Here is a 144,179-nt window from a genome sequence, read left to right on the forward strand (position 1 = left end):
TGCCACAGGAGCAGGGCAGGCTGCAGGGCAGGCCAGCAGGGGGCCAATGCGCCCCTCGCTTTTCAGATGAATGCCTCCTCGAGGAGGTGGCAGCATGGCGGGAGGTGTTGGTCCCCCAGGATGGGAGGAGAAGACCCCCCCACATGACCAAACGTACCTGGGAGGAGGTGGCGGAGGTGGTGAGTTCCCGCGACGTGGTGCGGCGCACCTGGATCCAGTGCCGTAAGCACTTCAATGATTTGTTGCGCTTTGGAAGGGTACCATGTTGGCATTGGGCATTTAGCCCAGAAGGTAGCCTTAGCCTTTGAGGCACCCCCTCCAATTCTTACTGTCATGACTGCATTGAATCATGTAGGGCATTTTTTGTATGCTGGGTGGGTAAGCAGATAGTGCCCATGCTTAGATCAGCCTGAGTAGTTCATGAGAAGATGAGTTCTCCCCCTCACCATCTGTTGGTCTTAGTCGCACATGACTAGTTTGGGGGCAACCTGGAGGAGATGCAGCTAGGCACATACTCAGAACTCCAGCACATGTCCTATTCAGGGTGATGAGATGGTGTAAAGGAAGCCTCACGGTGTCATGTCCAAGAACCATCTGCTGCTCTCGTCGCTGCATGTAGTTGCGCCTCCTTTCTATGGGAGCAAAGGCTGTGTGGTTCCTAAAGTGATGTACGCAGCATGTGTTCAAGGTGGCCATTGTGGGGACTGGGAGCAGGCGTACTATCATTGTGTGACTGATCAGCAGTAGCGGGGAGAGGAAGCACTGGAGGCCTGATATGGTCCACTCTGGTTGGGGTGCGGTGTGCGCGTGCAGAGTCCATGTGCAATTTGCCGTAATGAATGGTGTTCTCTCTTTCTCAAGAGAAAAATGCTCATAATGCGTCGGAGCGTGTGAGGACTGGAGGTGGCCAGGCTCACCTCCTCATGTTAAGTCACTTCGAACAGGAGGCCCTTGAGCTGGAGAGGAGCCATGCGCCCAAGTCAACTGGTGTCGGTGAGGCTGGGGTGGCACGGCCAGGTATTTGAGGCCAACAGTGAGGTCCGCAATGTCCTCCCAACATCCATAGCACTGATGATTGTTAAATTAGTTATTGTTGGAACATTGCTCGGTCATAGAGTGATAGAGTCAGAGGTGTGGAACACAGAAAAAGGTCCTTCGGCCCTTCAAGGATGCGCAGGTCAAACAAATACCTAACTATTTTAATCCCATTTTCCAGCACTAGGCCCATAGACTTGTATGCCATGGCATCACAAGCGCACATCCTCCGTTACATGTTAGGAGGGTTTCTGCGTCTACTACCCTTTCAGGCAGTGTGTTCCAGATTCCCACCACCTTCTGTGTGCAAAAGTTGCTCATCACATCCCCTCTAAACCTCCTGCCCCTTACCTTAAATCTATGCCACCTGGTTACTGATCTCTCTGCCAAGGGGAAAAGTTCCTTCCTGTCTACCCTATCTATGCCTCTCATAAGTTTATACACCTCAATCATGTCCCCCCTCAATCTCCTCTGCTCCAGGGGAAACAACCCCAGTCTATGCAATCTCTCCTCATAACTGAAACTCTCCAGCCCAGGCAACATCCTGGTAAATGTCCTCTGCATTCTCTCCACTGCAATCACATCCCTCCCATAAAGCGCATTTCAGAACTGCATGCAGAACTGTAGTTGTGGCCTAAGCAACGCTTTCTGCAGTTGGAACATTACCTCCCTGTTCCTATATTCTATGCCTCAGCTAATAAAGGCAAGTATTAAACCCCTTACCTACTTGTCCCGCTATCTTAAGAGACCGGTGGACATGCACACCAATGTCCCTCTGATCCTCGTTACTTCCCAAGATCCTACCATTCATCGTGTATTCCTGTGCCTTGTTTGTCCTGCCCAAGTGCATCACCTCACACTTATCCGGATTACATTCCATTTGGCATTCATCAGCCCATCTGACCAGCCCGTCTATATTCGCCCGTAATGTAAGACTATCCTCCTTACTATTTACTACCCCACCAATGTTTGTATCCATTGGTTCTAGAAGGTTGAGCACATAAGGAGCCAGGGGAAAAGGAATGAAGTTTGTCAATGTGTACACGCTAACTGATCCACTGTCTCTGTTGTTCATTTCAGCATCATCAGAGCACGGCCGCCAGGAGGAACTACAGATGCCCCCTCTCACACCTGAGGGCCCTCAGCTGTCAGCTGCATCACACCATTTCTGCGAGGCAGGCACCAGCGCAGATACTAGCACCTCGATGGGCATTGGAACATCGGCTAGTGTCCCGGGGCACAGTGGAGAGGGCACTTCACAGTCACTGGAGGAGCTGGCAGAGACAGAGAATGCCAATGGCGGCAGCAGTCGGATGACTGCAGGGGACCAGGCACATGCTCAGTCAGTGGGCGATGATGTGCCTCTGGAGTCGTCCGCGACGCAGCAGCTGCAGGAAATGCGGCCGGGTGTGTGGGAGCATCTAGGAGTGATGCATAAAACTTTGCTTCGCTTGGTGTCCATGGTGGAGGATTTCATGCGGATCATCACTGATGCAATGAGCTTCATGGAAGAATGTCATGTTTCCTTCATGGAGAGAGTGGCGACTCTTGTGGAGAGGTGCCTCCAGGAGAACAATCAGGTCTTCCTGGGGATACGCTCAGACCTGCAAGCCTTCAGAGTGGCATTGGCCACAGCTGGTCATTGCCAATGTGGGAGATGGTCTGGGCTTCAAGCTTCCCAGCTCGTTGCCCATCCATCCATGGTGAGCAGGGAGGTCCGAGGCGACCTCACGTCAGCGCAGCAGTTGCCTGCCGTCTCTGCCGGCTCCTCTCATGGTGCTCCGGATGAGGGCGACAGCTCCTCCGCCCCTCTGCCAGTGACCGCTTCATCCGATGAGGCTGCATCGACTGGGGAGATGCCAGCTGTGGAACTGGCAACTCCCTCCCAGATGGGCCCAGTATGGGCTCCACGGGTCAGAGGACGACTGCCAAGGTCATCGAGGCCAACAGGACAGCAGAGTCAGCAGGCTGTCTCAGATGCCACTCCCAGCGATGGGGCAGCACCAAGACGTAGCACCCGCAAAAGGAAACGTAAGGCACATTAGGCACACCACGGGTTTCTCACTGGTGCTCTTGTGTTGGCCCGAGATTAGGTCCTTATGATTTATTTTTGCTTGCTTACAGTATTGTTTTGCAATTGGGAGAACATCTGATGTTAAAATTAAAAATCAGATGTGTGACCATGGCTGAGGGTGGCTCGTTTGTTCTGCATGTGTATGTTTAAGAAAAATGTCATGAGTGTTTGTTTGGAGATTCAAATTTATGCCCAAGGCCCTTAGTTCCTGCTGATGACCTGGCAGATTTTGCACTTAGGTGTCGAGTATGGATGTGCCAGGCAAGGCTGGTCTCCTGATCCATGTGTGTGGAGCTAGCTGGAGGTTTGTTGGATTAAAGCCTCCCGGGTGTCCCTGCCACCCTGGAGGTAGTCCCAGGTCAGTGTCTACCCCCTCAACATTTCCTTGTGCATGCTCATCCTCGGAATCAGTGCTGAACTGATCCACTGCGTCTACATCTTCATCGTCCACTGCATCCCCCGTTTCCAGCGCAAGATTGTGGAGAACGCAGCATGCAACCAATATCAGTGACACATGATCTGGGGGGTACTGGAGTGCACCCCCGTGTGGTCCAGGCATCGGACGAGCATCTTGAGAAGACTGATGGCTCTCACCACCACAGCCCTTGTGGTGCCGTGGCTCCTATTGTAGCGCTGCTCAGCTTCTGATATTGGATGGCGGAGAGGCGTCATGAGCCACCTTCTGAGGGGATAGCACTTGTCACCCAGCAGCCATCCATCACGCCGGGCTGGCGCACTGAAGAGTCCCGGCACCTGGGAGTGTCTGAGGATGTAGGCATCGTGGGAGTCGCCTGGGTACCTTGCACAGACTTGTAGAATCAGCATCCTGTGATCACACACTATCTGCACGTTCATGGAGTGGAAGCCCTTCCTGTTGACGAAGGCACCGGGCTCACCTGCTGGCACCTTGATGGCCACATGTGTACAGTCTATTGCACCCTGGACGTGGGGGAAGCCAGCAATGGCTGCGAAGCCTCTGGTTCGCTGTGTCTGGCTTGCCTGGTCACAGTGGAAGTGGATGATGGTCAATGCCCTTCTCAACAGAGCATCTGTGACATGCTTGACTCAAGTGTGGACAGCTGATTGGGAGGCACCGCAAAGATCACCCACCGAGCCCTGGAAGGAGCCAGAGACATAGAAGTTGAGGGCAGCTGTGACCTTCAGAGCCACTGGCATGGGATGTCCACCCACACAGTTAGGGGAGATCTCAGGGCCAATCATCTGACAGGTGTAGCTGACTGTTTCCCTTGAGAAGTGGAGCCTCCTTCGGCACTGCACCTCAGACATATTGAGGTAGCTGCTTCCCCACCTGTATACCCTGGCAGCAGGATAGTGGCGTCTTCTGTGGCCCCTTCCACCTTGGACAACCTCTTGGCCCTGCGCCCCTTGTGCCTGCACCTGTACTCCCAAAGGTGGCTCCCATGGGGGCTGAATGTGCACTCCTGGCCCCCTCCTCCTTCTAGCCCTCCCTTCCTCCTCAGAGGAGGTGCCTCCAGTGGAGATGTCAGATCCCATGCCCAGGCTAACGGGAGGCCTCCGGAAAGCTGCAGGCCCGATAAAGATTACTGACTGCAGAGTGCTGACCTGAAGGTTCAAAGCACACAGAAAGCTGCTGGAATGTGTTCTGAACTATTGCAGGTCACACAGGCAAGTTTAAAATACTTTCTCCAATAAATATTCCACAAAGCAGATTGACTGCTGAGCCCTCTTATCCCGCCTGTGGATGAGGTTCATAGAAAAATCTCTTACCCGCCTGCCCGTTGCGCCCGTGCACCGATCCGAAGATCGCAAGGCTGCCTAAAAATCACCGTCGATTGACGAATAAAGGGCCTTAACTGGCCCATTAATTAATTTCAGGCAGGCGTCAGACTTCATTGTGTGCCCGCCCAGCGAAATATCACGATGGCATGTGGTGACGTTGGGACGCCCGCCAACATCATCGCGCATCACTTTACGCGTGGACGTGCGGGGCCCGCCCCCTATAAGTCAAACTGAAAATTCTGCCCCAGGGGTAATTCTCAGGTAGAGACACTAATCAAGAGGGCAGTGAAGCCCACATTTGAGCTGAGAATTCCATAGTTGTGAGGTTTTGGAGAGAATTTGGAGGATCACTTAGCCAAAAGCTAATTGAAAGATCCCCATGAAATTTCATACCTCGGAGAAAAGCTGGAATACTGAGGAAAAATTGTAGTCAATTCCGGAGGGCTGTGTCAGACTGTTGGTTTGGTCCCAGGGAAAGTGAATGAACCTTCAAGATTCTTGTAGCGTAAAAGGGGAACTCCTGGGGGGAAAGTAAAAGATAGAACTGAGTATATTGCATAAATCTTTATAAGCTATAATATTAAGTTAATGGTCCATGCTTTGTTTAATTTCTCTTGATATACAGTAAAGTTTATTTTGTTTAAAAATGTGAAATCTTGTGGTGCAGCATGGGGGTTGAGGGTTAATCCACCATCTTCAAAATGTTGATGGCCTGTAAAATGGCCCTTGACAGGGCCTTTTGCATATTCAAATTGGCTTCTTGCCTCCTTGTGGTGGGCAGCTTGTCCAATCCTGCCCTCACTGTAGGTAAAATTCCCTAATGGAAGGACATGATCGGGGAGCTGATCTGCCATGGCTCCCAACTATTTACTGGGTGCAATGGCAGATCAGCTTCACCGCCTATATACACTGGCAGCTTGATCCCGCCTCATGCAGCCCAGTAAAATTCTGTCCTTTTCCCATTCAGGTGAACAAATATAATGAACCTCCAGGAAACTGCTTTCGTTTTGAAAATTTTAGAAGGTTGAAACTGAAAACAGATTTTTAAAATATAATATTTAGGGAAATTATGTTCTAGATTCCCTCAGACAGACAGATAGGTCAAGAACGTGATGCTGGCATTTGTGAGTTCTTTATCGCTAAACTACAAGCAGCCTGAACATCTTGTGTTTTGGCAGTCAAAATGTGTAGCATATGTTAGACTGAGTGCACAATCAGAATAAAGCTAACTGAAGCTATAGAAGACTCCCTCACAATGTTAATACCCAATTCACTGTTTAGCAAAGAAACAACAGTGCATGTCTTCTGTGAATAAAAGAGACATCTTTACAGGAAAAAAGGCTTAAAGAAATGATGTTGAGACACCAGTAGTAACTTTGCACAGACCAGCATATGTGATAATAACTCTAGTGCAGTAAGTGACTGTGCAATGAGTTTCTGTGTATAAGGAACAGGTGATGCTATCATTGGAACATTACACCCTGGAGGTGTGAATACAATGGTGGCTATCCAATGCCCTGAAGTATATTAAGTGCTGGTTCTCTAAATCATTGGGTATACAAGCTGCAATGTGCCTGATGAACTGCATGAATCCCAATTCCTGTTGGAGAGTGCAAGGGGCAAAAATTGCACAAGGTTTACTTAAGGCCACAGAAAATAGTTAAATTAAGCGCAGCCCTATAATGCAGCTGAAATTGCCCAAGCAGCACTTCAGTCACTGAACACCGATTTCCAAATGTGCTAAGGGCCAGTTAAAAAAGAGCTTAGCCCTCTTACATTTTTCTCAAGAGCCATCCACCTTCATTTCTCTTCTACACTTCAACCTCAGAAAGCCCTGACGCTACTGATGTGCACTTGGTATGCCAGGAAAATATTGAAATGAGATGACTTGACATTATTTTGTGAGGTTGTCTCATCTTGACATAGAGCCATGGAGCATCCATGAAGCAGCAGTCCTGGTGGCACAGTGCTGCCACTGGTCTAGCAACCCTTCTATAATTAGGTGATATAGTTGGTGTTGGGTGCAATACTTGGTGAATGTGAACTGATGCTTCCTGATGGCTCAACTGGCTAAGTCAATAAGTCGCTGAGACACAAAGACCAAGTCAATCCAAACCCTGTTCTATGTTGCGTCAGTTGATCTAAGTCAAGTCAACAGCAACAGCAACGCAGTTGCACTCGCATTCTTGAGTTAGATAGAAGTAAACTGATCGGGGTGCCTGTAGATGATTGCTATCCAGGGACCCCTGCTGAAAGTACAAGTGTGTTAACATCAGATGGAAATGTATTATGGGCTCAGCTGTGATGCTATCTTAATAAAATAGCTTGCCAAAACTCACTGTCTAGCCTCACACAGAGAGAAAAAAACATTAATTATGTGCCTTGTAAAAGTTCCTACATTCTTTGAATGATATTCAGTCTCACACACTGTAGTCTTGCGGAAATCATGTGCTTATTATGTACATAAATAATTCATCATGATATTACAGATAGAGTGTACCACATGTGGTCTGTGACCTCTGCATTGGATTTTGACTTAAAACTAATTAAACACTTAACAACATCCTCCTTCCAACCCCTACAAAACCAAACCCTGCAGGGATTGGCTGTATGGGAACATGGTGGTGGAGGATGTATTCATTGTCAGAATGAAGATGACCATATAAGGTAGGCAATTTGTATTTTTTTTCTTTATTCTGAATCCTCCATACATAATGGAAGAATACCAAAGTATTTTTTGATGTAAGGAGGAAGGGGGCGTTGTGTAAGAGATGTAATGCTTCCTAACACCAGTCGTCAGAACTGACATGCACATTAATGTACATTAGTTACATCCACACAGTACTGCAGCAATGAGATTGAAACCTTACACATTTTATCAATTGCAACATGCTGATGATGCATAAGAAGCTTGTAATATTCATTGATTGTATTGATGCACCTTGTGATGCATGTTGTAAAAGTTGAATCTGATTGGACTTATGTGATGGTGATTTGGAAATGGTTTGGAATGTTCTTCCAGATATTTTATGAATAAAGTATATTTTTCAAAAAAAAACAAGAAGCATCATAAAATCCAGGCAATGATCTTCAAACTCTGAGCCCCGTTCCTTGAAAATAGTAACACCTTAGGTTGTGCCCCAATTCATTTAGCTATCCATTGGTTAGTCACCAGGTTGCATTGGATCCTAGCACCACAGAAAGCAAATTACTGATGAGACTTTCTAAATTGCCCTGTGCTAGAATTATATAGTATAACTTAACTCTCAATGAGCATTTTAAAAGTGGAATCTGTCTTAGTCTGAATTGTGTGATGACAGATAAAACAAGGGAATAATAATTTTTTGTTCCAAATTAAACTGGGAAGTAACTTTCGATAAAAACTGAAAGTGAGCCTGCTCCAGAAGTCAAGAGTCCCAATCTTAGATTGAATTGAGCACTTGCTGCATGAATGTACTGGCAGATCTCAAGCATGGTGCTTTGATCAACCAAATGTCTAGATGTCAATTCATATGGAAATGCCAAATGAAGTTATGTTGTAGCCACAGAAAATCACTTTTGAGGTTCCCAGGCCTTGTAGAGAAACAAAGGGGAGTAACCTGTACCAATACCTTTGTCCCTTAAAGTTGAGAATTTTCCATTGATTTTTCAGTTTTACAGTAGGGAAGTATACCTTCTTTTGGTCTGTGGCAGCCAATCAATTCTCTGTGCCAATAGGACCATCCATAATTTCTCCTAAACAAAAACAGAATTACCTGGAAAAACTCAGCAGGTCTGGCAGCATCGGTGGAGAAGAAATCAGTTAACGTTTCGAGTCTTCATGACCCTTTGGTTGGTTTAAGATCCTGAGATGTGTTATTAATCTCCCTTTTGCTGGTACCTCACCCAATAGCTACTCTTCCTGTGTTAGCCTGGACAGTGAATGCCTGTGAGTTATTCAATTTTGGGGATTGGGCAGGACAAGGGAAGCCTAATCCACCTTTAACCCAATTCCACACATTTCAAAATAAGGTCAGCACATAATGCTGAGAGCAAGAAACTAGACTGAAGGCATGTAAGGACAACTTTAAGGCACTCACTGCCACACACCTAAGATCAATTAAGTCAGCAAAGACTAGACATCAAACCCAAGACTTTCTTGCGTAGCATCACACCATATGTTGCATTTTTTTCCACTGAGACAGTGGGAGAGACAAAAGTTTTATTTTCATATTTCAAGATAAGACAAGACTTCAAAGTAGCAGCAAAAGGAAATTTTAAAAATGAAAACTGTGGAAAAACTTCAAGCATTTCCAGAAACATTTCACTGGTGTAATTGTAAGGTTAATTGTGATTTCAAATTATTTTATGCAGTTTCCTATTATGGAATATATTCATAACCAAACAATTTCATGTTTGACATATTAGTTATTTGTACTTTCTATCTTGGTTCTGGGGATATGGGCAACATTGACAAAGCAATACCTGATGCCCATCTCTATATGTCCTGATGACATTAAAGGCCTAATTTTAACCCAAAATTGGTTTCGGTGAGAATCAAGCTGAGGACCAAACCCCCTCTGGTCTTGGAAACATGAGTCCCAGGAAATTTTAAATCCCAGGCTTCATTTTCATGCTCCCTCTATTCAATTTCCTTCCCAAAATTAGTGGGAAACAGAAGCTGGCTGGCTGGGAGAGTTAAGTCAGGTAGCTGTAGGTCACCGACCCAGAGCGAAGGAACAGTCACTGGCACTCAGGTGAGAGACAGGAAGCCAGGGTGCTGCAGGCCTAAACTTTCACTTTGGGGCGCAGAGGAACACTTCTGCTCTTCCTGGCTTGACAAGGAAAGTTTAAAAAGAAAGTTTAAAACTTACCTCTTTGGGCTTCTTTTGGCCTCAGCTCCTGTACCTGCTATTTTCATTTGACAGGAACACCGCATTCACTTCCTTGCTCAGGCCAGCAGATAAAATAACAATCAATTACATCATTATATTCCAATCTGCATACTCAAAGAGCTGGCTTCAGCTGGGCATCCTTTCTGTCCACTCAGAAGAACATGTTAAAATAGAAGAGAGCAGGGACATGGAGAGCTGGTTTTAGTCACCTGCCCACATTGTCCCTCAAGGGTCCACCACATAGTGTGGCACTGGAGCTAGGTGAAGGTGAGTCAAGGCAGGAATTGCAGATTCACTTCCCCGAAGGACATGAGTGAACCAGTTGGATCTTTACAGAAATCGGCAGCTGTCAAAGCCATTTTCTGGTGCCAACCCTTAAATAATCAAATTTTCTCAATTAAATTTCACAACTGCCCATGGAGAAATTTGAACTCATAGCTTCAGTATTGTTAGAACAGTACCACAATCTTTAGGCTAACATGCTGTCTGTCACAAATAACCAGGTACATTTAGATGATATATTTAAGGCATACTATTTACATAGATACAATTAAAGATAAACTTTTTCACCAAACTGATATATTTGAATGAATGATGATTCAACTAAATTTGCATGATGATTATATCGAGCAAGCTCATCCATGTTAACAGATCAACCTCATCTCCTCACCGTCTCGCCTCATCAATCATTTCTCACACCAGAAACACATCTAATTAGATCCTTCAGTTAATTTATAATATCCATTTCAGTGCCCTTTCTTGCTAACCTATCCAGCTCTTATATTGCCTTTCATTTCAAAATGGTCAAACTGATTTAGCTACATGATCCTGAGTTTTAGCTTGTATTACTGGTATTTAAGCCTTTCACCCCAGTGAACAATGGGTTCAATTTTTAGGCCCCTCCAGGGCTGAAATTGGAGGTGGGTGAACACCAAAAGTATCACTGTAGGCTGGCATGGTGGTTCCCTGGCTCCATTCTACCCTCAAGCCATTTTTTTCCAGGTGGAATTTGGGGGGGATGGGGAGGGTGGAAGAATGTAAGAAATAGCAGCAGGAATAGACCTTTCTGCCCCTTGACTCTGCTTGTATGTTTCAATAAATCACTGTTCATTCTGCTAAACTCCAATGAACTCCAACCTAGTCCATGAGGTGCCTGCCCACGCATGGTAGGTAGCTAATTAATGTCATTAACAACCTAATGTCATTACCAACCACTTAAGTCCAATTAAAGGAGCTAACAGAGATTCTACAGTTGATCTGCAGGTCGTCAAAGATAGCAGGAACCAGCTTAACTGCTTGAAGCAGCCCTCCCAGTGATAGACTTCAGGGCCTCACTGCCTGCCTGGATGTTGCCGCAGCCTTAAGTCATCCTGCAGAGGAGCTCCCACCACCCCATTCCCCCTCCAACAGTGTTGGTCTGGTTGCAAAAGCCATCTTTAAATTCAAATGTAAAGAGGTTGGAGAGAGGGTACATCCATCTTGAAGCACCCTCTCCGTTATTTACCTTCCTCTGCAGCCTGCTGCTCCTAACAAGCTGGAAAGCCTCTGATTGGCCCTTTAGCCTTGAGAGCTCATCCACCTTAATTGGACAGAGAAAACACCCTCTGGCCATTAATTGGCCACTCCAGAGAAAATCATAGTGGTTGACTGTTTCCCACAAATGCAACCTTCTGACTGATATTTGGTGGGATATTGATGTTGCTGATGAGGTCAGCATTTGTTGCCTAGCCCTGTTTTCCCTTGAGAAGGGAAAGGTGTGCCATCTTTTTGAACTGTTGCAGTCCATCTCGTGTAGGTGCAGTTAGGAAGGGAGTTCCAGGATTTTGATCCAGTAACAGTGAAGGAACGGCGATAAAGTTCCAACTTAGGATATTGTGTGTCTTGCAGGTGAACATGCGCAGGTGGTGGTGTTCCTAAGTATCTTCTGCCCTTGTCCTTCTACGTGGTGGAAGTCATGGGTTTGGAAGGTTCTGTTGAAGGAGGCTTGACAAGTTGCTGCAGTGCATCTTGTAGATGGTACAGACTGTCGCTACTGTGCATCAGTGGTGGAGGGGTGAATATTTAAGGTGAGAGGCAGGGGGCCGATCAAGCGGGCTGTTTTGTCTTGGATGGTGTCAAGCTTCTTGAGTGATGTTTGACCCACACTAATCCAGGCAAGTGGACAATATTCCATCACACTCCTGAATTGTATCTTGTAAATTATGTACATTCTTTGGGGAGTTAGGAGGTGAGTTACTTGTCTCAGAATTCCCAGCCTCTGACCTGCTCTTATAGCCACAGTACTTATGTGGCTGCTCCAATTCAGTTTCTGGTCAATGTTGATTCCCACAATGTTGATAATCGGGGATTCAGCAATGGCAATGCTATTAAGTGTCAAGGGCAATGGTTAGATTCTCTCTTGCTGGAGATGGTCATGTGACAAGTCAACCCTTTGCGTGTTTTAAACACCTGCTTTCTCTGCAGAACTGGGCAAGCAACTGAGGTGCTGAAGGGACAAGACCCTGAATGGATTGTGTTCTGATCTAAGCTGATGTTAATACTGGAAAGTCATGTCCCAGAGTGAAACCTGGCTTGATAGATCCTAACTTTGTTTTAGAAGCCATGGAGGGAAGTTATTGAACAAATCACAGGAGTTTGCTGATGAACTTTTAACACAAAGATTTAAATATTTATTAAACAAGAAAAAATGAACTATATTACACCAAACAAAAAATTAGAAAGATCTCAATACAAACACAACAAAATCCCTCAAACCCACACTATCCCGCCTACCCCAGCAATATTTTTACACGCACATATAAATTCAGAAAGATAAAACAATTAACAATATTTATCTTATGCTCTAATATTCAGGGTAAGTATGAGCTACATGTGAATTAACAGGCAAATTGTGGTCAGACAATCACACTCCAAACTCAATGACAGATGCAGCCAAAGCAGATTCCATGGATTTCTGAACAGTCCACCCAGACGTTTGTCACATTGTAAACCAACCAATCTCACTGAAACTTTGGCTGGAAATTTCCGGCTCCATTGGCGTTGGGCATCATGGCTGGTGGCGGGGGGCAATAAGACAAGAGGGCCAAAAATCAGTTTCACGTTGGCGTGAAAGCACAGCACGATCATCCGATGGTGTCTGCCATGGCAGAAGGCCAATCCTGCTGGAGGCTGGCGTGAACCAGCTTTGCATCCCGCTAATGGGATGCAAAGTAAAGCCCAACCAGAATTGTTCCCCCACGCCAGATTTGCCATTAAGCCAGCAGGAAAACACATCGGCCTCGAACACGGCTAGACAAGTGTGATGTGCAGAAGTTGGGGTTTACTGTTAGGGCCTTGCTCAGGTCGTGGACATCCGAGAAGAAGAAGATGCTGGAGCCCGACAGCTACCGGACCCTGGAGGAACACGTGCATTGCATGCTGGGTTGATTCTCATGGACATGGCTCTGCCACAAAGCAGTTCATGGAAGGTGGGAGGTCTACACTGATGTCTCGGGTCAGCTTCGGTGTATCACAGTTTTGTACCGGAGTGGGGTGAGGATGGGAAGTTGGAGGGATGAAGATGTCGGAGGTGGTGAGGTGGGAGGGACGAAGGTGTTGGAGGTGGTAAGGTTGGGTGGACGAAGGTGTCAGAGGTGGTGAGTTGGGAGGACGAAGGTGTCGGAGGTGGTGAGGCTGGGAGAAGGGGAGGAGAGAGTGTGGGGGGGTGCGGTGTAATGGGAGAGAATGCGGCAAGTTGGGAGGTAGGTGAAAGGGGGAGGAAGGTGTAAGGGAAGGAGTTCAGGGGGAAGGAGTCCCTGGAGGAAGGTGTCCGGGAGAGGGAAATAATTCAGAGCGGGGGGGACGTCTGGGGGGAGCAATGTGTCCAGAGGGGGGAAGGAGTTTGAAAGAGAGAAGGGGTTCAGGGGAAGAAGGTGACAGGAGAGGAGGGAGTAAGGGTGGAGGAGAGAGTAATGCTGAAGGAGGGATTAAGGGATGGGGTATGTCCAGGTGAACATGCAAGAGAAGGGTCTGTGGAGTCAATGACAGTCTCTTGGAGGGCGAACTGAGTGTGGGCATAGTAGAAGGGAATGGTGAGTATGAGAGGGAGCAGAGGGAGCCTGTTTCCTGTGGCTGCATAATTAATAAGGCAGGAAGTGGATGAAACAGTGCGAAAACTCACCATTGCAACCAGTGGTATTACGTCACTTTTCATGCCCGCAACTGCACTTAGTGCATTTCTGGGATGATTCCGCCCTATGTGTGCATGTGTGAACGTAGAGTGTGTGTGTGTTTGTATGAAAGTTGGGGCTTTTAAAAAATGTTTTATTTAGACCGGGCCAAGTACAATAAAAACTATCCTGTCCTTTTTCTAAAACTCAAGAAAACCTACCTGATCGTGTCTTTTATGGTCACAGCACATAAACAATTAAATACTCTGAATTGGCAAGTATGTCTGCTTTTAAAACAAAACCTGCTGCAGTTAAAAGAGGAGAGGGGAAAGAGGGGAAAGAGGGGAGCCATTTGACTCCTCCTTACCTGATCACAATATACCATATGACCTTTAGTAATATACCAGTGTATGATGTTGGTGCCAGGTTTCACCTACTTCTGCACTGACTCCCAATTTTATATCAGGATTGCTCTGCTTTCCCAGTGGGCATCCATTTTAGGTCCTGATGACAGGACCACATTTAAAAGTTCCATATATCCTGAATAAAAATATTTTTATGTGCATGCATTAAACTACCCATAGAAGTTTATATACATTTTTCCTTTTGATCTCCACAAGATAAAACAAATGTCAACCTTTTTGAAAAAATAAATCTTTATTCTGTTTGATCTACTAACTGATGGGGTGAATTTTATGGGGGGATGTATTCCTCACCCCCCCCAACCCATCCCATTGAAAAGTCACTCAGCAGCCCGCCTTCTTTAAATCTGACTGCCCTGCAGCGATAATCCTCTCAGGGAGGCTTTAAGTATCTGTGAGTGGGGCTTCCACCCTTCAGGGATAGGAACTCCTGCCTATGAGAGTGCCTTGCTGGACAATAAGTGCTGGCCTTACCAGTGATGTACACATCCTATGAATAAATAAATAATCACTGAGGGTACCCAAAGAGGGGCATTGTTGCTTATATTGTTATTAAAACAAGTATATTTCTACAGCAACATCATTGATTTTATCTCCACCTCTCCTGAAGCTGCTGCCTCATGCTGGGGTACACTTCAATCTTGTCAAATTGGCTATTTTTTGTTTGGGGGCCCAGAAATTGAGTTCACCCTTGGGAAGAGGTCATTTCTTCTCATCACCTTATTTGAATCTACATTTATTTTCCAACAGAAATCTTTGGACAGTGATCAGGGATGGGAGCGCAATGAAAAACTGCAATCTCTAAGGAAGGTCATCACCTCCAATTTCCTTTCCAATTCACCCACCATCTTCACTTGGGCTGGGCCAAAACGCTATCATAGGAACATCATCAGTCCCTGTGGCAGTTCAAGGAGGTTAACCCATCATCACCTTCTCAGGGTAACTAAGCACAGGCAATGTAGTCACTATCATCGGCCACATCCTAGGAATTCTTTTTAGAAACACAAATGCCATTTGCAGCATTGGCAATTCACATTATGTAGAACTATATAGCAAAATATATCAATTTGCTTCTTATTTGGGGCTAGACCTAGGCAGGAGTTAGAGGGAGACTTGGTGAGTGGGCGAAAGCATTGTTGAAGAAATAGGCTATAAGGAGGATTTTGAAGGCATGCAGAGTCTCAGCAAAACAAAATGGATGAGGGAGGGAGTTCCAGAGTGTGGAATCAAACGGCTGAAGGCTCTTACATTTTGTCCTACCTGAGATTAGCTAATTTAGCAAAGATTAGTGCTTTAGCCTAGAATCTCTCTGGTTTATTTCAAGCTGATTATTGTTGAACTCCTCCTACTTTATACAACATGAATAAAGTAGAGGTATCTATACAACATTGGGTAGAACTCAGGTCTACATGTGCTCAGAATTCTGTAACACGTTGCAATACTAATAATATACTTGTCAGGGAGAGATATGCTTTTAATTCAAGAAATCAAGGCAGTGCAGAATAGATTGATCACTGTGCCCCAGCATTGAAGAGTCTTGCAGGCACTTGCCATTTTGGTGAACAGAGTAATTGATTCGTGATAGAGTTATTTCTGGAATCAGAACCAGCCTTGAGAGGGAGGGAGACTGCTGAGAGAGTGAATCTCAAACTTATAGAAGCAATGGATACAGTAAGAATAGCTTAAACTCCAAAGTTTCAGGTGAAGCAGCTCAGTAATGGTGAAACTACCCAGTTAGGCAAAAAATAGAATACAAAAGATGACCTATCTGAAGGAAATGCAGTGAACAGAAGCCAGACCTGATTGCAGAAAACTGATTAATTGCAAGTTTTATGAAAAAATGCTATTTTAAGGAAAATTAATTTGTCCCCAAAACTGGACATGATTCATCTGACATACAGCCAAGGCGCATCATATCAGAGAGGCCCAAAGACCATCTTAATTTTTTTCTGGGACATCATCATCACAACTGCGGCAAGCTGTGTCAGTGCGCTAGTGCAACCAGCTCAGTTACCAGTATGTGAGTTCTGGGAGGATGGCAGGGGATGGGGGACAATCATGAGGGGGTGAGGAGATGGGGAGGAACAGCAGCTGCAGTATTAATACGGAGTCAGGAAGAGCATAATGTATTTAATCTGAAGAACGGGCCTGGGAATGGACGGAGGAGTGCCATTTATCGAAATTAAGCCAATGAAGCCAGTGCTCATTTTAGGTGGTTGCCATGGCTGCCAAAAAAATCCCCAGCCAAATTTAGGAATAGTCAGGTGCCCACACAAATTGAAATGGGCTGTCTCACTGCTAAATTCGTGATTGTTGCATTTATTTTACTTTCATAAAACAGCTGCATTCAGACAGACATTAAGAACAAAGAAAGATTATGCATTTATAGAGCATGTTCCATATCCTCAGGCCCTCCCAACACATGTCATAACCAAAAAAGTATATTTGAAGTATAACCACTTCATTAATGCAGGCAAAAGTTATAATTAATTTGTGCTTCAGTTTATTATCCTATCCGAAAGAAGGCTCTCCAACAATGCAGGATTCCCTCAACGCTACTTTGAATTGTCAGCCTAGATTGCACACTCGAGTCTCTAGAGTAGGACTTGAACTCACCACAGTCTGACTTGGAGATAGAGTACCACTACTGAGGCAAAGCTAACACTTGCAACATGCAATGATTGGGAGTTAAAAATAATTCTGTTGCTAAGTGTAAGAAAAAGGGATAGAAAATGAACCAACTGTACCTTGCAGGGGCAAATGAACAAAATATTAAGTATAATATACACACAATACAGGATATGGAAATACTGTATAAAATTATTTGTAGCAGCAAGGGATCATGACATTGTAGAGTATCAACAAGACAGTGCAGTTGGCCCCTTTAAAGATTACACAAATGCAATGGTCATTTAACTCCAGGGGAATAAAGCTAAATTGAGATTTTAAAATGGAGCCATGATGTATTCAATTGGCAGATGTTAACTGAACTGTAAATAAGGAAGAAATACACAGTTGTACAGCCCAAGTTGTATATTAGTATCAGGCAAATGCAAAGCATAGGCACTAAGCTTGCTAAAGTTGCTGGGAGTCAACACATGGGTTTCTCCTCCTCTCAGGGTGATCTGACAGGCCAGGATTTCCACATACTCCATTTCTAACCTGTTTCCTTGTGTTGGAGATCATTTCCAAAGCTTAATGGGCTTGTGAGGGCATTTCTACCACCAAGATGAAATACACCATCAGACCTGGAAGTGTAAAAGTGAAACTACCGCTGCAACACCACAAAAGGCAGAAAGAGATTTATAAGGGCAGAATGCCCAAAGACAGCAAAAGCCACAGGTTGGAATTTGGGTGTCATGGCGGGTGTATGGCAGAAAGGCCAAAAATTGCTTTCACATCGTGGTGAAATCAGTTTGAGATCGTCCGCTCCACCATCACTGGCAGGCTGCCTTTCCCACCGATCAACATCGGGAACCTAATTTCAATGCGCTTGCATCTCATCATCTTGCCTGCCCACCGGAACCAAACCCCCACATCAAATTTACCCTCCACGTCGGCGGGAAAACATGCCGACCCAGAATACGTCTGGACAAGTGTGGCTTGAAGAAGCCGGAGCTTACCGTCAGTGCCTTTCTCAGATCGCGGACATCCGAGGAGCAGAAAATGCTGGAGCCCTACAGCTACCAGACCCTGGAGGAACAAGTGCTTCACATTCTGGGTGGATTCTCAAGGACATGGTGCTGCTGCAGAGCAGCTCACAGAAGGTGAGAGGTCTCTGTTGGTGTCTGGGGGGGGGTCAGTTTCGGGACATCACAGTATTGGCCGTGGGCTGCTACAGATGATCAGCAAATGGGGGAAGAGGAAGGTCCTGCTGTGAATGGGAGAGGAAGGCCTAAGTTTGAGTGGGAGAGGAAGGTGTATCGGGGGGGGTGAGGTTGGAGGGGGGGGCAGGGATTAAAGGTGTCATGAGGGGGTGAGGTTGTTGGCTGGAGGGAGTGCAGAGAAGAAGGGTGTAATGGGGGAGAATGCACGAGGAAGGTGTAAGGGAAGGAATCGGAGTGGGGAAGGAGTTGAGGAGGAGGACAGGGTCCGGGGGAGGAGGGAGTAAGGGTGGAGGAGGGAGTAAGGGTGGAGAAGGGAGTAAGGGTGGAGGAGAGAGTAAAGGGGGATATCCAGGTGAACATGAAAGGGAGGGGTCTGTGGAGTCAATGACTGCCTCCCGGGGAGCAAACTGAGGCATCGTAGGAAGGAATGGTGAGTATGAGAGGGGGCAGAGTGAGCCCAAAGGGTGGGAGGCTGAGAGTGCAACAGTAGCAGTAGAAAGGACAGTGAGGGTGATTGGTGGGGACTCGGAGGTAGGCACAGGCCCTGGTGGTGGGAATGAGGAGGTCGGGGAGGTCAATGTGGATGTGGGTGAGATTCTCAGGAAGGGAATGTGCACGTTTACCTGGGCATCCTGAAAAGAAAAGGATTCTGGTGGGGAGGTGGAATGTAATGCGTGTCAACAGTGATGGCGGAAAGGACATGGGTGACTGGGGGAAGGGAAAGGGCGGAGGAGCTGAGAAGAAACTTAACGACTACCATGACTGTCGAAATCTAAAGTGGGCGGAGCCTCGTGTTGGACAGGCACAGGTGCTGTATGGGAGTGTGATCAGTGGGTGGGCGGAGATGCAGGTCAGCTCAGATGGACAACTGAAAGCAAACCCCAGCAGACAGCATTGAAAATGCCTGGGATAGTGAGATGAGTGTGCTGGATGAAGGCTCTGTGTGCATGGGAGAGTGCTTGCATGAGGCTCTGAAAGGCCCTGCTACACACATACTCCTCCCTCCAGAATCACTCATGGGCCGGCAGAGTGCAGCTGAACTGCTAATGGGAGGTGATGCAGGGAGAGGACTCACGGAACCTGTCAAAGAAGCTGAAAGACAACATTAAACATTATTCAGTGAAAGTGAATACATTTTCAGATTATAAAGTGACAAAATGTGTTCACCCATGTATCCACTTGTGATCAGAATTTCTTAACTTTTCTAGGCCTATCATTTCTTCTAGGTGTTGCCATGACATCCACAGGAGGGGTGGAGACAGTCTGTTCCATGGTTGGCCCTGTTGCCTCTGATGATTTTGGCATGGACCCTCTGGAGAGCTAAGGCCTTGGGGGCCCCGGCTTGCTTTGGCTGTCCTCCTGTGGGCCAGCTGCTCCCTCTGCGGTGACAGAGGATGAGATTGAAGGGGTCACAGGCAAAAAGGGACTCAGAGGGAGAGGACAGCCTCTGGGATTCCTGATTGGATGACCCAGGGATGTCCAGTTGGTGCTCCTCCTCCCAAGGGCCCTGGCCTGATTCCTTAAGGAGAAGGAGCACCTGGAGGGATGTTAAGGTGCCCCATTTCACTCTAGGCTTCCACGATGGAGTGCAGGTCTGTGTGCATGTCAGCATTTTGCTATACCAGGATCTCCATGGCATCTGCCATCCTTCCCATGGAAACTCCATATGTGTACATCAGAGTGCAACCGGACACACTCCTCCGATTCGGGTGCCACTCTGAGGGCTTCCGACAGCTGTGTGATGCTCCCCCCTCTCCCCGCTTGCCTTCTGCTGCCTCTCCATGATCAGTTGGAAGGCCAAATCCAGAGTCTCAACACCTGACTCGGACCTCACAGATGCTTCTTCCCTAGCAGTCCTCTGAGTGTCGGGGAGGTCAGCTGAACCTGCCTCCTCCTACTGTGGACACCTGTCCATGCGGTGACCACCCAATTGTGAACCCAAGCGTGCTCTAGATCTAGGTCCCACTGAGGTATGTGTCTGTGTGCTGGTGGAAGGTGTGGGTAAGCGCTGTGATGGGTGTTCCAGGCTGCTTATTTCCAACTTCTCAATGCAGGAGGTGTCCTCTTGGCTGGAGGAGAGGGCCTGGATGGAGCTGAGGGACTGGCTGGCTGAGGGTGTCGGTCGCTTGGCAGAGCTCCCGGTGAACCAAAGTAGAGATAATTATTGCATGTCAACAGAGTCAAAAACAGGAGAGAGAGAGCACTCACAGTTGCGTTGAGAGAGGGATGATGTGGTGCAGGATCCTCACAAGGGTATTCGCCGCCACCTCACTGCTGCCGCTGGCACGGTCCACATCCTCACCAGTCAGCACGATGGGATGCTCCTCAAAGTGAGTGAGGCGTCTAATGTGGGCCACTCTACTCCCAGTCTGGGACCTCTCCCTGCTGATGTGAGCCAGCTCCTCCTGCATGAAAGCAGGTGGAGAGAGTGTGAGCAGGAAACATGGCACTGCATGGTATGTTTGCGTGATGAGTGGAGCCATGGATAGGATGAGGACGCAAACTCCAGAAGATTTGAACCTGATGGAGATGTGAGAGTGTGAGTGAGAGTTAGTGGTGTTGTCCACTGAGGTGTGAGATTCCTGTGGATGTGTGATGGGTTTGTGACTGTGAGTTGAGAATGATGAGAAGAGTGAGTTACCTTGGTGGAATGGATGAGAGCATTCATCCTCTTCATGCACTGGGTGGCTGACGTCCTCTGTGCTCTGGTGGCACTGACCACCACTGCCACTGCCTCCCAGGCCGTATTGGTGACTCAGGTGGACCTCCTGCAGCCAGAGCTGGGGTAGGGGGCATCGCGGTGGCCTTACACTGCATCTAGCAGGCACCCAAGGGGGGCATCACTAAATTTGTGAGCAGCCGTCTTCTTTTCTATCGGGGCCACCTGTCACCTGGAGCTGTCCTGGTCTGAAGATATGAAGCAGGCAGTGCTCTGGCGCACTTTAAATATGGTGCTCGGAGTGAGGCAGCGCTGAGGGCAAATCTAAGCCCGCCTGCCAGCGAGCCGGTGTGTTTCCCATGAATGCATAATTAATGAGGCAGGACATATCGGGAATGGGACGAGAAGGCTCAAAAAGCCGCCGGTGTGGCCAGCAGGTAAAACCTCCTTTTTCCTACTTACTTCCGCACTTTGTGCAAATATGGGATGATTCCACCCACAGTCTTGTGGTCCTTAGCTTGGACCGATACCTTCAAAGGTAAATTAATGGGTTTGGAATAGAGGGCAAGGAGTCTGTACCCCTTTCATCTCCTTTCACAGGAACATATCTCTGTCCTTTCTCAGGGTCTCCTACCACCTTCACCATGGTGATCCCAGGAAGGAATAACACAAGCAGATAGCAGTGAAATCCACTGCAGGCCATGTCCCACATCCCCAACCTGCCCCAACGTATCCTTTTATCCATATATGGAGTAGGTGAGGAATGAGAAGCCAGCAACATTCCCAGCAAAGAAGTGGGAGGGGGGTGAGGGTGGAAATCGAGTTCGGGTGGTAAAGCAGTAAGACAATACCTACAACAGACCACACCATTTACATTTTCCATTGTTCTTTGCAATCTCACCTGATTTGAAGAATGACTGTGAAGGAGCATCTTGATTTCTCGAGCTTAAAATACGACAGCTGATGAACATCATGAATGTTTATGGCAATGTTTAAATGCCTTGGTTGCATATAAGGAAGATGTCCCATTGGAGTCGACCTAAGTGTGAAAACATAGGGCACTGTCTAGGCAAAACCCCTGTTGCATTGATGGAACTAAAAAAAGCAATTGGTGAAAGAATAGCAAGAAAGATGTTTGTTAGTGAGAGTGAATCTACAGACTGGCATTACATGTAAAGACGGGAAGCTGAATAAGGTAGTATTTCCAGGTAATTCTGTTTTTGTTCTGGATAAAAGGTGATTAATACACAAATGGAAGTTGGTTTCTCAAAGACTCTAAACAATAAGCCATTTGTTAGATTGCCTCTGTAATCAGGTGAACAAATTATGTTGAAAGGTCTTTGATTCCTTTTCCTTCTGTGAACAGGGAGAGATAAAAAACAGAAATACAGACACAAGTCTGAGAAAGTTGCAAGGGGTCTCACCATGTTTAAGGGGTCCAAAATGATGAAGGATAGTTAGAAGTCATTAGATAATTTGACTTTAGTTGATATTGTAAAATGAGTGATACCAGGTCGGTCATCCTTTAAGCACTCCTCCCAATTTTCCTTTCAACTAAATTGTGAATGGTGTTTGCTGAGTTGCAGAGCCAAAATTGCCCATTTTACACTATCATCAAAAGTCAAAATTCCCCCCATCTTGTTTAAATCAAGTAAGACAATGCACTGATATGTGGAAATATGATGCATTCTTTATTTTGTTTTATTATGTGAAGATAAATTATACTAATTGTATAACATGAGTCTGTTTATAGCTGCTGTTCTGTTTGTTAATCTCATTTGGCATTTCAAATTTATGTCAAACACTGTCTCACCAGGGGCAGAATTTTCTGCCTGTCGGGCGGGCGGAGCAGGTGTGGGCAGGCGTGGAGCCGGTCACCGCCCGCGATCAGGTCCACGCCGCCATTTTACGCAGGCGGGCCAATTAAGGCCCGCCCAGCGTGAATCACAGCTCCCGAGACAGCGGGAGTGGGCGGGCGGCAGTGGGACTGCAATGACCACTGGGTCCAATGGTGACCTGGCGGCCTGTTTTAAAAAGCTGCTGCAGCCCTTCAAAGGCTGTGAATCAAGGCCAGTGGAAGGGCTCCCCAGAGCGCTGCTGGTGAGCAGGCCAGGCAGGAGGGTAGGGCAGGGGGGCACTGTGCCCCTCGTTTTTCTGAGATTGCCTTGCTGCCCTCCTCGAGGAGGTGGCAGCACGGTGGGAGGTCCTGGTACCCCAGGACGGGGGGAGGAGGCCCCCCACATGACCAAACGTGCTGGGAAGAGGTAGCGGAGGTGGTGAGCTCCCACGATGTGGTGCGAAGCACCTGGATCCATTGTCACAAGCACGTCAACAACCTGTTGCACTCAGGAAGGGTGAGGACAATGTTGGCATTGGTCACGTAACCCAACAGGTAGGCTTTCTCCCATGGCGCCACACCCCCCCAACTCTGAGTGTAGTGACTGCATTGAATCATTGACGGTATGTGTCCTTCACTGGGTGGGCCAGCAGATATTGCTCATGGCGAGGACACACTGAGAGGGTGGTGATGAGATGGGTTCTGCACCCGCAGCATGTGGTACACTGAGACCCACATTACTGTTCTGGGGGCAACCTGGAGGAGCTGCACCTAGGCCCAGTGCTGGAACTCCAGGTCATGTCAAAGCCAGGGTGCTGACATGCTGTGAGGGGAGCTTCAAGGTGGCGGGGCACTGATCGATCTGCTGTCCTGTGCGCTCCATATGCTTGCGCATCCTTTCTATGGAAGATTAGGCCGTGTGGTGCCTAATGTGATGTAGGCAGCATTTGGCCAATGGGGTAGGGGTGGGGTGGCAGTGGTGCGGCCAACAGACCTGGCATCTTTGTGTGAGTGTTCGGCAGCAGCGGGGTGAGGAGGCACTGGAGCCCTGAAATGTCCCACTCTGGTTGGGGGTGGGCTGTCCAGGTACAAGTAGCACTAATCAATGCTCTTCTCTCCATTTCAGGAGAAGAATGCACATAATGACGCCGAGCGGGTGGACTGGCAGAGGGCCGGCCCAGTTGGTGATTCTCAGCTGCTTTGAGCAGGAGGCCCTAGATTTGGAGAGTCGCCATGCGCCCAGGTCCACAGTGTCGGTGAGGCCTGATGATATGCCTCTGGAGTCGTCCGCGACGCAGCAAACGCAGGAAATGTGTGCGAGAGTATCTGTGGGAGATACATGAGGCTATGCTTGGCTTGGTGTCCACGGTGGAGGAGTCTACGCAGACTATCGCTGATGCAATGAACCTCATGACTGAGTGCCATGTGTCCTCCAAGGAGAGAGTGGCGACTCTCGTGGAGAGCCTACTCCAGGAGACCAATCAGGGCTTCCTGGGGATGCACTCTGACCAGCAAGCCCTCACATCGGCATTGACCTCAGCTGGTCAGTGCCTGTGTGGAAGATGGTCTGGGCACCGTTTCCCAGCTCATTACCCATCCATCCACAGTGAGCAGGAAGGTCTGAAGTGACCTCACGTCAGCATAGCAGCTGTCTGCCGCCTCTGCGGGCTTCTCTCAGGGCACTCCGGATGAGGGCGGCAGCTCCTCTGCCCCTCTGCCAGTGACCATTGCATCCGTTGAGGTTGCGATGACTGATGAGATGCCAGCTGTGGGACTGGCCACTCCCCCCCAGGCGGGGCCAGCACAGGCTCCACGGGCCAGAGGACGACCGCCAAGGTCATCAAGGCCAACAGGATAGCAGAGTGAGCGGGCTGTCTCAGATGCCACTCCCAGCAAAGGGTCAGCACCAAGACATAGCACCCGAAAACGTAAACATAAGGCACCTTAGGCACACCACGGGTTTATCACTGATGCTTTTGGGTTGGCCCACAATGAGGTCTTTATGAGTTGGTGTGATTTTTAACACCTTTGTCGTTTTGTTTTCTTAGTTCCTTTGGTTGTAACATTAGACTCAGACAGGTCACCATGGCTGAGGGTGCCTCTTTTCTCCTGCAGGTCGATGGTTTCCAATAATGTTATGAGTGATTTGTGGGACATTCAGCTTTATTAAGAAGGTCCTCAGTTGCTGTTCCTATCTAGGCAGATTTTGCACTTAGGGATCGAGTATAGAGCCTGCAGCCCAGGCTTGTCCTGGAGGTCCATATGAGATGTGCTAGCTGGAGGTTTGTTGGATTAAAGCCTCCCGGGTGTCCCTGCCTCCTTGGAGTTGTCCCGGGTCAGCGTCTACCCCCTCAGCATTTCCCTGTGCGTGTTCATCCTTGGACTCACTGCTGGACTCATCGTGTGCAGCCACAGCCGCTGCGTCTACGTCTTCATCATCCACAGTGTCCCGCCTTTCCAGCACAAGATTGTGGAGAGTGCAGCATGCAACACCTATCAGCGACGCACGATCTGGGGGCTACTGGAGTGCGCCCCCTTGAGTGGTCCAGGGATCGGAAGCGCATCTTGAGAAGACCGATGGTTCTCTCCATCACAGCCCCTGTGGAGGCGCGGCCCCAATTGTACTGCTGATCAGCTTCTGTTCTTGGATGGCGGAGAGGCATCATGAGCCACCTTCTGAGGGGATAGACCTTGTCACCCAGCAGCCATCCATCAAGCTGGGCTGGAACACTGGGAGTGTCTGAGGATGTAGACATCATGGGAGCTGCCTGGGTACCTAGCACAGACTTGTAGAATCAGCATCCTGTGATCACACACTATCTGCATGTTCATGGAGTGGAAGCCCTTCCTGTTGATCAAAGCACCGGGCTCACCTTCTGGCGCCTTAATGGCCACATGTGTACAGTCTATAGCACCCTGGACACGGGGGAAGCCTCTGGCTCACTGTGTCTGATTTGCCTGGTCCCAACGGGCAATGGATGAAGGTCAATTCATGCCTGAACAGAGCGTCTGTCACCTGCTGGACACAAGTGTGGACAGCTGATTGGGAGACACCGCAAAGATCACCCACCGACCCCAGGAAGGAGCCTGAGGCATAGAAGCTGAGGGCAGCTGTGACCTTTGGAGCCACTGGCATGGGGTGTCCACCCACATAGTTCGTGGAGATCTCAGGCCCAATCAACTGACAGATATAATCGAATGTCTCCTTTGAGAGACAGAGCCTCCCTCGGCACTGCATCTCAGACATATTGAGGTAGCTGCTCCGCCGCATGTATACCCTGTCAGCAGGATAGTGGCATCTTCTGTGGCCCCTTCCGCTTGGGCTACTTCTTGGCGCTGCACCCCTTGTGCCTGCAATTGTCCTCCCAAAGGTGGCTCCCCTGGAGGCTGAACGTGCACTCCTGGCCTCCGCTCCCTTCTAGCCCTCCCTTCCTCCTCTAGGGAGCTGCCTCCAGTGGCGAGTTCAGCTCCCATTCCCAGGCTAAGGGAAGGCTTCCTGAAATGTGCAGGCCCAGAAATGATTCCTCATTGCAGAGTGCTGACCTGAAGGCTGTGAGTCCAGTCCAAGTGGCTGGTATGCGTTTTGAAGTATTGCAGATCACACAGGCAAGTATCAGTAGCTTTGAAACATCAATATTTGACAGAGCAGACTCGCGACCCCACTGAGCCCTCTTACCCTGCTTGTGGATGAGGTTTATACAAATGTCTCCTACCTACCTGCCCATTGTGCCAGTGCGCAGACCCGAAGATTGCACGGACGCCGAAAAATTGTCATCAATTGGCGCTTCAAGGGCCTTAAGTGGCCTGTTAATTAATGGCGGGTGCGCATCGGATATCATCGCGCGCCCACCCAACAGAATATTGTGATGGCGCGCGGTGATGTCGGGACGCTTGCCCGACATCACCGCGCGTCAATTTACGAGCGGGCATGCGGGGCCCGCCCCTGCACACCAACAGGAAAATTCTGGACCAGGTGTTTGCTTGGCATTGTCTTTAGTCCCTGCCATAGACTCTGCTCCCTTGCCACTGACTCCGTCTCTCCCTGCCAACTGTCAGAGGTTGAACCACCCTGTTCACAACATTGGTGTCATATTTGATCTTAAAATGATCACAAATCCATGCCATATCTAACACCACTAATTTCACCTCTTTAACATCACCTGATTCCGTCCTGGCCTCAGCTCATTTGCTGCTGAAACCGGCATTCATGCTCCTGTTATCCCTTAACATGGTCATTCTAATGCATAACTAGCTGGTCTCCCATATCCAACCCTCCATGGGCTTGAGGTCATCCAAATTGTTGCTGCTCATGTCCTTACTAACACCAAGTCCTATTCACCTATCAGCCCTATGAACACTGATCAATGTTGGCTCCCGGTCAAGTAATGCCTTGATTTTAAAACTCTCATCCTTATTTTCAAATCTCTCCATGGTCTCACCATCTCTGTGATCTCCTCTGGCCCTAAAACCATCTGAGATATCTGCACGCCTCTAATTCTGGCCTCTTGAGAATCCCTAATTTTGATTGCTCCACCATTTGCAGTCATGCCTTCAGTTAGTAAAGCCCTGAGCTCTGAAATTTCTTCCTTAAACCTCTACTCCTCTGTCCCTCAGATTTCTCTTTCAAGACGCTCCTTAAAATTTACCACTTTGACCAAGCTTTTGGACATCTGCCATAAAATCTGCTCCGTGTCATATTTTGTTTTATAATGGCCTGTGAAATGCCTTGGAGCATTTTATGATGTTAAAAATGCTATATAAATTCAAGTTGTCATTGTTGATTTGTCTTCAGTAAGATTGAAGAAACAGATATGTGAAAGGTATGACTATCTAGTTCAGATCACAAATGATTGTTACACACCCAGGTTACACTATCACCCAAGTGGATATAGGACAATGTGAGTAAACTCTCATAAAAACAAAACACTCAAATTACGGGCGGAATTTTCCGTGCCTGCTGGCGGCGGGCGTGATAGGTGGTGTGAGTGGACAATATAGCGCGATCAGTTTCACAATGGCAGAATGCAGGTTGCGATTATCTGCTCAGCCCGCCTATGGCAGGCTGTTCCCCACTATCGGTCATCCGGAACCCCATTGTAATACATCAGCTTATCATTAACAGGCCTTCCCGCCAGGCTCTTGTAACCCCGCTGGATTATCCATCCATGTCAGTGGGAAAGCACACCGACATGTTTCACAACAGCACAGAGGCAATGTGCACTTGGCAGCTTGCACTTTGGGGGAACTGAAGGTAAGTGCACAGCAATGTTCTGCAAAGCTTGTCAGGATCGCCTGCTGCTTTACAGGCTTCAGGGGTGCCAGGGGTTTGGGGTTAAGTACCACCCTGCCCAACTAGTGACATGGGTGGGGGGGGATCAGGGGGCAAGTGCAGCCCTGCCTCTGAGGCGACTTTTGAGGGTGAGCACTTTTTGTGATGGAACTTCAGGGAGGGTGCCTCCAGATTCCTCTTCAGAGGTTTCTTCGGAGCTTGATTGGAGGCCCTGGGACATGGACTCTGTCGGCCATTTGTCAGATGTGCCTGCGAAAGCAAGGAGAGATAATTAGTGCATGGCAATGGCCTGTGAAAGAGGACATATCACTCATGGCATGGTTGTCTGATGGACGTTGCACTACTAGATCCTCACTTAGTAATGCAGCATCGACTTCACCGTCACAGGTCTGGTGCAGATCCTCGCCGCCCAGCTAGATGGCTCTGTTTTCAAAGTCCGTGAGCATCTTGATTTCAGGCATTCCGCCACCAGTCAGTGACGTCTCTCTCTTGTGTGCCAGCTTGTCCTGCATGGATAGAGATGTAAGCAGGATGCCTGCCAGGCCATATAACAAGTATGCCTGGCCCGTGTAGGTGTTGAGTGGTCCCAGGGATAGGATGAGGATAATGAAGGTGAGTGTGAGAGAGTGAATGGTGATGTCCCTTGAACTGGCAGTGAGTTCGGGCCCTGTGGATGTGTGGGTTTGTGAGTGTGAGAGCTGAGAGTGATGAGCTGAGTGACTTACCCTGACGGAATAGAGGAGATCATTCATCCTCGTGTGGCACTCGGTGGCTGTCCTCTTTTGCAGGGCATTGGCGCTGACCACCACTGCCACCACTCCCAAGCCGGGTTAGTGCTGTTGCTGCCCTTCCTGTGGCCAGAGCAGAGGTAGAGTACACCCCAGCGGGCCTCCACGGCATCCAAAAGTCACGCAAGAGACATGCCGCTGAACTGGGGCCTGTGAACTTCTCCAGTTTTAGGGCCATGTCTTCGATGCAGCAGTGGTGAGCTGGAAGCATGGATATGTGCCTGCGGCTGGACTTTAAACATGGCACCCGGCGTAATGCAGCGACGGGGTGATGACGGGCGGGTGAATGAGAGCCCGCCCGCCATGGAAATGGCGTGTTTCCCAGGAGTGCATAAATAATGAGGTGGGCTTGGGACGATACAGCTTGAAAACCTGCCATCGCAGCTGGCAGGTAAAATGTTTTCACCCACCCACTACCGCGCTTAGTCAATTTTGGGAAAATTCCAACCTACATGTGGGACTGACTGATGCTCAGAAATTATCAATGTTAGAACTTAGCTCTTAACAGAGTGTTCTGGCAAATTATGGTTGGCCTAGAATCCAGCTTATTGATGTGCAAATATGCAATCACTGACTCTATGTGCTGTTTACCATTTCAACAGACTGGCAAATTCAGTGGAACTCAGAATAGATTGAGGGATGAGGGAAAAGTGGGTTGTGAGAAGGAGGATTAATTAGATAATTTCATCTTTTTTTATTTGTTCATGAGATGTGGGAATTTATTGCCCATCCCTAATTGCCCTTGTTTGGAGGGCATTTAAGAGTCAACCACATTGGTGGTGGGTCTGGAGTCACAAGAGGGCCAGACCCCAGGTAAGGACAGTTGATTTCCTTCTGTAAAGGACATTAGTGAATCAGATGGGTTTTTACAACAAAAAGCAATGGTTTTGTAATCATCAGCAGACTTGCATTTTCAGATTTCACTGGATTCAATTTTCACCATTTACCATGGTGGGATTCAAACTCAGGTCCCCAGAGCATTACCCTGGGTTACTGGAACAGTAGCCCAGTGACCATATCTCTATGCCATGCTTCCCCTAGAATGGTTGCCACCATATTGCCCATAGAGGTGTTAAAACATTCAAGTGTTGGCCTTTCTCCTTCCGGTTAGTTCCTATTGCCTCCGGTTGTGCACCAACTTTCCCTGCAAGGTAGGAAGAGAAAAGTGTGTCAGTCATTGTCATACAATCTGTTTGGGTGATGTGGTCATCGTGTTTGAACAGCTCGCGATGTAAGCATGTGCCCTACTGATGGAAAGAGATTGTTGGTAGGTGAGTTATGGGGGCGTGGTGAGGTCTGGTGAACTGTGCAGTCATTTGGGTTTATGGCCCAAGTGGTAGGAGATGGCAATTGAAGATTCATTCACAGACCTTGAGTGCTTGTATGAGATTATTAAACTTCTTTCTGCACTGCATCCACGTCCTTGCAGCTATACACCTGGCAATGACCTCTGTCACTATGTCTTCCCATTGCCCCTTGAGCATGTATCTGGATGGCCTCTAGTCTCTCTGAGGATACCAGCATTCTCTGCTCCATTCCACCTTTTTAAACAAGACACACAATGCAGCATCTGTAGTTCTTGGTGCCCAATCTCTCCCACGGTCAGCCATTCTTCATTCTTTCAGTCAGATTCACTTGTATAACAAACCCCAGCAGCTATTCCAGCCATAATGCACCTCCCTTAAAGAGATGCTTTAAGTACTGCGATTCCACAAAGAATGGATCTGATGGAATCCCTGAAGTTCTGCCATATCCAGCCATGAATGGGTGAGGACAAATAAATAACTAACTGGAGGAGGAAGCTCGACAAATATCCTCATCCTCAAAGGATGAACATCAGTGCAAAAGACAAGGCTGAAGCATTTTCAACCAACTTCAGCCAGAAATGTCCAATGTTTGGTGCATCACAATCTCCTTCTGAGGCCCCAAGCATCACAGGTGCCAGACTTCAGACTTCAGTTAATTCCATGTGTTATCAAGAAATGGCTGAAGGCACTAGAAACTGCAAAGACTATGGGCCCAGACAACACCCCGGCAGTCGTGCTCCAGAACTAGCCTCGCCCCTAACCAAGCTGGTCCAGTGCAGCTAGAACTCTGACATCTGGCCGATAATGTAGAAAATTGCCCAGGTATATCCTGTTCACACAAATAAAGGACAAATCCAATCAGGCCAATTACTGTCCTATCAATCTACTATTGATCATCAGCAAAGTGAATGGAAGGTGTCATTGACAGTGCTACCAAACAGCAATAATTTGGCAATGATACTCAGTCTGGGTTCCGCCAAGGTCACTCAGCTCCTGACATTGTTACAGCCATTGTCCAAACCGAGGCAAATGAGCTGAACTGGAGAGGTGAGTTGGGAGTGACTGCCCTTGACATCAAGGCAGCATTTGACTGATAGAGGCATCAAGAAGTCTTAGTAAAATTGAAGTCAATGGGAATCAGGGGGAAAACACTCTCCACTGGTTGGAGTCATATCGAGCACAAAGGAAGATGGTTGTGGTTATTAGAGGTCAGCCATCTCAGTCACAGGATATTGCTGCAGGAATTCCTCAGAATGGTGTCCTATGGCCAAGCATATTCAGCTGCTTCACCAATGACCTTCCCTCTATCATATGGTCACTGATGATTGCATATTTGTTCAGTGCAATTTGCAACTCTTCTGATACAGAAGATGTCCATATTCATATGCAGCAAAACCTGAACAACATGCAGGCTTGGGCTGATAAGTAGCAAGTAACGTTTGCACCACATGAGTGCCAGGCAATGATCAATAAGAGAGAATCTAACCATCCCCCGTTAACATTCAATTTTTTTATTCATTCATGGCATGTGGGCTTCGCTGGCTGGGCCAGCATTTATTGCCCACCCCATTGGCCTTTCTCCTTCCAGTTAGTTCCTACTGTCTCCGGTTGTGCACCAACTTTCCCTGCAAGGTAGGGAGAGAAAAGTGTGTCAGTCATTGTCATACAATCTGTTTGGGTGATGTGGTCATCGTGTTTGAACAGCTCGCGATGTAAGCATGTGCCCTACTGATGGAAAGAGATTGTTGGTAGGTGAGTTATGGGGGCGTGGTGAGGTCTGGTGAACTGTGCAGTCATTTGGGTTTACGGCCCAAGTGGTAGGAGATGGCAATTGAAGATTCATTCACAGACCTTGAGTGCTTGTATGAGATTATTAAACTTCTTTCAGCACTGCATCCATGTCCTTGCAGCTATACACCTGGCAATGACCTCTGTCACTATGTCTTCCCATTGCCTCTTGAGCATGTATCTGGATGGCCTCTAGTCTCTCTGAGGATTGCCCTTGAGAAGGTGGTGATGAGCTGCCTACTTGAACGGCTGCTGTCCCTGTGGTGTAGGTACATTCACAGTGCTGTTAGGGAGGGAGTTCCAGAATTTTGACCCAGCGACAGTGAAGGAACGGCGATATATTTCCAAGTCAGGATGGTGAGTGACTTGGAGGGGAACTTCCAGGTGATGGTGTTCCCATCTATCTGCTGCCCTTGTCCTTCTAGATGGTAGTGGTTGTGGGTTTGGGAGATGCTGTCGAAGAAGCCTTGGTGAACTCCTGCAGTGCATCTTGTAGATGGTGCACACTGCTGCTACTGTGCGTCAGTGGTGGAGGGAGTGAATATTTCTGAATGTGATGCCAATCAAACGGGCTACTTTGTCCTCGACAGTGTCCAGTTTCTTGAGTGTTGTGGGAGCTGCACTCATCCAGGCAAGTGGAGAGTATTCCATCACACTCCTGACTTGTGCCTTGTAGATGACGGACAGGCTTTGGGGAGTCAGGAGGTGAGTTACTCGCCACAGGATTCCTAGTCCCTGACCTGCTCTTGTAGCCACAGTATTTGTATGGCTAGTCCAGTTCAGTTTCTGGTCAATGGTAACCACCAGGATGTTGACAGTGGGGGATTCAGTGATGGTAATGCCATTGAACATCAAGGGGCAATGGTTGGATTCTCTCTTGTTAGAGATGGTCATTGCCTGCCACTTATGTGGCGCGAATGTTACTTGCCACTTGTCAGCCCGAGCCTGGATATTGTCCAGGGCTTGCTGCATTTGGACATGGACTGCTTCAGTATCTGAGGAGTCATGAATGGTGCTGAACATTGTGCAATCATCAGTGAACATCCCCACTTCTGACATCATGATGGAAAGAAGGTCATTGATGAAGCAGCTGAAGTTGGTTGGGCCGAGAACTCTAACCTTAGAGACTCCTGAAGTGATGTCCTGGAGCTGAAGTGACTGACCTCCAACAACCACAACCATCTTCCTTTGTGCTAGGTATGACTCCAATCAGCAAAGAGTTTTCCCCCTGATTCCCATTGACTCCAGTTTTGCTAGGGCTCCTTGATGCCACACTCGGTCAAATGCTGCCTTGATGTCAAGGGCAGTCACTCTCACATCACATCTCGGGTTCAGCTCTTTTATCCATATTTGAACCAAAGCTGTAATGAGGTCAGCAGCTGAGTGGCCCTGGCTGAACCCAAACTGGGCATCAGTGAGGAGGTTATTGCTAAGCAAGTGCCGCTTTTTAGCACTGTTGATGACACCTTCCCTTACTTTACTGATGATGGAGAGTAGACTGATGGGGCGGTAATTGGCTGGGTTGGATTTGTCCTGCTTTTTGTGTACAGGGCATACCTGGGCAATTTTCCACATTGCTGGGTAGGTGCCAGTGTTGGAGCTGCACTGGAACAGCTTGGCTTGGGGTGCAGCAAGTTCTGGAGCACAAGTCTTCAGTACTATTGCCAGGATATTGTCAGGGCCCATAGCCTTAGCAGTATCCAGTGCCTTCAGCTGTTTCTTGATATCACTTGGAGTGAATCAGGGAGCAGCAGGGACTTCAGTTTAAAAAGGACGCGGAGAGCGGCAGTTTGAAAAGGGTGCAGTCTGGGAAAAAGCAAAGAAGCAACTGTGATGTCACAGGAAGCTAGTAAGTTGACTGGCCGGTAAGTGCTCGGTCTAAGGAACAGTGTGTGAGAAACCAGCTTAGGACAGGCGAGTTAAGGTAGATCTATAAATAAGAAGAGCTAAAGCTTTAAAATAATAAACCAAAATTTGAAAACTTAAAATCAAACAATAAAGATAAAAAAATAAAAATAGGGTAATTTAAACAAGCACCTAAAACACATATCTTGTAGTTAAGAAGCACATAACTTTTAGCTGTCAGTGGTACTAGCATTCAATAAACACAGTAAATTGCAGCATACAAAGGAAGAAAATAATTAAAGTAAATTAACTAAATAACATAAGTTAGAATGGTGGGACAGGTGTTATGATGCAGTTGTGAGATGTGGCAGCTTTTGGACACCAAGGTGATCCATGACACGTCTGTAGGAAGTGTAAGCAGATTGAGGAATTCCAGATCAGGATTATTGATCTGGAAGCCGAAGTGCAGAGTCTGTGAAACATAAGGGAGGGGAGAAATACCTGAATACTTTGTTCCAGACAACAGTCACATCTCTTAGAAGAGGATCATCTGTTTTGGTCAGCAGTAAGGGACAGGAGGATGTGACTGTCAGCGAGGCAGGTAATGGGACCGAACAGGCAGTAGTGGGGGAGCCTCAGGCTTTGAAATTGTCAAACAGGTTTGAGGTGCTCACAACCAGTGTAGATGAAAGCAAAGTCTGCAAGGTGGATGAGCTGGCTGGCCATAGCACTATGGTACAGGTAGCTGTTCAAGCGGAGGGAGCAAAAAGGGATATAGTGGTAGTAAGGGATAGTATAGGGAGGGGGATTGACACTGTTCTCCGCAAAGAGCGAGAGTCCAGACAGCTATGTTGCCTGCCTGGTGTTAAGGTCCGGGACATCTGCTCAGGGCTGGAGAGGAACTTGCATTGGGAAGCGGAAGATCCAGTTGTTGTAGTCCATGTAGGTACCAATGACATAGGCAAAACAAGGAAAGAGGTTCTGCAAAGTCAGTATGTGGAGCTAGGTACCAAATTAAGAAGCAGAACCTCAAAGGTAATAACCTCTGGATAATTGGCTGAGCCACATGCAAATTGGCATAGAGCAAATAAGATTAGATAGACAAATGCGTGGCTCAAAGACTGGTGTGGGAGAAATGGGTTCCAGTTTGTGGGGCACTGGCATCATTACTGGGGAAAGTGGAGGCTGTACCATTGGGACAGTTTACACATGAACCACGCTGGGACCGAGTGTCCTCACAAATCGCATAATTCGGGAAGTAGAGCGGGCTTTAAACTAAACAAGACGGGTGAGGGGTCAAGCTTGGGTAGAGGTAGCAATTCAAGATGTATAGTCAAGACAGGAGAGCAAAATAGTAATATGAGAAATGAGGGTCAGAGAATGGCAGAAAGGGACAGAGAGAAAAAAACCTAAGAATACATCAATAGTCAAGACTAAATGCTACAAAGGTAACAAAAAGACAAAACTGAAGGCTCTCTATCTGAATGTGTGTAGCATTCATAACAAAGTAAATGAATTGATGGCCCATATTGAAGTAAATAAACATGATCTGATAGCAATTACGGAGGTGTGGCTGCAGGATGACAATGATTGGGTCCTTAACATTGAAGGGTACATGACATTCAAGAAGAATAGGAAGCTAGGTAAAGGCGGAGTGGTTGCACTGTTAATCAAAGGGGGCATTGGTGCAATAGTTAGCGATGACCTTCGTTCAGGAGATCAGGATGTAGAATCGGTTTGGATGGAGATGAAGAATAGCAGGGAAAAAAGTCATTCATGGGAGTGGTCTGCAGGCCTCCTAACAGTAGCCAGTGTAGGACAAAGTATTCAAGAGAAAATATTGTGTACTTGTGATAAAGGGATGGCAATAATCATGGGTGATTTTAATCTACACGTAAACTGGAAAAATCAGATTGCAGTGGTAGCCTGGTTGAGGAGTTCTTAGAATGGTTTCGAGAGAGTTTCTTAGAGCAGGAAGTTCTGGAACCAACCAAAGAGCAGGTTATATTATATTTGGCATTGTGTAATGTGACAGGGTTAATTAATAGCCTCAGCGTAAAGGCACCCCTGTGTAGCAGTGACCACAATATGGCTGAATTTTATACTCAGTATGAAAGGGAGAAGAGTGGGTCTAAGATTAGTAACTTAAACTTAAATAAGGACAACTATGTGGGGATGAAAGCTGAGGTAGCTGAAGTGAACTGGGAAACTAGGCTAGAGGATAGATCAATAGAGAAGCAATGGCAGACATTTAAGGGGATATTTCAGATTATTCAGAATAAGTACATTCCTACTATGAAGAAAAATTCTAAAGGGTGAACCCACCATCCGTGGTTAACTAGAGATGTTAAAGAAAGCATCAAACTTAAGGAAAAAACATACAACTTCACAAAAGTGAGTGGCAGCACAGATGATTCGCAGAATATAAAGAAGGCAGGGAATGACTGAAAGGTAAATCAGGAATTAGAGTTTGAGAGGGAACTAGCTAGAAATGTAAAAACGGATAGAAATTTTCTACAGGTACTTAAAAGGAAAAGAGTAAATAAAGTAAGTGAAGGCAGGACTTCGTCTCCACAACAACTGTGTGGTGGTCACTCCTACCGATACTGTCATGGACATATGCATCTGCAGCAGGCAGGTTGGTGAGGATCTGATCAAGCATATTGTCCCCTCTTGTTGGCTCCCTCACCTCATGCTGCAGACCCAGTCTAGCAGCTATGTCATTTAGTGCTCAGCCAGCTCGGTCAATAGTGGTGCTTGTGAGCCACTCTTGGTGATGGACATTGAAGTCCTCCACCCAGAGTAAATTCTGCACCCTTGCCACCCTCAGTGTATCCTCTAATTGGTGTTCAACATGGATTCACCAGCTGAGGGAGGGCAGTACGTGGTACTCAGCCAGAGGTTTCCTTGCCTATGTTTGACCTGATGCCATGAGACTTCATGGGGCCCAGGGTCGATGTTGAGGACTCCCAGGGTAACCCCCCCGCCAACTGTATACCACTGTGCCGCCACTTCTGGTGTCCAGCCGGCCGGTGGGGCAGGACACACCCAGGGATGGTGATGGTGGTGTCTGGGACATTATTTGATTCCCTAAAGATGGTTGTTGCTAGTCTGTGAGACAGCTCTCCCAATTTTGGCACTAGCCCCCAGATGTTAGTAAGGAGGACTTTGCAGGGTCGACAGGGCTGAGATTGCTGTTGTTGTTTCTGGTGCCTAGGTCAATCTGTCTGGTTTCATGCTTTTTTTGTGACTTTCTTGTAGCAGTTTGTTACAACTGAGCAGCTTGCTAGGCCATTTCAGAGGGTATTTAAAAATCAACCACATTGCTGTGCGTCTGAAGTCACATGCAGGCCAGACCAGGTAAGGTAAGGGCGACAAATTTCCTTCCTTAAAGGACATCAGTGAACCAGATGGGAGATTGGTTTTTACAATCATTCTATGGTCATCATTAGACTTTTAATTCCAGATTTTCATTAAATTCAAATTTCACCATCTGCCATTGTGGGATTCGAACGCTGGTCTCCAGAGCATTACCCTGGGTCTCTGGATTACTAGTCCAGCAACGATACCACTATGCCATCACCTCCCCAATTCAATGGCTGAACCCCCTCTATCAACATCCTGGGGGGTCACCATTGACCAGAAACTGAACTAGACCACCCACATAAATACTATGGTTACAAGGACGGTTCAGAGGCTAGGAATTCCGTGGTAACTCAAATCTATCTCCCCAAAGTCTGTCCACCATCTACAAGGAGTGTGATGCAGCTTCACTAATACTCAAGAAACTTGACACCATTCAGGACAAATCAGCTGACTCGATCTGCACCCCATCCACTACCTTGAACTTTCACTCCCTCCACCATCGACACACAGTGGCAGCAGTGTGCACCATCTACAAGGTGCACTGCAGCAACTAGTAAAGCCTCCTTCAACATCATCTTCCAAACCAACGACCTCTATCACCTAGATGAACAAGGGCAGCAGATGCATGGAGTTACGACCAGTCCCTGGGCAAAGTCCCCCAACTTGTTAGGACCCTGGATGAGATACCCAAACCTGCTAACCTCTTGAACGGGACCCCCAATTTTGTTATGCTTCTGGGTGAAGAGGAATGAGCTGGCTCCCCTTCTTTATTCAACCCCCTTGGTTGGCTGCAACAAGGTTAATTTAAAAAGGATCCCTTCCCTTGTGGATACCTTTCCCAGGTCCAAATGTATTTATCTTTCAGAAGGAGCCAATTTAACCAGGCTTTCTTCAGTCAAAGAAAGAGTAAGTTTATTAATTACTAAAAACCTGAGGAAAAATAATAAAAATGCAACATATATACACAGAGATCAGAAATGAGGAGTTGAGTCTCAAAGTAAGAGTTAAAAAAAAATACGAAACAGTCTTTGGCTTGGCCGTGAGTAGTAGATGGCAAAATGATGTGGCCTTAAATTGGGTGATTCCGTTAGAGCTGACTTTTGCAGTTGAGCAGTTGGTTTGGAGACGCTTGGTTCTGCAGGTTAGTTGAAGGTGTTGTCCAGCTTCCTTTTTGACTGTGGCTTCGCTGACTTGTGACTTGCTTCCAGCAACAGGGAAAGACTTTTTTTAAAAACCTGCAAGCTGCAGGGATGCATAGTTGATGTTCTTCTGCTGTGACCTTCACAGAACACATTAGCACATCAGAACTGGAACACACAGATCGGGTTTGCAGCTGGCTTTTTGATCTTTTTCTTGTGTATTCCTGGGATGGAAAAAACAAACATGTCTTTCACCCAGAATCTGCTTTCTTTCAACTCAGATTATTTCCACATTCTAAGATATAACTCAACAGGAGACGGTTTCTGCTGAGATGTGGTAATCAGTCTCCATTGTCTCTGCAAGCAAAAGAGATTAAAGTTCAATCTTTTGTATTGCATCTCTCCCTTTCAGATAGCTCTGTCTGGAGTAGGCCTTGACACCCTTTTTTTAAGGTTCGACATTCCATGTTCTCTCTAGAATAATCGGTCAAGTATAATCCACATAGGAATTTTCCAGCAAATGATTACTTTACATTCTCAGCCAACTTTTGCTTGTAGGCCTATTTAAAAAAAAACACATGCCTTACTCAAAAAGTTCAATATGTCCATAAGTAATTCGGACTGTGATCCACTGCCATGAAGCTTCCCTCACACGATGAATAAAATGAGATTCATTATCATTTCATTACAAAAGTAGAAAAAAATTTATAAAACAACAAACACACTTACACACACATTCATTCTCCTAACCTTGGTCAATATCACCCTTTCAGTCCTAACTGGGTCTCTTGAAGTTCTGGACAAGGTGTCTGCAATCAGATTTGATTTCCCAGCGATGTGGGTAATTTATAGGTGGCACAGTTGTAGAAACAAACTCCAACAGAATAACCTGGCATTCTGTGTCTTGAACTTTTCCACAAAGGTTAATGGGTTGTGGTCAGTATAGACTGTGGTCTCTCTGTATCCATTTCGGACATGCATCTCAAAGCATTTGAGAGCCAGTAATAAACTGAGGATTTCCTTCTGTACTGTGCAATACTGTTTCTGACGCTTGTTTAGTATTTTGGAGAAGGCAGAGATTTCCTTTGCGTGGGCTTTCATGGAAACCTGCCAGTATCCCTTGCATAAATCCATCTTTGTACTGTAGGCTTTTTTACCTATCGTATCTATTCAGTGTTCCAGCCGGGGTATTGGCAAAGAGTCAGCTCTGCTCGCTACATTAGAAACATAGAAAATAGGAGCAGGAGTAGGTAATTCAGCCTATTGAACTTGCTCTGCCATTCAACATGATCATGGCTGATCCTCTATCTCAATGCCAAATTCCCGCTCTCTCCGCATACCCCTTGACGCCTTTAGAGTTCAAAAATGTATCTATTTCCTTCTTAAATATATTCAATGACTTGGCATCCACAGCCTTCTATGGCAGAGAATTCCACAGGTTCACCACCCTCTGGGTGAAGAAGTTTCTCCTCATCTCCGTCCTAAATTGCCTACCCCATATCGTGAGACTGTGATCCCTTGTTCTCGATCCCCACCCAGAGGAAACATCATCCCTGCTTCCAGTCTGTCCAGCCCTGTCAGGATTTTATAAGTTTCAATGAGACCCCCTCTCATTCTTCTACACTTCAGTGAATACAGGCCTAGTCATCCCAATCTCTCCTCATACGATAGCTCTACCATCCCAGGAATCAGACTGGTGAACCTTCGCTGCACTCCCTCTATGGCAAGTATGTCCTATCTTAGGTAAGGAGACCAGAACTGCACACAGTACTCCAGGTGTGGTCTCACCATGCCCTGTATAGCTGCAGTAAGATATCCTTGCTCCTGTACTCACAATGAAGGCCAGCCTACCATTTGCCTTCTTAACGGCTTGCTATTCCTGCATGCTTGCTTTCAGTGATTGTTGTGCAGGGACATCCAGGCCCCTTTGTATGTCAGCATTTCCTAATATATCAGCATTTCGATAATACTCTGCCATTCTGTTTTTCCTACCAAAGTGGATAACTTCACACTTATCCACATTATAACTTTTCAGTAGTCATTGCAGAATCTTGTGGAGCCGTCCGGCTTGGCCATGAGCACAATTGGGGAGCTCCAGCTACTGTTGCTGGTCTCTATTAGTTGCTGCTCCAGCATGTAGTTAATCTCCTCCCAAACCTGGGCCAGCTTTTCTGGGCCTAGACTGTAGGGATGTTGCCTTATGGGAGAGGGCTCTCCCACATCCACATCATGTAGGGCTAGTGTGTTGCAGTCTGGCTTTTCTCTGCATAAACCATTAAATGCAGTGAACAGCCTCGTCATGTCTGCTTGCTCCTCTGCACTTAGCTGGGTGAATAAGGAATCTAAGTTCACTCGTATCTGTGTTGGTTAGTCAGGTAGTAGGGGATTCAATGTGGGCCTCACCCACGTCTCCCTCTAATTCATCCCCACTGCTACCCTTATCCTCCAGGTCAGTGGAAATGGGACAGGCCGTCACCTGCTTGTCCCCTTCTTGGCTGTGATATTACTTTACCATGTTGACATGACATAGCCTTTGCCTTTTCCCCCTACCTGGGACCTCAATTAGATAGTTTACTCCCTGAGCTTCTTTGCTACTCTGTACGGGCCACTGAACTGGGCTTTTAAGGGTTCACCTGGTATTGGTATGAATACTAACACATAGTCTCCTGGCTGAAAGGTTCAGGCCCTGACAGCTTTGTCTATTTGTTTCTTCAGCTGTCTGGGAGATTTTCAAGTGTTCTCGGACCACATCACAGACTCTGATGAGTCACTCCTGGAACATTGTTACATAGTCTAACATGGAAACTTTCTCCATCTGCTCTAAAAACCTCTCCTTGATTAGTTTCGAAGGCCCTCGCACTTGGTGTCCATAAACTATTTCAAACGGAGTATAACTGGTGGATTAATTGGGTGAGTCTAGAACAGACTGTAGCGAACGGAAGAAAACCTAGTCCTTTATCCCAGTCATGGGGGTAATCTTTGCAGTATGCTCTGATCATTGTTTTTAGGGTCTGGTGGTACCTGCGCCCCCTGTGACTACAGGTGATAAACCGAAGATTTCAGCTGGGTCACGCCCAGGTTACTTATTACTTCCTGGAATATTTTGGACATGAAATTTGAGGCTGATCTGACTGGTTCTCGGTGGGTAGACCATACCTGATAAAGAATTGGGTCAATTGCCTCATCACTCTTCTGGCAAATATGGTTCTCAGGGAAACAGCCTCTGAGAAGCAGCATTTCCATGATGGTAAGAGTACACTGGTAGTCCCATTTTGTTTTGGGCCCCACACAGTCCAATAGCTTACTGAATGGTTCCCCATAAGCCACATGGGAATCATAGGTGCAGGTCGTATTGCAGGCTAGGTTTTCCCACAGCCTGGCAGGTGTGGCAGGTTTTGCAAAACCTTACTACATCCCTATCACAGTGTGGCCAGTAAAAATGTTGGCTGATACGGGCTTGCCCAGCCATCGAAATTTCGTGAGCTAGCCATAATATTTTCCTACTGTACCTTGGTGGCACCACTATCCGATGAATCACTGTCCACTCCTTGTTTGCAGGTCTGTGAGGGGGTCTCCATTTCCTCATTAGCACCTTGTTTTTAATATAGTAGCATTCAGGGACTGCTTCTGCCTTGGCCTTATTGTGAGCAGTCTGAGCTAATGTTTTTAATAGTGGGTCAGCTTGCTGGGCTGCCTGCAAGGAAGATCTATTTATTATCTCCTTAGGGTCTTCTAGACTCCCAAAAAAAGGTTTCAGCTAACCAGTCCATAGGATCTCCTGTCTGTAGTGCAACTTCAGCATCCACTGCCAGAGCTTGTCTGGCTAGAGGCCGTGTTACCACACAGTCAGGGAAAATGCCAGGCACTTTCTCCTGCAGCTGTTCTGTCTCCTTGACCTCAATGGGCTTCTCTGAGACCTCTGGAGTTGCTGTTACCTTTGATCCCACCAGGTCATTGCTGAGTAGCAGGTTAACCCCGTCCATAGGCAAACTGGGGATGACTCCCATGGTCACTGGTCCTGCCACAAGGTCGCACTCCAGATGTATCCAGTATAAGGGGATGGGCATGAACCGTCCTTCAATACCCTTTACCAACATCTTGGCATTTACTGCACTCTCTGCTGGAAAGGTCATGCCTTTTCCCAGCAGTAGAGTTTGGCTGGCTCCTGTATCCCTCAGTATCACTAAGGCTTACTCGCCTCACCCTGAGGAACAATGGCCACCCTTCCTTCAGATGCAAAGTCCTTGTAACGCTCAGGAATTTACTTAACCTCATCTTCACTCTCAGAGGTGCATCTACAGGAATTCGGAGTCACAGTCAGGACCATAGCCTGGTCTGCTAAGCTCTGACTGACTCCCATTCTCTGAACAGAGTATGTGCCCCGATAAATACGACTGGTCCCAGGATGAGGTCCCCCAATTTATTATGATCCTGGATGAGATACGCCAAATTGCTAACCTCCGGAACAGGGCCTCCAATTTTGTTATGCTCCTAGGTGAGGAGGAATGAGTAGGCTTCCCTTCTTTATTTAACCCCCTCAGTTGGTAGGAACAAGGTTAATTTAAAAAGTATCCCTTCCCTCGTGGATGCTTTTTCCCAGACAAATGTATTTATGTTTTAGAAGGAGCCAATTTAACCAGGCTTTCATCAGTCAAAGAAAGAGTAAGTTTATTAATCACTAAAAGCCTAAGGAAAAATAATAAAAATGCAACATGCACGCAGACCAGAAATGAAGTTGAGTCCAAAAATAAAAGTTATAAAGGTACACAAAGCAGTCTTTGGCTTGTGTGTGACAAGTAGATGGCAAAACGTTGGGTCGTTGAGTTGGGTGAATCTGGCTTTGGCAGTTGAGCAGTTGGTTTGGAGACACTTGGTTCTGCAGGTTAGCTGAAGGAGATGTCATGTTTTCTTTTTGAGTGCTGTTTTGCTGACTTGCCTCCAGCCAGCCAGAAAAAGAGAGAGAGGGATAGACTTTTACCTGCAAGCTGCAGATATGTCCAGTTGATGCACTTCTTCTGTGACCTTCACAGCATACACTAGCACATGAGAACTAGAAAACACAGATTGGGTTTGCAGCTGGCTCTTTAACACATTTCCTTGTGTATTCCTGAAAGGGAAAAAAACAAACATGTTTTTCGCCCTGGAACTCCTTTCTTTCAACTCAGACTATTTCCACATTATGAGATATAACTCAACAGGGGATGGTTTCTGCTGAGATGTGGTAATCAATCTCCATTGTCTCTGAAACCACAGGAGATTAAAGTTCAATCTTTTGTATTGCATCTCCCCCTTTCAAGTCTCTCTGTTTAAAGTAGGCCTTGTCACCTTTTGTTAGGGGCGACATTCCATGTTCTCTCTGGAGTAATCAGTCAAGTATAATCCACATAGGAAATTTCCAGAAAGTGGTTACCTTACATCCTCAGCCAGCTTTTGCTTGTAGGTATTTTAAAAAAAAAACATGTCTCACTTATAAAGTTTAATATGTTCGTAAGTAGTTCGGGGCTGTGGTCTGCCATCATGAAAATGGGAATGCCATCACCTCCAAGCCCCATGCCATCCTGATTTGGAACGATGGACGGTATCATCCTTGCCTGTTGGTGTCGGACGTGTACGGTGACATAAGCAGACAGTAGGTGAGAAGGCCAAAAATCATTTTCACGACATCATGAAACCAGTTTGCGATCGTCTGCTCAGCCCACCAATAGCGGGCCGTGTTTCCTGCCATCAGATGTCAGGATCCTCATTGTAATACATCAGCATATCATTATAAGGCTAGCCCGCCAGACTCATCACCCCCCTACCCAACCCTGCACCCCACCACCCTACTGGATCGTCTGCCACGTGTTTCACAACAGCATATAGAAGGCATGCACTTGGTGGGCTGCACTTTGAGGGGACCTTGGAGGTGAGTGCACAGCAACATTGTGAAGCGCTCATAAGGATGCCCGTTGGACTTAAAGGTTGAGGTGCATTTTGTGGGGGGGAAGGCGGGCAAAGGCTGTTGAAGGTAGTGCACAAGCACGTGTGTGGTGGGGTGGGGGGGTGAGAGAAGTGGCCACACCTTAGGGAAACCTTGCATAAAGTGACTATTCCTCTGCAGCTGAGACAGTTCAGGTGCAAGCACATCGATATGATTGGAGTTGGGCCTCTAATTTCTCTGCCCACTCCAGCAAAGCAGAGGCATCAAAGTGCCACAAAGTGCTCCACAGCTTTTCACCCCTTGGGCACAGACTGCAAACTAATGAGAATTTTAGTGGACTGCAGCACAATTGGATGACTGGGCACATTGTACAATCTCCTGGTTAAATCTGGCCGTGGAGCAGTGACTGGTGGAGGTGCTCACAGCCCCTTGCAATGTCATCATCCTCGTTTGAACCTGTCTCCCCCATGGTTCAAGCTAACAGTGCAGCCTTGCAGTGTGGGTTAGGAGAATGCCTGCACCTGAGCTGAGAGCACAGCATGCAGTCCAGTGACCGAAGCTGCCGCCAATCAGAGTGGGGTGGAGGAAGGTGGGGTTTTGGGCAGCCATGCAACTCACTAAACTCTGGCCATCCAAGTGGTGGCCAGCACTCTCTGGGATGCGTTAAGGGGCCTTCAGACTTAACAAAGACAGATTCTTTGTACACCCAAACTAACCCACGCAGCTCTCTCTTTCATCCTGCAGGAGGAGTAAATTAGGAACATGGAGCCTGGTGAACTAGCTGTATGCCTCGTGGCATACAGAGAGCAAAGACGATGGGGAAGAGTGCGAATGAGGCACCTGGCTGGGCAGAGGGAGGAGAAGCACCGTCTGGAAGAAGGGGTAACTGAGGCTCCTGCACACGCCGCTAAAGAACCACAGTGAGCTGTCGCTGGTCGGGGCCTAGCTAGACCCAGGGTCTATAGACACCGTCTTTCATTCCTGCAGATGACTGAGAACCAGTGTTGCCATAGGCTGCGCATGCCTAGGGAACTGGTCGGTCACATCTGCCAGCTACTGCAGGATTTGGCACTACGTGGACATGAAGGGCATCTACTGCCAGTGGCCATGAAAGTGACTGTGGGGCTCAGTTTTTATGCCAGTGGCTCCTCTTAGGGCTCCACAGGTGATCCCTGTGGGATATCACAAACCCCCACAAATGCATCCATGAGGTCACGGATGCGATCTTCGCAAGGGCACACAACTTTGTGCATTTCGCCCGGGACCAACCAGGACAGCCAGGATGCAAGAGTGATTGGATTTGCCCAGATCTCTGGATTCTCACAGGTGCAGGGTGGAAACAACTGCACTCACGAGGCGCTTAGATCTCCGTCGCAACACGCAGTAAACTATCTCAACCACAAGGGATTCTATTTGCTGAATGTTCTGGTGGCATGCAACCACCAGAAGCACATCCTGCAGGTCTGCATATTGTTTCCAGGGAGTGTGCAAGAGTCCTACATCCTCAGTCACAGATCGGTAATGTCTTCCAGGATCCGCAGAGGCTGCAGGGTAGTCTCCTCAGGGACAAGGGCTACCCGCAGAGAACGCGGCTGATGACACCCGTGCGGCGGCCTCAGACTTCAGCAGGGGGAAGCTATTACGAGGCTCATGAAGCAGTTCTCACCTTGGTGGAGCAGACCATCGGGATGCTGAAAATGAGGTTCCGATGCCTGGACCGGTCTGGTGGAACCCTGATATATAGTCCACAGAGGGTGTCACACATCATTGTTGCCTGCTGCGGCCTTTACAACCTGGCGCCACAATGGGGAGGCGAGCTGGCTCAGGAGGAGATGCAGGAGCTGGAGGTCTCCTCCAATGAGGAGGACATTGATGGTGATGAGAGTGAGGAGGTCCTTGAAGGTGACTTTGATGTTGATCTGGCTCTCGCACTGGCCAGTCGAGGCGGGCGCACTCGGGAGGCCCTCATAGCTGTTATATTTGTGGAGGATGATGACGACATGCAGTGAGGAGACACCATAAGATCCTTACACTCATCTATGAATGTTTGACTCCAGTCTGACAATCTGGCTTATGGCAGCGCGAATACGCTCTGTGATAATGCTCCTGTCATGGAGATGCAGTGGAGGCCCTAATAGTTGCTTGATTGCAGGAGGATAACAACATGCAGTGAGGACACTCCATAGATCTTCACATTGCTTCTGAGAATGTCTGACTCCTGTCTGGCCGAGGGCAGCTCACTTGCACTCTGTGATCATATCATAGAGACACAGCCATGAAACTTTGAAAGCATCTGATCCTTTGTCTACCTTCAACACCTGAGCCCTTTAGGAGCAGAGCGTCACTGGTCACAGATGCTGAAGAGATGGGGGCCAGCCCCACCTTAAAGGTGCTTATAGGTTTCACAGGCCACTGCCATGCACTAATTGCTTGCTTTCGCAGGCACATCTGCCAAACAGCCGACAGAGTCCATGACCCAGGGCCTCCAATCAAGCTTGGAAGAAATCTCTGAAGAGGAATCTGGAGGCATCCTCCCTGAAGTCCCATCACAGCGCTCACCCACAACCTCCACCAACACAGAGACACACACCTCACTGGGACCTAGCTTTAGAGTAGCCTCAGGATCACAATCTGGTGAGCACATCGCACTTTCTGATCCACAGCAGGAAAAAGCAGGGTCTTCCCAGGTCTCTGGCACTCGGAGGACTGCTGGAGGCCAGAACGTTGCTGAGTCTAAGTCAGATGACTAGCCTCTGGACTTGGTCATGTCACAGTTGCTGGAACTGCAAAGGCAAGCTCTGGAATATCAGGAAGGGGTGTCTGCTGCACTCCACAGATTGCAAGCGCAATGGAGGAGTCTATATGCCTTCAGGCTGAGGTGATAGCACAAACATGCCAATGCACCAAGGTCAACACTGGTAAGATGGCGGCTGCCACAGAGACCTTGGTCCAGGACATCGCTCCTGCACTGTTGCGCAGGATGAACTCCATCGCTGACGCCATAGTTGGCCTCCAACAGTGTGTACACAGGAGAGGGGTGCTGGGTAGCCTAATCTCACTCCAGCTACCACTTCCACTCACGGAGACAGCCAGGGGCCCTCGGGTACCCATAGGGAGGAGGATCAGCAGGTTCACACTCCGGGGCCATCCACCCAGGTGACTCTGGGAGTGACCGGCCCATCCAAATCCCCTCTTCCTGTGACCTCCGCAGCTCCAGCTCCACAGACTGAGGAGAGTGCCGCTGCCACAGAGCAGGATCCCGAAAGCAGGCCAGGGTCCTCCAAATCTCAGCCCTCCAGAGCTCACCGACCAAAGTCATCTCAGACAGGGCGTTACAGTCAGCAGGCTGCCTCCACCTCCGCTGTGGATGTCCAGGGAGCAACAAGATGCGGCGGCAGGGTTAGGGCAGTTAGGTTAAAGTAACTCTTTCGAGTACATTCACAGTTCTTGGTTTCCGGGAGTGGGACATGAACCCACAACCTTCTGATTCAAAGGCGAGGGTGCTATGAACTGAGCCACAGCTGACACCTCTTAGGTTAAAGTAACTCTTTTGAGTTATCAACAGTCACAGATTGTAACTCTTTCGAGTACATTCACAGTTCTTGGTTTCCGGGAGTGGGACATGAACCCACAACCTTCTGATTCAAAGGCGAGGGTGCTATGAACTGAGCCACAGCTGACACCTCTTAGGTTAAAGTAACTCTTTTGAGTCAAAACAATAAACTAAATGAGCAAAAACAAGGGAGAAAACAAGCACAGCCCCTAAGTCAGGTCAGCTGTAAAATCAAGGAAAAACTTTAAAGGAACCTTACAAACATCAAACTAAGATGTGATTAAAGGGGTCAACAAAACACCCCAGACCCCGCGGTGCCCACCGAGCACGGAAGGCCTCGATGGTGCCGGCAGACACCGCGTGCTCCCTTTCCAGGGACATCCGGCCGCGAACGTAGCCGCGGAAGAGGGACAAACAATTGGGCGGGACTCCCCCGTCGATCGCCCGCTGCCTGGACCTGTTGATGGCCAACTTGGCCAGACCCAGGAGCAGGTTCACGAGGAGGTCCTCCTCCTTCCCGACCCCCTTCCGCACCGGGTGTCCGTAGATCAGGAGCGTGGGACTGAAGTGCAAACAAAATAGTAATAAAAGATTTTTTAAATAATTAAAAAGGGAGTGCAGCCTAAGACATCCTATATACGCATGGTCCACAGACTCCACAAGACCGCAAAAAGGGCATGTGTCCCGGGAGTCCGTGAACCTAAACATCCTCCTATTGTAGGGGACTGCTGCATGCAACACCCTCCAACCCAAGTCCCCGATAGAAAGGGGGAGAACTCCTCCGTAGAGGGCCTCCCATCGGGGGCCTCCGCCGCCGGACGGCAACAAGGCACGCCAGGGCGTGTCTGGGCGGCGGACCAGGGCGAGAAAATGGAAGGTGTGCAGCAGCAGTCCGTACAGAAAACCCCTCCGCGCCGTGCCAAATGGCACGGAGGGCATGTCCCCGAGGCGGCTCATATTATTGCGGGGCACCGGCACCCGAGGGAGGGTTCGGGGCTTGGGGCCAATGTGGAATTCCGTCCGAACAGGGGAACGTTCAGCCGGAAGATCACCACGCACCTGGGCCACCTCCAGACCTAAAATGACTTCGGGTCCGAGCACGACCGTTTTTAGGTCTTGGATGGCATCGGCTGCGACCTGGACACTCACTGACGCGCGACGCGCCAACTCCTGCGGGAGCATCCAGCCCAGTCCTCCGCCACCCAGCACGTCCCTGACCCTGGTCACCCCGGCAGCCACAGCCCTCCTCTCCGCCAGCCACTGAAAGGGACGGAGGGGCGGATTCCTGAGCAACGGCTCTCTGACGATAGCCGCTACTCCTGACGGGGGAGAGCTGCGTCGCGTGGCGACCACGTTCCAGACTTTGATCAGGTCCTGGTAAAAGACGGGCAACACCTGGAAGGAGCCACCGAGGCCCCTCTGATCTACAAACAGGAGCTGCACGTCGTAATTCAGGCCGTGCACCTGGCGGAAGAAATACGTCGCCAGGGCACACCATCTCGGAGGAGGCTCGACGTAAAGGTATCGCTGCAGGGTCTGAAGACAGAAAGTCGCCACCTGCGTGCGTAGGCTAAAGTAACTCTTTCGAGTACATTCACAGTTCTTGGTTTCCGGGAGTGGGACATGAACCCACAACCTTCTGATTCAAAGGCGAGGGTGCTATGAACTGAGCCACAGCTGACACCTCTTAGGTTAAAGTAACTCTTTTGAGTTATCAACAGTCACAGATTGTAACTCTTTCGAGTACATTCACAGTTCTTGGTTTCCGGGAGTGGGACATGAACCCACAACCTTCTGATTCAAAGGCGAGGGTGCTATGAACTGAGCCACAGCTGACACCTCTTAGATTAAAGTAACTCTTTTGAGTCAAAACAATAAACTAAATGAGCAAAAAAAGAACAAGGGAGAAAACAAGCACAGCCCCTAAGTCAGGTCAGCTGTAAAATCAAGGAAAAACTTTAAAGGAACCTTACAAACATCAAACTAAGATGTGATTAAAGGGGTCAACAAAACACCCCAGTCCCCGCGGTGCCCACCGAGCACGGAAGGCCTCGATGGTGCCGGCAGACACCGCGTGCTCCCTTTCCAGGGACATCCGGCCGCGAACGTAGCCGCGGAAGAGGGACAAACAATCGGGCGGGACTCCCCCGTCGATCGCCCGCTGCCTGGACCTGTTGATGGCCAACTTGGCCAGACCCAGGAGCAGGTTCACGAGGAGGTCCTCCTCCTTCCCGACCCCCTTCCGCACCGGGTGTCCGTAGATCAGGAGCGTGGGACTGAAGTGCAACCAAAACAGTAACAAAAGATTTTTTAAATAACTAAAAAGGGAGTGCAGCCTAAGACACCCTATATACACGTGGTCCACGGACTCCACAAGACCGCAAAAAGGGCAGGTGTCTTGGGAGTCCGTGAACCTACACATTTTACGATTATAGGGGACTGCCGCGTGCAACACCCTCCAACCCAGGTCCCCGATAGAAAGAGGGAGAACACCTCCGTAGAGGGCCTCCCATCGGGGGCCTCCGCCGCCGGACGGCAACAAGGCACGCCAGGGCGTGTCCGGGCGGCGGACCAGGGCGAGAAAATGGAAGGTGTGCAGCAGCAGTCCGTACAGAAAACCCCTCCGCACCGTGCCAAATGGCACGGAGGGCATGTCCCCGAGGCGGCTCATATTATTGCGGGGCACCGGCACCCGAGGGAGGGTTCGGGGCTTGGGGCCAATGTGGAATTCCGTCCGAACAGGGGAACGTTCAGCCGGAAGATCACCGCGCACCTGGGCCACCTCCAGACCTAAAATGACTTCGGGTCCGAGCACGACCGTTTTTAGGTCTTGGATGGCATCGGCTGCGACCTGGACACTCACTGACGCGCGACGCGCCAACTCCTGCGGGAGCATCCAGCCCAGTCCTCCGCCACCCAGCACGTCCCCGACCCTGGTCACCCCGGCAGCCACAGCCCTCCTCTCCGCCAGCCACTGAAAGGGACGGAGGGGCGGATTCCTGAGCAGCGGCTCTCTGACGATAGCCGCTACTCCTGACGGGGGAGAGCTGCGTCGCGTGGCGACCACGTTCCAGACTTTGATCAGGTCCTGGTAAAAGACGGGCAACACCTGGAAGGAGCCACCGAGGCCCCTCTGATCTACAAACAGGAGCTGCACGTCATAATTCAGGCCGTGCACCTGGCGGAAGAAATACGTCGCCAGGGCACACCATCTCGAAGGAGGCTCGACGTAAAGGTATCGCTGCAGGGTCTGAAGACAGAAAGTCGCCACCTGCGTGCGTAGGCTAAAGTAACTCTTTCGAGTACATTCACAGTTCTTGGTTTCCGGGAGTGGGACATGAACCCACAACCTTCTGATTCAAAGGCGAGGGTGCTATGAACTGAGCCACAGCTGACACCTTTTAGGTTAAAGTAACTCTTTTGAGTTATCAACAGTCACAGATTGTAACTCTTTCGAGTACATTCACAGTTCTTGGTTTCCGGGAGTGGGACATGAACCCACAACCTTCTGATTCAAAGGCGAGGGTGCTATGAACTGAGCCACAGCTGACACCTCTTAGATTAAAGTAACTCTTTTGAGTCAAAACAATAAACTAAATGAGCAAAAAAGAACAAGGGAGAAAACAAGCACAGCCCCTAAGTCAGGTCAGCTGTAAAATCAAGGGAAAAACTTTAAAGGAACCTTACAAACATCAAACTAAGATGTGATTAAAGGGGTCAACAAAACACCCCAGACCCCGCGGTGCCCACCGAGCACGGAAGGCCTCGATGGTGCCGGCAGACACCGCGTGCTCCCTTTCCAGGGACATCCGGCCGCGAACGTAGCCGCGGAAGAGGGACAAACAATCGGGCGGGACTCCCCCGTCGATCGCCCGCTGCCTGGACCTGTTGATGGCCAACCTGGCCAGGCCCAGGAGCAGGTTCACGAGGAGGTCCTCCTCCTTCCCGACCCCCTTCCGCACCGGGTGCCCGTAGATCAGGAGCGTGGGACTGAAGTGCAACCAAAACAGTAACAAAAGATTTTTTAAATAACTAAAAAGGGAGTGCAGCCTAAGACACCCTATATACACGTGGTCCACGGACTCCACAAGACCGCAAAAAGGGCAGGTGTCTTGGGAGTCCGTGAACCTACACATTTTACGATTATAGGGGACTGCTGCGTGCAACACCCTCCAACCCAGGTCCCCGATAGAAAGAGGGAGAACACCTCCGTAGAGGGCCTCCCATCGGGGGCCTCCGCCGCCGGACGGCAACAAGGCACGCCAGGGCGTGTCCGGGCGGCGGACCAGGGCGAGAAAATGGAAGGTGTGCAGCAGCAGTCCGTACAGAAAACCCCTCCGCGCCGTGCCAAATGGCACGGAGGGCATGTCCCCGAGGCGGCTCATATTATTGCGGGGCACCGGCACCCGAGGGAGGGTTCGGGGCTTGGGGCCAATGTGGAATTCCGTCCGAACAGGGGAACGTTCAGCCGGAAGATCACCGCGCACCTGAGCCACCTCCAGACCTAAAATGACTTCGGGTCCGAGCACGACCGTTTTTAGGTCTTGGATGGCATCGGCTGCGACCTGGACACTCACTGACGCGCGACGCGCCAACTCCTGCGGGAGCATCCAGCCCAGTCCTCCGCCACCCAGCACGTCCCCGACCCTGGTCACCCCGGCAGCCACAGCCCTCCTCTCCGCCAGCCACTGAAAGGGACGGAGGGGCGGATTCCTGAGCAGCGGCTCTCTGACGATAGCCGCTACTCCTGACGGGGGAGAGCTGCGTCGCGTGGCGACCACGTTCCAGACTTTGATCAGGTCCTGGTAAAAGACGGGCAACACCTGGAAGGAGCCACCGAGGCCCCTCTGATCTACAAACAGGAGCTGCACGTCATAATTCAGGCCGTGCACCTGGCGGAAGAAATACGTCGCCAGGGCACACCATCTCGGAGGAGGCTCGACGTAAAGGTATCGCTGCAGGGTCTGAAGACAGAAAGTCGCCACCTGCGTGCGTAGGCTAAAGTAACTCTTTCGAGTACATTCACAGTTCTTGGTTTCCGGGAGTGGGACATGAACCCACAACCTTCTGATTCAAAGGCGAGGGTGCTATGAACTGAGCCACAGCTGACACCTTTTAGGTTAAAGTAACTCTTTTGAGTTATCAACAGTCACAGATTGTAACTCTTTCGAGTACATTCACAGTTCTTGGTTTCCGGGAGTGGGACATGAACCCACAACCTTCTGATTCAAAGGCGAGGGTGCTATGAACTGAGCCACAGCTGACACCTCTTAGATTAAAGTAGTTGCACAGCCTGGGCACAGGTGCTAATCACTTGTACATACTGTTCACTATTGTCAATAAACTCCTAAGAATGTCATCCTGCCTTTGGCTCCTTATTCTGATGAGTAGTGTTCGTGTCACTCAGATGTGAAACTTTTCTTCATAAGATAAAAGGCAGGTGTCTCAGTTCAGGGCCCCTTCCCTGTTCTCTGTGCAGCCTTCAGACCACAGTGGTGGCCCATCCTCACACTCCTTGGAAACATTACTGATGCCTGCACCTCGGCGGTGCTGGTCATTGCTACAGAGTGCAGTAGGCAGGCGCCATAGAGTTCTCTCATTCTCTCTGTGAGCTCTCAGCACCTTTAAAGTGGGGTTGGCCCCCATCAGACCAGCATCTGCGACCAGTGATTCTGTGCACCAGCTCATGAAGGGCTGAGGTGTTGAAGGGGGACACAGCATCAGAGGCATCTAAAGTTTCATGGCTGTCTCTCTGAGATGGCCCTGATCATGGACCGCAAGCGAGCTGCCCTCCGCCAGACAGGAGTCAGGCATTCTCAAAGGCTATGTGAAGATCTATGGAGCGTCCTTACTGTGTGTTGTATCATCTTCCTGTAATTGAGTGACTATTAGGGCCTCCACTGCATCTCCAAGTCAGGGGCATTATCACAGAGGGTATTGGCGCTACCATAAGCCAGACTGGAGTCAGTCATTAACAACTGTGATGTGAGGATCTATGGAGACACCTCACTGCATGTCCCCATCATCCTCCACAAATCTAGCAGCTATGAGGGCCTCCCGAGTGCACCTGCCTCGTCTAGCCAGTGCAAGGGCGTCATCCCCATCATCGCCACCACTGAGGACACCCTCACCCTCATCCCCATCGGCATCCTCCTCATCAGAGGAGACCTCCAGCTCCTCCATCTCCTCCTCATCCAGCTTGTCTCCCCATTGCAGCGCCAGGTTATAAAGGGTGCAGCAGGCGACAACGATGCGTGACACCCTCTGCGGACTATATTGCAGGGCTCCACCAGACCGGTCCAGGCACAGGAACCTCATCTTCAGTATCCTGATGATCTGCTCCACCAAGTTGCGAGCTGCTGCATGAGCCTCATTATAGCATCGCTCTGCTGCAGTCTGAGGCCGCCGCATGGGTGTCATCAGCCACCGCCTCTGCGGGTAGCCCTTTTCCCCGAGGAGCCATCTCTGCAGCTTCTGTGGACCCTGGAAGAATGCAGGGATCTGTGACTAACTGAAGATGTAAGTGTCATGCACACTTCCTGGAAACTGTGCACAGACCTGCAGGATGTGTTTGTGGTGGTTGCGTACCAGCTACACATTCAGTGAGTGGAAGCCTTTGCAGCTGATGAAGTCCACTGAGTGTAGCGATGGAGACCTGAGCGCCACATGGGTGCAGTCAATCGCACCCTGCACCTGTGGGAAGCCCGCGATCAGGGCGAATCCAATGGTCCTTGCATTTTGGCTATCCCAGTACCGGGCGAAATGCACAAAGTTGTGTGCCATGGAGAAGATGGCATCCGTGACCTCATGGATGCATTTGTGGGTGGCGGATTGTGAAATCCCACAGAGGTCACCTGTGGAGCCCTGAAAGGAGCCACTGGCATAGAAATTGAGAGCCACAGTCACTTTCACAGCCATTGGCAGTGGATGCCCTCCATGTCCCCTTGGTGTCAAGTCCTGCAGTAAGTGGCAGTTGTGAGCCACCAGGTTCCTAGACATGCGCAGTCATCGGTGACACTAGTTCTGCAGGTCATCTGCAGGAATGGCAGGTGGTGCCCATAAACCCTGGGTGTCGCTAGGTGCCGACCAGCCACGGCTCGCTGTCACTCCTGGGCAGCGTGTGTGGGAGCCCCTGCTGCCCTTTCTTCATGTGGTTGCTGCCCCGGCCTTTGCACAGCCAGGTGCCTCAGTTGCTCTCTCCTCTGTAAAGCGGTTATTGGGTGAAATAAATGTGGTGACTGGACCTCCATCTTCCACTTAGCCTGCCAACAGCAGGCCACATTTCCCACCATCAGTCGGCAGGGAGCTAATTGTAATACAGTAGCATATAATTAAAAGGCCATTCTGCCAGGCTCTAGGAACGCCGCTGTATTGTCCGTCCACGTCGGCGGGAAAGCATGTCGACATGTTTCACAGCAGCGCGCAGGCAACAGGTACTTGGCAGCCTTCACTTTGGCGGAACTGAGGTGCGTGAGCAGCAGCGTTCTCCACAGCTCACCCGCTGTTTACACTTGCCCCTGGACACCCCTACCCCTCAGTAGTTGCCTGCGGGACTGGGCATCAGTTGCACCCCAACCCCGGGCACCCCTGAGGCCTGTAAACAGCGGGCGAGCTGTGGAGAACGCTGCTGCTCACTCAGCTCGGTTCCCCCAAAGTGAAGGCTGCCATGTGCACGTTGCCTGCGTGTTGGTGTGAAACATGTGGGTGTGCTTTCCCACCGACGTGGGCAGACGATACAGTGGGGTTCCAAGAATCTGGTTGGATGGTCTTATAATTATGTACTGATGTAGTACAATTAGCTCCCTGCCGACCAATGGTGGGAAACACAGCCTGCCGTTGGCGGGCTGAGCGGAAGATCGTGACCTGCCTTCCCGCAGTCATAAAGCAGGTCAGGCCATATTTTTCATGCAGACCACCTATCATGCCTGCCACAAGCGGGCTCGGAAAATTCTGCTCAATGCTTCTGCTCAATTGAGAAACTCCATCAGAGTTTTGCCATTCACGGAATACCAGAAGTAGCCGTTTCCGAAATCGGCACGGCATTTTCGAGTGCTGAGCTTCAACAGTTTATCAGTCTCAACAGTGTCACTCATGTGAAAACTGCACCGTACCACCCTTCCTCAAACGGACTGACCAAAAGGGTGGTTCAAACATTCGAGGCAGGCATAAGAAAGCTTACTGCCGATTCCTTGGCAACCGAGCTAGCACGCTTTCTTTTTCATTTCAGGACTACACCTCATACAACAACAGGTGTCACGCCTGCGGAGTTATTGCTGAAACACCGTCTCAGGACGAGATTGAGCTTAAAAATGCCAAATTTAGAGAGGAAGGTGGAAAGGAGTCAAGGAAGCCAGAAAACTAGACACGACTGGCATAGTCGCAAGAGGAAATTTACCAAGGGAGAGCCGATATACGTGAAGAACGTCGGGGAAGGGCCAAAGTGGTTATTGGGTGAAATAAGTGTGGTGACTGGGCCTCTATCTTACCACATGGAGGTGGAAGGCCCGATCACCAGTCAACATGTGGACCATTTAAGCAAGAGAGAGACAAATCACCAAGATTTGGCTTGATCAGTGACCATGACTGAAGGTCCTCAACCCAGGATTGACATGTCTGATGCTCATGTAAGAATTGAGGATACAGAGCTGGAAGTGCCCACTGAAGCACCTGATGTTCAGGCAACTCCGGAAAAGGAGGTTCCTGACAAAGAATCTGAAGTTGTGGAGCTGCGACATTCCACACGTACCAGGAAACCACCTGAAAGACTGAACTTGTAAATTCCTTACCCAGTGTAAATATTATGTTGTCTTGAAATATATGCACTTGTAAACATAACATGTGTAGCTGAGTTAAAGGAGGAGGAATGCAATAATTATGTTTTTTTTAGTGTGTAATGCACCTTTAAGAATAATACGTGTTAAGGAAGATCACATGATCTAAAGTAACCAATAGGAGGGTAGCGAGGGCTACCTCAGAGTCAGTGCAGAGATGGAATTGGAGTTGAAAACACCTGCTGAGTATATTGTAAATAAACTTAATGGTTTCACCCAAGAATCTGCAGATAAACTCGATCATTAATATCGCAACTCAACCACCCTCCAACAACTGTCATTACTCACTTTAGCATGCACAGATATAACCCAGACTACAGAATTTCATGATAAACAGTAAAGGAGGAAACACTATTTTTATTCCCCTTTAATACTCTTCCTGCCTCCAATTCATGGATCACGCCTCCACTTGCCAGATGTGATTTGGAAAGACTTCCAAAACACCACTACCTCGCTGAAAGTTACACAAGTTCTGAAATGCTCACTTCTAGAATGGTGCCAGAAACTTAATAAACAGCAGTGTGTGGGGTTCCGGAGTCGCCCCCTTTCCTCCTCCACTGCAAAATGATTGGACATAGAAATGGAGGCGGGAATTCCACCTTCACCGCACAGTGGCCTTTGTTTTACTAATTCTTGACTCTGTGTGGTCCTAAAACGTGACTGCACATCCAGCCCAATGTCTTTCCGTGCTGGTGTGCTGAGACCAGGAAGTCATGGCTGTGTCTTAACACACAATAGCATTGTAGCTTCCTCTTTGCAAGCCGCATTGATGTCCACAAACTCAACTGAAGGTTCAATGACACTATGTCTCTTCCACAACATATGCTGAATGTATCAAAATTCTAGTAAAGTACTGTGCAAGAAGAATATGAAACACTGACGTTATCTTGTGAACGTTATCAGACTTCAAGAATCTATATAAAGTGGGCAAACAAACTTTAATCTCCACACTTCACAAAATAACACCGATATAGAATGATGTGCAAGCATTTTTCAGTAACAGAGTATCTCTAAATATTGCTGTTTCTTGTCATTGCTAATAGTTCCCTCGGTGAAAAACCATGATTTGTCAGCAAAGCAATTCCTACCTCTATGATATTTTTGGAACAGTGTTTTTCATTTTTGGCTGTATGCGGAGTTTTTTTCTTCCATGGGGAGCAATTTGGATCAAATTTTCTGATGGAACTATTATGATTTTAAGTACATGAATGAGTTAAGATGAAAACATCACAGGAGAACTAAACTGATGCAATTAGAAAAGTAATTAACATCTTAGAAAGGATCTTATTGAGGTATAATAAGATAGAAAAAATCACCTGGGAGCAATATCTTCACACATGCCAAAGAACAAAGGACGGAGGACACAGATTCAGAATTTTGAAGGACAGGATTGGTATTATTTCTTTGCACAGAGGGGGAATCAACAGCTGGAATTTGGTGTCAAAGTGGATGGTTGATAGAATCACAGGATCACAGAATCACAGAGCGCAGAAGAGGCCCTTCAGCCCATCGAGTCTGCACCGACACGTGAGAAACACCTGACCTACCTACCTAATCCCCTTTACCAGCACTTCGCCCATAGCTTTGAATGTTCTGATGTGCCAAGTGCTCATCCAGGTACTTTTTAAATGATGTGAGGCAACCCGCCTCCACCACCCTCCCAGGCAGTGCATTCCAGACCGTCACCACCCTCTGGGTAAAAAAGTTTTTCCTCACATCCCCCCTAAACCTCCTGCCCCTCACCTTGAACTTGTGTCCCCTTGTGACTGACCCTTCAACTAAGGGAACAGCTGCTCCCTATCCTCCCTGTCCATGCCCCTCATAATCTTGTACACCTCGATCAGGTCGCCCCTCAGTCTTCTCTGCTCCAAAGAAAACAACCCAAGTCTATCCAACCTTTCTTCATAACTTAAATGTTTCATCCCAGGCAACATCCTGGTGAATCTCCTCTGCACCCCCTCCAGTGCAATCACATCCTCCCTATAATGTGGCGACCAGAATTGCACACAGTACTCCAGCTGTGGCCTCACCAAAGTTCTATACAACTCCAACATAACCTCCCTTCTTTTGTAACTTATGCCTCAGTTGATAAAGGCAAGTGTCCCATATGTCTTTTTCACCACCCAACTAACATGCCCCTCTGCCTTCAGAGATCTATGGACACACACGCCAAGGTCCCATTGTTCCTCAGAACTTCCTAGTGTCATGTCGTTCATTGAATACTTCCTTGTCAAATTACTCCTTCCAAAGTGTATCACCTCACACTTTTCAGGGTTAAATTCCATCTGCCACTTATCTGCCCAATTGACCATCCCGTCTATATCTTCCTATAGCCCAAGACACTCAACCTCACTGTGAACCACATGGCCAATCTTTGTGTCATCCGCAAACTTACTAATCCTTCCCCCCACATAGTCATCTATGTCGTTTATTTAACTGACAAATAATAGGGGACCCATCACAGATCCCTGTGGTACTCCACTGGACACTGGCTTCCAGTCACTAAAGCATCCTTCTGTCATCACCCTCTGTCTCCTACAACTATGCCAATTTTGAATCCACCTTATCAAATTACCCTGTACCCCATGTGCATTTGCCTTCTTTATAAGTCTCCCATGTGGGGCCTTGTCAAAGGCTTTGCTGAAATCCATATAAACTACATCAACTACACTACCCTCATTTATACACCTGGCCACCTCCTCAAAAAATTCAATCAAATTTGTTAGGCATGGCCTGCCTCTGCAAAAACCATGCTGACTATCCCTGATCAAACCTTGCCTCTCCAAATGGAGATAGATTCTCTCCTTCAGAATTTTCTCCAGTAGATACCAGACAACTAACTCATTTAAGCAGCGTAAAATAAAAGATCAAAAAAGAGTAAAACAAAACGCGTGAAGGATTCCTTTCATTTCGTCTCCTATTTAAGAATCGCTGGAATGAACTTCAAGAATCTTCCCATCTTTTAAAATCCTAAATATTGCCTGCAGACGTGAAGATGCTCACAGACATTGCTTGCTTTTTATTTCATTTCCATAGCTTTGAATCTCTTTCCAGTTGTATTGTTAAAATTATTTCTATGTTTTATTACTCTTGATAATCATTATCACATAGATTGTTTTAAAATTTTCCAGGTAGCTCCATGCCCCATGATAAGTAGACAAAGTTCTTTGCATTGGATCAAGATTGGGCTGGCAGGAGTAAAACATAGGAGCGGAAATTAGGCCATTCGGCCCATCGAGTCTGCCCCGCCATTCAATCATGGCTGATAAGTTTCTCAACCCCATTCTCCCGCCTTCTCCCCGTAACCTTTGACCCCCTTACCAGTCAAGAACCTATCTATCTCGGTCTTAAATACACTCAATGACCTGGCCTCCACAGCCTTCTGTGGCAATGAATTCCATAGATTCACCACTCTTTGGCTAAAGAAGTTTCTCCTCATCTCTGTTCTAAACGATCTTCCCTTTACTCTGAGGCAGTGCCCTCGGGTCCTAGTCTCTCCTACTAATGGAAACATCTTCCCCACGTCCACTCTATCCAGGCCTTTCAGTATTCTGTAAGTTTCAATCAGATCCCCCCTCATCCTTCTAAACTCCATCGAGTATAGACCCAGAGTCTTCAAACGTTCCTCATAGTTAAGCCTTTCATTCCTGGGATCATTCTCGTGAACCTCCTCTGGACCCTCTCCAGGGCCAGAACATCCTTCCTGAGATACGGGGCCCAAAATTGCTCACAATACTCTAAAGGTCTGACCAGAGCCTTATAAAGCCTCAGCAGCACATCCCTGCTTTTATATTCTAGTCCTCTCGAAATAAATGCCAACATTGCATTTGCCTTCCTAACTACCGACTCAACCTGCAAGTTAACCTTAAGAGAATCCTGGACTAGGACTCCCAAGTGTCTTAGCACTCCAGATTTCTGAATTCTCTCCCCACTTAGAAAATAGTCTATGCCTCTATTCTTCCTACCAAAGTGCATGATCTTACACTTCCCCACGTTGTATTCCATCTGCCACTTCTTTGCCCATTCTCCTAACCTGTCCAAATCCTTCTGCAGCCTCCCTGCCTCCTCAATACTACCTGCCCCTCCACCTATCTTTGTATCATCTGCAAACTTAGCCAGGATGCCCTCGGTTCCTTCATCTAGATCATTAATGTATAAAGTGAAAAATTGTGGTCCCAACACTGACCCCTGCAGAACACCACTAGTCACCAGCCGCCATCCTGAGAAGGACCCCCTTATCCCCACTCTCTGCCTCCTGCCAGACAGCCAATCTTCTATCCATGCTAGTACCTTGCCTCTAACACCATGGGCTCTTATCTTACTGAGCAGCCTCCTGTGCGGAACCTTGTCAAAGGCCTCCTGGAAGTCCAAGTAGATAACATCCATTGGCTCTCCTTTATTTAACCTACTCGTTACCTCCTCAAAGAATTCTAACAGATTTGTCAGGCATGACCTCCCCTTGATGAAACCATGCTGACTTTGCCCGATTTTACAATGCACTTCCAAGTATTCTGAAATCTCATCCTTAATAATGGACTCTAAAATCTTACCAACGACCGAGGTCAGGCTAATCGGCCTGTAATTTCCCGTCTTTGCCTCACTCCCTTCTTAAACAGGAGGGTTACATTAGTGATTTTCCAGTCCTCTGGGACCCTCCCTGACTCCAGTGATTCCTGAAAGATCACCACTAACGTCTCCACTATCTCTTCAGCTATGTCCTTCAGAACTCTGGGGTGCAATCCATCTGGTCCTGGTGATTTATCCACCTTCAGACCTTCCAGTTTTCCTAGCACCTTCTCCTTGGTAATGGCCTCCAAACTCACCTCTGCCCCCCGACTCTCTTGAACTTTGGGGATGTCACTCATGTCTTCCACTGTGAAGACTGACGCAAAGTACCTATTCAGTTCCTCCGCCATTTCTTTGTTCCCCACTACTACTTCTCCAGCATCATTTTCCAGCTGCCCAATGTCCACTTTTGCCTCTCTCTTACCTTTATATATCTAAAAAAACTCTTGCAATCTCCTTTTATATTACTGGCTAGTTTACCCTCATATTTAATCTTCTCCCTCCTTATTTCTTTTTTAATTGTCCTCTGTTGGTCTTTGTAGGCTTCCCAATCCCCTGGCTTCCCACTGCTCTTCACCGCATTGTATGCTTTCTCTTTAGCTTTTATGTTGTCCCTGACTTCCCTTGTCAGCCATGGTTGCCTCGTCCTCCCTTTAGTATGCTTCTTCTTTCTAGGGATGAATTTTTGCTGTGTCTCCCAAATTACTCCCAGAAACTCCTGCCATTGCTGCTCCACTGTCGCTCCTGCTAGGCTCATCTCCCAGTCAATTCTGGCCAGCTCCTCCCTCATGCCGCTGTATTTGCCGTTATTCAACTGTAATACCATTACACCTGATTCCAGCTTTTTCCTCTCAAATTGCAGGGTAAATTCTATCATATTATGGTCACTTCCTCCTAAGGGTTCCTTCACCTTAAGCTCCCTTATCAAATCTGCCTCATTACACATCACTAAATCTAGAATTGACTGTTCCTTAGTGGGCTCCACCACAAGCTGCTCCAAAAAGCCATCTCGTAGACATTCCATAAATTCCTTTTCTTGGGATCAACTACCAACCTGATTTTCCCAGTCTACCTGCATATTGAAATCCCCCATGATCACTGTAATCTTGCCTTTCTTACACATCTTTTCTATCTCCTGGTGTATCTTGTGCCCCACATCCTGACTACTGTTTGGAGGCCTGTACATAACTCCCATTATGGTTTTTTCACCTTTGCGGTTCCTCAACTCTACCCACACAGATTTTACATCATCTGACCTTACATCATTTCTTGCTATCGATTTAATTTCATTTCTTACTAACAAAGCAACCCCCACCCCCTCTGCCAACCTGCCTATCTTTTCGATAGGATGTATATCCTTGGATATTTAGCTCCCAGTCCTGATCCCCTTGCAACCATGTCTCCGTAATGCCCACTACATCATACCTGCCAATTTCAATCTGCGCCACAAGCTCATTTACCTTATTTCGTATACTGCGTGCATTCAGATACAACACCTTCAGTCCTGTATTTCCCGTCCCCTTTCTCATTGTCATCCCTTTATCTGATGTGCTTGAAGTTAGATTCCTAGCCCTTTCAGAACACTCTGTCCTATTTTGTATTCTGGAGACTTTAATAGCCTCTCCTGGGCTCTCCTTTCTTTTCAGTTTTTTCACAATTTTCCATGAAGTTGAATCCACCCGCCCCATACCCCACCCCCGCCCCACCCACTTTCTAGTTTAAAGTCCTGTTGACCACCCTATTTACCCTTTTCGCTAGAACATTGATCCCAGAGCGGTTCAGGTGGAGACCGTCCCAATGGTACAGATCCCTCCTGTTCCAATACTGATGCCAGTGCCCCACGAAATGGAACCCCTCTTTCCCGCACCACTCCTTTAGCCACGTGTTTACTTCCCTTATTCTCGCGTCCCTATACCAATTTGCACGTGGCTCGGGTAGTAATCCGGAGATTATAACTCTTGAGGACCTGTTCTTTAATTTAGTTCCTAGTTCCTGATAATCCCCAAACAGGTCCTCTTTCCTAGTCTTACCTATGTTATTTGTCCCGACGTGGACCACAACAACTGGATCCTCCCCCTCCCTCTCCAATATCCTTTCAAGCAGGTCAGAGATGTCCCTCACCCTGGCGCCAGGCAGGCAACATACCATGCGGGACTCTCGATCCGGCTTACAAAAGAAGCTATCAATTCCCCTAATTATAGAATCCCCTACAACTACCACTTGTCTTTTTGCTCCCCCCTCTTGAATGGCCTCCTGTGCCACGGTGCCATGGTCAGCTGGCTCATCCTCTCTACAGCCCTCTTCCTCATCCACATAGGGAGCAAGTACCTCGTACCTGTTGGACAAGGTCAAGAGCAGAGGCTCCTCTGTTCCTGAACACAGGATCCCTCTACCTGCCTCACTTGCAGTCACACCCTGCTGACCCTGACCACTGACCGGACTTGAGGTACTTAATCTAGCGGGTGTGACCGCCTCCTGATACAAAGCGTCCAGGTAACTCTCCCCCTCCCCGATGTGCCGCAGCGTCCAGAGCTCGGACTCCAGCTCATCAATTCTGAGCCGGAGTTCCTCCAGCAACCAACACTTGCTGCAGATGTGGTCACTGCGGCTCGCAATGGGATCTGCCAGATCCCATATCATACAGCTATAGCACATCACCTGACCAGCCATCTCTACTTAGATAATTAATTTATTAATTAGCTTTGCAGTGGTTTTTTTTTTCAAATTTGGTGCAGATTTCCTACCAACCAATCAGGTCACAGCTTTCCTGTGGCGTCACTTTTTCAGTTTTGGCTTCAGTTACTCTGTGCCCCGAGGTCACCGCTCCGGTGCTCCTCCCTCCGAGTCTGCTCCCTGGAGACAGAATAGATTTTATGGAGACATTGGCTGGGATTTTCAGTGCCTGCCAGCATCAGGCATGTTCGGTGGCGTGAGCGGACAATCGGTTCACGATGTCGTGAAACCAGTTCGTGATCGTCTGCTCATCCTGCCGATGGCGGGCTGCGTTTCCCACCATCGGATGTCGAGAACCTCATTATAATACATCTGCACATCATTATCAGGCCAGCCAGCCGGAATCGTATCTGTGGTAGCAAGCAATATAATCTCATCCACAGTCTGACAGCCCCGAGCACGCTCAATTCTAAATATTTTAATGAATTGGTAGGTCGCATTTTCAGCTGAAGCCACTTGGTGATAATGCATAAGTTTAAGTTTAATTCCAGAGTAAGGGACCCAGGAGAGTCCATTGCAACTTACAGAGTGAAATTGAAGCAGTTGACTAAGAACTGCGACTTCGGAGGCACACTCAATGACAAGTTGCGGGACCGGTTGGTTTGTTGTGTACACGGCGACACCATTCAGTGCCGTTTACTTGCAGGAGTTAATATTGATTTGAAGCATGCCATGGAAGTAGCGCTGGCAATGGAGAGTGCTGAGACAGACTCACAGGCTTTACAGAGCATGCAACATGGCGCCGTTCTCCAGTTGGGCCGAGAACATACCACTGGGCGTGGTGTGAAAACCAGGGAGACAGCAGCGAAGCGGGAAACAGTCTCTGCTGCTCGAAAAACAAAAAGGCCTAATGGAATCATCTCAGCAGCGATTCCAAAGTTAATCTGTTACAGAAGTGAGGGTAGCAAGGTACCGGAAACCTACAGATTTAAGGGGGCAGAATGCCATTACTGCCACAAAAAAAAAGCATGTAATAAAACAGTGCAATGCGAAATCAAGTCAGCCCATAAGACAACAGACCAAAATGAACGACGTGAATAATATAACAACCTAAAGCTGCCGATACCGATATCTATTCCTTATACAATGTCAAATCAATAGCCATCACCATTTAAGTGAATGGGGAGCCACTAATAATGGAGGTAGATAGGGGAGCCTCAACCACAGTGGTGGCAGAGCACACATTTAAATACCTCAATGAAGGTACTCAGCCAATGAAACCACAGCTCCATGGAAGACATATACTGGAGAATCCATACAGGTAAAGGGCATTGCCACAGTACCTGTGTTCTATAGGCAACAGACAGCCCAGTGTAAAATGACGCATGGAGACGTCGGGCAAGCATTCCAATGTCACTGCGCGCCATCGCAATATTTTGTTGGGCAGGCGCACGATGATCTCCGATGCGCACCCGCCATTAATTAACGGGCCACTTAAGGCTCTTGAGGCGCCAATTGACGGCGATTATTTGGGGCCCATGTGACCTTCGGGCGCAACGGGCAGGTGGGAAGGAGACATTTGTATAAGCCTCATCCACGAGCGGGGTAAGAGGGCTTAGTGGGGTCACCAGTGTGCTCTGTCAAATATTTAATTTGCAAAGTTACCGATACTTGCCTGCGTGAGCTGCAATACTTCAAAACGCAAACCAGCTGCTTGGGCTGGACTCACAACCTTCAGGTCAGCACTCTGCAGTGAGGAATCTTTTTTGGGCCTGCAGGTTTCAGGAAGCCTTCTTTTGCCTGAGAATGGGAGTTGAACTCTCCGCTGGAGGCACTTCCTCTGAGGAGGAAGGGAGGGCTAGAAGGGGAAGGAGGCCAGGAGTGCACATTCAGCCTCCAGGGGAGCCACCTTTGGGAGGAGAGGCATAGCCACAAGGAGTGCAGGGCCAAGAGGTAGCCCGAGGCGGAAGGTGCCGCAAAAGATGCCACTATCCTGCTGCCAGGGTATACAGGTGGTGAAGCAGCTACCTCAGTATGTCTGAGGTGCAGAGCTGAGGGAGGCTCCATCTCTCAATGGAGACAGTCGACTATATCTGTCAGTTGATTGGGCCTGAGATCTCCGCAAACTGTGTGGGTGGACACCCCATGCCAGTGGCTCTAAAGGTCACAGCTGCCCTCAACTTTTATGCCTCTGGCTCCTTCAAGGAGTCAGTGGGTGATCTTTGCGGTGTTTCCCAATCAGTTGACTACACTTGTGTCAAGCAGGTTACAGACGCTCTGTTCAGGCATGCAGTGACCTTCATCTATGATCACTGGGGCCAGGCAAGCCAGGACACAGCAAGCCAGAGGCTTCACGGCCATTGCTGGCTTTCCCCGTGTCCAGGGTGCAATAGACTGCACACATGTGGCCATCAAGGCGCCAACAGGTGAGCTCGGTGCCTTCATCAACAGGAAGGGCTCCCACTCCATGAACGTGCAGATAGTGTGTGACCACAGGTTGCTGATTCTACAAGTCTGTGCAAGGTACCCAGGCAGCTCCCACGACGCCTACACCCTCAGACACTCCCAGGTGCCGGGTCTCTTCAGTGCTCCAGCCCGGCTGGATGGATGGCTGCTGGGTGACAAGGGCTATCCCCTCAGAAGGTGGCTCATGATGCCTCTCAGCCATCCAAGAACAGAAGCTGAGCAGCTGTGTAATAGGAGCCACGCTTCCACAAGGGCTGTGGTGGAGAGAGCCATCGGTCTTCTCAAAATATGCTCCCCATGCCTGGACTGTTCAGGATGCGCACCCCAGTACCCCCCAGATCTGATGGCCTCAATGACCTTGGCGGCCGTCCTCTGGCTCGTGGAGCCTGTGCTGGCCACGCCTGGGAGGGAGCTGCCAGTTCCATAGCTGGCATCTCCCCAGTTGTCGCAGACTCACCAGGTGCTACGGTCACTGGCAGAGGAGCAGACAAGCTGCCACCCTCATCTGGAGTGCCCTGAGAGGAGCCGACAGAGGCAACAGGCAGCTGCTGCGCTGACGTGAGGTCAGATCGGACCTCCCTGCTCACTGTGGATGGATGGGCACCAAGCTGGGAAACTTGGTGCCCAGACCATCTCCAACACTGGCACTGACCAGCTGAGATCAATGCCAATATGAGGGCTTGCTGGTCCGAGCGCATCCCCAGGGAGCCCTTATTGGTTTCCTGGAGGAGCCTCTCCACAAGAGTCGCCACTCTCTCCATGGAGGAAGCATGGCTCTCAGACATGAAGCTCATTGCATCAGTGATGGTCCGTGTAAACTCCTCCAGCACGGATACCAAGCCAAGCATAGCCTCATCTATCTCCACCCGGCCGCATTTCCTGCAGCTGCTGCGTCGCGGACGACTTCAGAGGCACATCATCAGGCACGGACTGAGCATGTGCCTGGCCCCCTGCAGTCCTCCGACTGCTGGCACCATAGCCAATCTCTGTCTCTGCCAGCTCCTCCAGTGACTGTGAAATGCCCCCACCGCTGTGCCCCGGGACACTAGCCGATGTTCTAATTCCCACCGAGGCGCTAGTATCTGGGCTGGTGCCTGCCTGGCAGAGATGGTGTGACGCTGGTGAGTCCAAGACTTCAGGGCCCTCAGATATGAGAAGGGGGCCTCTGCTGCTCCTCCTCCCGGCCCTGCTCCGCTGATGCTGAAAGGAAGAACAAGGACATTTGATCAGTTAATGTGGAGACAATGTCAATGTGCATCCCTGTCCCCCGGATCATTATGTGCTCATCCTTCCATGAGCAATGGTCAAGCCATGTTGCAAACTTCAATCACTGAACATTCAGCACTGCCATAGCTGCTGGGAGAACAATGGTGACCTCAGTGCTAAGCAAACATACCTGCCCGTGGCACCCCAACCTCGCCAACACCGATTGACCTGGGCGCATGGCACCTCTCCAGATCTAGGGCCACCTGCTTGAACCGGCTAAGCATCGCCACCTGGGGCGGCCCATTTCCATTCCTCACCCGCTCGGTGGCATTATGAGCATTCTTCTCCTGAAAAGGAGAGAAGAGCATTGATTAGTGCTAATTATACCTGGATTCTCTTCATGGACGGCCCAGTCCAACCAGAGTGGGACATTGCAGGGCTCCAGTGTCTCCTCACCCCACTGCTGTCAGCCACTCACACAAAGATGCCAGGCCTGTCCCCACCCGCCCCCACCCCCCTGACCAAATGCTGCCTACATCACATTTGGCACCACACGGTCTAACCTTCCATAGCAAGGAGGCGCAAGCACGTGGACTGCAGAGGGCAACAGATCGATCAGTGCCCCGCCACCTTGAAGCTCCTCTCCCAGCATGTGATCACCCTGACTTTGACATGTCCTGGAGTTCCAGCACTGCGCCTAGGTGCAGCTCCTCCAGGTTGCCCCCAAAACAGTAATGTCGGTCTCAGTGTACCACATGCTGCGGGTACAGAGCCCATCTCATCACCACGCTCTCAGGGTGACCTTGGCATGGGCAATATCTGCTGGCCCACCCAGCGAAGGATACATGCCGTCAATGATTCAATGCAGTCACTACACTCAGACTAGGGCGGTGGGGTGTGGCGCCAGGGAGGGAAACCTACCTGCTGGGTTAAGTGACCAATGCCTACATGGTACTCACCCTTCCCGAGCGCAAGAGGTCATTGAAGCGCTTGCAGCACTGGATCCACATGCGTCGCACCACATCTTGGGAGCTGACTATCTCCACCACCTCCTCCCAGCACGTTTGGTCATGTGGGGGGACCTCCTCCTCCCGCCCTGGGGTATGAGGTCCTCCCACCGTGCTGCCACCTCCTTGAGGAGGGCAGCAAGGCAATCGTCTGAAAAACGAGGGACACCGTGCTCCCCTGCCGTACCCTCCTGCCTGACCTGTTCACCAGCAGCGCTCTGGGGAGCCCTTCCAGTAGCCATGATTCACAGCCTTTGAAAGGCTGTGGCAGCTTTTTTAAACAGACAGCCGGGTCACCATTGGACCTAGTGGCCATTGCAGTCCCGCTGCCACCCGCCCACTCCCGCTGTCCTCGGGAGCCGTGATTCACGCTGGGCCTGCCTTAATTGGCTCACCCACATAAAATGGTGTTGCGGACCCCATCGCGGGTGGCGACCAGGTCCGCGCCCACTCCTGCTCCCACTCTGCCCGCCCGCCAGCCAGAAAATTCTTCCCCTAGTTTTCTGGGCTGCGACTGGTTACAAAAAATTAAGCTCAACTGCGCAGAAATATTTCAAGTGAGAACAGGAGGAATTCCTGAGCTGTTCAGGAAATGCAACAGCGTATTTAGTGATGAATTGGGAAAGCTAAAAGGCTTGCAAGCAAAATATATGTAGATTCAGAGGTGACACCCTGTTTCTTTAAGTCCAGACTTGTGCCTTATGCCCTAAGGAGAAAGTGGCTGCAGAATTGTGCCTCTTAGAGAAGCTAGGCAACATCCAGCCAATCCAATTTTCAGAATGGGCAGCGCCCATAGTCCCTGAGATGAAGCCAGATCAAACTATTCGCATTTGTGGGGACAACAAATTAAAAATGAACAAGGCAGCTAAACTAGATAAATATCCAATCCCGAGTATAGACAACTTGTACACTAAGCTGGCTAGAAGCAAATCCTATACCAAACTGGGCATGAGCCATGCATACCAACAGCTAGAACTGGACAGCACATCTAGAGGGTGTGTAACCATACACACACAAGGGCTTGTATCATCACACAGGCCCACCCTTTGGAGTATCACCTGCAAATTAAATCTACCAAAGGACCATGGAAAGTCCATTGCAAGGACTTCCCCGAGTAGATAGTGTACCTGGATGATGTCCTAGTCACAGGGTCAATGGAAGCCAAACAATTGGCCAACCTGGAAGAGGTTTTAAGAAGATTGTTGGAAGCATGATAAAAGAAAGAGAAATGTACATTTCCAATGCCAGAAGTCACTTACCTGGGTCACTGGGTGGATGCCATGGGATTGCATCCAGTAGAGGAGAAATTCAGGGCAATCAAAGAGGTGCCTTCTCCTTCCAGTGTCACTGAACTCAAGGCCACAATTTTACATCCCGCAGGTGGGTGGGCCACTGGCCTGAACAGGCATAAAATCATGCGAAATGACACCGGGCAAACATCCCAATGTCATCGCGCACTCGCACGACATTTCACTCGGCAGGCACATGCAAAAGTTGGAAGAGCACCGGCAAACAATTAAGCTCATTAATGGCCCAATTGTAAGCAATTTTCATGGCCCATCTAACCTTACCAGCCAATCAGCCAGGCAGGCTTTACATTTTTGATGAAACATCATCCAGCAGCAGCATGAAATCTTCATTAGGATATAAAATAAAAAGAAATATCGAGAGACAGCATTTTAATGAGATTTGATTTCAGGTGTTTGATTGTGCTGCGTGAACATATTTAGCAGCGTTTTTGTGCTTTCTTTTATTATTCGGAGGTCTGCAGCTCCCTGAGGCAGCTGTCTGCCTTCAGGGAGCTCAGCGGAAGCGCTCACCATCACCCTCGGAGACGTCAATGCCTGCCCTCTTCACGCCCCCAATGGCAGTGCTGAGCCTTTCTCAAGGTGTGTTTCATACTGGCTGGCTGTTAATTGGCCAACCAGCGTGAAATCACGGTCCGGGGCCGATCACGATCGGGGAACCATTTCCTGTCCGCTCCCGGGCCCGCTCAATGCGCACACCTGATGAGTGCAAAATTCAGGCCCAAGTCTTTTTTGGGCGTGTTTAATTATTATAATCAATTCTTGCTAAACTTTACAACAGTGTTAGCACCTTTATGCTTGATATTGAAAAAGGATCATCGTTGGTCATGGAATTTACAACAAGAAAAAGCCTTTGGGAAAGTTAAGAAGCTATTACATTCATCGTGCTTACTGGCACATTATGACCCATCAAAAGAATTAATATTAACCTGTGAGGCGTCTCCTTATGATGTAGGAGCGGTGTTATCACACAGGATGGAAGATGGTTCCAAAAGGCCAATTGGCTATGTCTCCAGAATCCACTCTGCAGCCAAGGAGGTTATTCACAACTAGAAAAGGAAAGCTTATCAGTGATATTCGGAGTGAAGAAATTCAATTGGCATCTGCAAGGACAACATGTCACCAATATGTCAGACCATAAACCATTAATGGGTTTATTCAGTGAGGATAAGGCCATTCCACCAATAGCTTCATCAAGAATTCAACGTTGGGCTTTGATATTATCTGCTTATGAGTATACCTTCATGCATCTTCCTGCTGTGCATATTGCAAATACAGACGCACTCAGTCGCTTCCCGTTACCAGATAGCATTGTACATGCTCCAGTGCCACAAGAAGCTGTGATTGTGCTGAATTTCTTGGACTCTATGCCTGTATGTGCGAGGCAAATAAGGAATTGGACAAACAGAGATCCAATTTTGTCAAAAGTCCGAGACGTTTTATTGCAAGGATGATCAAATTCACCAGTGTCTGAAGAGATGAAACCTTTCCATGCCCAAAAAACAGAGTTAAGTTGTCAAGGTGGAATCTTGTTGTGGGGGTCAAGAGTCATCGTCCATTCCCAAAGAAGAGAACCACTCTTGACAGAGCTTCACAGTGCGCATCCAGGCATGTTGAAGATGAAGATGCTTGTGTGAAGCTACGTCTGGTGGCCAGGTATAGACAATGACATTGAAAGCATGGTCAAGCACTGTCTCCATTGTCAGCAACAACAGAAATTGCCCATTTGAGCTCAACTGCATTTGTGGGAGTGACCTGGTCAACCCTGGGTTAGAATACACATTTATTCTGTAGGTCTATTTTTAGGTACCACGTTTTTATTGATCATCAATGCACATTTAAGGTGGATGGATGTGTATGAAGTTAGATGACCGACATCGAGTGCAGCTATTGAAAAGCTGCGCCAATGTTTTAACATACAGGGCCTAATGGGAGGCATTGTTTTTGGATGATACTGTCTTTACTGGTACAGAATTTCAGAGATTCATGGCCTGAATTTTACCTTTGGCGGGCATGCGCAATTGGCGGGCATGGGAAAGGTCGGGAAACGGGCCCTCCACTGCGATTTCATGATGGCTAGACAATTAACGCCAGCCAGCATGAAAGGTGCATGAGTGCACAATGACGTTGGGACACTCGCCCGACATCTCCTCGTGCAATTTTATGCCCGATCAGGTCAGACTTGTGCATGCCCGCGGGATGTAACATTCAGCCCCTGAATCAAACGTATTAAAACAACACCATATCATCCCTCATCAAATAGGTTAGCTGAAAGAGCGGTGCAAACTTTCAAATCAGGAATGAAGAGGTTATCCAAAGTTACTCTAGAAACTTGACTTTCCTGCTTTCTTCTCAATTATCATACGACTCCTCATTTAACTACGGGTTCAACAACGTCTGATCTATTGATGAAACACTGCCTACATGGAACGTTAAGTCTGGCGTTTCCAAACTTAGAGGGGAAGGTAGAGAAGAATCAGAGTAATCAAAAATTGAATCATGGCACTCATAGCAAAGCTCGAAGATTTACTGTAGGAGATACAGTTTTCATGCGGAATTTTGGAAATGGACCACTTGAGTTCCTAGTATAATTGTCTCAAAATCTGGACCCTTGTCATTCAAAGTGGAAGTGGAATACTGGATTGTTCGAAACACTGTGGATCTTCTTAGGAGTAGAGAGACATTCCAAAAACCAATTATTCTGCCTGTAATTGATGTTGAACCTTTAATCCCTGAGGTGACTGACCGACCTAGAATAGAATACCTGATGTCTCTGTTGAATTGCCTAACCCTGAACTAGCACTTTCTAATGATATACCTGTTGCTGCAGTTCTTGATCATGTCGATCCAGTAGGAGAACCTCAAGTGGTGGAGATACACTGCTCTGACCGAATTAGAAAACCTCCTCAGAGGCTTAATCTTTAATCACCTGACCTGTATATATGTATATATTGTGGATTAAAATGTTCTTCATAAATAGGAAATGTAAAAAAAAACTAAAGGGGGAGGAAATGTAGTGATTGTGGGTATGACCTTTCCTACTGCCTATTGGGGGTCATGTGATTGTTCTGACGATTGAGCCCTGAGCGCGGGTAATCCGGAGGGGTACGGAGCTTTCTAGTTGTGGACCTGGCTCAAGCATGTAGCTTCTGAAAGAACTCTGTAATAAAATTATCTGCTTCAAGTAGAAACCTGTCCGGTACATCAAGTCATTACAATCAGCTTCCCTGCTGCCTAGTTTAGGGACTCAATTGTATTTAAATAAATCAATTGTTTCAATTGATTAGATTAGTAAGAGCCAGGGATCACTCTTATAAGTCCTTTAAGGGCAGAATTAGGTTAGTTGTTAGAAGGTTTTTCTTTTCACAGGGGACAGTGTGCCTGCTTCTGTGGTGAATGCTGTTTTGATGAATTTCTTCAATCCAATGCTGCACCTATTTCTGGCCGGGACAGAGATCACCTCAGACAAGACGTAAAAGCAAAAAACTGCAGCTGCTGGAAATCCAAAACAAAAATAAAAATAAAAATACCTGGAAAAACTCAGCAGGTCTGGCAGCATCTGCGGAGAGGAACATAGTTAACGTTTCGAGTCCGTATGACTCTTCAACAGAACTAAGTAAAAATAGGTGAAATATAAGCTGGTTTAAGGGGGGATGGGACAAGTAGAGCTGGATAGAGGGCCAGTGATAGGCGGAGATAGCCAAAAGATGTCATAGGCAAAAGGACAAAGAGGTGTTGAACCACTCTTCTATTTTTACTTAGTTCTGTTGAAGAGTCATACGGACTTGAAATGTTAAATATGTTCCTCTCCACAGATGCTGCCAGACCTGCTGAGTTTTTCCAGGTATTTTTATTTTTATTTTTGTTTCAGAAAGACATAGGTTGCTTGTAACATTGGTCAGAGCCAAGGTGGTCTCCTGGATTTGTTTTGATCACAGATGAGGGTTGCAAAGGAATTTTCCAGGTGCACAGATGTCTCATCCAAAATATAGTGCATCCAAACAATGCAACACTCTCTCAGCACCATTCTGAAGCATTAACTTAGGTCATGGCTGTCTTGTTTTTTGTTTCAATGATGCACACAGGCTATCGACATTGTAGCTGAGCTAACTTTATAGATAACACATTTTCCTAACATAAACACATATCTGCAGGAACTGAATTCTATCTAGACAGGCTTCAACATGTGCTATCTGAACTTCAGCCCCCAGGTTAGGTGACCCCCTATCTAGTACAGAGTACCGTATTGTATCAAATACTGAAGTCCATTACCACAATCAACTATTATCATGAAATTTCCCCTTTTAAAAAAAACAAACTTTTATACAACTCAAGTACACAAAGTCACGATTCTTTCTCACTATGTTTTGATCGGTCTGTTTTGACTTTTACTCATCTCTGTATCTCTGTGGTTTTTTTCACAATTCTTCCACTAAATGTTCTGAATGGTGACAGAGGTGAATTTGAAGGATTCCAGCTCTGTGTCACGATCACCCCTTGGCTAGTTCTCAGGACTCTCAGGCTTTGTCTGGTTATCTGTTGCTTCACTGGTGCATTCTGGTTTTTGATCTTCAGCTACACGTTCTGATTCAGAGCAGGGTTGCATTTTATTTGTTTTCCGTAAGAATTTCCTGTTTCTCCTGTACTGTTGTCCGTTTGGAGTCTACACTGTAAGACCTTGGTTCTCCTGTGATTCCTGTGACAACAGCAGGATTCCATTCATTCTGAATCCTCACTGTCTCTCCCATGTACAGGTCAGGCAGAGGTCGGGCACCTCGATCAAACTACTGTTTCTGCCTCTGTTATCTCAGTTTGAGCAGGCCCTGCACACTGTAGCTCACTGGCTGTGGAAATAACAGTTGGGGCGCAGTTGGAAGCTTAATTCTTAGTCTTATCCCCATTAGGAGCTGTGCTGGAGATTATCCAATGCTTTCTAATGGAATATTCCTTAAATCCAGCAGAGCCAGGTAGGGGTCTCCACCTTTGCCTTCTTCAACAGGTGTTTTAAGGTCTGCACAGCACGTTCCACCATTCCATTGGATTGTGGATATTTGGGACTTGACGTCCTGTGGCAAAACTCCCAGTGCTGTGCAAATTTACGAAACTCAGTGCCTGAGAATTATGGACTGTATCTGATATGAGCACTTCAGGTATGCAGTGGCGAGCAAAAATTGATTTTAAACAATTTATTACAGTGATGCTCTTACTATCATTTCTCAGCAGCACGGACTCAAAAAACTTTGAGTAATAATCTACTGCTGGTAGGTACTCACTGCTAAATGTGAACAAGGCCACTCCAATTTTCTGCCAGAGCCTCTCTGGAACACTGTGTGGTTGAAGTGGTTCTTTTTGTTGTGAGTTACTGTACTTTTAGCACACTGCACACGCATTCACCATTTCCCGATTTGTGCTCCCATTCCAGGCCAATACATTACATCCTGAGCTTTTCTCCTGCATGTTTCTAAGCCGAGGTGACTTTCATGTATGTGCTGCAGCATTACTTTCCTCAGTGTTGCAGGAATTATGACCTTTTCTCCATTGAAAAGTATTCCTCCTGCTACATGAAGTTCATCACAAAAGTTCCAGTGGTCTTGTACAGCAGAAGGGGCTGTGTGGGCCAGCCAGTTTGCACAATCTGCTGCAGTTTTCTCAGGGTGGCGTCGTTCTTGGTCACTTCCCTGATCTCATTCAGTTTGGTTACAGTCACAGGTAAGTTCTTTGTCAGCATGGGACTCTGTGCTTCCGTTTCTTTATCCTCTTCTCCCATGATGGGTAGGTATGCACGTGACAGATAGTCTGCGATGTACATTTCCTTGCCCGGTTTGTGGTTAACTCTGACCTGGTACTTCTGCAGAAGCATTAGTAATCTTTGGATTCTTGGTGGTGTACCGTTCAGGGGCTTTTTAAGTATAGCTTCCAATGGCTTATGATCAGACTCTACCTCCACATCTTTGCCATAGACAAACTGGTGGAAGTGTTCTAGGCCAAACACAATTACTAGCATTTTTCCCTCTATTTGGGCATACTGCTGCTGTGTTTCAGTCATTGCCTTTGAACCGTATGCCACTGGAGCCTCATTAAGCAAGAGGACAGCTCCCAGGCCAGTCTTTGAAACGTCCACTGAGATCTTGACTGGCTGACTGACATCATAATACTTTAACTCTGGTGCCTGGGTCAGTGTTCTCTTTAGACTGGTCGAAGCTTCCTGGTGGCTTTGCTCCCTGTGCCATTCCGCATCATTTTGCAGAAGTTCTCTGAGAGGTGCTGTCAGGTCTGACATGTTCGGAACGAATTTCCTAAGATAGATCACCATTCCCAAAAACCTCTCCAAGTCTTTCTTACATTCTGGGGGTGGTGTGTTCACAACGGCTTCGATTTTACTCATGTCCGGCTTCAGTCCCTCATTTGTTAATACATGTCCCAAGTACTTGATGTCATGAAGACCTATTTTGCATTTTTCCTTCTTCGACTTGAGGTTCCTTTCTCTAGCTCTGGCCAGCACCTGCTTCAGCATGTGGTCTTCCCGTGAAGTTCCCCAGACCAGCACATCGTTGATATAGGTTTCCACACACTCTAACCCTTCAAAACAGCTGCTTCACTGTTCTGTGGAATGCCTCCAGAGCTGAATTAATACCAAAATATAAGCATAAAAACCTGTATTGCCCATACGGTGTGTTGAAGGAACAGAGATAGAAATTGCATTCATCCAGCTTGACCTGCCAGAAGCATGAACTCGCATCCAAGACTGAATAGTATTTAGCATCAGCTAGCTTACACATGATCTCTTCTACTGTGGGCAGCTGGTAATGCTCTCTTTCTACTGCCTGCTTTAGGTCTCGGGGATCCAGACAGACTTGCAGATTCCCATTTGATTTTTCTACAAGTGGACTAACCCACTTTGTTGGTTCTTCAATTTTCTTGATGATGTGAATTTTCTCCATTCTGTCCAACTCTGCTTTCAGTCAGTCTCTCAGCATTACTGGCATTTTCCTGGGTGGGTGTATTTTGGGTGTCACAGTTTCGTCAATCTTGATGGTGTGTTCTCCTTTTAGGCAACCAATCCCCTGGAACACATCCTTTTACTTGCTCAGGATGTCATCAGTGGTGACAGTCATTATTCTCTTGATTAGCTTCAGATTTTCACAAGCTTTGATTCCAAGAATGAGTTTTGCGTCAGTTTTCACCACTACAAATGGAAGTGCTTGAGACTGTTTTTTGTGGTTCACTTTAAGTGCGCACTTGCCTTTCTTTTTTACCTGTATAAGTAGACAGCTTCACTTTTATTTTAGTTAGCTGTTTTTCTTTGCTTATCTTACGATACAGGCTTATGGGAATGACATTTTCTTGTGCATCTGTGTCAAGCTTGAAATTCACCATCATGTTGGCAATTTTTAAATAAACCTTCCATTCGTCTTCTTTGGAATTTGTCGTTACTGCACCAACGAGAAGTTCAGTTTCAGCGTCTGTGTCAATCATATGCACTTTCTTCGATTTACACATCTTAGCGAATTGACTTAGTTCATCACAGTTCTTACACTGCTTTCCATAGGCTGGCAACTACGTGGTAAATGCTGTGTTCCGCATTGGCTGCATTTAAATGTTTTAATATCAGTTTTGTTCTTTTTACGTCCAGACTGCCTATTTGTTCTTTCCCGAGGCTGTTTCTGTTTAACTGCACCTAACTGCTTGACCGTGTGTGGCTTATCATTCTCTGTTATCTATTTAACCTGGCATTTCGTTGGTTCTGCCGCTCTGCAGATATTTATTGCTTTCTCCAGCATGACATCAACTTCTCTCAAAAGCCGTTCTCTCAGAGTGTCATTTGCAACTCCACAAATTATTCTATCTTGGATGAGTGATTCTTCAAGCTCTCCAAATTCACATGATTTAGCTTGTTTTCTCAGCTCAGTTACGTAATGACTAATGTGGTCGCTGCCTTGTGTGCCTAAAAATCAGTATATTTCATACGTGATGTTTTTCTTAGGGCTGCAGTAGGCTTCGAATTTTTCCACTATTTCTTTCAAGTCATTTTGTTTCTCATCACTTTCAAACCTGAATGTGTTATAGACTTCTAGGGCTACTTCCCCTGCTATGTGATGAAAGTTGGAAGACTGTACCTGGGGGTCTTTTTTATCACTGCCCGTCGCTGTGAGGTACAGCTCGAATCGCTGCCAGAACCTCCTCCAGTTTTTGGCAAGATTGCCCTCCAAACTGAGCTCTGTCAGTGTTTTCAGAACCTCCATTGTTGCATTTAGTTTAATTCTGACACCATGTCTTGTTTTTTGTTTCAATGATGCACACAGGCCTGCAACATTGTAGCTGAGCTAACTTTATTGATAACACATTTTCCTAACATAAACACATATCTGCAGTAACTAAATTCTATCTAGACAGGCTCCAACATGTGCTATCTGACCTTCAGCCCCCAGGTCAGGTGACCTCCTATCTAGTACAGAGTACCGTATAGTATTTAATACTGGAAGTCCACTATTGCAATCAACTATTATCATGACAATGCCCTCAAGTCCTGGAGTGGGATTTGAACACTCAACTTTGTGATGCAGGTGCAAGAGTGCAACCACTGAATCAATCTTACACTCAGAAGGCTTCTAGCTCTTCCAGCATCTCCATCTCATTAAATTACTCCTCAGCAGCGCTCCTTCACGTTGCGGCAACTAACCATTAAATACAACCTTTTCTGAATGTACACAGATACAGGAATGGGATGAAGCATTGATCTTCTGAAGAAGATTAGTCAGGGGAGTTACAACAGTGTAAACTTAAAGGAGAGGAATATTCCATTGTGGAAGTAAGTACATCACATCTCTCCTTCATTATTTTATTTAAATAAATCCTGCAATGTCATAATGGCATTAACTCAAATAAAGACTGCACGTATCAATCAGTTATATTTAACAGAACATTCTCCCAAAAAAATCCATTTGTGAAGGGAATTTGGCTTTTTAAGAATTATTAATATATTGCCTGTGAAATTTATTTTGAGTGGTAATGCAAATGGATGATACAGAATTGGCAGCCTATTAAAACAGGTGATACTGAATCAGCAGCCTATTAAAACATTTGTTTGTTTTGCACTACAGTTCAAGACAAATTTCACTCCCAGTACCCCTTTGCCCCTTAAACAAGACATAGGCCTGAATTTTTCACTCATCAGGCGCACGCAATCGGCCGGCCCAGGAGTGGATGGGAAATGGGTCCCCAACCATGATCAGTCCCCGACCGCTATTTCATGCTGCCTGACCAATTAACAGCCAGCCAGCGTGAAATGCGTGCTGAAAAAGGCTTAATACTGCCGGAGGGGGTGGGAAGAGGGCAGGTGCCGATGTCACCGCAGGTGCTGGTGAGCGCTTCCATTGAGCTCCCTGAAGGCAGACAGCTGCCTGAGGAAGCTGCAGATCTCCACGGAATAAACAAAACAACTAAAATACTGCAAAATATGTCCATGCAGTACAATCAAGCACCTGAAAACATACCTCATAAGAAGGCAGTCCCCAAATATCTCTTCTTATTTTATTTCCTCACGGAGATTTCATCTTGTCCTGGGTCGAGGTGTGAGCAAAAGTGTAAAGGTTGCCTGGCCGATTGGCCCGTCTGCCAACCGTAAAAGTGGACGGGCCATGAAAAATCGCTTTCAATTGCCTTCTTAATGGGTTTAATTGCCCACTTAATTGTTGGTGGGCGTGCTTCCAGCTGCTGCACACGCCGGCCGAGTGAATTATTGTGCGAGTGTGCGATGATGTCGGCACATGCAGCGTCATCTCCTGCTATTTCCCAGCTGGATGGATCAGGCGCGCGCCCACCTACAGGATGTAAAATTCTGACCATAGGATAAAGAAATATTAAAGAGCACTTATGTTTCCTTCACGAAGAACAGAGTGACTCAGAATTTGGACAAGTATGAGTTGATAAGAGGATCAGCATGGGTTTGTGAAGGGGTGGTCATGCATGACTAACCCAGGTGAATTTCTTTCAGGAGGTCACTAACATGGTGGTTAGGGCAGCACTATCGGTGTTGTCAATATGGTCTTCCGGGGGCACTTGATAAGGATCGCCAGAAGAGGCTATTAGCAAAAATGAGAGTGCATGGAATTGGAGGAAGACCTAATAACATGGATTGGTAATTCAGTGGGAGATAGAAGACAGAAAGTGGCCTCTTCTTTTCACCATATGTATTATTGACGGATACTCCATCCTACTGTGTGACTATTATTAGGAGGCCTATATGCTACTCCCACCAGTGACTTATTTCCTTTGCTATTTCTCATCTCCACCCAAACTAATTCTACATCTTGATCTTCTGAACCAAGGTCATCTCTCCCTACTATACTAATCACATCCTTTAATAACAGAGCTACTCCACCACCTTTTTCCTTTCTTCCCGACATTCTGAAATGTCAAATGTCCTTGAATAATCAGGTCCCAGCCTTGGTCACTTGCAACCAAGCCTCTGTAATGACTATCAGATCATACTTATTTATTCCTATTTGTACTATCAATTCATCCATTTTGTTATGGATGCTTTGTGCATTAAGATACAGAGTCTTTAATCCTGCAATGAAGGATGATAGGTGAACAGGGCTTGGTGCAAATTAGGACATTGGCAGGAGGTCTTTGGATGAGTTCAAGTTTATGGGAGGTGCAAGTTGGTAGACCAACCAAGAGAACACTGGAATAGTTGAGTCTAGAAATACCAAAGGCATGTGGATGACAGTTTAATCATCAGATGAGGCTGAGGCAGTGGTGGGAACGCGAGATATTACAGAGGTGAAATACAGAATAGGTGGAATAGGTAATCTATATGGTGGATACGATATGGAGTCAAAAGCTCAGCTCAGATCAGATCAGACACTAATGTTGCAAACAGCCTGACTCAGCATCAGAAAGCTACTAGGAAGAAGGATGAAATCAATAGCTAGGAGACTGAGATTTTGGTGGTGACTCAAGAGAATGTCTTCAGTTTTCCCAATGTTTACTTGGAGGAAATTTCTGCTTACTCTGAACTGGATGTTGGACAACTAAGAGGCAGAAGCGAGGTCAAGAGTGATAGTGATGAGGTAGAGCTAGATGTCGTCAGCATACGTGAAGAACCTGAAGTGTTTTCAGATGATGTCACCGAGGGCAGCGCATGGATGAGGAACAGAAGGAAGTTAAGAGTAGATCCTTGGGGAAATCCAGAGGTAATAATTCAGGAGTGGGAGGAGAAGCCATTGCAGGTGAGTCTCTGGCTATGATTGGAGTGATAGGAATGGAACCATGCAAAAGCTGTTCCACCCAGCTGAATGGCAGAGGAGAGGCATTGAAATAGTGTGGTCAATTGTGTCAAAGGCTGCAGTCCAGTTAAGAAGGAAGAATCATGCATCATATCACAATCACATAGGATTTCATTTGTGACTTTGATATGGGCCATTTCAGTGCTGAGGCTCGGGCAGAAATCTAATTGGAGGAGTTCAGACATGGAGTTGCTGGAAAGGTTTGGGTGACAACAATATGACCAAGGACTTTGGAGAGAAAAGCAACAATGAAGCTGGAGCAGGACTTTGCAGGAATAGTGGGGTCAAGGTTGGATTTTTTGAGAAGCGGGATGGTGATAGCAGATTTGAATGGAAGAGGCCCAGTGTCTGAAGGAACCATAGACAGATTTAGTAAGCAGGCAGGTGGAGTTCAAAACAGAAAAGTGCAAGGTTTGGATATGAGAAAGACAAATGTATTTTTGTCATCACGAGACAATAGAAACTTCCTTCTCTCCCATGTCTGGTGGCACACGAGGTATGTGCTTATGTCTGTTTCCGTGGATAGCTTTTCCTGGAATAGGTCGCCATCAGCTATAGCTTGAGGGTTGCCACTCTGCATCAAGCATTGCTGACCAGGAGTCTCTCCCACTTTTACCACCTGCCATGGGTATATTGGGAAGATTTATAGGTTGATAAGCAACCTGTTTGGCCACATTATCAACACACATTACATGGCCTGGAGTGGAACTTGAAACCAGAGCTTCTAGCTCAGAGGCAGGGACAATACCACTGCACCACAAGACCTACCAATAGGAGCTACAGAGTTGCAAAATAATTTGGATATCCAGATGCATAAATCACTAAACACTAGTGCATAGATACGAAAAGTAATCAAAGGGTGAGTGGAATGTTATCATTTATCACAAGGTAGTTGGAATACAAAGGGGTAGAAGTGATGCTTCAGTTGCACAGAATCTTGAATATATTGGCCTTGGAGTTGGGTACAGTGCAGGTTCACCAGAATGATGCAGGAGTTCGAAGGATTAAATTATGAGGGCACATTGCACAAAATTGGCTTGCGGCTCCTTGATTTTAGAAAGCTGAGGAGTGTTATAACCATGCTCTTTAAAATAATGAAGGAATTTGATAGTGTAGGTATAGTGACACTGGGTTGAATTTTATGTAGGCAGCAAGGTCCCACAGCCTGGGCTGAAAGTGGGACAGCGACCCCGGTTTGGCAGGCGGCGGGACCCAAGGCTGCTTATAGTAGGCGGCAGCCAATCAAGTGGTTGCTACCGGGGCTGCTGTCCTATTAAGGATGAGCTTGTCTCCAAGAGCTGCTGGTCCAATCAGACGATTGACAGCTCAGTCACTTCAAGCAGTGACCGCTGCTGGGATTATACCTGGAAGATAGTTGATGATGAAAGTCAGGTAATTCAGGTCTAGGGGTGCAGGGTGCAGTCAGGCAAGTGCTTGCAGAGGAGGAGTCGTGCTGAGGGCAGGCAGTACCATTGTCGCAGGGTGCCCATTGCTACTGGGGCAAAGAGTGCCTGAAAAGGACGCCCCACCCTGGAGTCTGCTGGGAGGCCACCAATGGTTTACCTAACAGTCTCACAGATGGCAGCGGACCCACCAGCAGCTGGTAAACTGGTGGTGAAGGTAACGGAGAGGCCCTTAATTAGCCATTTAAGTGGCCATTTTCCACATTTGCTCCAACTGTAAAAATGGTAGGAAGACGACAGGCACAACAATCACTGCCTTCCCGTGACTTTTTGCCAGGCTTCCCGCCTTCCAGCCTGTGCCAAAGTGCTGGTAAAATTCAGTCCACTTTGGTGGGGTTATCCAAAACAAGGAAGCATAATTTTAAAATTAGAATAGCAAAATACTGCAGATGCTGGAAATCTGAAATGAAAATAAAAATTGCCTGAAGCACTCCGCAGGTCAGGAAGCATCCATGGAAAGAGAATAGAGTTAACATTGCAGCAGGTCAATGACCATTCATCATTAGACTTGACTTTTAGCCCCTGTCTGAGCTGAAAGTGGAGGTGGGCTTGCGCGACAAATTATTGCTGCCTAATTGTGCCGATTCTCTGGCTCCGCCCCACCCTGGGCCATTTTTGTTCAGGCTGAATGGGAGGGAAGTGATGCTACCCAGCTGCATACATCAGGTAGTTAACTTGGCTCATTAAGGGCCTATTAAGCCAATTAACCGAGGCCAACTTGGATTTTCCAGTCGGCCTCCAGTGGCAGAATTTTTAGGTCGGCAGGTGAGCGCGATCGACGTTCCTGGGATTGACCGGGCAACGGACCACCGACCGTGATTGGCCCCTGGCCGCAATGTCATGCTGGCTGGCCAATTAACAGCCAGCAAGCATGAAACGTGCACTGAGAAGCTCAACGCTGCCGGGGTGGGGGCGGGAAGAGGGCGGACGCGGACATCAACGTGGGCAAGAAAGCCCCCTGGAAGCAGGGAGCTGCCTCAGGGAGCTGAAGACCTGAAAAGCATTAAATAAAGTTTTTAAAATCAGGAAATAAATGTGCAAGCACCACAATCAGTCACCTGAATATATATGTGATAAAAATGCTGTCCAAAGATTTTTATTTTTCTTTCAGCTAATAACGGAAACCTCATCCTGCCCTTGGATGAGGTTTAATGAAAAATGCAAAGTCTGCCTGGCCGTAAGGTTGGACAGACCACGAAAAATCAGAGACAATTGCATCTTTATTACCTTAATCGGCCTCTTAATTGTCGGCTGGCCCGCTTCCAACTTTTGCGCGTGCCCGCCCACTGAAATATCGTGCGAGCGGGGGATGATGGCAGGATGCTCACCCGACGTTAGCTCGTATGATTTCACATCTGATCGGGTGGGGCACGCGCCCGCATGCCGAGCGAAAAATTCTGCCCCAGGTTCCCGCAGGAGGCAGGGGCAAGTTTAGCTGCCTGGGGTTGGCCTCCTGATGGCAGGCTGGGGATGACCACGCTCCAGGCAGGACTAGAGACCCTCCCTGCATGCTTGAGAGCAGGAGCACCATAGACCTCCCTGTGAAGGGTATCCCCCGCCCCCTGCACAGCCCAACCACCCCCAACCCCCACAGTGGTGCCCTGGCTGCAAAAGAAAACATTTCAAATTCAAAAAAGCTGCAAATAAGGTGCCTCCTTTTTGAAGCATCCTCTCCCTTGCTTACCTGGTATCACTACCTGCTGCTCCTTCCTATCTGGAAGGTCTGTGATTGGTCCTCAAGCTTTGACCCGCATACTTAATTAGGTGGTGAGCCTACCCCCTGGCTATTAAATAGCTGCTCTCGGGGAAATCACATTGAATGACTGTTTTCCAAACAGTGCGGGTTTCTGGCCCACATTGGAGCCTTATGGCGGAGTTCAGGGACAGAATATTCTGTTCGGTGTGTGGGGCGGACCCCGCTCGCCGACGCACGGTGACGTTGGGCGTGCGTCCTGACGTCACCCCGCGTCATTCCGATCTTTCGTTCAGCGGGCGTGCACCAGAGTCGGCTGCTCGCCCGCCGACTTGTCAAAGGCCTGTTAAGGTTGCTAATAAACTAATTAACGTAATTGTCAGGGCTGCCCGTCCAACCTTAAAATTGCCGGGCAGGCGAAGAGCCCAGGCGGCATTCGCATTTTTCATAAAACCTCATCCAAGGCGGGATGAGGTTTCATGAAGGGTTTATTAATTAAATAAAAAATGTTATGGAAATTCATAAACATGTCCCAGCTCATGTGACACTGTCACGTGAGGGGACATGTCTGAATGATTTTATTTTTTAATATTTAAAACTGAAATTAATCTCCCTGAGGCAGCTCCATGCCTCAGTGAGATTTCTGTGTTCTTTCACGCGCAAGTGCCCATTCTCAACTGGCCTGCCCGAAGGGGAGAAAATTCTCCCCCAGAAATTGGCAGGGAAAATCCTGTCTGTTAAACCTGCTTCTATCTCCACAAATGCTGCCTGACCTGCTGAGTATTTCCAGCATTTTTTGTTTTCAGTTTAAAATTAGAAGGAATTACAGGAAGCACAATGCGTTGACATTTCCAAGACTGAGGTTGATAGATTTTTGCTAATTAAGGGTATCAGTGGATATGAATCAAAGACAAGTCAATGGAACTGAGGTACAAATCACATATGATCTGACTGAATGGTAGAACAAGTTCAAGAGGCTGAATGACCAACATTTCATTTAAAAAGTCACATAATTAAGTAAAAGGAGGACAAAATACAAATATTACAATGCTGCAGAGTCTTTAGTCAATCCCGACTCTCTATGAAATAGTTATTAACATTGTTTGGTCCTCAAAGGGTTTATGCTTATGACCTTGAGTGGTCTCTGTGGTGCTGCGCATGAATGATTATCTCACAGTTTGGCAGTCGCAGGTTTAAGCTCCAGCAGTTACTGACACTTGAACCTACTTGCTAATATCTGAGCATTTTGTCAGCTCTCAACTAAGCCCATAGGTGAGAAAAGGCTGACATTTCTGTCGATCTTCTCACAATATTGTGCTTCAAATCCACTCATCCATAGTGAAAAAACTCAAAAAGAAAGCAGTGAAACACTTTGCAGCTCATCTACTTGTCTTAACCCACCCATTTAGAGACCTGCAGACAGATAGTAGTAATCATATATTGAGAAAAGAGGTAGCTTATGGGTAGGGTGTGTGGTGGTGTGGGAATAACCTAGAAACTCACAATTCACTTCACTATTATAATACATGGAAAAGAAAGAAAGACTTGCATTTATATAACACCTTTCATGATCATATGACATCCCAAAGCACCTCACAGCTAATGATGTGCTTTTGAAGTGTCGTCATTCTCATAACCCAGGAACACGGCAACTAATTTGCACTCAGCAAACTCCCATAAACAGCCAAGTGATAATGAGGAGATAATCCATTTTTTTGATGTTGATTGAGGGATAAATATTGGCCAGAGCTGCATTCAGGGATAACTGCCACACTGTTTCTCGAAATAGTGCCATGGGAACTTTTACGTCCACCTGAGAAGGCAGGCAGGACTTCAGTTTGACATCTCATCTGAAGGATGACAGCTCTAACAATGCAGCACTTCTACTGCACTGGGATGTCAGCCTTGATTTTTGTGTCTAAATCCTGGAGTGGGCCTTGAACCCACAGCCACTGACTCAGAGGCAAGAACGCTACCGCCAGACCCACATTTGTAATGCTAATTTATAACGTATTGATGCTTCATCAAAGAAGATTAAACGTAAGGCATTTAGAACAAAGAGCAGGAAAACTTTGTTACACCGGGTTGTATGGCTGTGGAAAGCATTGCCAGAGCTAACGCAATGGCCATGCCACCATGTAAGAATAGGTTATTTAAGTGTTTGAAGAAAAGCTGATCAAAGGGATATAGGACAGGGACACACATGGGATTGGGACTACTGCTCATGTGGAGAGTAAACGTCAACACAGACTCTCTGTGCTTTAAGGCCTGTTCTGTGTTATAATGCTGATGGAATTTTTTTTCAAATGAATAAATTAGTGCTTAATTTTTGATTTGAAACCCTAGCAAGGTGAGTAACTGAAACAAACGAGCCCAGATAGCGCATGTATTGTTGTAAAGGACATGCCAATTACTGACTGCATCACAGGTGGCCACAGCTGGTAGAAGGCTCACAGCAAACAACACCCTGCACTTGCTTCCAAGTAGAAGCATACCCTTGGCTATAATTTTTCATGGTAATAGGCAGGACTAATGGGCAATTTCTCCCTGCCTGACTGAAGAAGACATTGAACTCCTTTAGTTCTTGCTGACCTACGCTACCAGCTCTATTTCAGTCAATTACCCTTCCGGAGGGCAAAAGAAGTGGAACACAACAGCAGTTGGTATGACACATCCATGCACTGTTTACCTACAATCCTCTATTGATAAGAATAATAATAATAAGTGGCGACAGTTTGCTGGCTAACAAATTAAAACCTCAGTGTCTAGCATGTCACAAGCTTGAGGGTTCTATTTCCCTTGTATACTGTGGTCTTGTGCCTGATCCAACAAGAAAACAGGCAGAAAGACGAATCACCCGCTGTCCTCTCTCCTGCGTACTTTTCAGTATTTACACCTCACAATTCTCAAAACAGCCAGTTTTCATTTTTTAGTCTTTTACAAAGCCCTGTGCACTTTCTTTTCATCTCGACTATCCTTGCAGTGATCTGTCATTCTGCTTAACACACATAAGCTCTGCAAGAGAGAGAGAGAGAGAGAGTGAGAGAGACAGAGAAAGCACGTAGCTGCAGGAGAGGCCAGACAAATACTATGCAAAAGAAAATTATGGAGCCAGAAGGAATATTCTGCAATCTCAAGGGACCCAGACATAAACTCAATCATGTGAATCAAGAAGTTCCAACAAATAAATAATTATGGGAACAATAATTAACCTAATCCCAGCCTTCTTCAGGTGAAATACACCATTTTAAACACTTGGGAATTTGCATTTTGTGGTTTCTCCTCAATAAGCTATTATTGATCATTTTAACGGAACTTTAAAATATTCACTATACATTAAGGGTGCAATGCTTTCAAACATTGTTAAACGCACTGCTTTCTCAAAAACACATTTGCATTCAATGGTTTGTCTAAAGTGCTTTACAAATGATAATTTTGTTCTTGGCTCATAAGGAATTCAGTTGCATTTATCTGTTCCAATGATTTTGTTTTACTTAGCAGTAAACTGAAAGATGGGGATGAATCTATGTTAGGCAACTAATGCCTCATAGAACCTATAACTATTATGTTTATTACAGTGTTGACATTTACACAAATTGACTTTTTTCAGTGCATTTGTTTGAAGATATACCACAATGACTTTGTAATCCTGTTTTAATTAGACATATGTTGCAAGCATAGAAAAAAATCACAGCCTGCACTCCCTGTGGTGGTGCCACACTGGCAAAGAATCAATCACCGAGATTTCAGTTGCCATGGAAACTGACAGTTGCTGCGCCACCATCTAAGTGGAAAATGATTGCAGGTGTAACTCATCACACGGGCAGACCAATGAGTTTTATCAACCCATCCAGCGCCTCTGCCAGGGAGTTAATTAAAAGCAGTGAACATCAAATAAATCTAAAGCTGCAAAGAAATGAAATGTACAGTACAAATTGAATTCCAGCACTAAGCAGAAATTAATATGCAGCACAAAGCACACCACTGCCTCAGCAACAAAAATATAAAATGTCAACAGTACAGCTATTCAGGAAAGTTAAATACATTTTCTCCCAGACTCAAATCAAAGAGAGCTTTCATTTGTATCTCACTTGTTTTGCGCACAAATCCTTGCTCGCTGGTATTGTTTTGGGAGGGGTGACTTGGAACAGTTGAAAGTGGCCATACGGCATAACAATGCAGAATGGAGTCCAATGTGAATCTTCTACTTAAACCCCATGATAATTTAGGTTTGAATGTATTTGGGAAGCTGCCCACTTTCTGCCCTTTTTGTCTGAATTGGCATTTTTTTTAGTGCAGCTCCCTGGTTAAAGCAGTGGCTAATTTGCAACATTTCCATACAATTTCTGCTGCTTCCTTTACCTGTCACAAGATGGAGGTGATGGTTAATGTGACTGTGACTCATGCTATCACACCTAATAGACCATATTCCTGCATGAAAGGGCTGCTAGCTTAGGGCAGAGGGTTATGGGAATGGTAAGACAGGTGGCAGGTGCAATTCCATGTGAATAAGTATGAGGTGATACATTTCTGTATTGTAGCAAACCAATTTCTAGGTGACAGAATTTTCAGTCTTGAAAGATGGGGAATGAGAGAGGATCTTACAGAAATGCATTCGATAGTAAGTGGAATGGAAAAATGTAACCCTGAGCATGGCTTCAGGTTAAGCTATAACTTTAAGATAGGGACCTAAGTACAAACTGGTAGAAAGCAAATTCAGCACTGCTGCCAGGAAGCAAGGAGCGATTAATACCTTGAATAGGCTGCAGAGTAGTAGAGACCGAAATTCTGATTTAGCCAAGAGACAGTTAGATGTGTGATGAAGAGACCATAGGTTTCTATAGTGGGATGGGAACAGTTTCCCTCAGATGTACATATCATTGTGAAATCATTAGAAAGTAGGACATTGAGTAAAGAGATCAAAAATCTGACAGGATTGTAAAATAGTTAAATACTTGAGAGTAAAATATTTTGGAAGGGTGTTTATTTTTGTCAAATGGAGACCAGCAATATAAATGCTACAAACACCTTTGTTATCCATGACCTTAGCGGATGACATTATGGGATCTGCCTGACACAAATTCCTTTGGTGAATGAGCTGATCACTTTTGAGTGAAGGAAGTTACATTGGCTTTATGCATGAAAAGAGAAAATAATATGGCAACAATCCAAGGGGTAATTGCAACTTTACACAATAGGCTGGTATTGATGCTCCCCCACCGGTGCATTTGAAGGTGGTGGGGGAGCTCACAGAGAACCCAGCGGGTGCCTTCCCACCCACCCGACCTGTCTGAAATTTTATATGTGGCAGGACAGGCATCAGGCTTGGGCTTAATGAGGCCCCTACGGTCAATTAATTACCACTTAATGGCCTTTTCCTGCCTCCGCTGGTATTTTACCCAGCGCACCATCAGGGCCATGCCATGCGGGAAACCTGGCAGCTTTAACTGCACAGATTGATATCAGGCAAGGGTGGTGGGGGTGGTCCTCCTTTGCGGCTCCCTAGGGCTTATTGAAGGCACCCCTCCCCACCCCCCACCAAGTTCATCCTTCCCTTAACCCCCTACCCAGCCTCTTGCTCATGTCTCCCACACCCACACCCTCACACTAAGACCCCCAACCCTGGACTTAACTGGGCTCTTCGACATTGTGGAACTGCCTGGAGGCCCAGCAGCGGCTATTGCTCCCAGCTAGCAATGCTGGAGTGACAGAGCTGATGGCCATCTGGTTGGCTGACAGCTGTCAAAGGTGAGATTCCTCCCGAGATAGGGGCGGAAATCTCACCTTACCTTAAGGCATTAAGGTTCCGAGGGGCAGCCTTCGGGATCATGAGCAGGCTTTTTAGCCGGGTTGGGGGTCGTGGGGGCGGTGAGGGATGGAGGGTGTAGTCTGCACCCTGTTAAATCCAGCCCAATGTATAAAATATGCTAATGACTAAGCTTTCTAGACCTGGATGCCTATTTTTGGTGATTTTTCCAGTTTCAGCACTTTTTATCATTGTTTTAACTACAAAAAAGTCACACTGGTTTCGCAAAATTTGAAAATGAAATGAAATCAAGAAAATATCACATGTTTTCCTAATAAAGCATTTTAGGGTAGTGGAGGTGTTGCAAGAATTTGGTCAGTGTCTCACTAAGAGATTCAGAGGCTTGGTTAAATAGCAGTGTTGTTTTCTTTAATTTAGTTTAATTGGTTTATTCAAAAGAGTAAGTAGTAGTGTTTATTGCTAATACATAGCTATTTACATATGTACAAAGTATAGCCCAAACTAGGAGCTAACTTCATGCTGACTTCTCCTTGACTCTCTCCATACAACCCTGTGTCCTGTCTACTGGTATGTGTCTCTCTACACCATACTGTGGGCGGTACTGTTCTTCACTCCCACATTAACCTTTGCTATGCCAGACACCCTTATACTACACCTCCCTCCAAGTATTTACTCAACATATTTACAGTGCAATCTTTCTTTATGTACTGCCCCTTCTCACCCCCCCTGCCCCTCAAGTCTCTGACTTTATAAATTCAGATAGTCTGGAGGCTTGACAATTCTTCCAGATCTTGTTCTGGTCACATTTGGAGGTGTGGTCGGCTGAGTTACTTTGGGTAAGCTTTGTTGGCTTGGAGTCGAAATCACAGTGTTCTATGTTTCTGGCAATTGGTTGTCTCCATCTGATTCATTTTTTGCACTCCTTGGAGTTGAACATTTCCTTATCAGCAACTCATTTGCTTTGTTCAGACATCTGTTCCTGTTCTGTCTGGAGAGAGTGTTCACTCCATTCCTTCATAGTAAGAACACGGGTTTTCTTCTTCCGTGCAGTCCGCCATGACCTTTCTGGGAGTTTGTGGTGCGCCTCCATTCTGTTTGACTGTCCCTCATCCATGAGCTCAACCTGCAGTTTGGCTTTCGTCGCCACACTGTGTTCTTTCCTGTGCCCTTGTACCTCACTGAGGTGTGATCTGGTGAATTGATTGGCGCTATTCTCCTGCTCCAGTGTTGCCTTGCTGCTATGGGTTTCTGCTGGAAATTGCAGCTTCCTTGCCACGGTGTTCCCCAGTTGTGTGACAGCAACTGTTGGGGCCTGAGATTGGAGCTCATCCTTCTGTTGCTAGTCATTCTCAAGTGTGTCTTCCACTGAAAGTATGATGGTACATATATGAAAGTTTAGCTGGTCTGACAAAGATGAGCTTCTGCTGCCTGCAAGGGAGTTGAACAAACCGGCCCTGCAAAGAGTGAAGACAACTCAGAGCTCAAGTCCCAGTTGAAAGTCTCTTCACTAGTAGACTACTCAGTAACTTGTAGTTCTATGTAGTTGACAACAGAGGTTGTTTTGACATCTTCTGCCAAGGTTAAGGGCAATACAGGCATTCCTGCTTAAGAGAGAAAAGGATTGGTTTCAGGTTACATTAAAAAAAAATTAAATTTGCTTGTCGTCATGCAGGAGTAGTCCTAGGACCACACCTTTGACTGAAAGTCGGGTGCATCCAGAGTCATAGAGTGATGTGTCTGTTGTTCGTTGTCAGGAAGATATAATAATTCTTGTAATGTTTTTGGAATTTGTTATAAAATTGTGGTATCTGTGTCTGTCTGTGTCTGTGTGTGTGTGTGTGTTTATGAGACTTCATTGGATTAAAGGCAGCTGGTCTGTAGGCTTTGATGTAAACATGGTAAATATGGGGGAAGTTTAGAATGTAAGGTATAAAAGAACATTTATGTTTTTAAATAACCAGACTAGATTGTTTTCAAAAGAGGGAGTGAAATATTACACCTAGCCAGGTGAAGTTAAGAAACAGTGTGTTTATTTTTCCCAAAGATTACTGGTAAAATTAGTAATATGATATTTTTTTATGATCAGGAAAGTAAAGCCCAAAGACATATTGAAACAATGGGTATTTGCATTCAAAGGGAAAAATATGTAATAAGGAGCGAAGACTGTGTGTAAGAGTAGGCATTTTTAAGATCTAATAAGTGTGAAAATCCTTCAGCATCTATGCATCAAGCTGCTGTCTCCAAAGAACTGAAGTTAAGAAAACTCACTTTGAATTCGACTGGTTCAGGGTATTGTGTGTCAACTTGCCTGAGTCTTTTAAAAACTGTGTCTTACTGTTGCTTCAACAAAAGTGTAACTGGGAGACAGATAAAGTAGGGAATTAGAAGTTACCATAGTGGCAATTTGTTGTCTATGTATGCATTTAGAATCATTTCTCTTATTAATAAATGTTCAATCTAGTTTTGTAAAAAACCTATAAGACTTGGTGGTCTTATTACTACTGAATTCAAGGCATGCATCTTAGAATTTACACAAATTGCAAAACAAGTTGTGGCCGGTGTTTCAAGTTTCCCCTTGGGATTTGAACAACTCAGCATTTACCATCGGCTGTGCCATAGCATCGTAGCCAGAGGTGTTTCAGCCATGGTTCCTTATCCGAGAACACCGTTACACTTTCTCCCATGTCTAATTTGAAATTGGTGGGGTAACCTTTTACAGAGATGTCAGCGTTCCAAAAGGGGAATCCAGGACCCTTGATCTCACCCAAGAAGCACTATTGGACTTCTTCCTGATGTGGCCCCTTAATCTCGTGGACTGTTTTGGGAGCCTCTGCACGTCATAATGTCTTAGGGCAGGATTTTCAAGTTGTCGGGCAGGCGCAGTGGGTGGCCAGGAAATGGGCCGCCACCCGCAATTGGCCCCCGGCCTTGATTTCACACTGGCTGGCCAATTAACGGCAGCCGGCGTGAAACGCACGCAGAAAGACTCAGCGCTGCCAGGGTGGGGGTGGGAGGAGAGCGAGTGCCGAAGTCTGTGCGGGCCCAGGGGGAGTGCACAATGAAAGCTCCCTGAATGCAGAGAGCTGCCTCAGGGAGCTGAAGAATTTTAAACCAAGAAATAAGGATGTAAAAACGCAGAAAAAAATTGTCCACACATCGAACTCGCTCACCTAAACACACAAATAATAAAAATTCTGCCCAAACATTTTTTTAACATTGATATCGGAAACTCATCCTGCCCTTGGATGGGGTTTCCTCAAAAATTTTAAGGCCGCCTGGCTGATTCGCCTGCCCGCCAGCCATAATGTTGGGCGGGCAGCAAAAATTCACCGCTAATTGAAACTTTAAGGGCCTTAATAGGCCTCTTAATTTTCGGAGGGCATGCTGCCGACTCTCGTGTGCACCTGCTGACCAAAATATCACGCAAATGCACGATGATACCGGGACACTCACCCGATGTCATCACGTGCTATTTTACACCCGATTAGGTCGGGCGTGCGCCCACCTGTGGGACGTAAAATTCTGCCCTTAGACTTGCACAGCTTTCCAAAATATCCCAGCTGATGGCAGTTGAAATACTGCACAGTGAATGCTGGACATTGCTTTAACCTGTGAGAACACCCTTATACTAGAGGTGTCACCTCGACAAGCCAGCCCAGAATCCATGAAGTAATACAGGAGTGCACTATAAAAGGTACAAACTTTTGGCCTGTTTCTGTGACTTGATAAAGACATTGTGCGGAATTGTCCCAGATTTGTACGAAGCGCAATAGCAGGCGGGTAAAACAAAGTTTTACCCACCGGCCATAATGACGGGTTTTCACGCTGTATTGTCCCAAATGCACTGCCTTAGTTATGCATTCCTGGAAACACCCTGTTTCGATGGCAGACAGGCTGTCATTCACTCACCACGCCATCACCTCGCCGCTTCATCACGCCAGGTGCCATGTTTAAAGCCCAACCGCACATAGACATGTCAGTGCTTCTAACCCAGGACTACTGCAGGGAAGATGTCCATGAAAGGCAAAATGACTGCAGCCCCAGGTTTAGTGATGCGTCACGAGAATGCCTTTTGGGTGCCGTGGAGGTGAGCGGAGATGTCCTTTGCCCCGCTCTGGCCATAGGATGGGCAGCGGAGTAACCAACCAGGCTTGGGAGTCAGCGGCAGTGGTGATCAGTGCCAATTCTGCACAGAAGTTGACCATCCAATGCAGATAGTGCAGCCAGGGTATGGCAACCATCTCATCACTCTGAACTCACACACTCAAGCCCATCATGCATTCACTGGCATCTCACTCACTGCCAGCTCAAAGGACATCACCACCCATTCTCGCACACAATAGCCTCACATCTCCATCTGACCTCATCTACTCTGGAGACTGCCTCCTCAGCCCTCACCACCTTGAGGACAATTGCACAGATCAACATGTATCCCACACACACCCTGGGATACCTCCCTTCATCAGTACAGCCCTCATCCTGCAGCCTCTTCCCTTGCCTGAGGCCACTTCTCCCCTTCACCAAACAAGCACTAGCCCTGCAGCCATTAAAAAGCCACCCATATATGGCTGATCTGGTAGGTAAGAGACCTGCCATGATGAGCATCAAAGAATGGTTACAGCACAAAAGGAGTGCATTTGGCCTGTCACATCTGTGCTGGTTCTCTGCAAGGGTAACTCAACTAATCCCACTCTCCTGCCCTTTCCTCTCAGCCCTGCAATTATTTTCTCTTAAGGTGTTTATCAAATTCCCACAAAGCCACAATTGGATTTGCCTCCTCCACACTCTCAGGCCTTCCAGATTATATCCAGTTGCTGTATAAAAATATATGTCTTCACATCACCATTGGTTTGTTTGCCATTCACCTTATACCAGTGATCTCTGATTTTCGGCCTTTCAGCCAATAGGAACAGTTTCTCTCTATCTACTCTGTCTAGACATGTCATGGACACCTTTATCAAATCTCATCTCAGCCTTCTTTTCTCCAAATACCCAGCTTCTCCAATTTTTCCACATAACTGAAGTCCCTCTAGTTCTCAGATGAATGCCTAGCAATCGTTGTAGACAAGGTCAGTGCCAGGTGGGACATCTTGATACACAGAGATGGCAAGAGGAGGCCACTGCACCTCACCAAGAAGGCATGGGCAGAGATGGCAGGTCAGGTTGGCAGCCAAGATGTTGGGTGGTGCACATGGGTGCAGTGCCATAAAAGGTTCAATGAGGTCAAGGACAGGGCGGAGGCCCTCCAAATCGGATGATTCTGATGAGGTGCCCTGGAGATGGAGAGCCTACACCCAGCTTGGTCCACTGGTCATGGAGAGGCAGGGATCTCTGATGAAGGTAAGAGTGCAGTGCACAGATGTGAGATTGTCACAGTGTGTAAACACTGTTGTGTTGTCTCATCTGAAATGGAAACCGCAAACTTTCAGTCCCCATTGTTCATTGAAAGATGATGGCACTATGATGCAGATCTCCATTGTCTGACCAGCCTGCCTATCATGCAGAGTGGCAGTGTGATGACTAATATTACTGACATGTCATTTTCTTCCCCTTCTCTTCAGGTTTGGAGGGCTTCCACCCCTGTCCTTGACCTCATTGAACCTTGCCATCTTCTGCTCTCATGTGGCCATCAAGGTGCCGGTGGGTGAGCTGGGTCCCTTCATCAACAGGAAGAGCTTCCACTCCATGATCGTGCAGAAAGTTTGTGACCACAAGACGCAGATTCTGCAAGTCTGTGAAAGGTACCCTGGCAGCTCCAGTGATGCACTCATCCTCTGATACTCACAGGTGCCAAGGCTAGATGGTTGGCTTCCGGCTGACAAGGGCTCTTCATTGAAAAGGTAGCTTATAGCCCCTCCCCGGCACCTAAGGACAAAAGCAGAGCAGAGGTATAATTGGAGTCATGCCTCCACAAGGGTTGTGATGGAGAGAACTATTGGTCTGCTGAAAATGAGATTCAGATGCCTGGACCGTTCAGAGGGAACACTGCAATATCTTCCAGAGCGGGAAGGCTGAGGTAAGATTTGATGATTTGAAAAGAAGGCTGAAATGAGATTTGATGAAGATATTCAAAATCATGACGTGCCTAGGCAGATAGAGAGAAACTGTTCCTATTGGCTGAAAGGTCGAAAATCAGAGGTCACTGGCATAAGGTGAATGGCAAACGAACCAATGGCGACATGAAGACATATATTTTTATACAGCAACTGGATGTAATCTGGAATGCCTGAGGGTGTAAAAGAAGAAGATTCACTTGTGGCTTTGTGGGAATTTGATAAACACCTGAAGAGAAAATAATCACCATCCAGCAAACAATTGCAGGACCCCGAGGAGCCACCCTTGACACCAGGCAACCAGTGCACATCAGATGCACCTGCGTCACACCCACTCTCTGCACCAGGCACCAATGCCGACATAAGCATCTCGGTGGGCATGAGATCATCGGTGACAGTGTCAGCGCACAGTGGGGAGGGCACAGCACACTCACATGAGGAGCTGGTGGAGGCAGAGAGTGCCCAGGGCGCTGGCAATCGGAGAACTGCTGAGTCCGAGGCAGAATGCGAGCATCTGGAGTTGTCTATTAGGCGCAGATGCTGGATGTCCAATGGGATGCATGGGAGGATCTGGCAGAGATTCCTGAAGGTTTGTGAGCCATGGTCTCTGTCATGGAGGAGTCCATGCAGAGCATGAGTACTGCTTTGATCCTCAGCACCAAGCGCACATCCTCCTCCATTGAGAGAGTGGTGACTCTCATGGAGAGGCAGCTCCGGGAACAGGATCAGGGGTCTCTGGGGTTGCGCTTGGACCTGCAAGCCCTCACACAGGCAATGGCCTCAGGAGGGCACTGAGAAATGGATGTGGCACCTGGTATCTCTGCTAGGTGTCCGTCCATCAATGCAGGAAGGTCCAAACCGACCTCACGTTGGCAGATAAGCTTCGTGCCATCTCTGTGGGCTCCTCTCAGGGTGCTCTAAATGGCATTTAGGAGCAGCTCCTCCGTCCCCTCTGCCAGTGATTGTGCCATCTGATGAGGCTGCAATGACTGAGGAATGTCCAGCCATGGCGCTGGATATACCCACACAGGTGAGGCCACGCAGGCTTTGCCAGCCACAGGACGACCGTCAAGGTCATCAGGGCCGACATGATAGCCGAGTCAGCATGCTGCCTCCAATAAATTTGGAAACTATTTGGACTATTGTCTTAAAGCGGATGTGTAGTTAGGAGTCTGGTTAAGTAGGAATTTTGGGAATGCTTATGAATGTATAACTGTAATCTTGTGTGTGTTTAAGTTTTTTTTCTTCTTTTGTTAATAAGTGTTTTAGTTTAATCTTTAAAATCTGTAAATGTGGTAGTGGACTCATCACTTCTGACTTACTTTGTTTAGAGAAGCTGCTTAGGGAAGGGAAAGCTGAGAGGAGATTTGATAGAAATGTTCAAAGCCATGAGGTGTCCGGAAGGAGTAGATAGTGAGAAACTCTTCCAATTGGCAGGAAGCAGTGGGCATCAATATAAGGTAAAAGCAAAAAAAAACTGCGGATGCTAGAAATCCAAAACAAAAACAAAAATACCTGGAAAAACTCAGCAGGTCTGACAGCATCTGCAGAGAGAAACAGAGTTAACGTTTCAAGTCCGTATGACTCTTCAACAGAACTAAGGAAAAATAGAAAAGAGGTGAAATATAAGCTGGTTTAAGGGGGGTGGGTGGTGGGACAGGTAGAGCTGGATAGAGGGCCAGTGATAGGTGGAGATAACCAAAAGATGTCATAGACAAAAGGTCAAAGAGGTGTTGAAGCTGATGATATTATCTAAGGAATGTGATAATAAAGGTACAGATAGCCCTAGTGGGGGTGGGGTGGGGGGGAAGGGGTCGAAATAGGCTAAAAAGCAGAGATAAAACAATGGATGGAAATACATTTAAAAATAATGGAAATAGGTGGGAAAAGAAAAATCTATATAAATATTTGGAAAAAAGTGGGATCGGAAAGGGGGTGGGGATGGAGGAGAGAGTTCATGATCTAAAATTGCTGAACTCAATATTCAGTCCGGAAGGCTGTAAAGTGCCTAGTCGGAAGATGAGGTGCTGTTCCTCCAGTTTGCATTGAGCTTCACTGGAACAATGCACTGGAACAATGCAATATAAGGTGATTGGCAAAAGAAGCAATGGCGACATGAGGAAAAACTTTTTTATGCAGTGAGTGATTAGGATCTGGAATGCACTGCCTTAGTATTTGGTACAGGCAGATTCAATTGTGGCTTTCAGAGGAAACTGAATAATTATCTAAAGAGAAAACATTTGCAGGGCTATGGGCAAAAGGCAGGTGAGTGGGACGACCTGAACTGCTCTTGTGGAGAACCAGCACAGACATGACGGACTGAATGGTTTGTTTCTGTGCAATAACCATTCTATGATTCTATGGTTCTAAGAGAGGATTCAATAGGTCAGTGCATTGTAATTATCTACATAACTATAAATGTGTAAGTATGATGCCCTCATAGCACAAATCTCTAATCCATTTCCCCCAGAACACCCACACAGACACCCCCACACACACACACGCAACCAACTAAAGTACTAATAGGCTGAAAAATTCAGAACCACAGAAGATGAAAGGTAGCAAAGGAATAGGGGTATTATGAGCATTATAAAATACATCAAAGGAAATTTACCTTTATTTCATCTCTAATACATTTGAAACCTCACTAGACCATGTGTGAAGGATTTGTTCAAATTTAAACAATGAACGAAAGGAACAAACTAAAGGGAGTTAAAATAAAACACAAATAAGATGAAGCAAAAGAAAGCTCCTTGAAAGAGCAAAAAATATTCCAACAACACTGTCAGGGGAAAATATAGCTGAAAGCCAGCCCAGGTTACAATACAGAATTAAATTAATAAGGCACTTATGTCACAACCAGCTAGGATAGAAAACTTGTTAAGAACCAAAAATAGAGAGTAATTGGATGAATGAATGTTTTACAGATTGGAATGATATAAACAGTGGTGTCCTTCAGGGATCAGTGTTGGGAGCATTGCTCTTCTCAATATATGCAATGGGCATATTGGGAATGGGGTCCCAATATCAATATTTGCAGAGGACACTGTTCCAGTCAGGTGAGAAGGTAGAATGGCTCCTCTGTCTCTTTCCACCCTTCATTTGATTGCAACAGTTTTTTTTTAGAAAGAACACAATAGCAAATTCAATGAGTGTTTAACTGTTTAAGTGCTGTGACTGTAAAAGATATACAGACAGGTTTCCTTTTAAAATTTAAAAAAAGAAAATATTATTTATTGTGCTTAACACTAAACCTAAATAAAAATAATAAAAACACTCCAACTCTCACACACACATATGCATTCAAGAGTTCACACACACGCACATAGCTAAGTTAAAAAGTGGGAGGTAGGTTTAATAGTTTAAGAGCCCAAAAAAAGTCAGTTGTATATGAATCTGGTAGATTGATGACTTAGGTAGTTTCAGGCTCGGCTCGATGGACTTTCCAAATTCTGCGTCAGGCTGATTTAAAGCTGTTGATGGACAGCTTCTGTTTGGCCTCCTGGAGTCAGCAGCTGCTGGGTTGATTTTTTAAAACTCTGCCTGTGACAGGTAGCTGGTCAAACAATAGGTCAGGATCAAGCTTGAAGGATGCATGGAGAATAAGAAAGTGCCCAAGTACTTCTTCTTCTTCTGTGTCCCTTTCTCTTCTGCCCTGGGACTTTGAGAAAAACAGTTTCTTAAATTACAAAAGAGGCTCATCATATGATCCTTTCATGCCAAATAATCAGTTACCCAAACATGGTCATAGCAAGTTGTTTCCAGGTCCACAGTTTAGACATGATTAGATTATGGCTGAAAGAATTTTCTTCTCAGCCAGAGTCCATTGTCCAAAGTGATTGCATCTAACAGCTTGTTCCAGACCCAGTTGAATGCATAGTTGCTGTCTAGGTATTTTGTGAATGGCTCAGGAGATGGTTTATTCACACTCCTCTAACATTATTCACACTTCTCAACAGGATGACTCCATTCTAATGACTTTGGAATTTGTAAGGTACAGTTATGGACCATCTTAGGAGCTGCTGTTTAAGCCATTTTTAAAAAAAAAATTCTGCTCTTCAGTCTTTTTAAAACTCACCCAGTGGTTTCAGCCCAATAAATGTAGTCATTTTTGGAATTAAGCATGGCTTTATAACAAGGCATAAGGTAGGGGCTGTGGTTAACTATAAATGACTTCATGAAGATATAGAATGACAATCGATTGGGCAGTTGCTAAATTGGATGGATAGGCATCTGTTAAAAATGAATACAGAGAATTATGAAGTGATACATTTTGGGAGGGTGAATAAGGAGCTGACATATACGCTAAATGATAAAACATTAAAAGGAGTAAAGAAGCACAGACTTAAGGTTTCAGACATATAAATCTTAAGAGGTGGGAGGACAAGTTCAGAAAGCTGTGAAAAAAAGCTTATGTGGGAGGACAAATGCAGGTAAGTAATGAAAAAGCCATACAACTTATTAGTTAAGCTAGTTGTTAGAATACTGTTTACAGTTTTTGGCACCTTACTTTAGCAAAGTTAATACTAGGGATAATAATAGGCTTTGGTAATGAGGAGAGTTCAGAGAAACTAGGGCTCTTTTCAAAACAAAAGATAAGGTTAAGTGGGGATCTGATTTGAGTTGTTCAAACTTTTGAGGGGTTTTAATTAGATAACGCGGAAAAGAGATACTCCACTGACCAATGAGTTCATAACTAAATGACATAAATTTAAGATTATCACAAAAAAGCAAAGGGAAATGGCTAGAGGATTTTTTTTTCTTGTGGCGAGGTTTGTTGGAATATGGAATGCTCAGACTGAAAGAGTGACGAAAGCAGGATCCACAATAGCTTTTGAAACAGAAATGGATAAATACTTGAAAAGGAAAAAAATGAAAAGGGAATGGGGAAAGGAAATATGGCTAAGTGACAACATTTTTAGAGACCATTCAGACACAAGAGGCCACATGGTTTCCTTTTGTGTTGCGATATTTACTACTTTAATCGGTTATAGTTTAAAGTCTCTTTGTGGTTTACAGTTTGTTCTACAGTAACGAGGATCAGGAAAGAAGGGACCTAGAGTAATTGACTTAAAAGGTTTGATTTAAAGGGATAAGTCATGGCAAGAGCGCTCAAAGCCGTGGTGTACCCCTCGTGCTCCATGTGTGAAGCCGGGGACATTTCCAGAGCCTGGGACCAGCATGTGTGCAGGAAGTGTATCCAGCTGCAACTCCTGGAAGCTCGGGTTTCAGAGCTGGAATGGTGGCTGGGGACACTGTGTAGCATCCGCGAGTCTGATAGCATTGTGGATAGCACACTTAGAGAGGTGGTCACACCGCAGATGAACGGACTTGAGGAAGGAAGGGAATGGGTGACCACCAGGCCGTCCAAGAGAAACAGACAGGTAGTTCAGGAGTCCCCTGGGGTCCCGCTCGCAAATCGGTATTCTGTTTTGGAGGCTGATGAGGGCGCTGGTCCCTCCAGGGAGTGCAGACAGAGCCAGGCTTCTGGCACCACAAGCAGCCTGTCTGTACAGGAGGGGAGGAAGGGAGGAAGAGCAATAGTAATAGGGGATTCTATAGTCAGGGGAACAGATAGGCACTACTGTGGCCGTCAATGTGACTCCAGGATGATATGTTGCCTCCCTGGTTCCAGGGTCTGGGATGTCACTGAACAGCTGCAGGGCATCCTGAAGGGGGAGGATGATAAGGCAGAGGTCATGGTACATGTTGGCACCAATGACATAGGTAGAAAGAGGGATGAGGTCTTGCATCAAGAATGCAGGGAGTTAGGCAGTAGACTAAAAAGCAAGACCTCTCGGGTTATAATCTCTCGATCACTCCCAGTGCCACGTGCTAGCGAGCTCAGAAATAGGAGAATAGCGCAGATGAATACGTGGCTTAAGAGTTGGTGCAGGAGGGATGGTTTTAGATTCCTGGGTCACTGGGACTGTTTCTGGGGAAGATGGGACCTGTACAAGTGGGACAGTCTACATCTGAACCAGAGGGGAACTAACATCCTTGTGGGCGGGTTTGTTGGTGCTGTTGGGAGGAGTTTAAACTAATTCGGCAGGAGGAGGGGGAGACAGAATGTTAGCAGAATAGGGACACATTATAATACAGTAAAACAATCAAGTCAGAGGGTGTACAGCTGCAATAAGCTTCAAGGGAGTAAGGCAAGGCTGGATAGCCTCTACTTTAATGCCAGGACTATTACAGGTAAAACAGATGAGTTAAGGGTGAGGATTGACACGTGGAATTGTGATATAGTAGCCACAAGACCATAAGATATATGAGCAGAATTTAGGCCATTTGGCCCATCGAGTCTGCTCCATCATTCAATCATGACTGATAAGTTTCTCAACCCCATTCTCCCGCCTTCTCCCCGTAACCTTTGATCCCCTTACCAATCAAGAACCTATCTATCTCGGTCTTAAATACACTCAATGACCTGGCCTCCACAGCCTTCTGTGGCAATGAATTCCATAGATTCACCACTCTCTGGCAAAAGAAGTTTTTCCTCATCTCTGTTCTAAAAGGTCTGAGGCTGTGCCCTCGGGTCCTAGTCTCTCCTACTAATGGAAACATCTTCCCCACGTCCACTCTACCCAGGCCTTTCAGTATTCTGTAAGTTTCAATCAGATCCCCCCTCATCCTTCTAAACTCCATTGAGTATAGACCCAGAGTCCTCAAACGTTCCTCATATGTTCAGCCTTTCATTCCTGGGATTGTTCTCTTGAACGTCCTCTGGACCCTCTCCAGGGCCAGAACATCCTTCCTGAGATACGGGGCCCAAAATTGCTCACAATATTCCAAATGTGGTCTGACCAGAGCCTTATAAAGCCTCAGCAGCACATCCCTGCTTTTATATTCTAGTCCTCTTGCAATAAATGCCAACATTGCATTTGCCTTCCTAACTACCGACTCAACCTGAAAGTTAACCTTAAGAGAATCCTGGACTAGGACTCCCAAGTCCCTTTGCACTCCAGATTTCTGAATTCTCTCCCCATTTAGAAAATAGTCTATGCCTCTATTCTTCCTACCAAAATGCATGAACTCACACTTCCCCACGTTGTATTCCATCTGCCACTTCTTTGTCCATTCTCCTAACATGTCCAAATCCTTCTGCAGCCTCCCCGCCTCCTCAATACTTCATGTCCCTCCACCTATCTTTGTATCATCTGCAAACTTAGCCAGGATGCCCTCAGTTCCTTCATCTAGATCATTAATGTATAAAGTGAAAAATTGTGGTGCCAACACTGATCCCTGCGGAACTCCACTAGTCACCGGCCGCCATCCTAAGAAGGACCCCCTTATCCCCACTCTCTGCTTCCTGCCAGACAGCCAATCTTCTATCCATGCTAGTACATTGCCTCTAACACCATGGGCTCTTATCTTAGTGAGCAGCCTCTTGTGCGGCACCTTGTCAAAGGCCTTCTGGAAGTCCAAGTAGATAACATCCATTGGCTCTCCTTTCTCTAACCTACTTGTTACCTCCTCAAAGAATTCTAACAGATTTGTCAGGCATGACCTCCCCTTGATGAAACCAAGCTGACTTTGCCCAATTTTACCATGCACTTCCAAGTATTCTGAAAGCTCATCCTTAATCTCTGAGACGTGGTTGAGGGAAGGGCAGGATTGGCAGCTCAACATTCCGGAATATTGAATCTTCAGGCAAGACAGGCAAGGCGATAAAAGAGGAGGTGTTGCATTATTAGTTAAGGAGTCAGATACTGCAGTAAGGAGAGATGATATCTTGGAGGGGGCATCGAATGAAGCTTTGTGGGTAGAGCTTTGGAATAAAAAAGGGGCAGCCACATTGTTAGGTGTTTATTATAGACCCCCAGATAGTCAGCGGGAAATTGAGGAGCAAATATGTGCACAATTTGTGGAGGTGTGTAAAAACAATAACAATAGAGTAATTATATTAGGTGATTTCAACTTTCCCAACATTAATTGGGATAGATATGGCGTTAAAGGCTTGGATGGAGTGGATTTCTTGAAATGTGTACAGGAGAACTTTTTAGGTCAATATGTAGAGGGTCCAACAAGGGATGGTGCATTGCTGGACCTAATTCTGGGGAATGAAGCCGGACAAGTGGCTGAGGTGGTGGTGGGGGAGCATTTTAGCAGTAGCGACCACAACATGGTACAGTTTAAGTTTGTTATGGACAAAGAAATCGACAAGTTGCAAAAAAATGTTTTGGATTGGGGGAGAGTGGATTTTAGTAAAATAAGGCAGGATTTGGCCAAGGTAGACTGGGAACAGTTACTTATGGGGAAATCTACAGAGGAACAATGGGGGGTGTTCAAAAAAGAAATGGGGAGGGTACAGGCTCAACATGTGATAGGAAGGAGTAACAAGCCCAGGGGCCCATGGATAACCAGAGATATTCAGGTTACGATGAGAAGGAAAAGGGAGGCTTTTAGCAGGTACAAGGGAAGCAAATCAGCAGAGGCATTAGTGGAGTACAGGCAGTGCAGAGTGGAGCTTAAGAAAGCAATTAGGAGAACAAAGAGGGGGTCTGAGAAAGCTCTGGGTGGTAAAAGTAGGGAAAATCCCAAGATATTCTATCAGTATATCAACAGGAAGAGGATAACCAGGGAAAGAGCAGGGCCCATAAGGGACCAAGGGGGCAATCTATGGGTGGAGCCAGAGGACATCGCTAGTGTATTGAATGAATACTTCACATCCGTCTACACTCAAGAGAATGAGGATGAAGGTATTGAACTCAAGGAGAGAGACTGTGAGGTTCTTAAGCAAATTGATATAGGGAGTGACAAGGTCTCGAAGGTGTTGGCAGGCTTAAAAGTGGATAAATTTCCAGGTCCGGATGATTTGTGTCCCAGACTGCTGAGGGAGGCAAGGGAGGAGATCGCAGGGGCTCTGTCCCAAATTTTTAATTCCTCTCTGGACACGGGGGAGGTGCCAAAGGACTGGAGAACAGCTAATATGGTTCCGCTATTAAAGAAGGATTGTATAGATAAGCCAGGGAACTACAGGCCAGTGAGTCTCATGTCAGTGGTAGGGAAATTATTGGAGAAAGTTCTGATGGAGAGTATCTATCTCCACTTGGAGAGGCAAGGTTTGATCAGGGATAGTCAGCATGGCTTTGTCAGAGGGAGGTCATGCCAATCAAATTTGATTGAATTTTTTGAGGAGGTGACCAGGTGTGTAGATGAGGGTAGTGTAGTTGATGTAGTTTATATGGATTTCAGCAAAGCCTTTGACAAGGTCCCACATGGGAGACTGATAAAGAAGGCAAATGCACATGGGATACAGGGTAATTTGATAAGGTGGATTCAAAATTGGCTTAGTTTTAGGGGACAGAGGGTGATGACAGAAGGATGCCATAGTGACTGGAAGCCAGTGTCCAGTGGAGTACCACAGAGATCTGTGCTGGGTCCCCTAATATTTGTCATTTATATTGATGACTATGTGGGGGGTAGGATTAGTAAGTTTGCAAATGACTCAAAGATTGGCTGGGTGGTTAACAGTTAAGTCGAGTGTCTTGGGCTACAGGAATATATAGACAGGATGGTCAAATGGGCAGATAAGTGGCAGATGGAATTTAACCCTGAAAAGTGTGAGGTGATCCGATCCCCGACCTCCTCATCCCCACCCCCTTTCCGATTCCCCCTTTTTTCCTTTTTTTTCCCAATAATTTATATAGATTTTTCTGTTCCCACCTATTCCCATTATTTTTAAATGTATTTCCCTCCATTGTTCTATCTCTGCCTTTTAGCCTATTTCGATTCCTTCACCCCACCCACCCCCACTAGGGCTATCTATACCTTGCTTGTCCTGCTTTCTACACTTAATTAGCATATTCCTTAGATAATATCATCACCTTCAACACCTCTTTGTCCTTTTGTCTGTGACATCTTTTGGTTATCTCCACCTATCACTGGCCCTCTATCCAGCTCTACCTGTCCCACCAACCCCCCTCCCCTCACCCCTAAACCAGCTTATATGTGACCTCTCTTCTATTTTTACTTAGTTCTGTTGAAGAGTCATACGGACTCGAAACGTTAAATGTGTTCCTCTCCACAGATGCTGCCAGACCTGCTGAGTTTTTCCAGGTATTTTTATTTTTGTTTTGGATTTCCAGCATCCGCAGTTTTTTGCTTTAATCTAAGTGTGAGATGATACACTTTGGAAGGACTAATTTGACAAGGAAGTATTCAATGAACGGCATGACACTAGGACGTTCTGAGGAACAAAGGGACCTTGGCGTGTGTGTCCATAGATCTCTGAAGGCAGAGGGGCACGTTAGTGGGGTGGTGAAAAAGGCATATGGAACACTTGCCTTTATCAATCAAGGCATAGATTACAAAAGTAGGGAGATCATGTTGGAGTTGTATAGAACCTTGATGAGGCCACAGCTGGAGTACTGTGTGTAGTTCTGGTTGCCACATTATAGGAAGGATGTAATTGCACTGGAGGGGCATGGTGCAAAGGAGATTCACCAGGATGTTGCCTGGGATGAAACATTTAAGTTATGAAGAGAGGTTGGATAGACTTGGGTTGTTTTCGTTGGAGCAGAGAAGACTGAGGGGCGACCTGATCGAGGTGTACAAGATTATGAGGGGCATGGACAGGGTGGATAGGGAGCAGCTGTTCCCCTTAGTTGAAGAGTCAGTCACAAGGGGACATAAGTTCAAGGTGGCGGGGGGGTGTGAGGAAAACTTTTTTACCCGGAGGGTGGTGACGGTCTGGAATGCACTGCCTGGGGGAAGGTGGAAGCGGGTTGCCTCACATCCTTTAAAAAGTACCTGGATGAGCACTTGGCAGGTCATAACATTCAAGGCTATGGGCCAAGTGCTGGTAAATGGGATTAGGTAGGTAGGTCAGGTGTTTCTCACATGTCGGTTCGGACTCGATGGGCTGAAAGGCCTCTTCTGCACTGTGATTTTGTGATTCTGTGAAACTATCGCATAGGTCCATATCTTAGATAACATAGGACGAATTTACAGGACTACATACATTTAAAACAATCTGGGTATGTAGGGCATCATTTTATCCTCCTCCAGTGCCTCTCCTCTGTTGTCCTTCTCCATTGAAGCATTCTTTCTTAGTTTCCCTTTACTTCTTCAATCGTAACCTAAGCATCTCCAGCAATAGCTCATCTTTCAATCCATATGTGATCTATCCTTGGCCCCCTCCTTTTCCTCGTCTACGTGCTGCCCCTTTGTGGCATCACCTGAAGTAATAGAGTCAGCATCCACCTATATGCTGATGGCACCAAGCCCAACCTCTCCAGCACCTTTTTCAAACCCCCTCTGCCTCCTCTGCCTCTGTACTATCAGATAGCTTGTTCATAATCATCTTAAGTGTGCCAAAACTTGCTTCAGCATGTATTGCAAAGACTGCACCAATTGCAAACTGCAAACTCTGTACCCTTGCCACTGACACTTTTCCCCCATGCTGTTCCCACCACATGCAATCTCTGGCCACTGGATCATAATGAACAAGACTGTTCATAACCTCAGCACCCCATTCATCTTGGAGATGAGCTTCTGTTATGATTGGTCCCTGGGTGTGGTTCCACCAATTTGTTATGATCCTGGACAAAGTACCCCAAATTGTTATGTTCCCAGGTGAAAAGGGATGAGCTGGCTCCCCTTCTTTATTGAACCCCCTCAGTTGGTCACAACAAGGTTAAGTTAAAAAGGATCCCTTCCCTGGTGGCTAACTTTTCCCAGCCCAAATGCATTTGTGCTTTAAAAGGAGCCAATTTAACCAGGCTTTCTTGAGCCAAAGAAAGAGCGAGTTTATTAGTTACTAAAAACCTGAGAAAAAGCAATAAAAATGCAACACACAAACACACAGATTAGAAATGAGATGTGAATCCAGAAATAAAGATTAAAAATAAGGTATACAAGTCAGTCTTTTGGCATGTCCGGGAGGACTAGATGGCAAAATATTGCAGCCGTTAAGTTGGGTGATTCCGCTAGAGCTGATTTTGGCATTTGACCAGTGGATTTGGATATACTTGGATCTGCAAGTTAGCTGAAAGGAGTTGTCCTGTTTCCCTTTCAACTGTGCCTTTGCAGACTTGTGATACGCCTCCAGCAATCTGAGAAAGAACTTTTTCATTTGCAAGTGCAGGGATGCCTAAGTTGATGTTCTTCAGCTGTGACCTTCTCAGCACACCCTTGCACACCAGGCTTAGTACACCAAAACTAGCACACAGAACTAGAGTTGGCTTTTTAACTCCTTTTCTTGTGTATTCCTGGAAGAAGAGAAAAAACAAACATGTCTTTCACCCAGATCTGTTTTCTTTTCAACTCACATCATGCCCACAGTCTGGGATATAACTCACAGGAGATGGTTTCTGCTAAGATAATAATCAGTTTTCATTATGTCCACAACCACAGAAGATTACAGCTCAGTTTTTTGCATTGCATCTTTTCCTTTGAAGTGTCTCTGCCTGAGGTATGCCTTGACACCTTTTTATGTGTGACATTCTGTCCTCTGGACTTGTTGGTCAAGTGTAATCCACATAGGAATTTCCCAGCAAGTGGTTACTTTACAGTCTCAGCCAGCTTTTGCTTGTATGTCCTTTTTAAAAAGAAAACACATATCTTACTTAAAAGTTTGATATATCTGTAAGTAATTCAGGCTCTGGTCCACTTTCATGACACTTCCAACTTCATCCTCCCCATCACAAAGATTACCAACATACGCATTCACACGTTCATAACATTATGCACCTCTGACCCTATCTCAGTCCATCTTCTGCAGTTAATATCCTTTTCAATCTGTTTTCCCAGAAGGACTAAACTGTAAAACTTGGAAATGACTGTTACTAGCCAAACTGGTCTTGTATACCGGAACTCCAGTAGTACTGGTGACAATGATACTGGTTTTTGACAATTTTGAGCTGGTTTTTCCTTCTGCGTTGGTAAATCCCTAAAGTCATTTTTGGAGAATGCTATTTTCCTGTAGGATTTTGGTATTTTTCCCCATTTTAATTGATCTACTCCAGTTTGGAGAATATCTTTTTAAAAACTTGCATGCTCAATATAATATATTTTACAGGTGTACTATTTTTTCTGATCTAAGATAATCAGTGTTTCCCACCTAGTTTCATTTAGATATTCCTTCATTCACGAGAGCGTTGCTTTTTAAGGTTGGATATTTTTATCATGGTCCTCACTAATGCTACCTGCAAGATCATTTTGCCTTTAATCACTAACCCCAAGAGAATGAGTGGCACAGTTCCAAATAATGACCCACTCCCACAGTAAGTCATGACAGGCTCCTGGGAACTCTGCATAAATACTGGCACACTGAGCTGGATTTTATGGCCCTCCTGCTGGGCTTGTTTTTGGCAGGGGGTATATGTAAAATATGACAGCTGGCTGGGGCCACTCTGAACCCAGTTCCCATAATATGGTAGGTGGGCAGTGCCAAAATCAGCAACCTGCCCACCATTTTAAAATAAATAATTAATGGACAATTGACCCGAATAATATGCTGCCCACACCATAAAACAATTGGTGTGGGCGGGCAGGCGAGGTACAGAAGGCCACTTTTAAAATTACTTTGTGGAAAAGGCAGGAAGGGAAGGTGGGTGCATCTTTTGGGTGGTGCTCTGTGCACATTAGGGGCACCCTCCCCAAGATGTTTCCTGACCCTTTGTTACTCCCCGCTTGACCTTCGAAACCCATCTCCCCGCATCCCCCTCCCTAGGTTCCCTGATCCCTTCCAGCCCTAAAAGCCTGGGCCTGAGCATTTCTGTGGGCTTCCTTGCTGTCCCAGCAGCGCCCACTATGGAGCTCTGGTGCTGCTGGGACAGCTAGAGCCGCTAGCCAATCAAATTGGCTGTCAGTTCTTGAGGGCGGGATTTCCTCCCACTGAGGGGTGGAAGTCCAACCATCACCTGCTTAAGCCACCTACAGCATGTTATTGCTATGGGACAGCCTTGTGAGCATCGGTCGGTTCATCACCGAATCTCCTTCTGAGTTGGCGGGGGGGGCTCAGTTCAGGCATTACGCAACCCCCCCCCCCCACCCCCCCGACCAATATTCAGCTCACTATCTCGGCTCTCCCTCAGCCCTATCCCAAAGAAAAGACTGTCAGCTACACAAAGGAAACAGTGCTATCATCACAGAAATAGTTTCTCTCAGGACACAGTAACAGAGATAACAAACTAGGAAGTAAATAAGTAAAGTGGCCTCAGGCAAAGGGAAGCGGCTGCAGGGAGGGCTGTACCGGGGAAGGGGGGTATTCTAGGGTGTGTGTAGTGGCACACATTGATATGCTTCCTAAAATGGGATGCCCAGAATTGTAAATAGTACTCTAGCTGATGCCTAACCAATTATTTTATAAAAGTTTAGCATAACTTTCTTGCTTTTGTATCCTGTCTCCACTTATAAAAGCAAGAATCCTGTATGTCTTTTTAATAGCCTTTTCAACTTGTCCTGAAACTTCAAAGATTTGTGTAGGTTCAGCCCCAAGTCTCAATGTTCCTACATTCACCTTAAAATTGTGAAACTGAGTTTATATTTCCTCTGCTCATTCATCCTACTAAACTGTATCACTTCACACTTCTCTGCTTTAAATTTCATCTGCCATGTGTCTATCCATCTTACCAGTCTTGTGGGATCCTTGACAAAACTGGATCAAGAAACAACCTCTTGCCAAATTGACTGCTCCTGGTGGTGTAGCCTCACTGCCATTGGAGACTTCACAATGAGCATGTCAGTACAACACTCCAATTCCATCGCCATTTCCTTCAGTTTGATGATTAGCTACCATTGTCAGAATGTCACAGCTATGATAACACTCATTGGAACATGCAATGTTCTTACTCCCTAATGGTATTTACTCTCAAAACTCATACATGATAATGATCATTTCAGGCAGCTATCAGAGGCCAAATGCCACCCATCAAACCATAGCTGAGGAAATGAGGACATAAGGGGAAATATTATATTATTGTATGTAATTTAAATACCAAAACTTACTTTCACGACAAACTTATGTGCGCCTTGAAACAAAAATGCTTAAGACAGCACACTTAATCTTTATAAATCTACTTAATATTGTTTATATTATGTTTCTCATTAGCATATTAGGGCTGATTTACAGAGACAAGTTGAAATTGGAGTGAAACAAAAACAGTGGCACCGAGCACTTACATTACTCATCAAGTTTACATCCTTATTGTTCTCAACTTACACTGATCCCACAATGAAAGCCTGATAAGCATTATGCTGGCATGCCTTTTATTGGAACACAGAAAGCTTATCCAATATGCCAGCTTTCAGAGGACGGATATTATAAAAACAGACCTTTACAACTATCTCCTCTACTTATCTGAGTCATCAGATGATTCATAATATTGTGAACAAATGTATATCAAAGATGATGACATCTGCACCACTGAAGTTGTTTCTTGGAAGAAAAGTTTAGTGCCACTAAATTTACATGCTAAAAAAAATATATTTAACCCTTCTTTAGGCACAAGCCTACATGTAAGGTACAGCTCAACAGCAAAGTCTTTCAGTCCTGATGGTAAGAATAGAAACACACAGTACAGGAGAAGGCCACTTAGTCCATCATGTCTGTGCCAGCTCTTTGAGGCAGCTATTCACTTACTTCCATTCCACTGCTTATCCCATTTATGTCCTATTACATTTCTCTTTTATAAACTATTATGGATTTTGCTTCTATTTTTGTTCCTGGTAGGGCTAACTACCTTCTGCAAATCTGTGCAAATGTATGTGGAAACTATGGTCATTTGCTGAAAGGGGATTGAGAGTTGTTCTTTTGTGTTCCTACAACGAAGCACCGTGCAATGTTAATTTGTTAAACAAAAACAGAATTACCTGGAAAAACTCAGCAGGTCTGGCAGCATCGGTGGAGAAGAAAAGAGTCGACGTTTCGGGTCCACACGACCCTTTAACAGAACATTTGTTGATGAGGTTGGTGAGCAGGAGAGTACAGAAGATATCAGATTTGTGGCCTGACAGTAAGTAGTAAACAAAGCAATGCAAACCTTAATGGCACTACTTGTCCCACATTCCATCAGGCAATAGAGAAGGAGAATCCAAACAGTTAAGGAAGAAACTATCTTAGGAGTGGTAGGAGTAAGAGTTATTTTGGGCACCGTGTTCAGGCCCAGAATTAATGCAGTGCAGGCAGCAAATACTCCATACTCCAACCAGAAGGCCGGCCTAAAATTGGGCTCTGGATCTTATTTCAATAATTACGCAAGCTGTTGCACCTCCAAAGACAGTGGGCTCTTTCGCAACACCAATTTAAAGGCCGCCTGCCTTGCTGGTAGCAGCCTCAGGTAAGCCCCAGGAGGGGGAACAATAGCAAGTGCCTGATCAAAGCTGACAGCGGTTGTCAGGAAAACTGTAGAATTTAGAAAGAGTACCCCTGCTTCGCCAGGCTTTTCAGGGATGCTTTCAAAATCCATACCTTCAGCTGATGGCTGCTGCAGATCCCAAGAGAGACGAGGTTGCTCATCACACATCAATTTCTGTGAGGGAACTCAAATCAGGCATTAATAGAGCCCCTCATTAATATATGAAAATAATTTAACATCTATTGGGCCAGGAAGAGCAGGAGTGGTTCCTCCAGACCCAGCTAACCCTGTAAAACACTGCACCCGCTCAACAACAATCTAAACCACCCCCCCCACTCACTTCCATTATCTACCCTGACAACCCCACGCAATCGGCAACCTTCTATCGCCCTATAACTAACGACCAGCCCCACGGCATCACCAACCTGCACAAATGTACAATGTCTCTGCTCACCCTACCCCCCATCTTGCCCCTACTATGATCTCTTCCACCACCACCACTAAATGCCTGCTTTAGGTAGTTGTTCTTGGCACCAGAAAAATAGCCCCATTTATTTTGGGTCAGAATTTCCCAGTTGCCCTTGGGTCTCAGGACCCAGAATTAGCCTTGTTTTGCCTGTTTTACAGCCACAAAACAAACATAAAGATCTAACCTCTACCCCGTGGTGTTAGAGATGGAGGATAAGGATATTGACCATGTTCCTAAAACCATATCCCAAGTGTCCAATGTCATAGGTTCAGCATGACTCAGGGAGGAACTGGTCCAAGATACTTTGTACTGTTTGATCTAGCTTTAAAAGTGGAAAAAAGTACAGGGAAACTCTAGCTGTGAATTGTTAAAAATTTACATTTCAGAAACATTTTTGATCTTCAGGTCAATCTATCATCTCCTGCAGATGTAGTTTCCAACAATTCTGACACACTAGCTATCTGAGCCTTTAATAATGAATCATGTAGCAATCTAGACTGTGTTGATCCTGAGTTAAATCTTTATTTTTATGCTACTACATTACAGAGAATAATACAGTTCCCAATACTCTAAACACAGTTTGGCAATCGCATTCAAGCAAGCTTTGAAAACAAGTACTTCTACCTCTGGCAAATCAGTGAGATCTTGTTGTAATAGAACTTAGCATTGGGATATGTTTCCTCCCTTGTAGGTTGCCTGAACTGGGCTAAGATGATTGAAAATGTTTTGATTCTCTGATAAGCTCCAAGGAATTGTGGAAGATAAATCTACTTCCAAACTCAAGCCAACCTCACTCACTTCTTACTGTCACGAATTGGAGATATTCAATCGCTCTACTTAAAATATTCTCTGATAATTTCCAAAACCCAAGGGGATAGGACGGAATAGGAGGAAGAATTTCCAACTTTGTGTGTTGACAGCTTGGAAATTTTGTGTGAAGATGGGTCTCATAGATATTTTGTATAGGGGTTTTATTCTTCTTGTTCATGCCTCATTCAGCACAAATGAGAGCTTTTTCCCCCACTCCCCAACACCTCCACCTGATGAGTCAGCAGGGAATGCATTCCTGATGATACTAGCTGCCCTGCAGCCATTTAATGCTCTGAGCGGCATTAATTGGCTGGAGGCAAGATTCCGCCACTCGCTTAGGCAAAAGTCCTGTCTCAGAGAGTTGCCAGCCAATCTGATTGGCCAGCAGCGCTGTAGACCCAGCAGAGCTAACAGCAGTAGTGGCCAGAACTTGGAATACAAGGTGCCGCCAGGGCCAAAGGCCAGGATTTTAAGGCCCCGTCGTGGGCAGGACCTGCTGCTGACTCTTCGGGTGGAAGGGTTTGGGGGGGGCGGTGGGGGGGGGTTGAGGGAAAACCTGCCCCAGCCAGAAGTCCATTGACTTATGACAGGACCGGGTGATCCTGGCGATGGGCGGGTGCAGAAACTCCCGCCCAAAGTCCCGGAATGCAGGATCAGGTAAGTGTGGGTAGTCCCTTGGTGGAGTGGGTAGGTGAGGCCCGGAAGGGTGGGGAGAGAGGGGTGGGGTCTTGATAGAGAGGCAAGGGGAGTGCGGGGGGGGTGTTGCGAGTAACTACAGGGGGCACAGCTTGTGGTGGGGGGACCCAATTTGGAGAGGAGGCCTTTGAAGAAGGTGCCCCTCGCCCCTCCAACTTAGGACCCAACAGGGTGACTTTCTCGGCCTCCCCCCAGCCCCTGAACTCCTGTCAGCCTCAAAATAGAGGCTGGGTGGGAAATAGCCCTCATGTGGTCATTAATTGCCTACTTAAGGGCCACAATTTGGGCAAGGACTGACTGCCCTATCTCTGCCCTTCTCCCATAAAATTGCAGACAGTTTGGGGGCGGGCTAGGAAGACGGTAGAAAGACCATCCGGGGAATCTTTCAGGCTCACCGCAACACCGCCTCCCCTCCCACCACGCGGCCCCCCAATGGAAACCCACCAATGGGGACCCATAAAATTCTGACCCTTGTCTTTTTGAACAACAGGATTTTAATTTTCTTTCCATGTGCCTGGAGTGATGGAGGGGTGGTTGGTGTTGGTAACTGCTTTTTTTTGTATTTTTGTGTAATTATATATGGTCCACCCACTGATTTTGATGTTCTTTCAGATCCCAGCCACTAAAGCAGGGGTGGGGAAGCCCCAGCCCAGGGGCCAGGTCCAGCTCGTTGCAATTTTTAATTTGCCCTGTGGTGCGAATTCAAAATCCAACCCGCCCCCACCAACGCGTGCTGCAGTCTGGGCAGCTGCCACTATGTTTGACCATGTTTTGATGCCTGAGCCTTTGCCGCAGTCACCAGAGGCCCAGGCTGCGGGGAGAGAGCGAGGCCCGAGATCCAGGAGCATGGGAGCAGGGCAGGGACAGGAAGATGCCGACTGCCAATAGGGTGGTGAAGTGTGAGTAACCCGAGGTGGGGAGAGAAAGGGAGCAGGTCACCCGGCTCCATTGGCGGCTCAACCCCCTTCCTCCTCCCCCTCCCAGCTCTATTGGTGTCCCAGGACAAGGGCTCAGCCCCTACTGACTAAGGAAGTGTCCCAGGCTCCAGGCCTGGGTGCAGCCTCAGATTGGGAGTTGGCCAGAGCCTTGGGTTGTTGAGCCACTGGTTTGGGGGTGAGACAGAGTGGGAAAGGAGAGGGAGAGGGGCAGAGAAAGAGAGTGAGAGAATGGTAAAGGAAAACAAGCAAAAAGTTGAGCTGAATTTCAGGAGCACTTGTTATTGAGACACAGAAGCTGTGTTACTCTGGGCTTTTTTGGGTGATTGAGTGTTCTCTAATTTGAATTTATACAGTATTTCTGTTATATTCAGACACTTCGAATCTTGGAAACCAAGGAGCTTCAGCTCCAGCCTTTGAGTGGGTTGAAGGTAACACAGCGACAAGCCCCGGTTGGTGAGGATTTTCTCCATTCCACACACATCATTCGCGCCATTTTAGAATCAGTTCCCGATTCCCAGGCATAATGAAGCTCAGCCTCGTGGGGACTGAGTTCATTGGCAATCGGGAGATTAGGAGATATTGATCAGGGATATTGACGGAGCAAAAGTCAGCAGAATGGAGATTAGTGCAAACCCCTTGAGGAGCCTGAGAGTTGTCTGCCAGGAATATTGAGCAATCCTCATTACAGGTAGAACTTCTTAAATGTCCCACTGCTTCCTTCCATCTATTTTGCCCTGACATTTGGCCCAGAATCCTCTGTTCCCACACCATACACATGCTTGGGGTTTTGTTGCACATGGTGTTCTCACATTTTAAAAAAAATAAAATAAAACATGGCTACTGCAAACAAAAGAAGAAAAGTGGATACAGAGTGTCATGTCTTTAATGATGTAGCGAGTAGCAACATCATCAGTGCCAGCAGACATAACAAGGCTCATGAGAGAAAAGCAAACTCAGCCATCGCATTAAAGCAGTGGGTAAGTTGAACGTTTCTGTATTCTCTCTAAAAAAAAAATTAAGTAGGTTTCATGTGTGGCCCATGGCTGATTTTGTCTATGTGTGAGTGGCCCTTGATAAGAAAAAGGTACCCTGCTCCTGCACTAAAGATTCAACGTTTCTGACCTAAAACATATCAGGGTCTAATCTCTTTAAGAATGACCAGCTTGATCAGTTTATAAATTCTCTGCAAAGTATGATTAATGTATATATACCATCTACATCCAATTTTTTTCGTATTTTACAGAACACAACATTTCAGCGTAGACAGATGGTAATTGCGGCCTGAATGGATTTTTTTTAACAGATTCATAAGAATCAGAGGAACACGTACACCCCTCAAATATACACCTAAGTAGGTGATGAAAATCAGGTAGGTTTTGCTAATTTCTTTCTTCATGCTTTATTCTGTTTATGTTAATGGTAGTGATTGTTGAGAGGCATGAAGCAGATGGTATAAATAAAGATGTCAATCTTAACTCCTGGTCTAGTAATCACCAATTTGACTCATATCTAGAGTATATTATTCAACAAAGATGCAAGAGCTGTTCCATATTTCAGCTTTATAGATTATAACAAGGGGATCATTTTGAACAGGAGTGTCAGTAGGTCTCAGTAGGCATCAGTCAAGTCCAGTAACTCTTGGGCCGAAATCTTCCAGCACCTCCCCCCAACCCCCACCCCACAGCGGGTTCCCCTGGAGCAGGTTCCTCAGCAGTGGAGCTGGCGAGCCATTGAAATCTCTGTTCAAATTGGTGGGACCAGAAGGTCCTGCCAATGTGAGGGGCTGGAAAAATTCTAGCTTTGATTTCTGCTAAGGATTTTCAATGCTTTAGGTTACTTGCAATGGTGACAAACACATTCCATCAGCCACTTACTCAATCTATATTTAAACACCATAAGAAGCTAAATGTTCTGAATTACTGTAGCAATTTGAGGCTTAGAGATGTAAGATTTCCAATTCCTGTCACAATGTATGCCATAAATTGAACAGTTAGGAAGGAACTAGAGGAGTGACATGAGTTCTGATTTATCAGAGTGGGTTTATATGATACCAATTACTGCAGCTCATCTAAGGGGTTAATTTTAACCCAATCAAACAGACTGGAAGATAAATTGTTAAACATTTCAAATCCCTAGCAAGCCACCCCGAACCTGCTCACATTTGGGGCTGAACTTTACAGGACGTCTTGGTTACCATGCACTTTCCCCCCACCTAAAAAGTCGTAGGGAGCACTCCCGAGATCCCGACAGCTGCCCCACAGCCATTTAACGCTGGGAGCAGCGTTAATTGCTTTAAGGTGAGATTTCCACCCCTTTCTGGGGAGGAAGTCCCACCTTAGAGAGCTGCTGGCCAATCAGATTGGCCAACAGATCTGTAGCCGCAGCAGCGCTAGCTTGGAGTGCTGGTTGCTGCTGGGACTCCAAGCTCTGCCCAATGCTGGAGAACCAGGACTGACAGGTAAGTCCGGGGTTGTGTGGAACTTGGCAAGGGGGAATAAGTTGGGGGGAAGGTGGGGGGACAGGTTTAATAGGCTGGGGAAAGGGTTACAGGTAGGAGTTGACCTTGGGCACAAGTGTCTCTGATGGGCCAACGGGCCTCCCAAAGGAGATTTATCTCCCCTTACTCAACACCAGTCTGAACAGCTAAAGTTGCTGGACATCCCACATGGCATGGGCCTACCCCACCATGGGTAAAATACCAACAGCGACAGGATGAGGCCCTTAAATGGACATTCATTGACCACTTAAGGACCTCATTAGGCCCAAGAGTGGGCGAGCCATCCAATGCTGTTTTGTTATGTGTCTGGGGTCTAGATGGGGAATATCTGTTTTCCTAAGAAAGCTATTTAGGATTATAGTCCATAATCCCATTATTATTTATTTACAGCTCTATGTACATCTCAGTAACTCTACACGAGGTTGTACTTCTCCCTCCCTTCAGATCTCTGTTACTTGGTCATATGACATTGCATCATAGTTACATCAGCATCAGGTGCTTCTGATGTTAACCCTTTACTCTACAAATGCCTTCCCTGTCTCCCATAAAATTTCAGGCTGGCTGGGAGCCGGCAGCTAGATGGGACCTAGATCTAGAGCAGACTTGGGTTCACAATCTGGTGGTCACCGCACAGACACGTGTCCACAGCAGGAGGAGGCAGTTTCACCTGAGCTTCCCAGCACTCGGAGGACTGCTGGGGAAGAGGCATCTGTGAGGTCCAAGTCAGATGATAAGCCTCTGGATTCGGTCTTCCAACTCATTGTGGAGCGTCAGCAGAAGGCGGGGGAACATCACGCAGAGCTGTTGGAAGCCCTCAACAGAGTGGCACATGAGTTGGAGGGGTGCATCCACCTGCATTCTGATGAAGTGGTGCCCATATGTGCGTGTATGGAGGTCTCCATGGGGAGGATGATGGACACCATGGAGTCCCTGGTCTAGCAGAACACGGAGATGCACGCAGACCTGCACTCCATCGTGGTAGTCAGGGGTGAGTTCCTGCAGAGGCAACACGAGACGGAAACTTAGAATCATAGAAAATAGAAGCAGGAGTAGGCCACTTGGCCCTTCAAGCCTGCTCCGCTGTTCATTATGATCATGGCTGATCATCCAACTCAATAGCCTGATCCCGCTTTTTCCCCATATCCTTTGATGCTTTTCACCCCAAGAGCTATATCTAACTCCTTCTTGAAAACATACAATGTTTTGGCCTCAACTACTTTCTGTGGTAACGAATTCCACAGGCTCACCACTCTCTGGATGAAGAAAGTTCTCCTCCTCTCAGTCCTAAATGGCCTATCTCGTACCCTCAGACTGTGACCCCTGGTTCTGGACTCCCCTACCATCGGGAACATCCTTCCTGCATCTACCCTGTCTAGTCCTGTTAGAATTTTATAGGTTTCTATGAGAATCCCCCTCATTCTTCTGAACTCCAGCGAATATAATCCTAACCGACTCAATCTCTCCTCATGTGTCAGTCCCGCCATCCCAGGAATCAGTCTGGTAAACCTTCGCTGCACTCCGTCCATAGCAAGAACATCTTTCCTCAGATAAGGAGACCAAAACTGCACACAATATTCCAGGTGTGATCTCACCAAGGGACACCTCAAAGTCCCTCCATGTGCTCATTCCCCTCAACGAGTCAGGCAGGGGCCCTCGGGCACCCGAAGGAAGGAGGAGCGGCAGCTGGGTACCCCTGGGTCACCCACTCAGGAATCTCAGAGGCTGTTCATTCCCTCTGAGTCCCCTTTGCCTGTGACCCCCTCAACCTCGTCCTCTGTCACTGCAGAGGGAGCAGCTGGCCCACAGGAGAACAGCCATGGCCTCGGCTCTCCAGAGCATCCATGCCAAAGTTATCAAAGGCAACAGGGTCAACCATTGCACAGGCTGTCTCCACCCCTGCTGTAGATATCAGGGCAATGCCTAGAAGTGTTAGGCTTAGAAAAGTTAAGAATATCTGATCACAAGTGGTTGCATGGGTGAACACTTTTTGTCACTTTATAACCTGAAAATATATTCACTTTCACTGAATAATGTATAATGGTGTCTTTCAGCTTCATTCACAGGTTTTGCGAGTCCTTCCCCTGCATCCCCTCACTAGCAGTTCAGCTGCACGCAGCTGGAGCACAAGTGATTCTGGAGGGTGGAATGTGTGTGGCAGGGCCTTTCTGAACCTCGTGCAAGCACTCTCCCACACACACGGAACCTGCATCCATCACACTCATCTCCATGTCCTGAGCATTTTCAGTGCTGCCTGCTGGCCAGCTCTTTCAGTTGTCTATCTAAGCTGACCAACATCTCCACCCAAACACTGATCGCACTGCCATTCAGTACCTGTGCCCATCCAACACGAGGCTCTTCTCATTTTCAAGTTGAGAAAAATGGTAATCGTCACATTTCTGCTCAGCTCCCCTGCCCTTTCCCCTCCCCCAGTCACCCATGTCCATTTGCCCATGACCGTTGACCCCCTGGCATCACCTTCCACCTCCCTACCTTCACCTACCAACCAGAATCCTTTTCTTTTCAGGATATCCAGGTGAATATGCACATTCCCTACCTTCCTGAGAGTCCCACCCACATCCACATTAACCTCCCTGACCTCCTCCTTCTCATCCCTGGGGTACATGTCTCCCTCCGAGTTCCTACTAACCACCCTCACCATCCCTGCTACTGCTATCATCACACCATCACCCTCCCACCCTTCCGGCTCACTCTGCCACATCTCATACTCACCATTCCTCCTACCATGCATACCCTCAGTTCACTCCCCAGGAAGCAGTCATTGACTCTACAGACCCCTCCCTTGCATATTCACCTGTACACCACCCCCCTTACACCCTCCTCCACCCTTACTCCTTCCTCCCCCTGGACCCCTTCCCCACTCTGAACTCCTTCCTCCCCCCGAAGTCCTTCCCCATCACCCCTCCAAACTCCTTCGCTTACACCTTCCTCCCCACTTGCCTCATTCTCCTGTTATGCCCTCCTCTCCCCGTACTGCCTGCTTCTCCCTCCCAACCTCACTCCCCGACACCTTCATTCACCCCCCCCGAACCTCACCCCCTCTGATGCCTTTGTCACCTCCCCCACAACTTCAGCCCCCTGACACCTTTGTCCCCCCCAACCTCACCCACCTTGACACCTTCGTTCGGCCCCCTCTCAACCTCACCCCCCCAACCCCCAAGTACACCTTCCTCTCCCACTCACAGCTGGACCTTCCTCTACACCCCTCATGATCAACCATGGCAGCCCATGGCCATGACCATGATATTCCAAAGTAGACACGAGACATCAATGGAGACCTCCCACCTTACGAGGGCTACTTCACGGCGGAGTCATGTCCATGAGAATCCACCCAGCATGCAATGCATGTACTCCTCCAGGTTCTGGTAGCTGTCGGGCTCCAGCATCTTCTGTTCCTCAAATGTCCACGGTCTGAGGAAGGCCCTAATGGTAAATCCTGACTTCTATGCATCACACTTGTCCAGACATGTTCTGGGCCGGCGAGTTTTCCCACCAGCGGAACAATATATCTGGTGTGGGGGTACGAATCTGGCCAGGCCTTACTTTGCATCCCAATAGGGGGTTGCAAAGTGGCTTCACAACGGCCTCCAGTGGGATTGGCGTTCCGCCATGGCGGACACCATCGGACGATCCCATTGTGCTTTCATGCCGGCATGAAACTGATTTTTGGCCTTCTCGTCACTTTGTCCTTGCCCCCCCCGCCCCCCCACCCACCATGACGCCCAATACCGACAGGGCCAGAAAATTCTGACCACTGTATTTCCTCCTGAAAATGCTATGGTTAATTTGGAGCCTAAGACTGGGATTTCCACTTCTGCTGGTGGTGGGTGTTGTGTTGGGTGGGAGTGGAGAATATCACAAGGGCGAAAAAAATCACATCAGCAGGAAAACAAGTTGTGATCGTCCGCTTCTGACTTCCATGGCGGCACATGTGTCCCACCGCACCACGTTGGGAATGTCATTTTAATACATTTGAATATCATGCATACTCATAATCATGGCTGCTCACCGGAATCACCCTCCCCCACCCCCTCCCCACCCCATACTGGATCAATAGGTCACTTCGGCCTCTAATTAGACCAACATGTTTCACAACCGTATATAAGCGGCGTGCACTTGGCAACGTACACTTCACTCGTGGCTTCAAGCTTCATTCGCCAACCTTGCATTGCGCAGTGGTCGCGGCACCTCAGACTCAGCACCCGGCTTCGCGGGCAGCACCACATCACTTTCAGGGGGACATCACAGGCAAGGCTCTGCCTACCGGACCAGCGGCAAGACGGGGGTGGCTTGTAAAGTGCTGCAGGGCAAGGGCTCGGCTGGGCCAAGGGCGTGGAAGAGTGGCAAAGGTTGCACTCAAGACACATGACGTAGCAGGGGTGTGGGTGGAAATGTCCTCAGGGCCAGAAGGGGAAAGAGTTTTTTGTTTACAGAGGGGCTTAAGTGTGTTGGGCCAGAATGGGAGGATGACGGAGTGAAGAAATGCTTCAGTTTACATTGCTAACCTTGCAAAGACTGTCCTTGTCCCAGTCCAGGAAGTCAGTCCAGTGTCAATTGTGCCCAGCATGTTGTGCACAGGGCGTGGTCGTAACATCAAGCAAGTCAGTCCAGGGGGTTTCTGACATATTACTGGGCCACAATGGCACACTCACAGTCAGGGGAGGCCTCTGCAGCCTATAAATGGGGAAAAGGTATTGTAGGGGCATTCAAAGGTCTCATGGGGAGAGGATCTCTATATTTCATTGTGCAACAGGCCTCAAGCTGGGGAGGGATAAGGTCCACATGGGGCACATCCACCTCAATCAACTCAGGGGTAACACAGGAACATCCACCACAATCACAATGGGACCAAGGGTTGGAGGAGGAAGCTTGAGAGGTATTAGAGGGAGGAAAACTTGAACAGTATGATCCTTCAGGACAATGGGAGGAATTTCCAGTCAGATAGGGAGGGTCCAAGCTGGTCTGGTAGTGACACTTCAGTGCCACCATCTTGCAACCTGAAGCGACAGCGCAGTACAAAACTAAACTGAGGAAAAGCAGTGTTGCTGAGGGCTCTGAAAGCCATTTGGAGGAGTGGTGCACTCCACTGGGGGGCCGGTTAAAGAGGCACCCAACTGAACTGTGTAACTGTATATTCCCAAATGAGAAGAGATGCATAGCTGAGACATCTTTGGAGCCTTTCAATGACATGAAGGGAATCAGGAGAGTGAAGCAACGAAGCGCATTCATGCGAGACTAATCCAGAATAGTGGCACTTCTCGATCTCTTTGCATTAACCCCTTGTTCCCAGCATGGAAATTTCCCAGAGTGATAATGAGGTCAGGGTGACTAGTCAAGCTGCTGATGTGTATTAAAAGCAGGAGCTCAAAATTTTGGGATTGGCAGGTTCACAGATATGAAGCTTCAGACCCCCTCAAATAATCTCAGTTCCTCACTAAACATGAGTCCTCATCTGTATTCCAAAGAATGTGGTATTAGAATGCAGTGAATGAGGATCCAAGCACCTGACCTGAAAGCAGCACATCCAAGCCACTGGCCAAAGCAATCTCATAACTGTTGGGCATGTGACGGGATGGGTTGAGGTGTGGGGAGGAGCACTTTGAAACGTGTCTTGCGCTAGCCGGGATTTCAGTGGCAACTGGGTGCTGACACTGGAACCAAGCCCTTGAACCCACAGTTACTCACTAGGCATTGACAGAAATAGGGCCTTTTCAGGCTGATGCAGGCTCATGTCTTTTTCTCATTAATGCTGCAGAGACAAGACATTCAGAAGATGGGGCCTGGGTTTATTGCTACCTGCATAATCGCATACAGGCAGAAGAGAAGGTAGAGAAGATTGCAATGGCTGTGCCAGGCTTGCCAAAGGGAGGAGTTTCACCCTCATGAGCAAAGGGCAGGAGGGACCCCTCCTGATGCAGAGGATGAGGCTCAGAGAAATGTCATGCGTAGGTGGCTGCCAAGGCTGAGGGTGTACTGACCTCGCTTGTCTTTTCTGCAGATGAGCGAGAGACAGTGTCGCCGATGCCTCCTCATGTCCAGGGATCTGGTGGCTCACATCTGCCACATTCTGCAGGAGTTGATGCCACGGAGATTGGAAGGACATCCATTGCTAGTGGTCCTGAAAGTCACCACCACTAGAAATTTCTACGCGAGTGGCTCTTCCCACGGCTCCACTGGGGACCTCTGCGGATTCCTCAAGCTTCCATGCACAAGTGCATTCATGAGGCGACAGAAGCCCTTTTTGCCAAGGCCCACAATTACGTCAACTTTGACAAAGATCAAGCAGGCCAGAACGCCCGAGCACTGGGCTTTGCTGATATTGCCAGATTCCCACAGGTGCAGGGTGCCATCGACTGCATTCAGGTGGATATAAAAGCTCCCTGGCAACAGGCACTGCAATACATAAATTAGAAAGGCTACCACTTTCTCAATGTACAGCTGGTCTATGGCAAGAACCAAATCCTGCAGGTTTGTGTAAGATACGCAGGCAGCTGCCATGACTCATGCATCTTGAGTAGATCGCAGATCCTGGACATCTTCAAGAGACCAAACAGGATCCAGGGCTGGCTACCTGGTGAAAAAGGCTACCCGCAAAGGACATGGCTGATGATGCCCATGCAGTGATCACAAAACCCTGCTGAGAGAAGGTACAACACTCATATCACTACCCAAACTCTTGAAGATGCGATTCCAATGGCTGGAGAGACATGGTGGAGCCCTCCAGTACACTCCCCAGAGGGTCTCACAGATCATTGTGGCTTGTTGCACGCTGCACAACCTAGAGCTACGAAGTGGGGAGGACTTGCCAGATGCCGACATGGAGGAGCTGCACATCTCCTCGGATGAGGAGGACATGGAAAGGATGAGGACGATGAGGTCAAGGAAGCCAAGGCTGCAGGGGAAGAGGCCATAGCACAGGACAGACGAGGTGTGCATGTGAGGCCCCCATAGCCACGTGATTCCATGAGGAGGATGATGAGTTGTAGTGAGTATCCTCTTGAACAAAAGCCCCCTATCATGGGTTAAAGCTATGAGATTGGTGGACCTCCTCCGGCCATGACAGGTGTAGGAGACATCCTAGTGGGTCTCAATGGCATCCAACATGTGGCCCAGTGAGATGGCACTAAAGTTTTGAGCAGCACGATCCTTCCCTTTGGGAGCCATGTCTTCCATGGAGCAACCCTGGGCTGTAGACATTGAGAAGGCTGTGCGTGGGTGCAGTTTAAGTATGGTGCCTGGGTGAAGATTTACTGAGGTCACGGTGGGGCGGGTGAATCAGAGGCCGCCCACCGGCAATCTGACGTGTTTCCTGCTGATGCATAATTCATGAGGTGGGAAGCGGACAATATGGTGCCTAAACCTGCCATTGTGCCTGGTGGGAAATATCGCTGTTTTTCACATCCACTGCCACACGTCATACACGGAAGGGAAAATCTCACCCAAAGTCCATTGACAAATTAAGGGATTTTATTCCTCATCCTGATACTAGAATCATAGAATCATAGAATGGTTAGAGTATAGAAGGAGGCCATTTGCCCTGTCATGTCTCTGCCAACTCTCTATAAGAGCTACTCAGCTCATCCAATCCCCTGCCTTCTCTCTGTAGCCTGCAAATCTTCTCTCTTCAGATAATTTTTCAATTCCCTTTGAAAGCCACAGTTGAATCTGCCTCCACCACACTCTCAGGCAGTGCAATTCCAGGCCCTAATCATTTGCTGCATAAAAAGGTTTTTCCTCATGTCGCCTCTAATTTTTTTCCCAGTCTCCTTAATTCTGTGCCCTCTGGTTCTTGACTGTTCTGCTATTTTGAACGGTTCCTCCCTATCTACCCTGTCCAGACCTCTCATAATTTTGAACACCTCTATTGAATATCCTCTTAACCTTCTCTTCTCGAAAGAGAACAGTCTCTGTTCCGCCAATCTATCCTCATAACTGAAATCTCTCATCCCTGAAACCATTCTCATTAAACTTTTCTGCACCCTCTCTACTGCTTTCACATCCTTCCTAAAGTGCGGTGCTAGAATTAGACACAATGTTCCATTTTGAAGCCGAAACAATGTTTTAAGTAATGATAACCGTAACTTCCTTGTTTTTGTACTCTATGCCTTTATTTATAAAGCCCAACAACCCGTGTAACTGATTACCAACTCTCTCAACCTGTCCTGTCACCTTCATGATTTGTGCATATATACCCCCAGGCCACTCTGCTCCTGCGCCTCATTTAGAATTATACTGTAATGTTACCTTTTATTGCCCATGATCGAATATATTTGTATGTGGATGTACGTATTTCTTACCTTCAGAGTGATCGAGTTAGCTTAAGTAACCCAGCAGCAAGCTTTTTATATTTAAAAAGGAAAAGTTTATTTTGTATTTTTCTACACCCTAACCCTGGAGGTTAATAAAGAAGATGGCGCCTCACTCACTCTCTCACTCACACTCTCACACACGTACAAATCTAGGTACAGATGAGGATAAAAACAGTAATTATAAAAATGCAATTTCACTTGGTCCCTGTTTCAGTGCAGACTTGTTGTTTCACAATCACTTTGTTACGTTGTCTGAGTGAAGGTTCTGAAATTGCAGAGACATCTCAGCAGCTGTGATGGCTCCTAAAGTTGATATGCTAGAGGCTGGTTTCTCAGGTAGTCTTTAAAACAGGAACAGGGTAGAGGGGAGACGATCCTTGTTTCTCTTTCAAAGTACTATGGTGAGGCACTCTGGCTGCCCAGCTGTCGACAGCAGTCCAATGGCTTTGCTTGCCCTGAGCTCCTCTCTCTCTCTGATGGAATTCAGTCTGTCTCTGAAGATGTCTCTCTCTTTGAAGACGTCTCAAAAGTCAGTTTGAACCTCTGTTAGTACTTATTAGCGGGGAGCCAAGCTGGCTGCTGAATCATGTGACCTCACATTAGTGTCGAGTCATAGTCCTGCTGAGTTTTTCCAGGTAATTCTGTTTTTGTTTTGGATTTCCAGCATCCGCGGTAGTTTTTTGTTTTTATCTAAATAAAGTATTGTGGTAATCCCATTAGGCAGTTGGATTGTTCTTCCATTTGTGGTTTCAGTATATCGAAACCTTTTGTTTCTTGGAAAGGCAAATTCACAACTTCACAAAGATGAAAACAAAAAAACTACTGCGGATGCTGGAAATCCAAAACAAAAACAAAAACAGAATTACCTGGAAAAACTCAGCAGGTCTGGCAGCATCGGTGGAGAAGAGAAGAGTTGACGTTTCAAGTCCAATGACCCTTCAACAGAACTGAGTGTAGTTAGGAGAGGGGTGAAATATAAGCTGGTTTAAGGTGGGGGGTGGGGTGGGGGAAGAGAAGTTGAGGGTGGGGTGGTTGTAGGGACAAGCAAGCAGTGATAGGAGCAGAGAATCAAAAGATGTCACAGACAAAAGGATCAAAGATGTGTTGAAGGTGGTGATATTATCTAAGAAAAGTGCTAATTAAGAATGGATGGCAGGACACTCAAGGTACAGCTCTAGTGGGGGTGGGGTGGAAAGACTAACAAAGTTTTAGTTTTAGATTTAAAAATAATGGAAATAGGTGGGACAAGAAAAATCTATATAAATTATTAAAAAAAACAAAAGGGAGGGGGGAAGAAACGGGGTGGGGATGGGGGGAGGGAGTTTAAGATCTAAAATTGTTGAATTCAATATTCAGCCCGGAAGGCTGTAAAGTGCCTAGTCGGAAGATGAGGTGCTGTTCCTCCAATTTGCGTTGGGCTTCACTGGAACAATGCAGAAAGCCAAGGACAGACATGTGGGCAAGAGAACAGGGTGGAGTGTTAAAATGGCAAGCGACAGGGAGGTTTGGGTCTTTCTTGCGGACAGACCGCAGGTGTTCTGCAAAGCGGTCGCCCAGTTTGTGTTTGGTCTCTCCAATGTAGAGGAGACCGTATTGGGAGCAATGAATGCAGTAGACTAAGTTAGGGGAAATGCAAGTGAAATGCTGCTTCACTTGAAAGGAGTGTTTGGTCAGTGGTGTTCTGTTTATCTCCTGGTCTGACAAACATTGGGTCAACATCAGTGAGAGCATCTTTGTTCTCTCGAGAGATAAAATAGCTTATTCTACAAAACTGTCTGATCATTTCTCTGAAGCCATCTTGATTTGCGGTCTTTTAAAAAATGTAGTATTTTTAAAAATATAATTTTTTAAAGGGTCACAATATCGTTACACCAATACGGCCGACAACATCCTCCAATTTATATTGTCCTCCCTTGTTTTTCCTACCAAACTGTATCACTTCACTCTTCTCTATGTTAAATTTCATCTGCCATTGGTTCCACTAGTTAGTTATGTTGTCCTGAAGTTTATCACTGTTCTCCTCATAGTTCACAATACCTCCAAGTTTTTTCCCATGAAATTGTATCATTTTGAGTGGAGAATCTTGAATAATTTATTGTGATCTCTGAAATTAACTAATCCTATCCATTTGAATTGATAGGCTGTCACTACAAAAACAATCTTTGTATCTTCTCTGTTGAAGTAAGATAAAAGGTCTCTAGAAAGAAGAGCAAGTCTGAAGGCCAAAGCTTTTCTTCCCTAAACAAGATAAAAATCGTATTGTTCATATTATCTGATAATGATGGTCATATCAGTAACTTCAGAGAATATCTATATTGATCAAAACGTAACCACAGCAACCTTGGATATAATTAAATCACGTAAATCTGAAACTTGAGGCCCCTCTGCTTATTTATCTTACGTGGGAGGGATGGGGAAACTGCTTCAATTATCAGGACCATTTGCAGTATTTGCTAAAATGAGAGATTGAACACCTATATTCCCCATAGCTTAGAAGAATGAGACGTGATCTCAAAGAAACATAAAATTCTTAAACAGCTTGAACGGTAGATGCTTGCTCTAGCTGGGGAGTCTAGAAATAAGAGTCATAACCTTAGAATAATGGATCTCCCATTTAGGAATAAGATGAGAAGAAATTTCTTGTCAAAGTCTTGTGAACTTCTGAAAATATTTACCCCAAGGGCTGTGGATGCTCAGTCATGGCATATTCAAAAGGGAGGTCGATAGATTTTTGGATACCAAGAGAATCAAGGAATATGGAGATAGTGTAGGAAGGTGGAGGTGTGGTAGAAGATAATTAATGATCTAAGCGAATGGCAGAGCAGGCTCAAAGGGCTGAATTAATACTATCTCTTATGTTCTGTTCCTGCTCCTATGTCTTATGTTCTTGAGTACATTATTAAGAAACCAACAACACAAAAACCTAAATGATAACACAATGAACAGAGGATGTGCGATGACACATTCCACTTAGCAAAGTTACTGCTCCAATTCTCTTTACGTTTCATGACATTCCAAATTTAAATGACTTAGTCGGTATAGTGGGTCACACACAAATCTGTAGTATGCAGGAAAAACCCAGAAGAGTTGGGCCTGAATTTCACACTTGGTGTGCTTGCCAAATGGGTGGGCTCGGAAGCAGATGTATAATTCGCTCCCAGGTGAGGTCGTGTTTCCAACGCGATTTCATGCTGGGTGGCCAATTAAGGGCCACCCAGTGTGAAATGCATCTGCTCAATGGCTGGAAGGGCCAGGCGAAGGCAGAAGCCTGTCAGGCCCTGGGTCCAATGACGGCCCGATGGGGGATTTAAAAGCAGCAGAGACAGCTCCCTGAAGGTTGCCAGGGGACACTTTATAGCTTTGAAGTTGTTTGATGAAACATTTCTTTGAGCTGCAATGGCATCTGCACCAGCTGGGCACCCCAGGCTGGAGGGCAAGCCCTGTGGGCCCTCGGACCCCTGTTTCTCAGATGAGTGCCAGGAAATCCTTGTAGAGGAGGTCAGTGCCAAGCGAGACATCCTCAACCCCAGGGATGGCAAGGGGAGGCCACCTCACCCGACGAAGAACGCATGGGCAGAGGTGGAAACCCAGGCCAGCGGCCATGATGTTGTGTGGTGCACATGGGTGCAGGGCCGCAAAAGGTTCAACGATCTGCTACGCTTGGCAAGGATGAGTACCAATTTAACATGGATCTGTGTAGGGAAGTGTTAACAGGTCACCATCCCCCGTGGTGCTCAGGGTCTGAGTGCCAACTGTCAATAACACCAGCGCCAGCCAAGGTGGTGAGCTCTAGCTGCTTGGTCTGATTGCTTTGCGGGTTGAGGGCCACGACTCAGATATGCCCTGCAAGGTGTTATTCAGGTTGGGTTGGCCAAGCTGCAATGGCGCTGCAGGTAGAGAGGGATTAATCAATGCTCCTCTGTCCTTTCAGAAGGGAAGCCATAACACCATCGAGAGGTCAAGGACGGGTGGAGGCACCCCAAACCTGCTCATATTGACAAGGTGTGAGATGGATGCCTTAGAGATGAAGTGCTGGTACCCAGCTTGGTCCACCGGACATGGAAAGGCAGGGGTCTCTGACGAGGTTAAGAGTGCAGTGCACAGATGTGAGAGTGTTGGAGTGTGTAAACCTTGTTGTGTTGTCTCATCTGTGATGGAAACCTCAAACCTAGGGTCCCAGTTGTTCATTGAAAGACAATGGCACCATGATGCAGGTGTCCATTGTCTCACCAGTCTGCCTAGCATGCACAGTGACAGTGTGATGACTAATACTAATGGCATGATCTTTTCCTCTCCTAGAATCGCTATCCAGCCAACAAGTGCAGGACCCTGTAGAGCCACCCATGACGCCAGAGGACCAGTGGCCGTCAGGTGAACCTGCATCACACCCACTCTCTGCACCAAGCGCAGGTGGGCATTAGATCGTTGGCTATAATATCGGTACACAGCGATGAGGGCACGGCACACTCACATGAGGAACAGGTAGAGACAGAGAGTGCCCAGAGCACCAGCAGTTGGAGGACTGCTGGAGACCAGCACTACGCTGAGTCCGAGGCAGATGACAAGCCTCCAGAGTCATCTATTAGGCAGCAAAGCTGGATGTCAAGCAGAATGAGCAGGAGGATTTGGCAGAGATTCCTGAGGGCTTGCGTGCCATGGTCTATGTCATGGAGAAATCCATGCAGAGCATGAGTACTGCATTGACCCTCAGCACTGAGCACACTGCCTGCTCCATTGAGAGAGTGGCAACTCTCATGGAGAGGCAGCTCCAGTAACAGAATCAGGGGTTCCTAGGGTTGCGCTTGGAACTGCAAGTCCTCACTCAGGCAATGACCTCAGAAGGTCTCTGCCAGTGTAAGAGATATATGAGGCACCCAGTATCTCTGCTAGGTGCATGTCCATCAGTGGCAAGCAGGGAGGTCCAGACCAACTTCACGTTGGCGCACAAGCTGCTTGTCATCTCTGGGGGCTCCCCTCAGGGCATCCTGGATGACGGCAGCAGTTCCCCCACCCCTCTGCCAATGACCGTGGCATCTGATGAGGCTGCAATGACTGAGCCGCGATGCTGGACTCTCCCTCCCAGGTGGGGCCAGCACAGGCTCCACTGGCCATAGGCCACCGCCAAGGTTATCAAGGCCAACAGGACAACACAGTCAGTAGGCTGCCTTCAATGCCTCTGCCAGCAAGGGAGGGTCACCAAGACACAGCGCTCGCAGGTGTAAGTTTAAGGCATATTGAACACGAGAGGGACTTTTCACAGGTGAGTTTCTGCTCTGCCATATTTTGATCATTTGATTACTGGTGTGACCATTAACACCTTATATTATGTTCATTTTCTGTGAGTGCCAACATTATATAAATTTTGCTTTTGTGTTAATGGCCTGAGTATGCTTCACTTGTTTTATAGGTGCAGGGCTCACCAGTATCTCATGTGAGGGGTTCTAAACTTTATTGCACTGGTACTGAGTGGATTTTGGGTTCAATGGAACGGGTCATTGTAAACATCCGGTAAGGAGCTGGCACCCCTGGCATGAGGTGGAAGCAGTGCCTTGGCAGCCGAGCTGAAGGTGCGTTGAATCAAGGCCTCTCTGGTGTCCCTGCCTCCCTGAAGGTTCTAGAGGTCTGCCTCCACATCCTCACCCTGTTCTTCCCCAAGGCCCTCTTCTGATCCACCACTGGAGTCACCATCTGTGGCCTGTGGAGCAGCCTCAAGGTCCTCTTCCTCCAGTGAGTCCCACCTTGCCAGATCCAGATTGTGGACAGCGCAGTATGCAACCACTATCAGTGACACCCGCTCTGGAGGGTATTGTAGTGTTCCCTCTGAACGGTCCAGGCATCTGAATCTCATCTTCAGCAGACATATGGTCCACTCAATCACTGCCCTTGTGGAGGCAGCACCCCCATTATACCTCTGTTCTGGCTCTGTTCTTGGGTGCCGAAGAGGTGTTATAAGCCACCTTTTTAATGTATAGCCCTTGTCACCCAGCAGCCATCCATCCAGTCGGGCGGGAGCCATGAACAGCGTTGGCATCAGTGAGTGCCAGAGGATGTTTGCGTCATTGGAGCTGCCAGGGTACCTTACACAGACTTGCAGAATCTACGTCTTGTGGTCACTAACTATCTGGACATTAGTTGAGTGGAAGCCCTTCCCGTAATGAAAGCACCCGGCTCACCCGCTGATGCCTTGATGGCCACATGTGTGCAGCCGATGGCACCCTGGATGCGGGGAACCCAACAATTGCAGCAAAGCATGCAAAGTTCATGCAGCCTGGCTGGCCATGTCCATCTGGAAATTAATAAATGTCATGACCCGCCTGAACAGAGCATCTGTCACCAGCTTGACGCAACTGTGGACAGCTGATTGGGAGACTCCACACAGATCCCCCACTGACCCCTGGAAATAGCCGGAGGCATAGAAGTTGAGGACTGCTGTGACTTTCAGAGCCACTAGCATGGGCTGTCCACCCATACAGTTGGACGTGACCTCCGGCCTAATCATCTGATGCAGGTCACAGTCTCCCTGGAGAGGCGGAGCCTCCTTCGGCACTTCAACATGTTGAGGTAGCTGCCTTATTGCCTGTACACTCTGGCAGCAGGATAGTGGTGTCTTCTTCAGCCCCTTCTGCCTTGGACTCACTGCTGGCCCTGCACCATCTATGCCTATGCCTGTCTTCCCACAGGTCGCTCACTTGGATGCTGCCTGGACATCTGGCCTCCTCTCCCTTCTGCCCCTCTCTTCCCCCTCAGAGGAGGTACCACCAGTGGAGTAGACAATACCCATTACCAGAGAAACAGAAGGCTGTCTGGTGACTGGAAGGTCCACATGGTATAAATCCTCCAGGGGCCTTGGAGACACCAATGAGTCCTGAAATGAAGGCTAGCAGTGTAAAGACTGAAGCTAAAAACAGAGATAAAGCTGTCAAGTTTCATTAAGCAACCAGCAGCAAACTATGTCCTAAACTCCTCACTACTCACAAAGGCAATGCTCTGGACCCATTTTATCCCACCTTTGGATGACAATTCGTTAAAAATGGGCTGCCTGCCTGCCCGTACAACGAGTGTGAAATTGCAGGGGCAACATAACATTGAGTACAACTGCCTTTTAATGGCCTTAATTGGCTCTTTAATTGTCGGCGGGCACAGCTCCGACTCATGCATACATGTGCGATGATGTCGGGACGCACACCCAACGTCATCTCACGCAATTTCACACGCGTTTGGGTTGGAACGGAAAACTCAGGCCTTGGTTATGGTTTAAAATATGAAGTAGCATGACTCATACAGCGTCAGTTGTCATGGAAAATTGCTGACAGATTATAGTTTTATGCTTCACAGAAAATGTTAAATATTTGTTAACAAAACAGTAAAGGTAATTTGATAAGAGGACAGGTGAGACAAATCACATGAGCAGACAATTCCGTTTCACTAATGATCTGTAAATGCCAACAAGACAATTTCAAGTTGTGTGCCGTGCATGCATGAACCACAAAGGACGCGAACAAACAGCTGCAGTGTCATATCACATCAACTTGGCTTCCCGCTCTGCAATGTTAATTTCATTGCAAAGTGCTTCCTTCTGAATTTTGCCATTTAATCAGCATGCTGAAATCAGGCCAGAGGACATTTGGATAGCTTCTAACACATGTTCCGGTGTTTTATCTGTCTGCCACTAGCTGTCCTGCCAACAAAGCAATTGATTGCCAAGCAGCTGTAATCTGTGGGTGGAAATGCTCGTTTTTTTTTGCTACCAAAGTTAAACGAGAAAGAAATATCTGTTAACATACTGGAAGCAAGGCTTTGTGAGATCAGCAATCAATGCTCTGGCTATTTCTGACATTAGTGCACTCTGTTCCTTTGTGAACCAAGTATTGGACCTGTGTTCTTGTTCTACACTGTACTGGAAGAGAACAGAGGAACAGCGGGCCCTGATATTAACTGTGCCCCCATGCAATTTATGCCAGATGATAAAATGAGATAAGTCACTTCCTCCCTCTGCTGCCGCTGCTGTTCTGCCAATTCTCGACGTTAAGCTGCTCTCCTGAGCAGCCGATATGAATGTCTACAGAAAGGAAGCGGGGTCCTTCTTTAAATATGCAGATAGAGTCCAATGCTAATATTGGGATCCAATCTGCAATCTTAGTTGAAGGCTGTCATGTTCTAAGAATGATACAAATACTTGAGTTTATTTGTTGTATCAGACACAAGGCACCAATCGCGATTGGGGTAAACACATTGTAGGTTCATTTATTAGGATTAGGCACATGGGAGCAGTCTTACATAGTTGTAAAGCTTGGAGATACTAGGAGCTGCGTTTGCTCTCCTGCTTAAAGCTAAAGTGAAGCTAAGGCTAGATCACATGACACACTTCCCTTAAAGACATACTTCAACAGAGGCCTGAGCAGAGGAGCAGTAATAGCTTCCTTATCAGGCCAAATCGGCAGGGAGCCAGTCTATGAGCCAGTGTGGGCCATGGAAAATTTGAAAATTTATTGATTTCCTTGTGAGTTAAGAGGAGCAGAAAGCTTTTCCAGACCTCACAACAAAGATTTAAACTCCCCTTGCCCTGGGCTCTTCCCTGTCCCTTATCACTTCTGAGTCTCACACCCCCTACCACTCAACAGGTGGCCAAGGATCATTCCCATGCCCAGGAATTTGGTTTTTTGTTTGATTTTAGTCAGTTCTGCAATATTGGCTCAGGGTGAATATCTTCCCTTAATTCAAAACTGTCAGCTACCGACTTAATTGGTATAAAAATACAGACAGCAGTGAGTGGTACCAGAAGCATAACTACATAAATAGTGAATCAGATAAAAATGTACCACAAGCATGGCTAATTTAGCAAGTGCAGTGCTTGAAGCAAAGGAAAATCTGATAAACAAACAGAACCACAAATGTGAGACAGATGGATTATCTTCCAAGTTTACTTTAAAATATTTAAGGAATGCATCCTCTGATTTAGCTGGTCTTGACTATCTCAAGTCGACTGTCAGTCCATATAATGTTTAACATTAATATAAACGGGAAACAATCAACAAATTTAACCAATAAATAATTACAAATGAAAAGTAAGATTGAGAAGGAGAAGGTGGAGGCACAAATCATAATTTTCCAAAAAGTATTTGGAGATGGGAACCAAAGTGGCAAATCTTAACACTGGTTAGAGAAAGAGGAAAACAACTGACTGGGAAATTAAAGTTAGTCCTAGCTCAGTTATGGTTAAACACCTTCAGGTAAATTTTCAGCTCTTGTATGTGATGAAGTATCTGCATGCCCCAAATGCACATCAAACACCATGGGCGGAATTTTCCGTACCCGCTGGCGTCGGGTGTGCTCTGCAGCTTAAGCAGACAATATGGCGAGAAGGCCAGAAATCGGTTTCACGATGTTGTGAAACCAGTTTGCGATCGTCTGCTCAGCCCGTCGATGGCAGGCTATGTTCCCCGCCATCGGATATCGGGAACCTCATTGTAATACATCTGCATATCATTATATGTGCCGGACCATTATATATGCCAGCGTGCCGGACTCATCCCCCCCTCCCCCCCGCTGGATCGTTCATCCATGTCAGCGTGATTGCACACAGGTGCAGGACAGGTCTTGACAAGTGTGACGTGCAGAGGTCATGACTTACTGCCAGGGCCTTGATCACATCGCGGACATCTGAGCAGCAGAAGATGTTGGAGCCCAGCAGCAATGGGTCCCTGGAAGAATGTCCATGGCAAGCTGGGTGGATTCTCACGGATATGGCTCTGCTGTGAAGCAGCTCGTGGAAGTTGGAAAGTCACTGTTGAGGGTCTGCTCACAACGGATGATGTTCAAGGGGGTGGGAGAGGAAGGTCCAGCTGTGTTTGGGAGAGGAAGATGTAATGCAGGATGGAAGAAGAAAGTCTAGGATCGACTTGGAGAGGAAGAGGTGTCAGGGTGGAGTGAGGTTTCGGGGGGGAAATTAAAGTATCAGGATGGGGTAAGGTTGGGAGGAGGGAGGGAGTATGGAGGGAGGAGGGAGTAACAGGCAAGGTAGGTGTAAGCGGGGTGTAAGGTGTAAGGGAAGGAGCTCGGACGGGGGAAGGAGTGCTGAGAGGGGAGGGAGTAAGGGTGGAGGAAGAAATAAGGGTGTCTGAAGGAGTCAGGAATTGGGAAAGAGCAATGCTGGAGGAAGAAGTAAGGAAAGAGTTGGGGCGGAAGGGGTTCCAAGGGCGGAAGGGGTAGCAAGGAGGGAAGGGGTCCGAAGGTGGATAAGGGGTCCAATGGGGGGATGTCCAGGTGAACATGTAAGAGACGGCTCTGATGAGTCCATGACTGGCTCCTGGGGAGCGAACTGAGGATAGGTGTGGTACGAGGGAATGGTGAGAATGACTGAGGGCAGAGTGAGACAGTAGAGTGGGCAGGTGAAGGTAGTTGTTGGGGGCTCAGAGGCAGACACAGACCCTGGGGGTAGGAAGGAGGAGGTCGGGGAGGTGAACGTAGATGGGGGTGGGATTTTCGGGAAGGAAGGGAATGTGCACTTTCACCTGGACATCCCCGAAAGAAAAGGGTGTGGCTGGTAGGTCGCAGAGGGGAGGTGGAAGGTGATATCAAGGGGGTCAACAGTGATGGGGGAAAGGAAATGTGTGACTGGAGGAGGTGAAAAGGTGGGGGAGCGCACAAAAAAACCAAATCAAGAACATGCTGTCTGAATCGAAAGTGAAACGACAATTGTGGTGAGCGAGATCAGGTGCTGCATTGATCAGTGGGTGGGCAGGAGATGCAGGTCAGCTCAGATGGACAACTGAACGCGAACCCCAGCAGGCAGCATTCAAAATGCTCAGGACATGAGGTGCGTATGATATGCGAAGGATCCACGTGGGTGGGAGAGTGCTTGCACAAGGCTCCAAAAGGCCCTGCCACACAAACACTTCTCCCTCCAGAATCACTCATTGGTCAGCTTCTCTGTCTGCGGTGACCGAGGATGAGGTTGAGGGGCTCACAGGCAAAGGAAACTTAGAGGGAGAGGACAGCCTCTGAGATTCCTCAGTGGATGACCCAAGGGTGTCCAGCTGCTGCTCCTCCTCCCTTCAGGTGCCCAGGGGCCCCAGCCCAGCTCCTTGAGGGGAAGGAGAACCTGGGGGGATGTTGAGGTGCCCCGTTTCCCTCTTACGTTGCCACTGCAGGAACTTACCAATGGCTTCCACGATGGAGTGCAGGTCTGCACACACCTCGGCATTCTGCTGGACCAGGGTCTCCACAGCATCCGCCATCCTCCCCATTAAGACCTCCATATGTGCACATGTGGGCATCACTTCATCAGAGAGCAGGCGGATGCACTCCTCTGACAGAGTGTGTTGAAGGCTTCCAACAGCTCTGCATGTGTTCCCACGCCTTCTGCTGACTCTATAGGATGAATTGGAAGGCCAAATCCAGAGGCTTGAAATCTGACTTGGACCTCACAGGTGCCTCTTCCCCAGTAGTCTGCTGAGTGCCGGTGAGCTCGGCCGAACTTGCCTCCCCTTGCTGTGGACATTTGCCCATGTGGTGACCTCCAGATTGTGAACCCAAACCTGCTCTAGATCTAGGTCCCGCTGAGGTGAGTGTCTCTACATTGTTGGAGGGTGTGGGTAAGCGCTGTGATGGGTCTTCCAGGCTGCTTATATCCAGCTCTTCAATGGAGGAGGTGTCCTCTTGGCTGAAGGTGATGCCATGGATGGAGCTGAGGGATTGGCTGGCTGAGGATGCTGGTTGCTTGGTAGAGCTCCCTGTGAACCAAAGTAGAGATAATTAGTGCATGGCAGCAGAGTCAAAAACAGGAGAGAGAGAGCACATTTGCATTGAGAGGGATGGTGTGGTGCAGGACCCTCATGAGGTTGCTCGCCGCCAACTTCACCGTCACCGCAGACACGGTCCTTGTCCTCACCAATTAGCATAATGGCACACTCCTCAAAGTCAGTGAGGGGCTTAATGTGGACCACTCCACCCACGGTCTGGGACCTCTCCCTGCTGTTGTCAGCCAGCTTCTCCTGCATGGGGACAGGTGGAGAGAGTGTGAGCAGGAAACATGCACTGCATGGAAGCTTGTGTGATGAGCGGAGCTATGAACAGGATGAGGACATGAGCTCGAGAGGATATGAGCCTGATGGAGTTGTGAGGATGCATGTGAGAGTTAGTGGCATTGTCCCTTGAGGCATGAGATCCCTGTCTGTATTTGATGTGTTTGTGAGTGTGTGAGTTGAGAGTGATGAGAAGAGTGAGTTACCCTGGTGGAACAGATGAGACCATTTATCCTGTAGCAACACTGGGTGGCTGTCCTCTTTTGCAGGGCATTGGTGCTGATCACCACTGCCATCACCTCCCATGCTGGATTGGTGTTACAGCTGCCCATCCTGCGACCAGAGAGGGGATAGGATGCTTCGATGGCGTTCAAAAGGCACTGGAGGAACACGTCACAGAAGCTGGGAGGTTGCAGTCTTTTTGCCTTTCGGGGCCATCCTGTCTTCCTTGTGGCAGTCCTGGGCTCGAAGCACTGAGAGGTGTGCGCAGAGCTGCACTTTAAACGTGGTGCCTGGCATGATGAAGCGGCGAGGTGATGGCATGACGGGTGAGTGAGAGCCCGCCCGTCATGGAAATGGCATGTTTCCTGGGAATGCAGTGGGTTTAGGACGATACAGCGTGAGAAGCCGCCATTGCGCACTACTGCATTTACTGCAAATCTGGGACGATTCTGCCGCATTATTTTTCCAATGTTAATTCAATCGTGGTCATTATCCTGCCGCATTCTACAGTTAGTTATGTAAGATTAATATTGTAAACACTTGAAGAGCATAGGCTATTTAGTGGCAGGAAGCACCAGGTATTAAATGGCTTATTTCACAATTTTGATTGAATTTTGTGAGGGAGTCAAAGCACTAAATTTTCCTTCTGGAATTTGCATACTTTTAGGCGCAAAGGTGGAAATCAAAGGAAAGGGAAAATGGAGAGTCCTGTTGTCAAATCCACATTCCAAACAATAGTGGCCTGGATTTTCATCCTTGAGGCAGGTAACAGGAGTTGTGAAAATTCCGGGCTCAGCCTGCATGCCTTGTGAGCAAGTGCCCGCAAATGCGGGATCTTCATTGCCAGGGTTGGGTGCGAGCTGGAGTCATGCCAGCCGACCTGGGAAGAAGTTTGGAGGCAGACAGAGGGGTTGCCGGATGCAGAGGCGGGCTGTTTAAATGGCCCACCTCAGTGCCGTGGGGCTTTGTCCCAGTGAAAATAAAAACACAAAGACCCTCCAGCTCTCATCGTTTACACCCCCTCACCCTCCAAACACTCCCCATGCCCCATCACTTTGAGGTGAAAATGGCGTGAGCAAAAGAAGGAATTAGATGAGAAATGGAAACTCAATGTTGTTTTAGCTGGTTGCTTATCAACAAATCTGGCTCAAACAGGTCAGTCAGGTACCTTGTTCGATCCAGAATATAGAGAACTATGGGGGGTAACATTTCGTGAGTGACTTGAAGAGTATAAAAGACATCAATGTCAAAGGCAAGGGCTATTAAACCAGTCACTTCAACTTTATCTGGAAAGATATATCGAAACCCATGCAAATACATTTATTTTCATACTTAAAATACCCCTATTTATTCCAGAAAAAAACTAGCTCTGGTTGGAAAGGCAGTTATTATAAACTCCAAAATGTGGGAAGATGCAAAATATGAAATATGAAAAACCAAAACCTTCTGGGAGGAGGTATGCCTCAAGATAATAAATCTCTTTCAGCCATTTCTGTTCATCAATGCTGCAAGCTGCACTTTTCTGTTCTAGAGAATTTTCCCCCACAATAAATGTGATCAGCTTTTGACTGTACCTGAAACTTATGTTATGACATGGCCACTGGACTTTCTCTTTCTTTCATGTATCATAAGACTGTTCAAGGTTGTTTTTCAGCTTTCAGCTTTTCTGAGGCTGTACTAACTTATGTGAAGTTTTTGGTCATCTTTTACTTTTTTTCTAGGTTGGCATGTATGTATTCCCCAGGGCGCAGCATGATTATACAGGGGTTTGAAGCAGGCAATGTGAAAGGTGAGGGAGATGAGGAAACAATCAGAGAAAGATTCATCATAGATAGGTCACACAGCAAGATCTGGATGGTCCAGCAGATTGCTTCTCTAGATTCACATCCAAAGCAGGCTTGGGATGAAAGCCTTTTCTGTCTGTTGGCTATGCTATGTGAATTTAGTTTGGAAAAGTCCAGTTCCTAGTGGAAATGGGCCTACAGCATAAGTCCAGTTCCTATTGGGAATGGGCTTTTCCTAATTTAGCTTCATATAGCACAGAGAAGGTTAATAGATGAGGTACTGAAAGGAAGAAGGTGCCAAGGGTGGAATCTGATAAAGAGAGCCATGTCATTGAATAGAGTTAAGAACTTAAGGGAGTATGAAAAGAGTCCAGCACTAGGCAAAGGTTGATGAGCATCTTGGGCTTTGTGTTAAAGAAGGAAAATCAAGGGCTTAACTGATTGGTACGCCATATTTGTAGCTAAAAAGTAGACTGAAGTCTCATCCTGGATTTAATACATTTAAGGCCTTGGGTTATAGCTAGCTTGGTTGTACAGTTCCTCCAAGGTTCAGCACCTGGACTTCAGAGACAGGAGCCTGGCTGGAAGTTGTGAATAGGAATCCAGGTCAATGTTATAGGTCTTGGCCTTGAAGAGCTGTAGGTTAGAGTCTGACAAGCAGAGAATTCAATTGAGGGTCAAAGGCCTGGCTGGCCAGAGGTTGAAAATTTGGATCCAAAGGCCTAGCTGCTTGGAAGTAGAGGTCTAGCTGGCAGAGGCCAAGGTTTAAGGTTGTGCTTATGAAAGGTCTGGTACCTAGCAGGAAGACTGGTTCTGGTATCATGCAGGTGGATGTTCGAGTCATAAATAAAGCTTCCCATTTACCTCATTTTAAGAGATTGAAGGCTAATTTTTCAACTTACTGGCTCCCAACTACTTTTTTGTTGTCTGAAGAACCTTATAAAATTGATCTTAAGGATTCCATTTGTGTCAGTATGTCACCATCAATGACTTAAATTTCCCTGATGTCCTTATGTCTTTGGGTAGGTTTATGTCTCCGAAGTTAATGTTTGACCTTCAGGTAACTCTACACTTACCATTGTTTGGTTATGAGGGTGAGAAGAGAATCTCCTCCCACACATTTATGGATAGTAGTCCAGGATTGTAACAAAAGTGTTAATCTGCAAAGAGTGATGAATTATGGTGGTGGTGGTGTCAGGGACCCAAAAAGATCAGATTCGGTAATTCCATCAATTCACCAATTCAGGTGGGCAAATGACTGTGACCCCCACAAAGCACAAGGATATTAATCCACTTTCATGCCACCCCTTGAGCTATTCTACTAGCTTCTCTGGCATCATGGCAAATGCTTGGTGAGCCATCTTACTCTTCAATTTTATACAGTTTCCTTTAGATGTTATGGGTAAGATCAGCATACATTTTAAATTGCTTTCCAATGTGTTCTTCAAATCTGGGACATAACCACTCTGGAACCAGATATAAATCTGATTGATCAGTTCCTTTAGTAAAAGCACACAAAATAACATCTGGCATAATAAATAATATAACATAGCTTGTTAATATGTCATTCATACGGCTGCACAATACCTTTTCACTTGCCAACAAAATGAACCAGGAAACTGGTTCAAATTTATATTTAGCAAAGCAGAAATTCTCATTTTCCTCACCTTCCTTGATATCATTGATCAAAGTGTTTAAGAAGTAAGTATCTCACACATTTGGTTGTTGGGACCATTCCACCTCTTTCTCTCTGACAATTGTTCCACAACAACAATTTATATAGTATCTTGACTCCGAACCACTTTAAGAGATATTAGGATAGATGGCCAAATGCCTGGTCAAAGAGGTAGGTTTTAAGAAGCATCTTAAAGGAGAAGTGCAGCAAGGTTTAGGAAGGGAATTCCAGAACTCAGGGTCTGGACATCACAGCAACCAACCAAGGGACATTGGAAATCATAGATACAAAGGAGGCCAGAATAGGAGGAACACAGAGATTCCAGAGGGTTATGAGGCTGGAGGAGGTTACAGAGATAGGCAAACATATGGCTATGGAAGGATTTGCATACAGCAATGAGAATTTTAAATTTATGATGTTGTTGGACCAGGACCCAATATTGGTCAGCAAGCGCAAGGGTGTAACTATCCCGCAGTTCACTTATAACTGCACTTTTAAAATTCCAACAATCTAGACTTTGGCCCTCCATTCACCACAATATTTCTGCAGTTACTGATTTGCTCAATTGTACTCTCAAAACCACCTTTGATGCCCTAGTCCCCATAACTCTATCTCACTCTGCCTAATTCCCCTAGTAGAGCCCTCACTTTTGCTCCAAAGGATGCAGACTTGAAAGGATATGGCAGACAACTGGTTTAGCCATCCATCAGCAGATCTGGCTGGAACAGCTAAAACCCCAACGGGTCCTGCTCTCAACTGCTAAAGCTGCTCACTATTCCAGCATCACCCTGGAATGCAAAGATAACCCCCAGATTTTTTTTCTCTACTGCAAACTGTCTTCTAAAACCCCTTTCCCTATCCCGTCTACCCTCAACTCCAACAATGAGTGCAAGGAGCTCATGGGCTTCTTTATCACTAAGATTGAGACAATCAGGTTAGCTACTTCTGCTGATCTCTCCCTTCCACTAGCCAAATACCTTCCTATGATGTTCCCCCCTACCTTAGCCCTGAACATGTATCTTTCTCTAGTTTCTCTCTTATCCCCCTTCATGCCCTCTCTGAGCTTAACTTGTCCATGAAAAACACCCTCCCCCCCAGTTACTTTGATCCTATTCCCACTAAATGGTTGGTCACCCAACTTCCCCTGCTAGTCCCCATGTTAGCCAATATTGTTAACAGTTCTCACACTTCAAGTGTTGTCTCTTTCTGTATCTCTCCTTTAAATCTGCCATCATTTAAATCATCCCTCTCCTCAAAAAACCAAGCCTGGGCCCCAGTGTCCTAGCAAACTACTATCCAATCTCCAACCTCCCTTTCCTGTCCAAAGTCCTTGGATGTGATTTTCACTACCAAGGTGGGTAGCTGAAGTCAGGAAATTTCCTGACTCAGAAGAGCAGCCTCTCTTCGAAGGGCCCAGTCAAACACAATTTTCACTCCGGGAAACATACCAACAGAGACAGATTGCCAGACATCTGTCTCTTTAAATTGGCTAATTATGAATGCCTGTTTGAGCTCCAAGACTCACTAATGGATTAACTCAGCAGGGGTTCTGTTTGGACAGGTGGACGTAAGGTGTTTGCTTTGAACGATTGACATCTTTATGAGGTAATAATAAGTTTGCTCTTTCTTTGTTCTGTTTTGTCAAAGTCCAAAAGGTTGTTTGGACAAGATTAAGAAGTGTGAAGTGATATTGTGAATGGCTCTATCTGATACATTTGTAGGGTTGTAAGAACAGCAGTTTTTTTTAAGCAGGTTTCTGAATGGGTGTTTTTTTTATTGCTCAGCATTTCAAGACTTGTCACTGTTATCATATGGCTCACTGGTTCTCTACATAGTGCATATTAGGTGAGTGGGCATGGAGGGGGCATGAAGGGAGAATAGAAGGACAATGTGGCCATGTAAAGGGAAGGAGGCTTGGGGAGCATGGGTAAGACCTTTTCAATTTACCTTTCAAAAGGTACCAAAATATAGACTATGGACCAGATTTTCACAACTGAGACTGGTAGCTCAAGTCAGGAAATTTCCCGACTTGCTACACCTGCCTCAGTAGAAAGACACCTGAATGGCACGATCTTCACTCTGGTGGGAGAGTGAGATGGGTTGCAGGATAAAGTTGGGCCCGACAACCAAGAATCAGATTAGATGCGGAGGTGGGCCGTGTATGCGGGACGCAATTCAGGTGCAGTATAAAGGGACTCCATGTAAGCACTTCCTGCTTTGAGGGAGGAAGCTAATGGTGTGTTGTTGAACATGGGAGGAGATTTGAATCACAAGTTAGGTGAGTTCTAACTGTAATAGTTGTCCATCTGGTTACTGAGACTGGAAGAGATAGCCCATCATGGGCCTTCCATAGGAAAATATAGATGTTAATGCTGCCTATTGACCTTGTGTATTAAAGGAGCAGACTGTAGTAACTTACAATTTACAAAGCTTTAAAAGACCGAGCCATGGGGATGGCAGCATTTCAGCAGCATCAGC

This window comes from Cetorhinus maximus, chromosome 2 (assembly GCF_964194155.1).
Source record: "Cetorhinus maximus chromosome 2, sCetMax3.hap1.1, whole genome shotgun sequence".
In the NCBI taxonomy this organism is placed as follows: Eukaryota; Metazoa; Chordata; class Chondrichthyes; order Lamniformes; family Cetorhinidae; genus Cetorhinus; species Cetorhinus maximus.